The sequence below is a fragment of the Oncorhynchus clarkii genome, chromosome 17, assembly GCF_045791955.1.
Source record: "Oncorhynchus clarkii lewisi isolate Uvic-CL-2024 chromosome 17, UVic_Ocla_1.0, whole genome shotgun sequence".
NCBI classification, from domain to species: domain Eukaryota; kingdom Metazoa; phylum Chordata; class Actinopteri; order Salmoniformes; family Salmonidae; genus Oncorhynchus; species Oncorhynchus clarkii.
In genome coordinates this window covers 40475627-40593439 of record NC_092163.1, presented here as the reverse complement: position 1 = coordinate 40593439, position 117813 = coordinate 40475627, and the positions used below count along the sequence as shown (strand labels likewise).

General features: G+C 43.1%; 7 protein-coding genes across 19 annotated transcripts; 5 read left to right on the top strand and 2 right to left on the bottom strand.

Moving 5' to 3' along the window:
• The first annotated feature begins 2180 nt into the window (after positions 1-2180).
• Positions 2181-4733, top strand: LOC139370841 (large ribosomal subunit protein uL1). The gene is made up of 6 exons (XM_071110655.1): positions 2181-2237; positions 2736-2807; positions 2992-3072; positions 3797-3945; positions 4117-4289; positions 4523-4733. The coding sequence occupies exons 1-6, from the start codon at positions 2233-2235 to the stop codon at positions 4691-4693; spliced, it is 651 nt and encodes a 216-aa protein (XP_070966756.1). The 5' UTR covers positions 2181-2232; the 3' UTR covers positions 4694-4733.
• A 72-nt stretch (positions 4734-4805) lies between these two features.
• On the top strand, positions 4806-21192 carry LOC139370831 (inositol 1,4,5-triphosphate receptor associated 2-like). Of its 7 annotated transcripts, XM_071110627.1 has the most exons (15): positions 4806-5785; positions 8003-8273; positions 12075-12166; positions 12767-12836; positions 12965-13037; positions 13158-13188; positions 13259-13399; positions 17304-17435; positions 17644-17785; positions 18051-18097; positions 18240-18290; positions 18467-18564; positions 18983-19105; positions 19232-19402; positions 19689-21192. In XM_071110627.1, exons 3-15 carry the CDS (start codon positions 12155-12157, stop codon positions 19843-19845), a joined length of 1248 nt encoding a protein of 415 aa, XP_070966728.1. In that variant the 5' UTR covers positions 4806-5785; positions 8003-8273; positions 12075-12154; the 3' UTR covers positions 19846-21192. The 7 variants fall into 7 exon arrangements, with proteins under 7 accessions (XP_070966728.1, XP_070966729.1, XP_070966730.1 ...); XM_071110628.1 differs by lacking the exon at positions 8003-8273; XM_071110629.1 differs by lacking the exon at positions 8003-8273 and having other exon boundaries at positions 12072-12166; positions 13301-13399.
• A 5146-nt stretch (positions 21193-26338) lies between these two features.
• Positions 26339-34170, top strand: LOC139370830 (calcium/calmodulin-dependent protein kinase type 1D-like). 2 transcript variants are annotated; one of them, XM_071110624.1, is made up of 14 exons: positions 26349-26417; positions 27584-27659; positions 28256-28367; positions 30905-31030; positions 31102-31176; positions 31352-31490; positions 31841-31964; positions 32089-32164; positions 32329-32441; positions 32591-32669; positions 32816-32903; positions 33033-33319; positions 33447-33554; positions 33691-34170. In XM_071110624.1, the coding sequence occupies exons 2-13, from the start codon at positions 27644-27646 to the stop codon at positions 33517-33519; spliced, it is 1308 nt and encodes a 435-aa protein (XP_070966725.1). In that variant the 5' UTR covers positions 26349-26417; positions 27584-27643; the 3' UTR covers positions 33520-33554; positions 33691-34170. The 2 variants fall into 2 exon arrangements, with proteins under 2 accessions (XP_070966726.1, XP_070966725.1); XM_071110625.1 differs by lacking the exon at positions 27584-27659 and having other exon boundaries at positions 26339-26417.
• A 1433-nt stretch (positions 34171-35603) lies between these two features.
• Positions 35604-65956, bottom strand: LOC139370816 (laminin subunit beta-3-like). The gene is made up of 22 exons (XM_071110598.1): positions 65886-65956; positions 65618-65669; positions 65258-65412; positions 53877-53991; positions 53702-53775; positions 53388-53579; positions 53149-53212; positions 52732-52919; positions 45305-45425; positions 44886-45074; positions 44612-44731; positions 44177-44467; positions 43619-43991; positions 43263-43423; positions 42859-43070; positions 42291-42494; positions 41987-42131; positions 41569-41776; positions 41215-41356; positions 40874-41050; positions 40401-40563; positions 35604-37956 (listed from the first exon to the last, which is right to left on the bottom strand). The coding sequence occupies exons 2-22, from the start codon at positions 65640-65642 to the stop codon at positions 37817-37819; spliced, it is 3459 nt and encodes a 1152-aa protein (XP_070966699.1). The 5' UTR covers positions 65643-65669; positions 65886-65956; the 3' UTR covers positions 35604-37816.
• A 3014-nt stretch (positions 65957-68970) lies between these two features.
• On the top strand, positions 68971-70005 carry LOC139370846 (G0/G1 switch protein 2-like). Its single transcript, XM_071110663.1, has 2 exons — positions 68971-69037; positions 69171-70005. The coding sequence occupies exon 2, from the start codon at positions 69200-69202 to the stop codon at positions 69548-69550; it is 351 nt and encodes a 116-aa protein (XP_070966764.1). The 5' UTR covers positions 68971-69037; positions 69171-69199; the 3' UTR covers positions 69551-70005.
• Positions 70006-88396: 18391 nt separating this feature from the next.
• LOC139370837 (putative nuclease HARBI1) lies at positions 88397-91425 on the bottom strand. Of its 2 annotated transcripts, XM_071110649.1 has the most exons (8): positions 91359-91425; positions 91095-91271; positions 90943-91004; positions 90774-90860; positions 90403-90686; positions 89634-90323; positions 89241-89352; positions 88397-89146 (listed from the first exon to the last, which is right to left on the bottom strand). In XM_071110649.1, the coding sequence occupies exons 1-5, from the start codon at positions 91420-91422 to the stop codon at positions 90594-90596; spliced, it is 483 nt and encodes a 160-aa protein (XP_070966750.1). In that variant the 5' UTR covers positions 91423-91425; the 3' UTR covers positions 88397-89146; positions 89241-89352; positions 89634-90323; positions 90403-90593. The 2 variants fall into 2 exon arrangements, with proteins under 2 accessions (XP_070966750.1, XP_070966749.1); XM_071110648.1 differs by lacking the exons at positions 90403-90686; positions 90774-90860; positions 90943-91004; positions 91095-91271; positions 91359-91425 and adding an exon at positions 89449-89564 and having other exon boundaries at positions 89634-90233.
• A 2153-nt stretch (positions 91426-93578) lies between these two features.
• Positions 93579-117221, top strand: LOC139370818 (ubiquitin carboxyl-terminal hydrolase 48-like). 5 transcript variants are annotated; one of them, XM_071110604.1, is made up of 27 exons: positions 93579-93597; positions 94407-94541; positions 98717-98837; positions 99020-99161; positions 99253-99380; positions 99594-99718; positions 100299-100407; positions 103677-103810; positions 103953-104035; positions 106210-106392; positions 106620-106757; positions 107132-107281; positions 109629-109829; positions 109918-110032; positions 110224-110366; positions 110587-110786; positions 111103-111225; positions 112141-112202; positions 112306-112416; positions 112540-112670; positions 112796-112902; positions 113025-113132; positions 113330-113512; positions 113610-113735; positions 113912-113960; positions 114100-114126; positions 115276-116799. In XM_071110604.1, exons 2-27 carry the CDS (start codon positions 94408-94410, stop codon positions 115296-115298), a joined length of 3156 nt encoding a protein of 1051 aa, XP_070966705.1. In that variant the 5' UTR covers positions 93579-93597; position 94407; the 3' UTR covers positions 115299-116799. The 5 variants fall into 5 exon arrangements, with proteins under 5 accessions (XP_070966705.1, XP_070966702.1, XP_070966706.1 ...); XM_071110601.1 differs by lacking the exon at positions 93579-93597 and adding an exon at positions 93634-93916 and having other exon boundaries at positions 115276-116968; XM_071110605.1 differs by lacking the exon at positions 93579-93597 and adding an exon at positions 93663-93916 and having other exon boundaries at positions 106213-106392; positions 115276-117221.
• Positions 117222-117813: the final 592 nt, after the last annotated feature.

Sequence of the window (117813 nt, the reverse complement as noted above, 5' to 3'; positions counted from 1 at the left end):
CGAGGGTTGCCTGTCTACCCAGACTCCTTGCTCCAGCCAAACCCTCCCAATTCGCTGGGAAGCCTAACCTGACATTTGTTTGGAACACCGGACTGTTACCCCCCACTGTTTTTGAATGGGGATAGGATTGTGAGACTGTAAAAGCTAGCAGATAAGCACTTAGTTTACAGGCATTGTGACAATTATTTATGATTGATTTTTGTCTTATGTGTTAACTCAAGTCTCTCGTCAATTTTTTATTGAACCTTTATTTAACTAGGCAAGTCAGTTAAGAACAAATTCTTATTTACAATGACGGCCTTGTTCAGAGGCAGAACGACAGATTTTTACCTTGTCAGATCAGGGATTCGATCCAGCAACCTTTCAGCAACCTTGGCCCAATGCTACCTGCCGCCCCGCAGGATACCTCAATTCCCTTGTCGCTATAGTGCAAGGGCATCAGTATTACCAGAGTAGCAGCCCTTGGACCTTGGATTTTATAACATATAACATATCACTTGGGCAAGGCAGGTCAGAGTTCAGCATGAATTCAGGATTTGGCCAAAGCTTTTGATATGGTAGACCATTCCATTCTTGTGGGCCAGCTAAGGAGTATTGGTGTCTCTGAGAGGTCTTTGGGCTGGTTTGCTAACTACCTCTCTCTAAGAAGTGCAGTGTATAAAGTCAGAAAATCTGCTGTCTCAGCCACTACCTGTCACCAAGGCTCAATCCTAGGTGATCCTAGGATTTTTTTGTTAAATGCTCTGCAACTAAGCTTTCATAGTGTCCAACAAGCTTTCTCTGCCCTTAACCTTGTTCTGAACACCTCCAAAACAAAGGTCATGTGGTTTGGTAAGAAGAATGCCCCTCGTCCCACAGGTGTTATTACTACCTCTGAGGGTTTAGAGCTTGAGGTAGTCACCTCATACAAGTACTTGGGGTATGGCTAGACGGTGCACTATCCTTCTCTCAGCACATATAAAATCTGCAGGCTAAAGTTAAATATAGACTTGGTTTCCTCTATCATAATTGCTCCTCTTTCACCCCAGCTGCCAAACTAACCCTGATTCAGATGACCATCCTACCCATGCTAGATTATGGAGACATAATTTATAGATTGGTAGGTAAGGGTGCTCTCGAGCGGCTAGATGTTCTTTACCATTCGGCCATCAGATTTGCCACCAATGCTCCTTATAGGACACATCTCTGTACTCTATACTCATCTGTAAACTGGTAATCTCTGTATACCCGTCGCATGACCCACTGGTTGATGCTTATTTATAAAACCCTCTTAGGCCTCACTCCCCCCTTTCTGAGATATCTACTGCAGCCCTCATCCTCCACATACAACACCTGTTCTGCCAGTCACATTCTGTTAAAGGTCCCCAAAGCGCACACATCCCTGGGTCGCTCCTCTTTTCAGTTCGCTACAGCTAGCAACTAGAACGAGCTGCAACAAACACTCAAACTGGACAGTTTTATCTCAATCTCTTCATTCAAAGACTCAATCATGGACACTCTTACTGAGAGTTGCGGCTGCTTTGTGTGATGTATTGCTGTCTCTACCTTCTTGCCCTTTGTGCTGTTGTTTGTGCCCAATAATGTTTGTACCATGTTTTGTGCTGCTACCATGTTGTGTTACCATGTTGATGTTTTGTTGGGTTGCTACCATGCTGTGTTGTCATGTGTTGTTGCCTTGCTATGTTGTTGTTTTAGGTCTCTCTTTATGTAGTGTTGTGTTGTCTCTCTTGTGGTGATGTGTGTTTTGTCCTATATTTATATTGTATTTATTTATTTATTTGAATCCCAGGCCCGTCCCTGCAGGAGGCCTTTTGCATTTTGGTACGCCGTCATTGTAAATAATAATTTGTTCTTAACTTACTTGTCTAGTTAAATAAAGGTTAAATCAAAAATAAATAAATAAAATGCCACATCATGCCTGAGGACTTGTTAATTTTGGTCTTTGAGACTGCAAGATCCAATACTATTTATAGGGCTTTTGTGTGAAGTTTTCACATGCTTACACTAGCATATTGGTGTTACCAATGCCAGTTATATAAATGTCTAAATCCCCATATTCAATCCAGAAAATAGGCTAGAGATAGGCTAGAGATTATTCACAGGGGGAAAACTACAAATATGGCCAGAGCGGCAGCGCTGAATTTACGTCACCGAACCACGTCTATAAACTGCGACGGACTGCTCTTCTTCCTTCTTTTCAGTGCTCTGTCGCGTGCGAGCAATACCGTCAAAATGAGGTGAGTGAAAATGACTTAAAATAAAGAATAACAAGAAGTCAGATGTTATATTATCGTTAGTTAAATGCTTTCTATAGTTCTGCCGTGTAACTAGGTTCACTTTCAACCTCATATTTACGAGGATTTTGTGAATTTTCCACTTCTATCGCAGTGCTACTAGCTTGCATGCTAACGCTAGAATGTAACCTAGACTCACATCCACATCCATCTAGCATTAAATCGTAATCATTTTTGTTCCGAACTGAGCTAAATAGTGCCGGACCTGACTGGGACTTGTTAATATTGCAATAGTTTTGTGACTTGTCCTTTTTTTTACTGGCTTATTATAAGCAGACTCGTTACCAGTTTGTAATGTCAATTGCTGGCGAGAACTTGCTACGGCTTCAAGTCAGTTACATCTGCAAGCAGAATGTGGGACAGGATGCACATTCATGAGTTCTTAAAGATCTGTCTAATGTGGTACACTGTTATTGACACAAACATTTTGGTTGATTACAGCAAGGTATCCAGGGATATGCTCTATGAGGTGGTCAAGGAGGTCCAGGCGGGATCTCTGGCCAAGCCACGCAAGTAAGATCCTTTCTCTAGTCTAAGTGTTCCCTTGGCAGCTGAACTGTTTTTGACTTTAGACATGTTATTGCACATTGGTCTTTCGAATTTGGTATAATACTGCATATTTGTTCATTGTCACACTGATTGCGATTGCTTTATTCCTGGACCTGTGATGTTTACCACATCCTTTCATGTCCTAAAGGTTCACGGAATCCGTAGAACTCCAGATCAGCTTGAAGAACTACGATCCCCAGAAGGACAAGCGTTTCTCTGGCACCGTCAGGTTCGGCACCTTTCCCATATCACCCATCCTTCTGCCTGTCTGCCCCTCTTAGTCCTGTGTGAACTGGCCTGGTTTGGCCCGTTTGATCGAAACATTTGAATCTCACTTGCTCATTCCCAGTCCCTTTCATGCACACGCAAGACACGTATGCAGTCAAGTACAATCTCTCAAACACTAACAGCAGACCTCACACTTGCACACAAACTAAATTCCACTAGCAGGACTGGTGTGGGACAGGCGGTGCAGAAGTGTTTGGGTAGTCCGACTGAACCCCTCCCTAGGGAGAGGGAACCAGCGGGCGGACCCCTACCCTGGGTCTTAAAACATGAGGGGAGGCAGACGGGGGGGACTTCGCGCCCCCCTTGAGCCGACCATTTTAGTTAATGGTGTTGCTGGTGGAGTCAAGAAGGGAAGCCAGTCGGTGTGGTCCTGGTAAGACTCAAGAGTGCTCTTCTCTTGTATGAGTCATCCCTCTGGGTTTGGATCGGGTCTCGTTTGGAGAGTTACTAGATGGCCATGTTGGAAAGGGTGAAAGTAACTTGTCTGTACTGATCACAAGGTGCATAAGCTAGTGGTGTAAGGATTTATGTTTAAAGGTGGGTTTAGGGGTTTGCACTAGTTAGAAGTCATCCATTCTAGCACGGCCAGATGGTGACGACTCAATGTGGTTTGTGAGCGTTACTGGTGTGCCATATGTTTGAACTTTAATGAAACGCCCCTGTAGACTGAAGACCACCCCCAGGCCCAAGTTCTCTGTGTGCATCCTGGGAGATCAGCAGCATTGTGATGAGGCAAAGGCTGCAGAGCTGCCACACATGGACATTGAGGCCCTCAAAAAGCTCAACAAGAACAAGAAAATGGTGAAGAAGCTGGGTGAGTGGTGCTTTGAGTCACTTCGAGTTTTCATCTTATGATCCATCTAGGTCTTGCACTTGTTTTTCCACATATACATCGGGTTTAGATTCTCTGTCCTGAAGAACTGGGTCCAAGTCTCGTGTTCTAGTCTGTCTCTTGGTAATTATAATATTTGTCTTCCCCCATCAGCAAAGAAATACGATGCCTTCCTGGCCTCTGAGTCTCTGATCAAACAGATCCCTCGTATTCTGGGGCCTGGGCTCAACAAGGCTGGCAAGTTCCCCTCCCTCCTCACCCACAACGAGAACCTCAACATCAAGGTTGATGAGGTTAAGTCCACCATCAAGTTTCAGATGAAGAAGGTACGGCTCAGTTTGGTGCCAGATACAGTATATGTAGTTGTATTTCAGATTGTACATGATGCGTGCATTCAGACTTGGAAGGCGTGTTATGTGTAGACAATTTTGGGAACTCTGTTGGTGGGGACCTTGTTCGTGGGTTACTTTGTTACATGTCTGTAAATCAAAAGCTGCTCTTGATTGCTGTCTTTTTTTGTCAACCTGTCTGGGCTCATTGTGACCATGTCCTCTTCCAGGTGCTGTGTCTGGCGGTGGCAGTGGGTCACGTGAAGATGTCTGAGGAAGAGCTGGTGTACAACATCCACCTGGCGGTTAACTTCCTGGTGTCTCTGCTGAAGAAAAACTGGCAGAATGTCCGTGCCCTCTACGTCAAGAGCACCATGGGAAAACCCCAGCGCCTCTACTAGAGGACAAATGCTTTAACTACCAATAAAAGGACAAATCACATATCTTCCCTTTGTGTTCTTGTTGTGCCAGATATCTTTGTCGTGTCGTACACCTAAAATCTAAAATCACCTAAAATATTTACTAGCCTGTTTTTGGAAGTAATGCACAATGCCTGAAGATTTTAACCATTGATATTTAAATGTCAATGTTTGCTGTAAACTGCTTCTAAACTGGGATAAATTAAGACGGGGTACCAGGTTTAGTGTTTACACATACTGTCTGCAACAGTTCTACTGGACCTTGTGATACCAGTACATGATGGGAGTGGCCAGAATATGGCATGAATGTGAAGGGGGGTTAGTGGTCATGTCTAGGTGGGATGCAGCTAATGTCAAAAATACGTGTTTGGGTCAAGTCAACCTTTTACCCAATGCTCATAACCTGTTATTTTGAATCTCTAAATTCTAACCATATTTTGAAGTCTGACATTTGCTTGTCAACTGGGTTTACTTGCATGGGGCTAGCAGTGTACACCACTTGGGTGCTTGTTAAAATTGACAACTAATGCAGGCTGGTATTTGGCCTCAAAAGTGATTCGTTTGAGTTTGAAGTGAGCGTTGCTGATCATTTCAATTAGTCTGTTAGGAGCATAATTTTCCAGAGTGGTTTAGTGGGGTTGTCTGTTAAGCAAGGGTCAGATAAAAATGACCCCTGGCACAGTAGTCGGAGCAAAACAAATGTGTACAACTATACAATGCACGTGTTATATAAATAGAAGCAGTCTCCTGTTGACCACCCTGCCTGTTGCGTGCCCTGGCTGTCACCTCCACCGTAGGGCACAGAAAGCCGCCATGACACTTAATCAGATTACGTCTTCCTCTGCTCGGAGTAAGAACTGAAGGCTTTTGTCATCCTGTCTACCTCTGGCATTCCATGGAGCTCTAAAATGTTTGGCTATAGCCCCACCATTACCGCTGAACCTCTTGGTGAAATTAGCCGTAGTTTATACCTATTCAGCTGTACAAATGGCTAAAGGCATTCAAATTGATTCGGATTTGGCGTGTGAAGGCCAGAAAAAATCCTTGCGGACCACCCTGACATCACAACCGAGGGTGAGCAAAGGAGGGGGGATGTTTGGAAGTTTGTTAGTGAGATACTATGAATCTAAAGCTAGGCTGTCATTTTGTAAGTAACCCGCCAAAAATAATAAACCTTTTGCATTTCCATATGTGGGAGGCTGTTTCATGGGCTTTAGGAATATGACAAAGTAGTATCAGTTATCAGTGAATGCCGTGGTCTAAGACCGCGCCAGTGCAATTAGTGGAGTTTACTCTGGCGGTCAAAAGCGGATATCACGCCAAGAGCCTGCAGTTCTGGTCTGCAGTTGAGGCTGGCTGGATGTTCTGCCAAAGTCTTTAAAATGGCGTTGGATGTGGCTTACGGTAGAGAAATTAACATTCGGTTCTCTGGCAACAGCTCTGTTGGACATTTCTGCAGTCAGCATGCACATAGCACACTCCCTCAACTTGAGACAAGGTGCACATGTGTAATGGTCATGCTGTTTATCAGCTTCTTGATATGCCACACATGTCCAGGTGGATGGATTATTTTGGCAAAGGAGAAATGCTCACTAACACGGATGTAAGCAAGTTTGTGCACAACATTTGAGAGAAATAAGCTTTTTGTGCATATGGACATTTTCTGGGATCTTTTATTTCAGCTCATGAAAAAATGGGACCAACACTTTACATGTTGCGTTTATATCTTTGTTCAGTATAGCACCCACCGTGATGCCACGGCTGCTGAAAAGCTCATGAAAAGCCACCACATTTTGGCAGTGGATCACATAGTATAGTGATCAAACCCTAGAGCAGAGGTGGGCAATTCCAGTCCTCAAGGGCCTGATCAGCCCCAGCTAACACACCTGACTCCAATAATCACCTAAACATGATCTTCAGTTTAGAATGCAATTTGATTAATCAGCTGTTTACTAGGGATGGAGAAAAAGTGTGACTCCAGTCTGGCCCTCAAGGACTGGAGTTGCCCACTCCTGCCCTAGAGCAACAAAAAACACTTAAAACATGTACAATAGCCTATTTACAGAGCTCACTGGCTAGGCAACCACGGAACTGCTTATATTAGGTCACATAACCAAGGAGCTATTGAAATTTTACATTTTGAAAAATGAATGAAAAATCTTGTGAGATGAAAATGGAAAATGTGCAATATTGTCAGTGGACATTCTGAACCTTGTTTGAGTCCAAAAGGTCATATGACCAATGAGCTATTGAAATTCAAAAATGTAAATAATTTAAAATAGTGCGAGATGTAAATTGACAAAAAAAAAAAAAAAATGTGTGCAATGTGTGTCTATGCCATCGGGTTAGCTAGAACCAGTTTTGAAAGTTTTAGGAGTAATGGTTAAATAGCTATTGAAACCTGGACCAACAGGCAGTGGTGAAACAATTTGCACACAAAAAAGGAGAACTTAAGAGCAGGGGAGTCTCTCAAGTTGGATTTTATTTGATTAAATTTACCTTGAATATTGCAGCCCATTTGTCCAGGATATTAGTCTGACAAAACCCGCTGAGTTAAACAATAAATAGTGGCTGAATGTATGCTCAAGCCGACTACTTTTTCCCTCATTGTTAGGCAGTTTGATGTGTCACATTATAATAAAACGTGCTTTAAATAGCAGCTAAATACCGTATATAGCTATAGATAGTACACTGAATAATGAAACAATCCCTAGTAAGCTAGTGTTTTGAGGGTGAACTGACGGCATTGTTTCGCATTAAGACTGGTTTTACGGCCAACTTTCTGTCCACGCTGGGAGAGAGCGCGGGGAAGGCTCATGTCATGCAGGTTCAGGTAGCCAATAGAGGACAGTTGTGTATTCTAAAAATTGATAGCTGCATAGTATGCTATTGCGTCGAACATTTATTTTACAATCTGCAATGTTTGAATTTCCTATTTTAATTAGGCCTACTGAACAAGTAATTTCATTATTGCCACCAGCGAGCAGTCTAAAAATGGCAGCATTGCGACACGGTGTATAGCTTCGTGAAATGTTAGGCTTAACATGAGAAAATGACGATCAAATAGGCCTACCAATAAACATGTATCAATTAGCATAAGCAAGGCCAAGCCCTGGCACCACAGAAATCCTATCATCGATTAGATAGGCATGCAGACATGCCGCAATTTCAGAACCATGGACAGCGATCGTTACTCCGATTTTGCGGGGGTCCAGAGAAACTGTTTATGCCAGTTGTGTATGTGTGTTATTTTGGGGTTGAGCTTGATCTATAATCTGTCTTTATCACCAGCCCTTGGAAACCATGAATACTTCCCCATTGGTGTGTGTGTTGGTGTGAGGGAACTCAGCTGGTGGGAATTCAAACAGCTGTCAGGGGAGCTTTAAAAAGCCAGGATAGGAAAAAGTGAACAAGGAGGAGGGAGAAAGAACAAGAAAGAAGAGAGAGAGAGAGATGGAAGGAGTGTGCTCAGCATCACCAGACCTAGATTTGTCTGTGCTCAGTAGCTCCTGACAGACATAAAACATCCTTGGACACTCACCACGGGCCTGTCACCACACTGGTAAGAAAATAATGGTGTCCCATAATATTGTAACTACCCTAGTTTATAAGCATGGCTATTGACTTTGCCACACGAGCAGTGGCGGATTTAGGTATAGGCGACATCAGCAGCCGCCCGGGGCGGCATCTTGCTGGGGGCGGCAAAGGGGCGCCTGCACAAAATATTTTAGGAATGGTGACATTTGGGCAATTGGTTTTCTATTGCTCATTTGCACGTCACGTCAAGATATCATGTCACCGTGTGGGACTGTGTGTCAATTAACCTTGTCGGACTGGGCGCCCTGATTCTAGTTTGTGAGCTAGGCAGGCTACTGCCTGGGAAGGTCTCCCACTCAGACGTACGAGATGAGGTTGGGGGCGGGGGTAGGTTGACCTCAGGTCTCCCCACTGGAAGCCCGAGGTAGGGGGAGCAGGGGAATCTATCAAATAGCGCACCTCTAACTTTGTACAGTACTAATGCAATTAGTCAAATCAGTCACACTACGAAATTCTACCAAATAAACCACAATTCATTCCTAATACTGTGAATATACACTGCCGTTTAAAAGGTTGGGGTCACTTGGAAATGTTCTTGTTTTGAAAGAAAAGCAAATTTTTTGTCCATTTAAAAAAACATAAAAATGATCAGAAATACAGTGCAGACATTGTTAATGTTGTAAATTACTATTGTAGTTGGAAAAGGCAGGGTTTTTTTATGGAATATCTACATAGGTGTACAGAGGCCAATTATCAGCAACCATCACTTCTGTGTTCCAATGGCACATTGTGTTAGCTAAGTTTATAATTTTAAAAGGCTAATCGATCATAGGAAAACCCTTTTGCACCTATGTTAGCACAGATAGAATTTGCCAAGAAACAACGCTGTGTTCCACTCCCTTCACAGAACAGTGCAAACTGGCTCTAACCAGAATAGAAAGGGGAGTGGGGGGCCCCGGTGCACAACTGAGCAAGAGGACAAATACATTAGTGTCTAGTTTGAGAAACAGACGCCTCACAAGTCCTCAACTGGCAGCTTCATTAAACAGTACACGCAAAACACCAAACTTTAGAACGGTAGTGTATAGTTTCACAGACATATTGTTGCATTTTTTTCTGGTTTGTACGAAATCCTTAAGAATAATATAAAACCAGTCTGTACACCACCAAGGTGAATTGGTTTAGTCTTGACTCTTGGTTGACAGTGTTATATATATTTTTAAAATATTTATATAGTTTTAAATGTTATGATTATTTATTTGTGTTGTTCCAAATATCTGAATAGAAATTACAGTTGGAGCTCTGAAGGGGGGGTTCGCCCAAGGAGCCATACAAGAGAACCGCCACTGCACACGAGCATGCTTTTATGGCACAGTCAATGGCGCGCTGGGCTTCGGGACAGAAGGTTGAGTGTTTGAGCCGCACTCCCTGCCCGTTTCATTATATTGGTCAGAGTGGGACAGGAACTCGCACGCACGACAGTAGGTGTTCTTAGCCGGTGAGCGCGTGCCTGTAATAAGACGACGAGGCATGGGCTAGCGCGAGGACTCGCTCTTTGAAAGGAGGAAGTTGGAAAGTAATGAAACAGGCAGCGAGTGCGGCTCAAACCATCAACCTTCTGGCCAGAAGCCCAGCATGCCATCAACTGTGCCACAAAAGCATGCTCATGTGGCAGAGTTGATATCCGTGGCTATAAACCAGGGTCGCTACATTATCATTTAAAATGGCTGTGCAACTGTTTTGGCAGTTTAGTAGATTGCATTGAGACATCTAACACTGTTTCAAAATATTGAAAATAAAAAGTATTTATTCAAGTTTTTAAGTCTTGAATTATTTTTGACCACTTGGATCTGTGTCTTTTGTGTCTAAATTACAGAATGTCTGCAGGCTCATTGGCTGAATTTCGCCACTACCACAGCGCTCGATAACTAAATATGGATGTTTCCCTTTTGTTATAACTATAACATGTACTTATATAGTAAATAGAGGCAAAAATAAAAGTTGACTTCAGTGTTTAACTATGCTGCCTTTTTTAAAGAACCATTTGAGAGAGCTGAAAACAGTTAGGGGAGAGCATCAGCTTCATAGTGAAACAGTGACTGGTCTATAGAATGAGTGGTTTCAAATGACAAACAACTCTACGCAGGAAGATAGTCAACATGTCAGAGACATCTAAAGACAGCGAGATAGCCTCAGGTTTTACAGTATGCAACTGCTGTACTTTCATGTTACTGTCCAGTCCTCTATTAAACATCTGGAATAGCACCACTCATTTAATTGAGAATCATAGAAGTGTTGATAGTAACACTTGTACATGTTTTCTTTCTGGATTTTGTCGGTGATATTGTTAGTATCAGATGTGTGGTTGTTTTCTGAAGCAAGCCGGTTGTTCCTTTTTATCCTCAGGTTAAACTCATGTAGTTAACCTCTTGAGTGTAGGGGGCAGTATTTTTATGTTTGGATGAAAAATGTACCCAAATGAAACTGCCTATTTCTCAGGCCCAGAACCTAGAATATGCATTAAATTGTCAGATTAGGATAGAAAACACTCTAAAGTTTCCAAAACGGTCAAAATATTGTCTGTGAGTATAACAGAACTGATATTGCAGGCGAAAACCAGAGGAAAATCCAACCCGGAAGTGCGGATTTTCCTGAAAGCTCTCCAAGCTCTCCATTGCCTGCCTTTGCTCCATTTAAAGGGATATCAACCATATTCCTTTTCCTATGGCTTCCCCATGGTGTGAACAGTCTTTAGATATAGTTTCAGGCTTTTATTTTGAAAAAATGAGCGAGAAAGATCACATCGCGTCATTGGATGGCTGGGTGCCAGCAGCGTTTTGCATGTGTAACAGCTTGGAGCAGACATTTATCTCTCTCTTATTGAAGAAGCTACAGTCCCGGTTGAAATATTATTGATTATATATTGTAAAAACAACCTGAGAATTGATTATAAAAAAACGTTTGACATGTTTCTACGAACTTTACCGATACTATTTGGAATTTTAGTCTGCGATGTCGTGACCGCTCAAGCCTGTGGATTTCTGAACATAATGCGCCAACCAAATGGAGGGAGTTTGGATATAAAAATAATCTTTATGGAACAAAAGGAACATTTATTGTGTAACTGGAGTCTCGTGAGTGCAAACATCCAGAGATCATCAAATGTAAGCGATTCATTTTATTGCTTTTCTGACTTTCGCGACCAATCTACTTGGCTGCTAGCTGTTTGTAATGTTTTGTCTACTGCGAGAGATGTCCTTACATAAACGCTTGGTATGCTTTCGCCGAAAAGCTTTTTTGAAATCTGACACGCCAGGTGGATTAACAACAAGCTAAACTGTGTTTTGCTATATTGCACTTGTGATTTCATGAAAATTAAATATTTGTAGTAATTTAATTTGAATTTGGTGCTCTGCAATTCAGCGGATGTTGACGAAAATGATCCCGCTAACGGGATGGGTGCATCAAGTGGTTTTAATCATTGTCCGTTTCCTCTCCTCTCCTCCTCTGTGTTCAGACACTCCTTAACTCCAGCATATATTTGTTTATAGCTACTGTATATATCTTTCTCTCTCTGTCCTCCTCCATTATGCTCCTCTGTGTCCCTGTTTCACCCCTGGTACTGTGCTTTGTCACCGCTTCCTGTGAGATGAGTGAGGCCTCTCATTTTAGAATTCAATGTTAAACTGTGACCTGGTTCAGGGTCAGTGTTAGTATCCCTGTGGACATGGTGAGAATATAATTGCAGGTGTTCCTTTCCTTGAAAATGGGATGTCTGCCATCTTAATATACTTGATTCTCTCTCTCTCTCACTCTCTCTTAGCAGTGAGGAAGGTGGGAAGTTGTATTTTCCGTAGGGCTGGTACTGTACTCACCCTCCATACCACTCTGCCCAACACTGGGACCATGAGTGCACAGGTAAGAAGAATAACTTCTCCCTTTATTTGATCATTCTTTAAAGGGGGATTGCAGTTAGAAACTTGATTTTCTGTTTTGTTTAATGATATTTCCACGTTATGACATCAAAATATCTGTCTGAAATTGTGGAAATGATGACAATGCCCGCTTTGTGTAAGAGCTGTTTGAAGAAAATGGCTGGAATTTCAGCCTGTTTATGTGAGATGGAACTTTTGGCTCACATCATGAAGTCACAATGTGATCTGATTTATACTAACTGTTCATGTGGGTAATGGGGTGGGCTCTTGAACATCCTATCAGCCAATCAGGGCTGTGTATGTAAATATATTCAAATGTGTTTCCTAAAGCCCACATGATCTGACTGAGCATTTCAAGGGCCAAAGGAGGCTCAGGGAAATAAATTATTAAACATATATTTTTGAGTTATTTTTATTAAATAAACACACAGTGATCTATTAGACATGCAGTGATGATTTAAAATAACATTACAAAGACTGCATTGGGGTTTAACCAGGCAAGTCTTTTGAGAACTTGTTCTCATCAATAATAACAGCCTGGCCAAGAGCTTGTTGACTGATTTGTGTGTTGTCCCTCTCCCAGCCCCCTGCTAAGGAGGCCGCTCCCTGTGAGTATGCTGGCATACTAGGGGACAGCTCGGAGTCTGACCAAGGTAAGGAATTCGATTGGCTGCCTGAGCTGCAGTGTTACCGGCAACAGGACGTGGCTGCTCTTCCATTTTCTCTCTCTGTTGTTCTATGCTAGCAAAGCTGTGAACACCCTGTCCTCTCTTCTCCTCAGAGCCCAGTCCAGAAGACCAGCTGGCTGCCTCCTGGGAGAACCTTCCTATACTGGAAAGACTGGGCCTCAGCATGTCAGTTTATTCTCAGACACACTTTTAACACTTTTTTGATATTCACAACCTCACCATTATCTTCCCCCTTTCTTTCCATTTCCTCAATCCCATCTCTCTTCCGTGCTTTCCTGCCCTTAGTGGTACAGAGATGACTGAAGAGGAGGTAGAGGTGAGAATTATTTGTGATTAGTGCACTATTTGTGACATACACACCACACACACTCTTCTGTCCCCTATAGAGTGCATTTACCCAGCTGGCTCTGGCGTTCCGTTGTAACCAGTACACCCTGGCCCAGAGACTGCAGGCTGAGGAACATGACAGAACCGTGGCCCAGGAGAACCTCAACCTGGAACTGGAGAGTGCCAGAGACACTCTGCGGGTAGGTATGTGTGCATAGCCACGGAAAGTAGTTTTGGGGTTGGGGGGTGTTGCACCAACTTACAACTTACAGTAGTGAGCGCATACATTTTGGTATTGGTCCTCTATGGGATCAAACCCGCAACCCTAGCTTTGCAAGCGCCATGCTTTACCAACTCAGCCACACCATCACAAACCACTCGATGTCTCCATGTACTCAAATACTGTATTGTCCATTGTTCTTCTTCAAGGTGATGGAAAGTCTACAGGTATAAACTAGATGAACAGCCTATGTACAAAGTGGTTTGTAAAGATGGTAAATTAATACTGTACAAAAAAGTGGTTGTATTCCATGTTATTTGATCAATAATATTTTTTTGTATTTTATGTTTTAGGTCTTTTCCCATAAACGTTTACATAAAAAGGTGCAAAGTTGAGGACAAAGTTTTGTTCTTTCTAGATTCCATTAGAATGAGGATTTTGCAGAGAAAGGGACAGGGCAACAACTCTTACTTTTTCTTGCCACTGTAGTTTGAATTGTATGTTGGTCATAAAATTTGATCTGACCTTCATCTAGTTCAGAACAATAGACACACTTAGTGAGTTTAACTAATAACACACAAATTATTGTATTTTTTTTTATTAAAAAATGGAATACATCATTTAAACATTCATAGTGTAGGTTGGAAAAAGTATGTCAACACCTAGGTTAATGATTTCTCCAAAAGCTAATTGGAGTCAGCTACCCTGGAGTCCAATCGATGAGATTGGAGATGTTGGTTAGAGCGGTCTTATAAAAAACACTCCCAAAATGTACGTTTGCTATTCACAAGAAGCATTGCCTGATGTGAACCATGTCTCAACAAAAGAGATCTCAGAAGACCTAAGATTAAGAACTGTTGACTTGCATTAAGCTGGAAAGAGTTACAAAAGTATTTCTAAAAGCCTTGATGTTCATCAATCCACGGTAAGACAAATTGTCTGTAAATGGAGAAAGTTCAGCACTGTTGCTACTCTCCCAAGGAGTGGCCGTCCTGCAAAGATGACTGCAAGAGAACAGCGCAGAATGCTCAATGAGGGTAAGAAGTGTCAACTAAAGACTTACAGAAATCTCTGGAACATTCTAACATCTCTGTGGACGAGTTTACGATACGTAAAACACTAAACAAGAATGGTGTTCATGGGAGGACACCACGGAAGAAGCCACTGCTGTCCAAACAAAACATTGCTGCACTTCTGAAGTTTGCAAAAGTGCACCTGGATGTTCCACAGCGCTACTGGCAAAATATTCTGCAGACAGATGAAACTACAGTTGAGTTGTTTGGAAGGAACACGCAACACTATGTGTGGAGAAAAAAAGGCACAGCACACCAACATCAAAACATCAACCCAACTGTAAAGTATGGTTTGGGGATGCTTTGCTGCCTCATGGCCTGGACAGCTTGCTATCATCGACGGAAAAGTGAATTCCCAAGTATATCAAGACCAATTAAAGCTCAACAGAAGTTGGGTGATGCAACAGGACAACGACCCAAAACAAGTAAATCAACAACAGAAGAAAATACGCATTCTGGAATGGCCCAGTCAGTCATGACCTCAACCTGATTGAGATGCTGTGGCATGACCTCGAGAGCAGTTGACATCCCAAGAATATTGCTGAACTGAAACAGTTTTGTAAAAAGGAATGGTCCAAAATTCCTCCTGACCGTTGTGCAGGTCTGGTCTGCAACTACAGAAAACGTTTGGTGGAGGTTATTGCTGCGAAAGGAGGGACAACCAGTTATTAAATCCAAGGGTTCACATACTTTTCCCACCCTGCAGTGTGAATGTTTATATGGTGTGTTCAATAAAGACATGAAAACATAGTTGTTTGTGTGTTATTATGTTAAGCAGACTGTGTTTGTCTATTGTTGTGACCTAGATGAAGATCAAATCCAATTTTATGACCAAGGTATTTCCAAATGGTTCACATACTTTTTCTTGTCACTGTATTGAACGCTGCAAGATACTGTTCTTAATTATACAACTACCTTTTTTGCCAAAGCTGAGATGCTGAAAAAAAGATTGTCCCTCTCTACAGACATCTACATCGGTCCGCTAGTATAAGACTTACAAATATATACACAACCAGTCAAGATTTTGGACACACCTACTCATTCAAGGGTTTTTCTTTATTTTTACTATTTTCTACATGTAGAATAATAGTGAAGACATCAAAAGTATGAAATAACACATATGGAATCATGTAGTAACCAAAAAAGTGTTAAACAAATCAAAATATATTTAATATTTTAGATTCTTCAAAGTAGCCACCCTTTGCCTTGATGACAGCTTTGCACACTCTTGGCATTCTCTCAACCAGCTTCACCTGTAATGCTTTTCCAACAGTCTTGAAGGAGTTCCCACATATGCTGAAGACTATGCATGCTGCTTTTCCTTCACTCTGCGGTCCAACTCATCCCAAACCATCTCAAGTGGGTTGAGGTCGGGTGATTGTTGAGGCCAGGTCAACTGAGCAGCACTCCATCACTCTCCTTCTTTGTCAAATAGCCCTTACACAGACTGGAAGTGTGTTTTGGGTCATTGTCCTGTTGAAAAACAAACAATAGTCCCACTAAGCACAAACCAGATGGGATGGCGTATCACAGCAGAATGCTGTGGTAGCCATGCTGGTTAAGTGTGCCTTGAATTGTAAATAAATCACAGACATTGTCACCAGCAAAGCACCCCCACACCATCACACCTCCTCCTCCATGCTTCACTGTGGGAACCACACATGTGGAGATAATCCGTTCACCTACTCTGCGTCTCACAAAGACACAGCGGTTGGAACCAAAAATCTTTCATTTCGACTCATCAGGCCATAGGACAGATTTCCACCTGTCTAATGTCTATTGCCCGTGTTTCTTGACCCAAGCAAGTCTCTTCTTCTTCTTATTGGTGTTCTTTAGTAGTGGTTTCTTTGCAGCAAATTGACCATTAAGGCCTGATTCACGCAGACTCTTCTGAACAATTGATGTTGAGATGTGTGTTACTTGAACTCTGAAGCATTTATTTTGGCTGCAATGTCTGTGGCTGGTAACACTAGTGAACTTATCCTTTGCAGCAGAGGTAACTTTGGGTCTTCCTTTTCTTGTGGGGGTCCTCATGAGAGCTAGTTTCATCATAGCGCTTGATGGTTTTCGCGACTGCACCTGAAGAAACTTTCAAAGTTCTTAAAATGTTCCAGATTTGATTGACCTTCATGTCTTAAAGTAATAATGGACTGTCATTTCTCTTTGCTTATTTGAGCTCTTTTTGCCATAATATGGTCTTAGCCCTATTTGGTAAAAGACCATCTTCTGTATGCCACCCAAACCTTGTCACAACACACTGATTGGCTCAAACGCATTAAGAAGGAAAGAAATTCCACAAAGGAACTTTTAACAAGGCACACCTGTTAATTGAAATGCATTCCAGGTGGCTACCTCATGAAACTAGTTGTTAAAATGTCAAGTGAGTGCAAAGCTGTCATCAAGGCAAATGATTGCTACATTGAAGAATCTCAAACACACTACATGATTCCATATGTGTTATTTGATAGTAGAATAACGGTGAAGACATCAAAACTATGTAGAAAATAGTAAATATAAAGAAAAACTTTTGAATGAGTAGGTGTGTCCAAACTTTTGACTGGTACTGTATATATTTGTATTCATGTTTTTTTTCTTCCGATTTTTCAGGGGCTGCTGCAGTACCATAAGCACAAACTATTTCCCAAGTCTGTAAATGTGTTTGACCTGGCTGCTTGACTCTTGTACAATAGTTGATGGTCTGATAAACATCTGCTTTAAACCTTACCTCTCTCTTTCTCCTTTAATCCTCCCTTCCCTTCCTCTCCTCCCTCACTCCTCTCCTTCATCCCTCTTTCCCTACCTCTCTCCCAGTCTCTGAGAGGTAGGTGTGTAGACGCTGAGCGGTCAGAGATGCTGAGTTGTATCGAGGCCAGTCTAGACACCGTGCTGGACGGCGTGAGTGACATCATCGCTGCTGCTGAGATGCTGGGGGTCGTGCACCAGGTGAGGCAGTGATGTCATCACGACAGCGACACTGTCTGGCTCCCTAGGCTTGCTCTTTTGGGGTATAAATCCAGGTTTTGGTTAGTGCTCTGTGAAAAAAAAACTTTGCATAAAAGTGTTATACAAATAATTGGATTGATTGATTGATTGATTGGTTAAGTGATTGATTCTTTGGTTGGTTGATTTATCAATGTCTCTGCTGGGTCAGGAAGCACGTGTTTGTTGTTCTGTGGAAATTATGGAGGTTCATGTGGAACACCTGAAGCGTCGACATGCTGTGGAGAGCGCTGAGCTGCTGGAGACCAGAAAGCGGCTCCTCCGCAGCCGGGGCAGGAATCACAGTGACTCAGGCAAGTTCTGCCCCTCTGTGGCACGGAGGAACTATGACACAAGCAACAGGAAATTGATTTGGGGGGTTGGGGGTTACTTTGTTGTGGACTTGTGAAAGTACATTTAAGCACACTGCACTCTTTTCTGAATCAATCTATTATATGAAGTATTGATTCTTCGTATATGATTATCATAATAGGGAACAGTTTCATCAAACTGTTCAGTGTAACAAGATAATTCACACATGGAAAGGCTGTGTTCTGACTGATGGCTTTCTCAATACAGAGGAAGGAGACGTCAGGAATCGGTTTGTCAGACGAGACTCCCTACAGGTAACCAACACTTCACGTCAATGTCTTGTTCTGTCCTGTCTTCTCATTTTCTGCCCTCAAATATCTCCGTTAAATTAACGAAAATAGACGTTTTTCAAATGTTTCACTCATTTTTCTCTCCTTCTTTCCCCATCTTTCTTAGACCCTCACTCGGCGACGAGTCAGCGTAACACTAATCCCAACGGGGTCCCAGGTTAGAAACGCTGACACTATAAGACTTACTCCCATTGTCTCCCTGTGACCAACTCTTATTCTGTGCTGTCCTCTCTTTTCTTCCTCCTCTTCCAACTCCTCTCTTTTCTTCCTCCTCTTCCAACTCCTCTCATCTCCTCTCATCTCCACTTCCCCCCCTCGTTTTCCCTACCTTAGCTCAGCGACCTAGAAACCAAGTTCCAGGAGGGTTGCAGGGCTGGTGCTGACACTGACAGCCAGGGGCCAGAAGTAGGCAGTGTGAACCAAGCCAGCAGGTACAGTAAAACCTGCCCTGTCATGACCGTCATCTGCACAGTCGGTCGTCACTAGGTGGCCATGCTAGTCACTAGTCAAAGTGGAGGCGATCCTTGGCTTTCATAAGCATGTGCACCACACAGGCTTAGACGCAAGTGCACGGACTGCAGTATAAACCCATGACGACTAACTGCTGATAACTAATAACTGCTGTAGGGAACACATTGCGTGTGCATGGTGTCTGCTGATCTTGTGGATTGTCAATGTTCTGCGCCTTGTGTTCACAGCATCAGAATTATGTTGACCTCTGCAACGGCAGCATTGTTTCTTGTGTATTACATTCCGTTACCTTGTGAGGACTTTAGTCTTCTTAAACACAAAGTAAATGTGGATCTAAATGATGGAAGTGGAAATGTAACTGTTTCCCTCCATTTGAAGACCCCCTGAGATGATGTACCCCCTGGCAATCCCATCCCCCCACTCCACCCTCCTCATAAGACAGAGCTCCACACAGAGCTCCCAGAGCCTGGAGGACGAGAGCGAGAGAGCCCCTCACACCAGGTAACCCCTACCTCATCAACTGGTTCACCATTGTCTCACTGAGATTGGAGTTAGGACCTGAGCAAGGGTCAGGTGTGGCTGATGCAGGGCTTTGTGGCTGCCTGTGTCTGTGTCCGTGTGTGTCAGTTCTCTGCAGATGACGCTGCGTCACAGGCGGAGGTCTGCCGTCCTGGAGCGTGAGGCCGAAGCTGAGGGGTCAGGGGTGGAGTCAGCAACGGGGTCAAGAGCAGGGTCAATAGTTGGCACAGCCGAGCCCAGTGAGCTCTCTATGCCCGAATCGGTATTCACCTCAGAGCCGTGAGTATTAAGATGACTTAACGTTATTAAGTTGCTATTAAATCGTACTAAAATGTACTAAGATTACTTACAACTTCATATTCGTAATCTGATATAGCAGATGGTTGTCATTATCGAGCCATGCTAGAAAGTGTGTACACTGAAGGCAATAGGGACACAGCCAGGGGTGCCCTGTAAACAAACATGCAACTGTGGGACAATGATAAGGTAGACATACATCTGGCATCTGGCATCTGGCATGTACATTTGCTGAGGTCATGATTTGAATCTGCTCATTTTTCTCCAGGCGAGTGGTTCTGTCAGAGCAGAATCCCCGAGCTTCCTGGCTGTCTTACTGTCTCTGGGTCCTGATGGTACTGCTCCTCTTGGCTCTCTCTTTCTTCATCTTGCTGGGGTTCCTACTCTGGGGCCTGAGGGTTCCTCACCACAGCCCTAGCTTCTGACATCTTCTGACTTCTGCAGCACTGTCTCAGCTCGACACCACAGAGTTCTGGGTTCCACAATCTGTGTTCTAAGATATGACTTCTGTACCACGGTTCTGAGCTACCCACCGCCTCCATGGACTGGGCCCACACTACCTGCGATAATATGTTGAACAAATTGCTTGCACTCTACCTGTAATATGATGGATGTAATATGTTCTATGATATCTGTGCATATATTATTTGTGTTGTCAGCTGTGCATGACAAATGACATGAAATGAACCAAATGGATTTTTGTATCTGTGTTTAAAATCCAAATCAAATTGTATTCGTCACATGCTTTGTAAACAGCAGATGTGGACTAACAGTAAAATGCTTACTTACAGGTCCTTCCCAACAATGCAGAGAGAAAGGAAATAGAGAAATAATAGACAAGCCAAGCAGGAAATAATACATACAATAGATACGATAACTTGGCTATATACAAGGGTACCAGTAACGAGTCGATGTGCAGGTGTACAAGGTAATTGATGTAATATGTACATGTAAGTAGGAATACAGTGACAGATGGTGAACAGTAGCAGAAGCATATGTGATGTGTGGAAAATGTGAGTGCAAAAAGGGTCAATGCAGATTGTCTGGGTAGCTATTGAACTATTTCGCAGTCTTATGGCTTGGAGGTAGAAGCTGTTCATGGTCCAGTTGGATCCAGACTTGGTGCATCGATACTGCTTGCCGTGCGGTAGCAAAGAGAACAATCCATGACTTGGCTGGCTGGAGTCTTTGACAGTTTTTAGGGCCATCTTCTGACACCGCCTGGTCTAGATGTCCTGGATGGCAGGGAGCTCGTTCCCAGTTATGTACTGGGCTGTACACACTTCCTTCAGTAACCCCTTGCGGTCGGGTGCCAAGCAGTTGCCGTACCAAGCGGTGATGCAGCCGGTCAAAATACTCGCGATGGTGCAGCTGTTGAACTTTGAGGATCTGAAGGCCCATGCCAATTCTTTTCAGCCTCCTGAGGGGGAAGAGGTGTTGTGCCCTCTTCACGACTGTGTTGGTGTCTTTGGATCACGATAGATCCTTAGTGATGTGGACACTGAGGAACTTGGCACGTCCTGTGCTGTCCAGACTTAAACGTTCAAGCTTGTATCAAACTCTTTATTTGTCTTTGGGGTGGGCCCAAGGCACCATCAGCAGAGCTGGGGCACGTTGGAAAATATGGCCAGACAAAAGTGCAGAGCCTTTGTTTCTGCAATATGCACCAACCGGTGCGACAGGGATGAGTGAATGAAAACTCTTTGTCTTTTGCTTATTATGTTTCCCACGTTCCAAATCAGTGTCTGAATATTAAAGCAGTACGCACATTGTTACGGGTCCTGTTTTCTCTCTCAAATGACACTATTTGGTAAAAGACCAAGTCCATATTATGGCATAAACAGCTCAAATAAGCAAAGAGAAAGGACAATCCATCATTACTTTAAGACATGAAGGTCGGTCAAGCCGGAAAATGTCAAGAACTTTGAAAGTTTCTTCAAGTGCAATCGCAAACACCATCAAGCACAATGATGAAACTGGATCTCATGAGGACCGCCACAGGAAAGGAAGACCCAGAGTTACCTCTGCTGCAGAGGAGAAGTTCATTAGTTACCAGCCTCAGAAATCTGCAATGAACTGCACCTCTGATTGCAGCCCAAATAAATGCTTCACAGAATTCAAGTAACAAACACATCTCAACATCAACTGTTCAGAGGAGACTGCGTGAATCAGGCCTTAATGGTGAAATTGCTGCAAAGAAACCACTACTAAAGGACACCAATAAGAAGAAGAGACTTGCTTGGGCAAATAAACACGAGCAATGGACATTAGACCGGTGGAAATCTGTCCTTTGGTCTGATGAATCCAAATTAGAGATTTTTGGTTCCAACCGCTGTGTCTTTGTGAGACGCAGAGTAGGTGAACGGATGATCTCCGCATGTGTGGTTCCCACAGTGAAGCATGGAGGAGGAGGTGTGGGGGTGCTTTGCTGGTGACACTGCCTGTGGTTTATTTAGAATTTCAAGGCACACTTTACCAGCATGGCTACCACAGAATTCTGCAATGATATGCCATCCCATCTGGTTAGTGCTTAGTGGGCCTATCATTTGTTTTTCAATAGGACAATGACCCAAAACACACCTCCAGGCTGTGTAAGGGCTATTTGACCAAGGAGGAGAGTGATGGAGTGCTGTATCAGATGACCTGGCCTCCACAATCATCTGACCTCAACCCAATTGACATGGTTTGGGATGAGTTGGACCGCAGAGTGAGGGAAAAGCATCATGCATAGTCCTCAGCATATGTGGGAACTCCTTCAAGACTGTTGGAAAAGCATTCCAGGTGACTACCTCATGAAGCTGGTTGAGAGAATGCCAAGAGTGTGCAAAGCTGTCATCAAGGCAAAGGGTGGCTACTTTGAAGAATCTAAAATATGTTTTGATTTGTTTAACACTTTTTTGGTTACTACATGATTCCATATGTGTTATTTCATAGTTTTGACATCTCAGTATTATTCTACACTGTAGAAAATAGTAAAAATAAAGAAAAACCCTTGAATGAGTAGGTGTGTCCAAACTTTTGACTGGTACTGTTATACATACATAAATTATGTTTCACCCTTATATTAGTATGTACTTGAAAATACAGTGTTTCACAATATTAAGACATCTTCATAAAATGTTTTTATTAATACAAGTGTCTATCATTGTTCTTTCACTTTGAGAATGTAGAGCAGGTTGTGCAGATAGGTGTGAATACAAATCAAATTTAATCCCATTTTACATTTAATAATAAGGCAGCAAAATGTGAAAACTGCAAGGGGTGTGTAGACTTTCACTAGGCACTGTATATACTTGTTTTTTCCATAATGAACATATAGGACCGTTAAGAGCAGACAATTCTCGTCGCCACACAAACCAAACCTCTTCAACCCTCCTTGTTAACCGCTCCCTATATGGAGATAATATAGGATCACATATCTAATATATATGATTACTGGACCATGAGCCGTATCCTCTGAAACCCCCTCACCTCTCTCAGCCACAACGACTGACATGCATACATATATAGAATATTAGTTACAGAAGACGCTATGCAGGCTCTCTCACCCAACCCCTGCACACCTAACCACCGTCTCCTGAAAATGTTATGTCCCCTCCAGTGGGTTCGTAAGATCATGTTGGTTCTGGCACTGCAGCTCATGGTCTTTATGCAGTAAAGCAGGAAATCTAACAATGATACGATCCCTGCTAATAGCACCATGGTGAGCGCATCACTTACTGCATTAGCTGGTTGGCTGTGTCGCTAATCTGCTAAGTGTGGCTATCAATATCCTGGCAGCCATTGAATGACAAAAGGTCCAGTGCTGTATCCGGTGCATCCAGCCACTGCTGCTGAAATTAGGCTAAATTAAGTCAGAGGGCATCTAAGACTAACCTAGCACCGCCTTCTTTCCGGAAGAGCAGGGACATTCTGAGGCTGCTAAAACCTCAATTGAACTATATCCAAAGCTGACTTCTAATTTAACATTGACATTTTGTGCCTAACCATATCCTGTTTTGACCATTGCCCTAAGAATAGTGGGTTGGGATGACTTTAATATTTTCACTCCCTATTAGTGCTGCACACGTTGGTATTTGAAATGCAAATGGGAGTGGCCAGCAGCCCCGCAATCTCCCAATTTGAACCCTGAACTTAGTGTAGATGTATGTGACATGGATGAAACATGTTAGAGAATGCAGTTGCAGTCACTATGCATGCATATGTCCTGTACCGAATTAATACCCCTCCTTTGATGCCCTTTGTCTATCATTGTCATGTCTGCCCCCGCTCCCCCTCTCTGGCGCTCGAGGCCACCAGGCCGCTCATCATTATGCACACCTGTCACCATCATTACGCGCATCAGTGCTTAATCGGACTCACCTGGACTCCATCACGTTATTATTTACCTCCCCTATATCGGGAGCACAAGTCTACATGCACCTAGTATGGTATACTAAGGTAGAGATAATCATATGTCTCATATGGAGAGGATGTGACCGCTCACACTGCAGAAGTAACTAACCGTATACAAGGTACACAGCAGCAGCAACCACAACAGCAGTGGATGGTGAGATAATAGAGAAAGTACTAGCACCCTCTATTCATCAGTTACAGGGCTGCACTGCTCCTAAGCTCTTCTTCATCAGGCTTTAGTTTACTGTGTCCAGTGTTTTATAAGTGTGAGCCTTATAAAACATGTATTTTCTAGAATTAGAATACTACAGAATTAGGTTTGTAGACACAACCAACCATCACACAACACTGAATAATCGCTCACAGTATGTTGTAATGCATTGAGTGAAAGGTGGCACACAAACCCCCTCCAGACTGCCACACACACACACACACACACACAGTGGCCAATGCTACATAAGAGTGAATGCTTGCAGCTGGGTGTGAACCAGGACAAGTACAGCTTTCATATCAGAGGGAGGAGACAGGGTTGGATTTATTTATGAATAGCCTACAGAGTGATATTCAGCCGTAGGTTGCCTAATCATGTGTCATGTTGGCTTGATGGCATCATGCTTAGGCTGTAGATTATATACCCAGCAAAAATTGTGCACCTGCAGTTGGGTACATATATTATGAAACAGTTTGATGCATTGAAAGCCCCCAGGACAGGTTTAATGCATTCTGCATGGCAATAATTGACATAAAAACCTATTACACACATAACGTACATCAGAAAGATTAGATATTATCAACCATTGAGTGTAAAATACTGTAAATAGATGATAGAACATTACAAGCAGCACTCATATATACTTATTTAAAGTAATGCATTGCAGGCTTTATGTGAAATCACAGACATCTCTGCAATTATGTAGTTGTTCAATGAGTCTTGCCATAGGTTCCCAATGAGGCCATCTAAAAACAAAGCAAAGCATGTGAACCTTGCAGCTGTGGGTTTGTTTTCCTATACAGTAACCTAGGTCACTGTCCGCTGGCACTGCACTATTGCCAATAAACTGTGCAGGATGTGAGGGACATTGAAAGCAAGTGACACCTATAGATGGTAATTTTCCATGAAGAAATATTGTGGGACTTGCTTGAGCTCTTTAAAATGATTTTGTGGTTGTGTAAGAAGTGTTCTAATTTTAGATCAGAAAAGCAGAGAAGTAAAGATTTCATACGCTCCGAGTTATTGTCTGACTTGTTGGGAAAGTGATCAAAGTAGCTGATGTGTCAAACGTTACTTTGTTTACAGTGAATCGAATGTTGGAAGTCATGAGTTTTTTAAGCCTGTGTCACATGAAGCAATTTTGACTCAATGTCTGTTGCAGATACAAGTGACATTATCTCAAGCAACTTTGCTGTTACAAGAAGCAATGCAAGCACTATTGAAATTGCATGCAACACCCCATCATGTCATACATCACATCATGGTTTCAGAAATGAATTGTTTATCCAAATGTTTAGTAATTGTAATAGCATCAATATAGACATAATATAAATGTTGGCTGTACAATTTCGCTAGCTAGCCAAAATATTGCCTATTTTCCAACCATGTTTTTCCAAGCTAGTGACAAGCTTAGCTAGCTAGTGCAGTTCATGTTGGACAATTTCAGTTGAAACTGGAAAGAGAAAGGCCTGGGTTGCCTATTTGCCAACCAGGATTTACCACGGTAGCAACGAGCTAAGCTAGCTAGCTAGTGCAGTTCATGTTGGACAATTTCAGTTGAGACACAGAAAGGTCTGGGTTTACTTTAAAAATTATATTTATTGACTGCCAGACCATGTACTTTAACCATGACAACTGTGTTGGAGTTCTGAACAGAACTATATGACAAGCACAGGGGGTTGGTGACACCTTAATTGGGGATGACAGGCTCGACCGGAATGGGTGGAATGGTAGCAAACACATAGTTTGATGCCATTCCATTCGCTCGGTCACAAACATTATTATGAGCCATCCTCCCCTAAGAAGCCTCCACTGATGTCGAGTCATGTAAACTTTTTTCTGCTTACTGATTGGACATTGCATACAGTCAATTTCGTGAAATAGGTTTGATTTCTATCTCTTGCGATGCAATGCAACTAAGTTGCAGGCTATTTCTGGGTGGTGACACACTGAGCAACCCATAAATTGCCTCCAGTGTAACATCGGCTTAACAATGGGACCTTTTAGAATGCTAAAGAAATCCCATGCAAATGGTTGAACGTTTTTTCAGGAGATTAAAAAGCTTAATAGTTCAAAAGGTAGACATTTTATTAAAAGTTGAATACAAGCACACTATTCCTGACCAGTCTGCACGTTTTAAAGTTTGAATGACGTTTCTAGCTTAAATGATGTAAGAAAATAGTGTTCTAAATCATAATAATAATACAAAGTCAGAAATATTTTTTACAATATTAAAAGTGGGACTCTTTTGCTTTTGCTAGTCTGATTAATGATGGGGAGGGCAGACCACGCCCCTGGACGCTCCGCGGTCTCCATGTCTGCAGTGAAGAAACTAGTAGGTCTATCGAGATACCTCAACAAGTGCACTCGTGCTCCTTCTCTGTAGATAAGGTAAGAAAAAAATGCCCATTCACGTTTCTATTCAGTTATTTAGATCTAAGTGTGTCAGTGTTTTTCTGTGCTTAGTTTAAGCTACATTATTAAAAGATAATGTGTTTTTTTCAATTTCTTAAAAAATAGAGCATGTTATATAATTGAAATGCTGCGCCATCTCTGGCTTTAAGTAATGAACAATTGACTGTAGTTTAATATGGTCATGATCTTCGACATTTCCACCTAAACTATCCATGCGTCAAAGGCAGTCGGGAACATTTTACGCACAGTTCTGAGGACCATTTGAATCATGTGTGCTATCGGATGATCACCCGGATTTTTCCCACGGTGCTACTGGACGTTAGGAATGACCTGGAAAATACGTTGTTTTATCGATTCAATCATTTTAAACTGGACAAAGTTTACAAGAAATCCTCATTGAATGGACACATGACAACACAATGTATGCATTACCCCCAAATGGAAGTCTACCATATTCTATCAACACGTTTTATGTATTTTTGCTGAGGTATCCACTGACATTAGTATTTAATTTAGCAATAAGCCATGAAGGGGTGTGGTATGTGGACAATATACCATGGATAAGAGTTCTTATGCACGACGCAATGCAGAGTACCTGGAAGCAGCCCTTGGCCATGGTATATTGGCCATATACCACAAACCCCCCACGTGCCTTATTGCTATAATAAACTGGTTACCAACGTAATTAGAGCAGTAAAAATATATGTTTTGTCATACCCATGGTATATGGTCTGACATACCATGGCTGTCAGCCAATCAGCTTTCAGGGCTCGAACCATCCAGTTTATAATCATCATTATAAACCGGGTGGTTCGAGCCCTGAATGCTGAATAGCTGAAAGCCATGGTACATCAGATCGATTACCACAAGTATGACCAAAAAAATACTGATTCTAATTACGTTGGTAACCAGTTGATAATAGCCATAAGGCACCTCGGGTGTTTGTGGTATATGGCCAATATACCACGGCTAATGTCTGTATCTGCGTCGCGTTGTGTTGTGCATAAGACAGCCCTTAGCCATGGTATATTGGCCATATACAACACCCCCTCTTGTCCTATTGCTTAATTATATTCTATGCTCTATCTATGACATTGTGAGATCACTCAGGGGGGTTTGGGGTACTTCTTTTTAAAATTCAGATGCTGATTGGTTTAAAAAAAGAAGCAGAACCAACTTGGAGAGAGTTTTGAGGCACAACAATGGCCTCTTGTGAAGGTCAGTATAATAAATCAACCCAGTTTTGGGGGTTTGTCAGGGAATCAGCAGTAATCTGCATGCTGAATTGGCACAGGAAGGAGAGAGAGAGCGAGGGGAGGGAGAGGGTGGAAAGAGTAACCATCAATAGGCATTACAGCACTAATCCTACACCTCTTTGGGCCTTCTGTAAGTGATGGGTACAAACGAGCTTAGGCCAATAATTAATGACCTCATACTGAACATGCAAGCTTTTATATAAGTAAAATGGGGAGCTTACAAGATGGCAGTAGTTAACCGAGATCTCCACCAAAGCTGTGGTCCCCCAATTTTGTTGTTGTTGTTGCTTTGTGAGCTACTTGAAGCCTTTCAAACGTTCTTGTATCCAAATGATGTGTCTAGCCATATTAGTCCTAAGACATGACCCAAGAGGAAATGGCTGTGACCTACCAGTGGGTTGGTCCCAACCCACCATATGAGAAACTCTGTCCCAAAGTGTTTGGTCATGTTGGGCTTCTTTATGTGTGGTGAGAGTTGTCTTTTGAAAAGGAATGTACATACATGTAAGACAGTCCAGTGTTCTGCAGAGTAAAACTGCTTGTCTGTCGCTGTTCCAGGTGCCGGCTGTGACGACAGAGCCACCATGGGTCGCAAAGAAATAACCTGCAGTTGGAAGAAAGTCACCAACAATATCAGAGATGTGTTCGAATTCAAAAAAGCGCTGGGATCGTAAGTACTTTGTCCGTTTAAATGACTGCCTGGAGGTGTAATTCAAAGCACTTTTACTTTTGAAGATAACTCGCTTCATCCGATGGCAGCCATTTTGTGCTTGGTTGTTTTCACTGGGCCTTTGTTGCTGAGTAGCAGCTCTTGTCAGCTTCTTATCTCCGACTAAAGAGCCATTATTACAGGATTAAGTGCATCTCCAGGATATCTACTTTACCTGTGCCCAGAGGAGGATCCTAGTTTGGCACTATAATCCTGGAATGTTCTACCCAGATTATCAGATTATCAGGACCCAGGTCAGAGCAGGTCATGTTTATCAAGGGAACACTTGGCGCTCACACAATACAGTCTCTCTCACCTTAAAGATTGAACCTTTCTTGGAAAGTTTTGAGTTTAAACGAAGTAGCAACAGTATCCAAAAGGGGACAGGACATGGCACATTTTGGAAAATTGGTCGACCAATGTGTGTTCATGTGTACGTACATTTATGATCATGTGTGTGTGTGAGCCTGAGAGAGTGAGCATGTGAGTGTGAGCATGTGGGTCTGAGCACATGTGTGCTAGAGTGTGGTTGTGTGCATGTGTGGGTGTATGTGTGTTTTGTAGGTCTATGCACAGTAGGTCTATGCACAGTGGGTCTATGCACAGTGGGTCTATGCACAGTGGGTTTATCCACAGTGGGTCTATGCACAGTGGGTCTATGCACAGTGGGTCTATGCACAGTGGGTCTATGCACAGTGGGTCTTTGCACAGTGGGTCTATGCACAGTAGGTCTATGCACAGTATATGAGAGCTTTATGAAAGGAGTTGTTCTTTGTGAAATCCAATAGAAATGTTTTACTGCCCACACAACACTGATATCTGCAGAGTGAGAGGGGTCTGTCTGTTGTCCCTGGCCTACCTGTTGTCTGAGCCTCCTCCTCACCTCCTCAACCCTCTCCTCAAGCAGCTTACAGCATAATACATGAGAGAGGCTGAGGTTGAGAAAAGTGTGAGCCAGGCAGGTGAGAAATGATGTCATTACAGAGCGGGCACAGCCTATCACTGCTCAATTAAAGGATTAAGGGCCTGGCATTGTGTGTTGACAGTGTGCATTTGCACGAGGTGAGGTGTGAGGGAATGAGTGCGACTGTGTGCCTGCTGGGGTGCGTGAGTTTGTGTGCTACATTGAGTATCTGTATATGTGTGTGTTCATCAGACCTGGGTTCAAATAGTATGCTTTTCTTTCAAAATACTTTGAGTGTTTGACCGAGTCTGCCAGGAGTACCAGATGAGAGGGAGGAAGCGAAGTGGGAAGCACAATCAAAGTATTTGAAAGAAAACAAATACTGCGGTATTGGAACCCAGGCCTGGTGGACATTATGTCTCCGTCTGTATGTCTGTCTCTACCAGACAGTGATGTCTTTGGGCACAGGGCGCACTTATTGCATCAGTATCACAGGTGTTGGAATATGGTTGTCTGCCAAACAAGAGGATTACCCACACCTTGGTCTCCCTCAAACAGGGCAGTCAGCAGATGGGAGATCGGATCCATTTTATGAGGTTTAGGATAATCTTGGCTCCCTCCCACACATGAACACTTGGCTCCCCCCCCCCCCCCCCCACGGTCTTCTCAGGGTTCATCCAGGGTTGACTGTGCAAGATCGGACAGAGACAAGCAGACACAATGGACGATGGAAGTAAGCCTCCGGGATTCATTGTGTTTTAGTTCGTGAGAATTTCTGTGGTATGTAACGTTGTCTGCAGCTGGAGCAGGCTACTACGTTTAATTATCCAATCAATTAAATCAAGTAATCAATCAATCAATCATCTCAGGCGTCTCTTCTCTGGGCCACCTGTCCTGAGCTTCAGGCTGGGTAATGGAAAAGGCTTGAGTACTCATCCTCCTGTATTGCCCTGCTGCTATTCACAGGCCTCAGGAGCACAGGCCATACCTGAAGCCTCTATGGCCCTGTTTAGACTGGCAGCCCAATTCTGATGTTTTTTTTCTCACTCATTCGTCTTGTTCCTAGCCGTGTGCAGCTATGAGCCAGGAGAGTGAGGCTTGGTGGTGGTGACTCCACCTACAGCACTGTAGCCTTCCAAAGAGTGTATGAGCGCTTCCGCCATCTTGGTTACACCTATCCAAATATCTGTGGAATGAGGTTGTTCAACTTCGTCCTCAGAGCTTATTGGTTTAATTTGAGCGGTATATCATTTGATTAGAGCACAGGTGTCTAACTATTTCCTTCGAGTGTCTGTGGGTTTTCACTCCTCCTTTGCACTTACGGTCATGAATTAGTTAGGAACTCCCCTCACCTGGTTGTCTAGGTCTTAATTGGACACACATTGAACAGAATATCAAAAAGCAGCAGACACTCAGCCCCCCGCTGAAGGAGTTTCACACCCCTGGATTAGAGACTAGAGTTGTTAACTGTAGTTAAGCTCAGAAATCTGCAAGTTTATGGAACCCGAAGAGGTTCATTGACGATAGAGCTCAAACCCATGCGGGTTGGATAGTGGACATAGCCTTATAACCGTTTCTCTGTCTGTGTGCGTAGGGGTTCGTTCTCCGAGGTGTATCTGGTGAGAGAAAAGAAGACTGGAAACCTCTATGCCCTGAAGTGTCTGAAGAAAAAACACCTCAGCTGTAGCAAGCTAGAGAACGAGATCACTGTGCTGAAGAAGTAAGTACACACACACACGCTCTCACTCACACCTGAATGAACAACATCACATCTCCTCCTCTTCCTCTCAGGATAAGGCACGACAATGTGGTTGGATTGGAAGACTTCTATGAAACTCGGACACACTACTACCTTGTCATGCAGCTGTGAGTGGGCACCGTTATCTCTACATATACTAAATGCATTTATGAACATACAGAGAAATGTTGCTGTTTAACAAAACCTGCTGAATTAGGAGAGTCTAATGAAGACTAAAGGCTGATGCTGAATATAGTGGTGGAGATTCTGATGTGTGTGTGTGTGTGTGTGTTTCTTTCCTAGGGTGTCTGGTGGGGAACTGTTTGACCGTATCATAGATCGGGGGGTGTACACAGAGAAGGATGCCAGCTGTCTGGTTCACCAAGTGCTGGAGGCTGTCAACTACCTTCACGAGAACAGCATAGTGCACAGGGACCTCAAGGTATGTTACACACACACACACACACAGTCAATGTAAACACACACACACACACACACACACTTGTAATATCCAGGCTGTATCACATCCGGCTGTGATTGGGAGTCCCATAGGGCGGCGCACAATTGGCCCAGCGTCGTCCTGGTTTGGGTTTGGCCGGGGTAGGCTGTCATTGTAAATAAGATTTTGTTCTTAACTGACTTGCCTAGTTAAATGAAGGTTAAATAAAAATACATTTAAACAAATACAAAATTCCAGACATATTTTACACTCACACACAACACTATTATATACTATGTTGGGAGAATAGTTTCTCTGGCGCTTTTTGATTCTCTTTCCCTCTGTGTGTGCAGCCAGAGAACCTACTATACTTCAACTCAGATGAGAACTCCAAGATCATGATCAGTGACTTCGGCCTGTCCAAGATGTCCGACCACGGAGTGATGTCCACGGCCTGCGGCACGCCAGGATATGTTGGTGTGTGTGTGCGTGCGCCAACCGTGTGTTAGTTGTTTGGTCATTGAAATAGTGTAAAGCTTTATTGCACAGATAGAAAAGACTAGCATGGTATCTAATCCTGTGTATATTTGAACTTCTACAGCCCCTGAAGTTCTGGCTCAGAAACCCTACAGCAAGGCAGTGGACTGCTGGTCCATAGGGGTCATCACATACATCCTGTGAGTACCTATCTAGGACTTCTAGATCTATATCCGCCAGCACCTCTTCTCAACCTTTTCATAGTATTAGGATGACTGCATTGTGAGATGGTATTTCTATATAACGTTTGGGGAAAGTTATTGTGATAACTCTGTGATAACCGTGTTCCCTCTGCGTTTAACAGGCTGTGCGGCTACCCTCCGTTCTTTGAGGACAACGAGACACGTCTGTTCTCTAAGATCATGAGGGCCGACTACGCTTTCCACTCGCCCTTCTGGGATAACATCTCAGAGTCAGGTAAGACATACCACCACCCCTATGACTAGGGTATTAACACAGAACGAGTACCATAACTACATAGTAAAGTTATTCATAAGTCATCTCAGTGCTAGAATACTTCTTTTTACTACATATATGCTGAAATATGTCAGTCTCCGTTTCCATAGCGAAGGACTTCATCCGGAACATGATGCAGAAGCACCCTAAGAAACGCTTCAGCACAGAACAGGCCCTCAGACACCCCTGGTGAGTCACACACAGATCCAGGATCAGTCCACCCTCCCCTCAGGGGGAAAATAGAAAACCGATCTAAGATCAGTGTCTGGGGATCTCACTATTTCTTGTTTATTCTTTGTTCCTGGTGGCTCTAACAATGTCATTTCCTGTTGCAGGATCATTGGGAAGACAGCGAGGGATCAGGACATCTATGAATCAGTCAGCATGCAGATCCAGAAGAACTTTGCCAAGTCCAAATGGAGGGTGAGCAACATGTCATAGGGCTACATACAATATGCTATCATACTTACGTTACTATTATTATTATCATCAAAACATGATTATTCATAAAAAAAATATATAAATCCTAATCTTCCTGTGTGTTTGTTACAGCAAGCCTTCAACGCCACAGCAGCCATCAACCACATGAAGAAGCTGCAGTTGGCCCACGCCGACCCTGATGCCCCTCTCCCACCTATCCCCTGCAACTCCCAGAATACTCAGCAGGGCGTCAACAACATCACCGCCAAGGACACCAACGGCAACCCCCCAATCCCAGTGACCCCTCCGGAGGTGCAGTGCCGGGGCCTGAGAGCCAGTCACAGCGAGCCCAGGCACACGCCGGTCGTTATGGAGACATGTAACGCAGAGAATTGCTCCTCATTCGAGGCAGCTAAGAGGTGAGTCCAAGTGGACTGAGGGGAGGGGAATATATGTCATTCTGGGGGGGGGGGGGGGGTTGTTGAGTTATGTCCAAAGTGTAAAATCTGTGGTTCTTAAGGCTTTGCTTTTTGCTGTCTGTTTCAGCTGTGATGCCATTGACAGGGCGACCAATAGGAATGGACACACCATGCAGACTGGGGTGTGTTCTGTTATGTGATTGATTGACCTAAGGATCAATTCATTGGCTTAAAGGTAAATAGGTCTCAAATACACAATGCACATGTGCTTGCATACACTCATGTACACAATCAACGGAGAGTTGATAGGAAAACTCTCACATGAATTATATGAATCTTCATGTGGATTTACACTCCCCACGCCCATCCAGTGTTTCTGCAGTGTTGCAGTCAAGAAGTTTGAGCCACTCTACAGGTGTCAGCTGCCTCCTGCTGGTTCAGGAGTAGTACTCTGTAGTGTTCCTCTGAGATGCCCAGAGGCCCGTAGCAAGGGCCAGGGCCCGAACCTTATCCAGAGAACACAGGAAGACCTGAGATTCCTACCCAACTACAACGTAGTACATTTACACTCGCACAAATGTAAACTTTTAAATTTCTTTGACCCAAGCCACTGTCGATGTTTAGAAGAGTGTACATTCTGTACTTATATTTCAACAGAAAATGTACATTTGAAGTATACAAAGACGTACTGTATTTGCAATGTATGTAACCTGTGAATGTTTATTGACCTATGGAAAACAATGTCATTTCTTTGAATATTTGTTTCTGATATGATCGCTGTGACGGCTAGATTGTAACTCATTAATTGGCTTTGGCTACTTTGTGTTGCTGTCTGAACTAAATTAAACTGTTCTTCACTTATATTTCAACAGAAAATGTACATTTGAAGTATACAAAGACGTACTGTATTTGCAATGTATGTAACCTGTGAATGTTTATTGACCTATGGAAAACAATGTCATTTCTTTGAATATTTGTTTCTGATATGATCGCTGTGACGGCTAGATTGTAACTCATTAATTGGCTTTGGCTACTTTGTGTTGCTGTCTGAACTAAATTAAACTGTTCTTCATTCACTCACATCTGTTCCTACTAATGGATCTGGAGAAACCAGAGTCCTGTGGATCTGAAGAAAATGTATGGATAAAAATCTGGTCAAATAATGATTTCATTGTAGAGTTTATGAAATCTGCATGACATTTATTCAAGGGGGAAGTGCTTTGCGATGTCATTGATGTCAAGCGTTTAATCGACGCCGTGTGCTTTTGTATTGTGTGAATTATTAGTTTTTTTTATAATCCTAAATGTAAGGATTTTGACTTGTGAATCTTGCCCACAGGTTTGAATGACGTTGACCCATTGTTTGAACCCTAACGCTCATGTCATAACAATGACTTTGGGGTTGAGGAGGGTTGACATTATTCCCTGTCAGAGAAGATGGTTACTACTCTACTTAAAGTGGTCCTGTTTAATAATAACATCACTTTACGTACAGAGATGATCACATGTGCCACTTTTATGCCATAAACTGCTGTAGAGTTCCTCTTGTAGTGTCGATGCCATTGTAACTGTTTCACTGGAGACGCTATCTTATAAACCACAAGCACTATACTTTGCTTCTTTGTTTTGTTTCTAAATAAAAAACTTCAATGTAAATCGTCCTCTTCTATACTTTTCTACCCTCACAAATCTCTCCTCTTCGGCCTAATCCACCATCCTGACCACTGCGCTCTCATTTCATTTCACCTCCACCAGTCTGAGCCTCCTATGATTGAACTATTGTAGCTGAGGGGCTTTGCACAAAACAAACGTAAAAGCGTTAGCATCACTGAATCCTTGTGGCAGAATGTCAGCTCCGGATATCAGGATGGTCAAACGAGGCTACTCTACAGCTATTGGTGGAATGTAGGTCGCAGCAGGGGAGTTTCTAGGATTTGAGGACATTGTAGGCTTTAGCCCATTGAGCTATAAGGGGGATCCATTCCCAGGGACAACATTTTGAATTTCAACAGCTAAATGCATCAATCTGAACATTGAGAGATGAGAGAATTGTGCCAAAAATGTAATAAAAACAATGTCAAAGGCAGGTTGCCTATTCTGATGTCGGTTGTTGACATGGGTGAGCGAAGAAGCCTTGAACTGTTGATGTGCCCTTGATTAAGTCACTGAACCCTAATTGCTCCTGTAAATCAATCTGGATAAGAGCGTCTGCTAAAGGACTTAACTGTGAGGAGCTGATACAGGTATCCCGGTTAGAGGACAAGGATGGGGGAGAGACGTGGGGTTTCGGTTTAGAGAGCTGCAGCTCCCGTTTATTTTCTACAATAAATCATAATTCATTATTGACTTGTGTGCTAAAAATAATAAACACAACATAGAAAGCTAAACATTTGCGTTAGGAAATGTCATATAAAGAATAAACATGAACATAATTATCATACCCATTATTTCCATGTCAGTATCATCAATCTTTGAAGGATATACAAAATATCTGAATTATTAATGTCCATATGCAACATGCTGCAACAACTCAACAGTCTACCACTACTGATACGACAGCGCATCATTAAATGCTCATACATTCACACATGAAACAAGAAAGTAAAATGGAAACAATATTGCGGTTTACTCACGTTGGGTATTGGATGCACAGATAATAGAAACGAAAGGGGATAAACGCTGGAGAGTATTTTCAAGAGGCATGGGATCTTTGGTACTGAACTAAAGACAAAGGGAACTCAGGTATTTAATAAGGGAATTGGTTGCAGGTGCGCTCAGAGCAAAATCAAATGTTATTGGCCGTGTACACATATTTTGCAGATGTTATCGCAGATGTCTAGCTCTAGCAGTGTAGCAATACCAACAATACAAAACACACACAAATCCAAACAATAAAAAGCATAGAGATGTATAGAGGTATCCAGTGCCCAAAAGCCTATATTGTGATGGCTCAGAAGTGTCTGCAGTTAAAGGCAAAGTTAACAAAAAAAAAGTGCAATTAAAGGGACAGTTCCCTAAAAAGTATATTGCAAATGAGAGCCTTTTCTACAAAGTGGGTGAACTATCCCTTTAAAATACAGCTTGAAGAAAGAAATTCCCAAGTGCAGGGGGTTTGAAAATGTTTATGCTATAACAATTAATTTCTTCAAGTCACCCCACAATCAAGAAAAATCTATAGGTGGTGGGGCTGACTAGTTGCCGACTCTTGTCATCTTACATTACATGGGCAAGATCGTTTGCGTTTATGAGCTATTGAGAGTCCCCTTACCATCACTGCCTAGCAGCTTGTGTACACTACTAAAATACATAGAATAATTGATGTAACAGGCATTTCAATATGGGCTATTCTTGTTTTTATGACCATGACATAGCGTATATAACGTATATACCCACATGACCATGACATAGCGTATATACCCACATGACCATGACATAGCATATCCACATGACATGGAAAGCATACCCACATGACATGGAAAGTCTCTTCTAATTTAGGCAAATTAGATTTCAAATAAGTAGTTACACCAGCAAAATTGGGAAGAAGTGTAATAATAAAAGATTTATGAGGAATAACAGTACTGTTCTTGCTGACAAACACACTCATTATCCTATAATAGGATAGCACATCATAAGGAATAGGAATTGTTCCACTATCTTACATCAGCTAATGTGAAGGAAAGAAATGAAACAGAAAATCTCCTGAAGACAACATGGCATAGTCCAAATCTACCCAAGACTACACTCTATTTACACACTCTATTTATTTTTCCCCCTCCCCCCACTAGGATAAAACGTACACTATCTCTTTCTCCGTGTGCCATCTTAAACCAAATGTGTGCCTGTCCAGTTACCAGGTTGTTAGCTAATAAGGTATCGTGACTGAACAAGCTTGTTTGTTATTCAACAAATCATCTAATTAGCAATCCCCAAGTAGCCTGGTTTTGAAGCGGCAAGGACACGGTTTATTTATCTTTATGCTTCCAGAGAATTCACGATAGTAAAAAAATAAATAAAACATATCTCCGTTAAAATGGATCACATCTTTTGAACGGTTTGGGCTAGTGACACACAGTTTTCAGCAAAGTAATGCTAAAATCATGACAGTCTCTGTTTCAGTATGATATGTTGGATAAAGGAATAAAGACAGACACCAATGTCTGGTTCAATAGCCTTGTCAACTAGACTCCGTAACAGTCTCTATGGCATACTGCCTAGCGTGTAAGTGATAGGCCAGTATGGGAACTCATATCAGACATACAGCCTGCAATTTATATATTCATCAAAAGGTTTGAGGCTGGACCAAAAACATTCAGGGCTGCAGCCCCAGAAATCCCAGGCCTAATGATGTCACTGGGATGTGATAAAGTTAAAAACCGCACGTCATGAAAAAATATATTTATTGGGACATTTATTCTACAAAATGGGACAAAATAAATAACATCGCTCCTCTATCTCAATGAAGAGGCTATTTGAGGATGACCTCTGCCCTTTTACCTCTCAGCCCTGGCAGGTGGAGAGGATCTTGACCTTCTGTCTCATGTCAGCCAGGAGGTCCCGCAGTTTGCCGTCCAGACCAGTCAGCCTCTGGGACTTCAGTAGGACCTCATCCTGTAGTCTACGCAGAGAGTCTGCTTTACCTGAACATAGAGGAGGAGAGAGGAGAAAGAGGGGGCGGAGAGCAGGAACAGGAAGAGAGGGGAATGTTTTTTTATTTACATATATATATATATATATATACAGTGGGGCAAAAAAGTATTTAGTCAGCCACCAATTGTGCAAGTTCTCCCACTTAAAAAGATGAGAGAGGCCTGTAATTTTCATCATAGGTACACTTCAACTATGACAGACAAAATGAGAAAAAAAATCCAGAAATCACATTGTAGGATTTTTTATGAATTTATTTGCAAATTATGGTGGACAATAAGTATTTGGTAAATAACTAAAGTTTATCTCAATACTTTGTTATATACCCTTTGTTGGCAATGACAGAGGTCAAACGTTTTCTGTAAGTCTTCACAAGGTTTTCACACACTGTTGCTGGTATTTTGGCCCATTCCTCCATGCAGATATCCTCTAGAGCAGTGATGTTTTGGGGCTGTTGCTGGGCAACACGGACTTTCAACTCCCTCCAAAGATTTTCTATGGGGTTGAGATCTGGAGACTGGCTAGGCCACTCCAGGACCTTGAAATGCGTCTTACGAAGCCACTCCTTCGTTGCCCGGGCGGTGTGTTTGGGATCATTGTCATGCTGAAAGACCCAGCCACATTTCATCTTCAATGCCCTTGCTGATGGAAGGAGGTTTTCACGCAAGATCTCACGATACATGGCCCCATTCATTCTTTCCTTTACACGGATCAGTCGTCCTGGTCCCTTTGCAGAAAAACAGCCCCAAAGCATGATGTTTCCACCCCCATGCTTCACAGTAGGTATGGTGTTCTTTGGATGCAACTCAGCATTCTTTGTCCTCCAAACACGACGAGTTGAGTTTTTACCAAAAAGTTCTATTTTGGTTTCATCTGACCATATTACATTCTCCCAATCTTCTTCTGGATCATCCAAATGCTCTCTAGCAAACTTCAGACGGGCCTGGACATGTACTGGCTTAAGCAGGAGGACACGTCTGGCACTGCAGGATTTGAGTCCCTGGCGGCGTAGTGTGTTACTGATGGTAGGCTTTGTTACTTTGGTCCCAGCTCTCTGCAGGTCATTCACTAGGTCCCCCCGTGTGGTTCTGGGATTTTTGCTCACCGTTGTGATCATTTTGACCCCAAGGGGTGAGATCTTGCGTGGAGCCCCAGATCGAGGGACATTATCAGTGGTCTTGTATGTCTTCCATTTCCTAATAATTGCTCCCACAGTTGATTTCTTCAAACCAAGCTGCTTACCTATTGCAGATTCAGTCTTCCCAGCCTGGTGCAGGTCTACAATTGTGTTTCTGGTGTCCTTTGACAGCTCTTTGGTCTTGGCCATAGTGAAGTTTGGAGTGTGACTGTTTGAGGTTGTGGACAGGTGTCTTTTATACTGATAACAAGTTCAAACAGGTGCCATTAATACAGGTAACGAGTGGAGGACAGAGGAGTCTCTTAAAGGAGAAGTTACAGGTCTGTGAGAGCCAGAAATCTTGCTTGTTTGTAGGTGACCAAATACTTATTTTCCACCATAATTCGCAAATAAATTAATAAAAAATCCTACAATGTGATTTTCTGGATTTTTTTTTCTCATTTTGTCTGTCATAGTTGAAGTGTACCTATGATGAAAATTACAGTCCTCTCTCATCTTTTTAAGTGGGAGAACTTGCACAATTGGTGGCTGACTAAATACTTTTTTGCCCCACTGTATATCAAATCAAATTTGATTTGTAACATGCTCTGAATACAACAGGTGTAGTAGACCTTACAGTGAAATGCTTACTTACAAGCCCTTAATTAACCAACTATGCAGTTTTAAGTAAGTGTAAAGTAAAAAATATATGAGTTAAAAAATAAAAATAACAAATAGATAAAGAGCAGCAGTAAAATAACAGTAGTGAGGCTATATACAGCGCAAATTCATCACATGTCAAATATATTTAAAAAAGCCAGAGAGGGGAATGATCCTCATCATTTCAGCAATCAGTGCCTTTAGTGCTCGATTCAATCCGTAGTTCTGAAGATTGAAACCTCTCGTTGTTTGGATTAGAAAATCCAACCATTGTAATGGAAGCGGGCGGCGCTCTGCGGCTGTGTGTGGCTTTGCATGTGGGGGGTTTTAAGTGAGAAAGAGGAGAGCCAACCAGTAAAAGCACAGCCCCCTTCATCATCGACACATTGTGCCGAAAATATCAAAGAGCCATTTCAGACTATGAAGTCAGGAGGACGTTGAGAGTTAGGTGTTAGCCAGACTAGCATATGTCGGCTCAATCGGAAATTACCATTAAATCATTTCAATCTCGCCATAACGCTGAACTTCAGCAATATGGAATGAATCGAGCCAATGTTCCACAAACGCATTATGCCTGCATACTGGATGGGCTGTGCAAACAGTCAAATCAAATCAAATTTGCCAGGTGTGTTTGTATCCCCTCGCTATCCTCCTCCGTACCTGCTAGTGCCTTCATTATGTCTCCAGTGTCCTGGGCCAGAGAACCAGCCTCCTCCTGCAGCTTCCGGAGACGCTCACCTGTCGTCCCCGTCCCATCGCCATGACCACTGGTCCTCTCTGCAGCACGCAGCTGCTCCAGCTGCTTCTCCAGGGACGCCAGGTCCTATAAACAAAGAGACAGGCAGTTTAGCACACACACACACACACACACAGACACGGGCAAACACATGGACACACACACCACAGGAGGTTGGTGGCACCTTAATTGGGGAGGACGGGCTCGCGGTAATGTCTGGAGCCGAATGAGTGGAATGGTATCAAATACATCAAACATGCTCCGTTCCAGTCATTATTATGAGCCGCCCTTCCGCCAGCAGCCTCCACTGACATACACGTACACATACACACATGTATAAACAGTAGGCATGCATGAACAGTACCACACACACACATATACTTTAACACACACTCACCCTGGTCGCAGCATCTGCCTCCTTGTTAGCGTTATTGGCCTCTCCCTCAGCATTCTGGGCCAGCAGACCTCCAGAGCGCACCAGCGCCTTGAGCCCCTCCAGCTGAGGTTTCATTCCCTCAGCCAGGGCAGACACCTCCCCTAGAGCCTTCACCGCGGGAGTCAACTGGGCCTTGGTCTGGAGGGAGGAGGGGATCAAAATGAGAGAGGAATAGTAAGGTAAGAAGCTGTGAAGGATTTGGAAAAATGGAGGCAAAACAATCAGTGTCAGACTAGTTTGAAAGCGTAATTGTACTTATTGGAGCACATTAGCTCAAATGGACTCGTTCATCTCTCGCTCACCTGTGCGAGACTGTTGCTGATGTCTTCCACTATGTCCAAGCTGTCCTGCACTTTGTCGTTCAGGCCAGAGAGGGAGCCGTCCACGGCTGTGAAGCCCTCCAGCCACCCGTCAACATCATCCTTCACACCTAGCCCAGCGTCCCTGTCACACAGCACACAACAAAGTTAGGACAATGTTACAGCAACCTTACGGCAACGTTCACAGCAGTCTTAGTAACGTTAAAGGGACTTCTGAAACCACACAGCATTTTCATACATGACATCAATTACAACTAACACTTTACTTGAACCATGGCGGCTTCCAGTACACAGCCCTGTCATAAGACTGACATAAGAGGTCATAAGGTGTTATACCTGGCGTCCTGGGCCTCCTGTAGCAGGCGCCGGGCAGTGTCGAGCTGTGGTCCAGCCTGGTCCAGGACTGCTTTGCTGTCTGGGAGTCCTGCCGCCAGGGCTCTGATCTCCTGAAGCTTCCTCTTCAGAGCTGCCAGACTGAGAGGCAGCTTGGCGTTCAAGATCCACTCACTCACCGTGCTGATGTCTGTCGGGTCTGATGACGGGTCTGGAGTCAAGGAGTGAGGGAGAGAGAGAAGAGGATTGCAGGAGGGAGGATGAGAAAGAGTGTTAGAGAGGGGGAAGGGAGAGATGAGGGGAATGTCAGTGAACTACACACTCACAAAGATGCAATACTACTACTTCAATACCTTTACTACTAATAAAACAGTGTAAATAGGTTATTGAAGGTACTGGAACATAACCGTCAATGTGTCACCTGACAGGAAGTCCTTCAGCTCTTTAACAAAGTATCTTGTCTCCTGCAGATCTGCCTCCAAGTCATCCCTGGCCCGCCTCATCTGATTGACCAGATCGTCCGTGGACTGTCTGACCAGATTGACCGTGTCCTGTGTTTTCTGGATCTGTGCATTGAATGGAGAAAGGAGCAAAGCATTGAGCGCCATATGATGAAACAAACCACTTCATTGACTGAAGGACATATACTACATGTCAGTATTCAAACCCAATAAACAGTTTTATAGGTTATAACATACAGTAAACAAACAAGTGTCACCTCCTACCTGTGCAGCAGCCTGTGTGATCTTCCCATTGAGCTGCTGCAGTCTGTCCTTTACCTCCTCAGCATCCCTCACAGCTCGGGTCCCCAAAGGCAGAGCCCCAACGCAACTCTCGCCACGACCACAGGGTGGCGCCCCCTCCGCAGGGCACAGCTCACCATCACACTGGGCAGGGGTACAAGGGGCAGAGCGCACACTGCCACACACCTGAATAAAAATACACCGTCACGTTAAGGTGGAGTTAGGGTTAAGGGTAGGGCTAGGTCTAGGGTTAAGGCTAGGGCTAGGGCTAAGGTTTAAAGCTAGGGTTAAGGCTAGGTCTAGGGTTTAGGGTTAAGGGTTAAAGCTAGGGTTAGGCTAGGTCTAGGGTTTAGGGTTAAGGGTTAAAGCTAGGGTTATGGCTAGGTCTTTGGTTAAGGCTAGGTCTAGGGTTAAGGCTTAAGGCTAGGTCTAGGGTTTAGGGTTAAGGGTTAAAGCTAGGGTTATGGCTAGGTCTTTGGTTAAGGCTAGGGCTAGGTCTAGGGTTAAGGGTTAAGGCTAGGTCTAGGGTTAAGGCTAGGGTTAAGCTTACCTGTTTGGCAGTGGGTGAGAGGTCAGGTTTGGTGTTCAGCTGCTGGTTGAGTTTCTCCAGGTCTCTGGTGTTTTCTGGTTGAACCTGGTTCTGGAGGTCAAGAGCGTCCTCTCTGACCGCTGAAGATTGATCTACAGTCTTCCCACTAGCATCCACACTCTTTGCCGCATCCGTGGACTCATCATAGGCATTCTTTATAGAAGAGAAGGCCCCTGAGAGAGAACAAACCAAGACGACAGACAAACAGCTGTGTTAGCAGCCATAAATGAGCTAAAACAAAACCAGACGGGTCTCAAGTCGGTATGGTTCTAATTTTGATTTCTGGATTCTAAATTCCTCACTGAGCCTTTTTGTGGTCACACACGGATGGTGCTCACAGTTCTGCGGTGGCGTATCTCTCTCACCTGCATTGTTGGAGTTGATAGGGTTCCTTAGAGCATCTCTCTTGGAGTTGTACAGCAAACCCAGACCGCCCAGGAGAGCCTGCAACTCGTCCAGCTGTGAGCCCAGCTCGAGGCCTCTGCCTTGGGGTGACAGATCCCCATCCACCTGATCTAACTGGTCCCTGGACGATTACAATGGGGATGAGGGATAGTGAGCTAGGTAATGAAGGACAGTGGCCTTCAGATCTAGGGGTGTTTACATTTGGACAATGAAAATATCTCATTTTGAAAGCAAAGTATTGCAGGTTATGGAATCTGATGCCCACTTTTATTTGGACGTTCTACGTTTTCCCAGGGACATCCGAACATCTCCCTACCTTAGTCTGCGTAGCTGAAAGAGGGCGTCGTTGACTTGTCTCATAGAGGGAGATGGGAGTGGGAGAGAGTCACGTATCTGGATGAGAGTGGCCTCCAAGGCCTGGATGCGGAGACCCAGACCGGTGGGCAACGAGCCACCAGGACGAGAGGGGATTCTGGCGGAGAGTCTCTCTAGGCCCAGGGTGAGGTTCTGGATGTAGGAGTCCAGAGAGAAGAAGCAGGAGGGGCAGACTTCACAGTCGGGAAAGGAGTAAACATGGCCACGGCTACAGGCATCGCAACGAGTACCTATGACACCAATACGGCACCGGCAGGCCCCTGTACGCTTATCACAGCCTCCTGGTACCATGCCTCCAGCAGCACACTGACACACTGCAGAGAGAGGGAGAGAGGGAGGAGGTGGAGAGAGAGGGAGACAGAGAAAGGGAGGGCGACATGAAGAGGAAAGAAATTGTTTGACTTAGTTGTCCATTTGGACTGAATTGATCAAAGCATTGAACAAAGCATGTCTAAGAACCTTTGAACCTTTCTATGACAGAACACGACCGGTCACTTACGTCTGCAGCCAATGAGGGGGTCTCCGTAAGTGTTGTCAGGGCATTCTGTACAGGTACGACCTCCGAACCCTGACCTGCACTGACACTGACCCGTACTCCGGTCGCAGGTGTCACCATGGGAGTTGGTGGGGTCACAGCGACAAGGCTCACAGCCGTGGGGGGAGGAGGGGTTCCAGTAACCACGGGAACAGAGTTCACAAGTCAGCCCCTGGTGGTAAGGTCGACAGGGACACTGACCGCTCACAGGGTCACACACACTGGACAGGGAGCCCTCTGCACTGCAGAAGCACTCTGGAGAAGACATACAGTCAGATGGGGATAGACATACACATACATTCTGGACACCACCACAGTATGGCGAATACAGTTGTAAGTAATCATAACACAGGGAGAGTTTATGAACGGGTTCAGGGTCAAGGGTGAAAGGCGACTCACTCGTGCAGCCCAGAAGGTTGGAGGCAGTCAGGCCATAGTATCCCATCTTGCAGCGACACGACCCTGTGACATCATCACACCGACCCCCATTCTCCGCCCCCTCTGCACTGCAATGGCAGCCTGTACAAAACACAGGGAACAAAACACAACAAAGATATTAGAACACTGCAGCATATTGTGGTGCTGATTAAACCTATAGTAGGAGAGAACGAGGAATAAAGGCAGTAGTATTTGATGAATATATATTATTAAACCCGGTCTTAAGATCACTCACGTGTGCAGGCATCAGGCTGGTCTATGCTGCTCCGGTGGTTGAGTTGGTATCCAGGGGCACAGCGGTCACATTTGGGCCCGGTTGTGTGGTGCAGACAGCCCTCACACACTCCCCCACTCCTCCATCCGCTCGCCTCATACACAGATGGGTCGAAACGGCACCGCTGGGCGTGGTTGTTACACTCACAACCTACAGGGGGCAGCACCAGAGGAAATATTCAACATATCATATCAACGCATCTGTGGCTGCATGTGTTCCGTCCACTCACTCGCAACTGTACTGAGGGTGTTCAGTCTCCATAGGAAGATGACTTTTATTTGCTGATTATGCGCTACTTTAGTAAAGTCCTCCTACTCCTGCACACATGCAAATAATCAAAAAGATGCAGTCGGTGTATTAAGGCATCAGTGGTTGCGTACGTTTGCAGGTGTGTGTGTTTCCCTCCTCTGCAGATCTCCAGGGCAGGTCGTTGTAGAGATCAGCACATTTCTCACAGTTTACACCTGCTGTGTTGTGCTGACACTCACACTGAGCACTAACCTGCAACACACAGGGAGAGTGAGACACATTCAGAGGGTGAATGTGCAAGACAAAATATTTCAATGCTTTGAACGGGGTAGTAGTAGGTGTCATGTTTCCCGTGGGTATAAACAATGGTCCACCACCCAAAGGACATCCAGCCAACTTGACACAACAGTAGGAAACATTGAAGTCTACATGGGCAGCATCCCTGTGAAACGCTTTCGACACCTTGTAGAGTCCATTCCCCAACGAATTGAGGCTGTTCTCAGGGCAAAATGGGGTGCAACTGAATACTAGGAAGGTGTTCCTAATGTTTTGTACACTCAGTGTATGCGCCTATGTGTTTTCGGTACAGAGTATGTGAGCATAGTTGAGTGGTCGGCACTTCCTTTTCCAACCGCTCTTCTAAAAACCGCTCTGTCCTCACGGGGGGGGGACAGATTCGCTCCATTCATTAAAATCACAATATAACCAACACCAGTCTGTTGTTGTGACTTGGACCTACCATTTGGTTTTGAAGTACTGAAACCAAACCATATGATTTGAATGAAAAGTATTTTAATAAACATGAAAGGGTGAACGTGAGAATCACTCGTCATTTCAAATAGGCTACATGTCATATTAAACTGAAGCCACACCCACTTTTTAAGATGGCAGCAAGCATGTCCTTGGTCCCATCAGTTTGTCGCTGAAAAAATTTGTACAGATTTTTGTTGGTCTCCATCTACCTATGGTTCATCTGGCTGTAAACACACTGGACAATAGTACAATATTGCATACAGAGTCAATGTGCCTTGGATGTTTGTGGACTATAGCGCTTGCCACCCTCCCAGCTTCTACCAGCCTGTACTGAAAACTACCTCCAAGGTGTTTCTCTCCTGGCTATCATACAGGTATGACCTCCGTTGCGTTGCTGTTTTGAAGGTCCCCAGCATTTCATGGCCTTGAGTAAGTAATAGTTCTCTCCTTGCTCCTGTTATGCTGTCGAGTTTTGTGCCTCTTGGTTGTATTTATTGTGGGTCCTAGTGCTGGCTGATTTCTAGTCTGTGGTTGGGTTCTGGCTTGCTGCCTATAACTGTGCTGATTTAATCTAACTGTCACACTGTGTAGATTGATTGACTTTTAGTTGATTCCTCGCCAACCCATTTTATTTGCATGGATTTTAACCACTTTCCCCCCATCAGGGGAACTGACTTTTACCAGACTGGCAGCAACCACTTTTAGAGACTACGGTGAACGTTTATTCCCATGTAGGAGCTGCAACTATTTTGCACAGTTCCCGGGATAATATTGGCCGGCCAAATTTCCAATGTGGAAACTGTCAGAATATATCAGAGTAACAAATTGAGACATTGCAGTGTATCCTGGATAGGTCCCACTTTAAGACCTTTTCCTTTTCTACTCCTCAGCCTGGTCGTCGTGCCACTGCCTCGCCCCCGTGTTGCCACTCTCTGACGGGCTGCCCTGCAAAGACCCCTCCCTAGTGAAGTCACCTCTCCCCTCGCATCTCACCCAGTCCTCCTATCCTACCCCGACCTCCCATCCCGGCCGCCCCTCCCCACCCCCCTTGGAGAATAAACCTGGCAGATGCCACGGTTATCGATCCTGCATCCCAGTGGAGGCACGTCACACACCCCAAGCCCAGCGCAAGGCAGCTGTCTTTTGATGAATGGGGCTGAAATGGCTTTGGGGGATCCCATCCTGCTGACCCAACAGTTTCTCCCACCTGCCAGAGATTCCTGCTCCTTCATCCTCTACCCTATCTCCTGAGGGTACAGCTCAGAAGGTCTCTACCACAGGCCCGTATTTCCCGGGCTCCCTCACACATCAGACCTCCCGGGCTCCCTCGCACATCAGACCTCCCGGGCTCCCTCGCACATCAGACCTCCCGGGCTCCCTCGCACATCAGACCTCCCGGGCTCCCTCGCACATCAGACCTCCCGGGCTCCCTCGCACATCAGATCTCCCGGGCTCCCTCGCACATCAGGCCTCCTGGGCTACCTCGCACATCAGGCCTCCTGGGCTACATCGCACATCAGGCCTCCTGCGCTACCTCGCACATCAGGCCTCCTGGGCTACCTCGCACATCAGGCCTCCTGGGCTACCTCGCACATCAGGCCTCCCGGGCTACCTCGCACATCAGGCCTCCTGGGCTACCTCGCACATCAGGCCTCCTGGGCTACCTCGCACATCAGGCCTCCTGGGCTACCTCGCACATCAGGCCTCCCGGGTGCCAAGGGCTGCTGCTGTCGTAGTGCACGTGGGATCAAATTACATTAAAAAAAGGGCTAATCAGAGCTAATGAAACAGGATTTTATTGAGCCGATCAACACCCTCTGATGGGCTCTGAAAAGCCTCCAATTATCTCTGGTCCAATATCACTGTCATGTCTAGTTCTGATAAGCTTCCCAGTAAAGCAATGAAAACAATCAAGCATCCCAGAAAAGTGCTAAAAATAGCCCACATTAACATATGTAGCCTAATAAATAAGGTTCATGAAATCTAGAAAATTCATATACTGACCATCTCAGAAACTCACGTAGATAATATATTTAATTGGTATAGTGGTAGCAATACCTAAAGCCCAATCTTGTAGGAAGTTGATATAGACCACCGCGCAAGAGTCAGTATCTGGATAATATGTGTGAAATGCTTGATAATGTATGTGATATCAACAGAAAAGTATATTTTCTGGGAGACCTAAATATTGACTAGCTTTTGTCAAACTGCCCACTCAAGAAAAAGCTTAAAACTGTAACCAGTGCCTGCAACCCTGGTTCAGGTTATCAGTCAACCTACCAGAGTATTTACAAACAGCCCAGGGATGAAATCCACATCCACATGTATTGATCACATCTTTAGTAATGCTGCAGAAATCTGCTGTAAAGCTGTATCCAAATCCATCAGATGTAGCGACGACAATATGGTAGCCATATCTAGGAAAACCAGAGATCCAAAGGCTGGACCTAATATTGTGTATAAAAAGGTCCTACAAGAGGTTTTGTAGTGATTCCTATGTTGATGTAAAGAATATTTGCTGGTCTGTGGTGTGTATTTTACCTTTATTTAACTGGGCATGTCAGTTAAGAACAAATTCTTATTTTCAATGGCGGCCTAGGAACAGTGGGTTAACTGCCTGTTCAGGGGCAGAATGACAGATTTGATGTACCTTGTCAGCTCAGGAATTTGAACATGAAACCTTTCGGTTACTAGTCCAACACTCTAACCACTAGGCTACCCTGCCGCCCCAATGAGAAGCAACCAGACGCTGCACTTGACACATTTATGAAATTAGTTACTCCAGTTACTAATAAGCATCCACCCATTAAGAAAATTACTGTAAAAACTGTTAAATCCCAGTAATTGATGAGGAATTGAAAAATGTTATGGTTTAGAGGGAAGAGGCAAAAGGAATGGCAAATAAGTCTTGCTGCATAACCGATTGGCAAACACACTGCAAATTGAGAAATCATGTGACTGAACAGAACAAAAATTATAAAAAACTATACTATGAAACAAGGATAAATTATATAAAGAATTATAGTAAAACGCTTTGGAGCACCTTAAATTACATTTTGGGCAAAAAGGCATACTCAGCTCAATCATTCATTTATTGAATGAGATGGCTCATTCATCACAAAACCCACTGATATTGCCAACTTTATTGATTTTTTAATTGACAAGATTAGCAAATTTAGGCATGACATGCCAGCAACAAACGCAGAACCAACACATCCAAGTATAACTGATCAAATTATGAAAGACAAGTGTTGTAATTTTGAATTCAGTAAAGTGAATGTGGAAGAGGTGAAAACATGATTGTTGTCTATCAAAAATGACAAGCCACCTGGGTCTTGACAATTTGGACGGAAAATTACTAAGGATGATAGCGGAGTATATTGCCACTCCTATTTGCCATCTCTTCTATCTAAGCTTACAAAAAAGTGTGTGCCCTCAGGCCTGAAGGGAAGCAAAAGTCATTCCACTACCCAAGAACAGTAAAGCCCCATTTACTGGCTCAAATAACTGACCAATCAGCCTGTTACGAAGGCTTAGTGAACTTTAGGAAAAATTTGTGTTTGACCAGATACAATGCTAGTTTACAGGAAATAAATTAACAACAGACGTTCAGCACGCTTATAGAGAAATGCATTCAAACATGCACATTCAACTTACACAAATGACTGATGATTCGCTGAGAGAAATTGATAATAAAAGATAGTGGGAGCTGTTTTGTTAGACTTCAGTGCGGCTTTTGACATTTTGACATCGATCATAGTATACTGCTATAAAAATGTATATGTTATGGCTTTATACCCCTTTACACTGTGGATTGAGAGTTAACCGTCTAACAGAACACAGAGGGTGTTCTTTAATGGTAGCCTCTCCAACATAATCCAGGTAGAATCAGGCATTCCCCAGGGTAGGTGTCTAGGCCCCTTACTTTTTAAAATCTTTACTAATGACCTGCCACTGGTTCTGAGTAAAGCCTGTGTGTCTATGTATGTGGATGACTCAACACTATACACGTCAGCTACTACAGTGAGTGAAATCACTGCAACACTTAACAAAGAGCTGCAGTCAGTTTCAGATTAGGTGGCAAGAAATAGCTTAGTCCCACATATTTCAAACTAAAAGCATTATATTGAGACAAATCATTCACTAAACCTCAACTAAATCTTGTAATGAACAATGTGGAAATTGTGCAAGTTGAGAAGACTAAACTGCTTGGAGTAACCCTGGATTGTAAACTGTTATGGTGAAAACATATTGGTGCAACAGTAGCTAAGATGAGGAGAGGCATGTCCATATTAAAGTGCTGCTCTACCTTCTTAACAACAATATCCACAAGGCAGGTCCTACAGACCCTAGAGGGACTTGGGAAAATTACAACTGGCCCAGAACATGGCAGCACGGCTGGCCCTTAAATGTACATGAAGAGCTAACATTAATAATATGCATGTCAATCTCTCATGGCTCAAAGTGGAGGAGAGATTGACTTCATCACTACTTGCTTTTGTAAGAAGTATTGACTTGTTGAATGCACAGAGCTGTCTGTTTAAACTACTCGCACACAGCTCGGACACCAATGCATACCCACAAGACATGCCACCAGAGGTCTCTTCACAGTTCTCAAGTCCAGAACGGACTATGACAGGCGCACAGAACTACATACAGCCATGTAGCCATGGCTCTCTCTATTCCACATCAAGTAACTCACGCAAGCAGTAAAATCTGATTTAAAAAAAAAATACAGATAAAAATACACCATGTGGAACAACGAGGACTGTGAAGAGTCACAAACACAGGTACAAACACACATACAAACACACATAACATACACAATATATACACACGTACACCTGGATTGTGTGTAGTAGTAGAGTAGTGGCCTGAGGGCACACACTTAATGTATTGTGAAATCTGTTGGAAAATGTATTTTAATGTTTAGAATGTATATTATAATGTAAATTACTGCCTTCATTATTGCTGGACCCCAGGAGGAGTAGCTGCTGCCAAGGGGATCCATAAGAAATATAAATAAATATAAATACAAACAGTATATAAACACTAAATAGGTCAGGAATGGAAAATGGAACAGCAATTAATTATTTAGGCTATATTATTTCAATTATTTCAAGGCTCTAGCCTACAAAGAAATACATTGTGAAGCATTCGTGAGTGCGACACACTATGCTGGTTGGGAGTCAGGGACATTAAACGCTCAGCATTTAAACATTTTGTTGTATAAAATCATTTTAATCTATAAATGGTCCATATAGGTTGTGACCTACTTAGAATTAAATGTAAAAATAAACAAAAAATGTCTTATTAGGCTCAGTCTACAGTGCCTTTAAATTCATTTTTAGAAACACCAGTTTGGCCAGAGTCTGTGGTTTCTGGCTCATGTGATGGTGTCTGGAGAGCAGGCCAGTAGCGAAGAATATCCTCTCCACGCTTGCAGAACCACTAGGGATGCTACATACCCTTTTGTCCACTCTTGCCAGGCTGGACAGGGATGCAGAGTTTTCTTCTTCTATAGGTAGGTCTAAAAGGTTTTTAGACAAAATAACCCATTCAAAACGGAAAGCTCCTTACAAGTTGGAATATGCCAGGCCTATTGGGCCAAAATCAATAATGGCTTATTGTATAGATGATAATAGAAAAAAATGAAGGAAACTTTTAAAGGATCTGATTTTACATTTATAAATACTTTGCTACAATGACTAATTAGCTACCCACCTTGTTCCTGTCTTGTAACATGTGCATGTAGTAAGTACACCATCATGCTTTTGGGATAGGTGTCTTTTCAACTCCATGACTAGCTAAAGCAAGTGGCTATAGCAGCACACAAGTAGACTACAAATGCACGCTGGGCTGGGCATGACGTGAGCACATGAAGTGAGCGCTATTGGAGTGGGCGAGAAGGCCGATGCTCCATCCTTTGGGAATCTCGCTCCACGCTCCAGTCAAATTGAGCACGCTTCTCGCTTCGCTCCGCTCACATACTCAGGTTGGGTATAGGTGGTTGGTAATAGTCTTAGGCAGACAGCAGTTGGCCTGTAGATGTGTGTTGTATGTGTTAGGTATACTATAACTGTGTTGGCAGTGGTATCATACCTGTGTGCTAGGCATCTGGTTGGCAGTAGTATCATACCTGTGTGCTAGGCATCTGGTTGGCAGTAGTATCATACCTGTGTGCTAGGCATCTGGTTGGCAGTGGTATCATACCTGTGTGCTAGGCATCTGGTTGGCAGTGGTATCATACCTGTGTGCTAGGCATCTGGTTGGCAGTGGTATCATACCTGTGTGCTAGGCATCTGGTTGGCAGTGGTATCATACCTGTGTGCTAGGCATCTGGTTGGCAGTAGTATCATACCTGTGTGCTAGGCATCTGGTTGGCAGTGGTATCATACCTGTGTGCTAGGCATCTGGTTGGCAGTAGTATCATACCTGTGTGCTAGGCATCTGGTTGGCAGTGGTATCATACCTGTGTGCTAGGCATCTGGTTGGCAGTGGTATCATACCTGTGTGCTAGGCATCTGGTTGGCAGTGGTATCATACCTGTGTGCTAGGCATCTGGTTGGCAGTGGTATCATACCTGTGTGCTAGGCATCTGGTTGGCAGTGGTATCATACCTGTGTGCTAGGCATCTGGTTGGCAGTGGTATCATACCTGTGTGCTAGGCATCTGGTTGGCAGTGGTATCATACCTGTGTGCTAGGCATCTGGTTGGCAGTGGTATCATACCTGTGTGCTAGGCATCTGGTTGGCAGTAGTATCATACCTGTGTGCTAGGCATCTGGTTGGCAGTAGTATCATACCTGTGTGCTAGGCATCTGGTAGGCAGTAGTATCCTGCAGACAGCGGTTGGCATGGCCGTGGCAGAGGCAGGTGCCCATCACTCTCATCTCTCCGAGGGCATAAAACAGAGAGGGGGTGCGGCCGGGCAAGCGGGGCACAGCACCCAGCTCAGTCAACTTCACCCGCAGGCCTGTCAATCCTGACACCTCTGGGGACCGAGAGAGAGCTGTCAATCACTGGGCAAAGCATCTCATTGAATCAGGGATGTTCAATCATGAAAGGTGTAAGTGGCTCTGGAGGAGAGCACTTGCTAAATGGCTAAAATATAATGCATAAGGACATTACATTGTCCATAGTAACAGTGGGTGTTGTCCATAGTAACAGTGGGTGAGTGTCATGGATGGGTAAGGGAATATGGTTGATCATGTTTATCTTACCTTGAATCTTCTGCCCATTGGGGACGCTGATGCTAGAGAACTGGCCCAAGGGGCTGAACTGAATCTGTGTAATGCAATGAGGAAAATCAAAAAGAGGAACAGCAGAACATTTCATCTCTGGATAACACAAATTATCATGGGAATTTCCTCCAGTTTCCAACGTTGTTACCCCGTTATCTCATAAACCCGACCCTACATTGTGGGAGCTAACTGTCTGCCTAGGGAGACTACACCCTTACGGTCTGGTCCTGGTAAGAGTTAGCAGGGACGGGGGGTAGGGTGTAGCAGTAGGTCTGGTCCAGAGAGCGTGGCATAGTCATGGCAATGCCAGGGAAGGCCGAGCGACAGTCTGAGGCCATGTAGAGTGACGGTTGCCAGGTTTGACCATTATCCAACGTCCTCTCCACCACCAGCGCACTAGGACGGGGACCCTGTGTATAGAGGCAACCGTAAAATCAGTCCATAAGATTGTACAGCATTTTAAAAAAAAGACAATTCTGCCCTTGCACATTGGAAAAGCCCTGACCATGCTGCTCTGGCAGCTGGGTCTTACCTTGAAGGTCAGAATGATGGTGTCCAGCTGAAACATGTTCTTTAGGTCCAACTGTAGGGTGACCGGACTCACGTCTAAAGAAACATAGGTTGTCTTTATTTTGGTGGGTCACAATAAGAAAGTTTTAGGATGGGTCACTCACAACATGTGTCCTGTAGCTCTGTAATCCCCTCACCTTTCCTGGCCTGCCACCACCTGTTGGGTCCAGCGGTGGATAGAACGTTCTGGATGGTGTGAGCCAACTGACTGGATGGGTTCCTGGAGTCACAGGTACAGCACTTCATCCTCCACTGAGATAGAGAAAGATACTACTTAGCATAATTGACTGTATATAAGGTCATGCAAACAAAGTATGTTTGATTTTTAGAATGTAAGGGGGATAAAAAAATAAAAATAAATCTAAAGATATTTAAATACATCTAAACCAGATTAGATTGGTTTATCATTAACGTTAATGGTTGTGTTCCAACGGTTGTGCTCAAGCTGTGCTCTGCCCTTTGTCTTATGCAATATAACCCAGAACTGTAACAGTACACACACAGTGTGTGTTTGTGTTTGGGCATGCATGCATGCGTACGTGTGTGTCCCCTGACCTCTTTGTAGAGAATGTGAGTTATTGGTCAGCACACATTCAAACAGCACACTATTCGTGGGAGGTTTATATGCCTTCACTTTGACAAGAAATCCTAATTTATCAGACAAATGTGGACTGAGGGAACGCGAGAGCAATCACACAGCAACCAGACAGAACAAGGTATCAGTTCCTCCTCCAACACAATGGAACCACTCACAACGACCAATGTGCAAGTAAATGTTCATGTGGATCTTCCCACAGACCCCACAGATAACACTGAGGTAAAGCCATGATATCTCAAATCAATACAACGCTGATGGGAAGGCTCTTGCATAACACTAGTGAAGTGGTTTTTCTACATGCATTATGTGACCCAAGATCACTTGGTCCACACACAGGACTAAAGTCTGCAAAAACACTACAGTGAATAGTGTAGTATTTGCTGTAGTATACTGTAGTATTTACAGTTAACTATGGTATAAATATTGTAGTAAAAGAAAACTAGTATATACTATAGTAATTCATGTAGTGTTTTTGTATGCTGTAATATTTACTGTATTGTTTTTGTTTTATTATCTTTGACATGGAAGTGGAGGCTTTCTCCTTCAGGAATCCTACTGGGAAAAATACTAAAAGAGCAAATGTTCCATAACCTGTAGGTATGTAGGACTGGGGTCTGAACCGCTAATTCAGCGCTTCGCTTCGTTTTTATAACCTGTAGGGTTCCCACTAACTGCTGTCCCATATTGAGATATTGAAGAGGGTAATGGGCAGGGTATTTGAAAATAAGATACTGTAGAATTTACTATAGTAAAAAAAAAGGGTTGTGTTTTTGCAAACTGTAGTGTATTTGCGGATTATTTCTATTTTTTTTATAATACTTTCGTATTTACTATAGTATTTTACAGTATATTACAACGTTTTATAATAAGTACTACACACGACCCAGGGATACTACAGTATGTAATATAGTATTCTACAGTACACTTCTGTTTACTATAGAATTCTATAGTAAGTATTGTAGTATTCTATAGTTAACTGTAGTACTGTAGTGGGTTCCCTGACCGCCAACATCCTTCTACCACCCCTTGCGATCAAAACAATCACTACCAATACCTCCAATGACCCTCCCCTCCAACCCCCTCGTCTCCACTACCCTACACCTCCACCTCCACCTCAGCTTGCCCTGGTCGGAGCGGGTTGAGACTGGGGCTGGAGCAGTTACTTGGCCTGAGTCAGGCTGGCTGGCCTCTCTAGTCTGTCACAGAGACCATGGCTTTGTACCTCACCAGGTGAATGGTTACACTGGACATTTCAACACCAGCTATGGCCACTGTCAATCTATCCAGCTTGCTCGTTTTCTTTTTACTACTCTCGTTTTCCCTCTCCAGGCACCATCGCATGAGCCTGTAGCCACAGACTCTGGCCAAACTGGAGTTTCTAAAAATGTATTCAAAGGCACTGTAGACTGAAGCTAATAAGGCATTCTTTCGTTTCATTTGTATTTAATTATATGTCACAGCCCATGCGCAATTTATAGACTAAAATGATTTAATACAACGAAATGTTATCTAAGTTAACATATGGCATTGTTTTAAGATGGTCATACCAAGGACTACTTAGCTATTTGATTGTGAATTTTAAGACTCCTTAACGTATCAGAACATTGTCTTTGTCGGAACACTCTCTCTCTCTCTCTCTCTCTCTCTCTCTCTCTCTCTCTCTCTCTCTCTCTCTCTCTCTCTCTCTCTCTCTCTCTCTCTCTCTCTCTCTCTCTCTCTCTCTCTCTCTCTCTCTCTCTCTCTCTCTCTCTCTCTCTCTCTCTCTCTCTCTCTCTCTCTCTCTCTCTCTCTCTCTCTCTCTCTCTCTCTCTCTCTCTCTGTCTCTCGTTTGCTTACTCACTCTCTTTCTCTCTCCTTCTGCCGACCCCCCCCCCCCCAATCCCTCCGAACCACGATTTCAAAAGTCAACAGGCAAGCTGCTGATTTCGTCAAACAAACTAAAATCTGTCTGCACACATGCGCCCACACACGTCTGCGCACACACACACACACACTTACTGCAGTTTCAGTGTACAAACACATTATTAATACACTGTTATAGACAGAAATGTGTCCACTAATGTGTAAAGTATAGTCCATGTTGTATAACAACTTTAGACTGTAATGTCGATTGGATGGCAATGATATGATAATATTATTGTCTTCTGGTAAAGTCCCTGTGAATTGTTCCCTAACCAATGGCGTGGTAAAGAGGGAAATATATTCTCCTGTACTGTATGGGGACAGTGGGTCGGAAATTGACACCCTTGATAATGATGAGCAAAAATGGCTGCATACAATAAGTAATTCAAATACTCATCTATATTGTATCCTATGGGACTCCCAATCACATCCGGCCGTGATTGGGTGTCCCATTGGGCGGCTCACAATTGGCCCAGTGTCGTCTGGGTTTGGCCGGGGTAGGCCGTCATTGTAAATACGAATTTGTTCTTAACTGACTTGCCTACTTAAATAAAGGTTAAATATAAATACAAATGAAATGGTCTGACAAACACCACTCTAGCTCTGTCACCTTTCACCACAGATGTGGAAGAGGGAAGGGTAATATTGGCGGATACGGTGGATTTTGATGGGGACTTTTGTGTTATGTTAATTAGATTTCCACAGGGTTCATTTAATACAATGAAACGCTGTTTAAACACTTAATGTCCCTGACTCCCTACCAGCCTAGCATGTCGCACTCGCAAGTGCTTCACAATGTATTTCTTTGTGGCTACAGCCTTGAAATAATTGAAATAATATAACATAAATAATTCATTTCAGTTCCTTCTGACCTATTTAGAGTGTTTTTATATGCGGTTCAATATGACATGGAGCCTATGTGAAAGTATGAGCGCTTCTAACATTCACCTTTTCATGTTTATTATAATACTTTTCATTTAAATCCCATGATTTGGTTTAAATACTTCCAAACCAAATGGTAGGTCCAGGTCACATAAAATGGATGGGTGTTGGTTAAATTGGAATTTTAATGAAGGAAGCGAATGGAAAGGACTTGGAGCACAGGGCTTCTGAGTGGCGCAGTGGTCTAAGGCACTGCGTCACTACAGTCCCTGGTTTGATTCCAGGCTGTATCACATCCAGCCGTGAGTCCCACAGGGTGGCGCACAATTGGCCCAGCGTCGTCCGGGTTTGGCCGTGGTAGGCTGTCATTGTAAATAAGAATTCGTTTTTAACTGACTTGACTAGTTAAATAAAGGTTACATTTAAAAAATTAACAGGAGTGCTGTGCAAGCACTGATGAGCGGGATTTTCGACCGCTCAACTCCGCTCACATCCTCTGGTTGAAGGCCGGAGACTGAGATGGCCATTGCACTGTATATCCCATGCAAAAAAACAAATCCACTTTCAAACCAACAACTCCGGCCATCAGAATCACTGTGTTATCTAAACCCTTTTGAGATGTGTGACTTGGTGGAGGGAAAACAACGTTTGATTTCACCTCATTTGAACATTTTGTCATAAAGAGCACATGTTCAACTTCATTTAAAAAAAAGTGTTTTCCCATCTCAAGAGGTTTTAAAACTAACAGGGTTGACGATTTAATTTGAAATCAGCCATGAATCCCCTTGTGACAGGGGAAATGTAGGTTTGTTGTGTGCAACAGGGAGGGGATATTGCATGCAAGCTTCAAACATTTCTAGCCTGTCTATCTATGGGTCACAGGGTTGACGACGTGTTATGTTCAACCCACTCCGTTTCCCACTCCATTTCCCACCACAAAACACCAGAAAATGGCCAAAATGATTAGAACCGGCTCACCGGCTTTTACACTATGATTTGACTATGAGATGTTCAACGCTTCTTTTGAAACATTGATAGTTTCACCATATAAAAACTAGAGTTCAGTTCACATAACAGGGTTGACCTTAAAATTAGGGACAGGTTTTTTTTTTTTTTACTTTCAAATGAATCACTCATCATGTTAAATAAATAAGAATCCTCAGAAAAGACTTAGTCAAAGCAAGAAAATAACCAGGGCTTTATAGTCATTATAATCTTCCTGTCAGTCACAGAGGGTGCACAGAGGGACATGTCAAAACGCCAAATTCTGTCACTTGAACCAGTCTTTATTCATATCACAAATCTGAATGATTGAATTATCCATGTGGTCTATATTAAAGAGCACTTCATTGAATGTGATAGGCTTTTCAAATATCGGTACATCATTTCTAATTCAAATATCAAAGGGCCTCATTTTGTGGAACAACCCATATGCTCTGGCATCAGCCCTGACCCTGGTCTGTCAGTGTGTCTATTTCTGGACCAGTGGTCAGTACTTAGAGATTGACCACAAGACAGAGATGCTAAAAGGACAGCACTGTTCCTTGTTTGAGTGGCTTTCTAAGACTTTGAGTGAATGTATCGTTGCTAGTGAACAACATTCTGGCTATTCATTAATTACAGAAACAACTTCCCAATTCGTCAGAACACAACCAGCAGCATCAGATGGAACACAAACTATAATTATTGTAAAAAAATTAAAAATAACAATCCCACATATTGGAGAAGTAAGATAAATGCATTCATCCTGCTAGCTTGGGCTTCTAGCGTTATAGCTTACAAAGGCAGCCCATTTCTGATATTTTGCCCAATTATTGGCAAAAGACCTGATCTGATTGCTCAAAAAACTAATTAGTTAGAAAAACAAACAATTGGGTTACCTGTGTAAACACAGCCTTTTTAAAAATACAGTTTGGTATCGTCTGCTTCAGACACAAGACTTCCTGGACCTGGTCAGTGTCCAGACAATCAGTGCCCCTTAGGCTGCATTCTGCTAAGGATAATATGGAGAAACTCTGCCAGACCACTGGAATCTGACCAGAATAGATTAGTCTGCCAATGTAGCAGCCTGTATCAAAGTGTGTTTGTATGGCCAGCTGGCTGGCTTTTTGGACCAGAGGACAGACACTAACGCCACAGAGGCATGGACCATGGTACCACGGGGAGAGAGTTCTGGCCTGGGCCACTCATTTTGCCCCTCCTTCTGGGCGGCAGGGTAGCCTAGTGGTTAGAACGTTGGACTAGTAACCGAAACGTTGCAAGTTCAAATCCCCAAGCTGACAAATCTGTTGTTCTGCCCCTGAACAGGCAGTTAGCCCACTGTTCCTAGGCCGTCATTGAAAATAAGAATTTGTTCTTAACTGACTTGCCTAGTTAAATAAACAAAGGTTAATAATAAGCCCCTTATTGGTACCTTTGAAAAAAAAGTATAAAGCCATCACAATTGAATCAGATTTCCATGGTGGGTGGACTGGTGGCAATATTTGATTCCACATTTTAAATGTCTGCATTACACTCACTGTAGGAGGCTGCTGAGGGGAGAACGGCTCATAATAATGTCCGGAACGGAGCGAATGGTATCAAACACCTGGAGACTATGTGTTTGATGCATTTGATGCAATTCCACCTATTCTGCTTCAGTCATTAACAAGAGCCAGTTCTCCACAATTAAGGTGCCACTAACCTTCTGTGCTGTATATCTCTCAAAAATGAGAACTGTGGAAAGGTACTACACAGGGAACAATGGATAATTCTATAAATAAAGACAAAAATGTAAACAGAAAATATATGAGTAAATATATGAGTAAAAATATATGAGTAAAAATCATAGTCTGAAATTAGGTCACAGATTGGAACCTGATATGGTTAGTAGGCTCGACCTGGTCTCGAAGCCAGCTATTGGCTAAGATCCCCTCCCTGAGGAAAATGGGACCAGCCTTGCCTTTCTCATCTCTGATTAGTTCATACCAAACCCTGAAGGAAAATCACTTTGAGCCATGTTGGCTTGTTGCTATCGGCAACTCTCTGGCAACTGCCGGTGCCAAGGGCGTGTCAAGGGTAGAGGAGAGTGTTGGGCAAGAGAGAGGAGTCTCGCAGTCTCACTGTGCCAAACCAAATCCAGAAATACACTCCAGAATAGATCTGTCAGCAGTGGACAGGAAGGCCAAGCCTCCTATCCACTCTCTCTATCACCTACTGTATCCTTGTTTCTACCCCCTCTCTCTATCCTTCTCTTCTATACCTCTTTCTGTCACACCCTGATCTGTTTCACCGGTCTTGTGCTTGTCTCCTCCCCCCTCCAGGCGTCGCCCATTTTCCCTGTGCATTTATACCTGTGTTTTCTGTTTGTCTGTTGCCAGTCTGTCTTGTCTCGTCAAGCCTGCCAGAGTTTTTCCAGTACTCTTGTTTTTCTCTCTAGTCCCTGTTTCATAGTTTTCCCGGTTTTGACCACACTGCCCGCCCTGACCCTGAGCCTGCCTGCCATTCTGTACCTTTCGGAATCTGTTCTGGGTTACCAACCTCTGCCTGCCCCTGACACGTTGCTTGCCTGCCCCCTGTTTTTGTAATAAACTTTTGTTTCTTAGAACTGTAGCCCTCGTCCTTCCACTCATAACGCTAATGTCCGAGCTTACCCGAGTTCCCCCGAGAGTCTCCGAGGTTTGCCGACTGGCATTTTTTGGAGCCGATGCAACTCGGCAGAGCTAGGCTGTCTCCAGCCAAATGCTAACGCAGACTTAACACCCAGAGTTGTCTGTATTGCGGAACTGCCGGTCATTATGTGTCATCCGGTCTTTTAAAGAGACCAGGCTCATCAGTATGTATGAGTACACTGGTGGGCCAGTTTTTCTTCTGCTCTTACCTGCACCCGTCTCCATACCATCATGCTGTGGGGCGACCAGTCTATATCTCTCTGGGTTCTCATTGACTCTGGGGCCGACTAGAGTTTCATGGACGCCACCCTGGTGTCTGAGCTGGGCATCCCCACTCAGCCCCTCTCCACTCCTCTGAGCGTTAGAGCACTGGATGGGCGCTCTATAGGCAGGGTTACCCACAATACTACTCCTATCCACCTGCGTGTGTCCGGAACCACAGTGAGTCTATACAGTTTATGCTCATCAAGTCTCCTCAGGTTCCCGTGGTATTGGGCTTTTCTTGACTCCAGCGCCACAATCCCCTTATCAACTGGACTGCTGGTACTATTGTGGGCTGGAACCAGTTCTGCCACGCCCATTGCTTGAAGTCTGCGCAGCCTGCCCCAGGGCATCTTCCTTTGGGCTCAGAAGAAGCCTCAAACCTCTCTGCCGTTCCTGCGGAGTACCAGGATCTCCGGGAGGTTTTCAGCATGACCTGGGCCACTTTGCTTCCTCCGAATCGACCCTATGACTGCAGGATCAATATTCTCCCGGGCACTACACCACCCCGGGGACGGCTGTATTCATTGTCGGGTACGGAGACCAAGGCTATGAAGACGTACATCGAGGACTCCCTGGCTGCAGGGGGTATCCGTCCTTCTGCCTCCTGGAGAACCAGCTGTTTGTCAAGCCAAAAAATGCGAGTTCCATCGCTCCAACATCTCCTTCCTTGGATACATCATCACTGGTGCAGATCCGGAAAAGGTGAGAGCAGTGGTGGATTGGCTCCAACCCACATCCAGAGTGCAGCTGCAACGTTTCTTAGGATTTTCCTATTTCTATTGCCGATTTATCCGGAGTTACAGCACCCTGACTTCCTCCCTGTCAGCACTCACCTCTACCAAGGTCCCGTTCACGTGGTCCCCAGCTGCTGACTGGGCATAACTTGGACCTTAAGCGCCGCTTCACCACCGCTCCCATATTGATCCATCCGGACCCGTCCCGTCAGTTCGTGGTGGAGGTAGATGCTTCAGATGTTGGAGTGGGGGCGGTCCTTTCCCAGCGTTCTGCTCTGTACCTTAAGCTGCATCCCTGCGCCGCCTTCTCCCATCGCCTTAACGCCACGGAGAGGAATTATGATGTGGGGAATCGAGAACTACATGCAGTCAAGATGGCCTTGGAGGAGTGGTAAGAGGGGGGGGGGGGAGCTTCCATTCATAGTGTGGATGGATCACAAGACCCTGGAATATCTCCGTACTGCCAAGTGTCTCAACTCCAGGCAAGGTCGATGGGCTCTGTTCGTCACCCGGTTCAACTTCACCCCCTCCTACCGGCTGGGATTTAAGAATGTTAAGCCGGATGCACTTTCATGCCGCAATTGCCCCGCTTCTACACCCTCAGACCCCGAGACCATTCTTCCTACCTCGTACTACTCTCGTCTGGGGTATAGAGAACCAGGGGGGGCCCGGCTAACCGGATGTTTGTACACGACACTGTCCGCTCCCTGGTCCTGGAATGGGCTCATTCCTCCAGCCTTGCCTGCCACCCTGGCTCCCGTCGTACCCTGGCCTTTGTGCAACAAAGCTTTTGGTGGCCCACCATGGTTTCAGACGCCTCCATGTTCGTCGCTGTCTGCACTGTCTGTGCTCAGAACAAGACTCCTCGGCAAGCTCCGGCTGCCCTCCTTCAACCTCTTCCTGTCCCTCACTTTTCCGGGTCAAATATTTCCCTGGACTTCACCACTGGTCTCCCTCCGTCTGATGGCAACACCACTATCCTCACAGTGGTGGACAGGTTTTCCAAAGCTGCTGATTTCATTCCCCTCCCCAAGCTACCTTCGGCCAAGGAGACAGCCCAGCTCATCGTACAGCACATCTTCCGGATCCATGGACTTCCGGTGGATATGGTTTCTGACCGTGGTCCTCAGTTCTCGTCCCAGTTCTCGAAGGCGTTTTGCACACTCATTGGGTCATCGGCCAGCCTGTCCTCCGGGTTTCATCCGCAATCCATCGGGCAGTCGGAGCGTGCCAATCAGGACCTGGAGTAGACTCTTCGGTGCCTCGTCTCGGCCAACCCCACCACCTGGAGCTAGCAACTCGTGTGGGTGGAGTATGCCCGGAACACCTTTCCCTGCTCGGCCACTGGGTTCTCGCCCTTCGAGTGCTCCATGAGTTATCAGCCCCCGCTCTTCCCGGAGCAAGAGGAAGAGGTCAACATATCCTCTGCCCAGATGTTCATCCACCACTGTCGGTGTACCTGGAAGAGAACTTGGCCTGCTCTTCTCAAGAACACCTCCAGAAATTGTCGACAGACGGGCTGCCACCGGACCCGGCTCCCCGCTATCGTCTTGGGCAGAGGGTATGGCTGTCTACTCGGAATCTGCCCCTCCGGGTAGAGTCCAGCGAACTCGTCTTGTAAAGGCTACCATCGTTTTTCCCGTACTCCTGTTTCTCTCTTTTGTCCCTGTTTTCTAGTTTTCCTGGTTTTGACCATTCTGCCTGCCCTGACCCTGAGCCATTCTATACCATTTGGACTCTGCTCTGGATTACTGACCTCTGCCTGCCCTTTAACTGTTGTTTGCCTGCCCCCTGTTTTTGTAATAAACTTTTGTTACTTCGAACTGTCTGTATCTGGGTTTTCCTGAGGTCTGATACTTTCTCCCTCTCTTCTATCCCTCTCCCTCCCTCTATTCTGTTCCCCTCTCTCTCTGTCCTCCAGTACCCTCTGTGGGGGCACGACGGACACCCAGCCCAGCCATTAAAGGGTCACTGGCATAAGTGCCACTCCCTTGACACCGAGTGATAAAGCCCTGGCAAACTGTACTGCCCAACTCCCCCTCTGTCTGCGACTTAGCTCATCTTCAGTCAGGACATTCCACAGATCACATCACCAGGGCCGCCCCCCTTTTGAAGACCTTCAGATAAATTCCCCCCTCCCCCCAAAAAAACTGAGAGCAACTGCGGCCCCTCATGATGAGTTCAGATGTTTTGTGGCCCCCACTCCATCAGAGTTGTCCATCCCTGGCCTACGCTATCTCCCCTGTACTGAGTTATACAGAGCGTGTCAGAGAGATAGTCGATGCACAACCACACCCTTCGGACATGATTCAACACACACAGTCATACAGTTACAGTAGATCCACAGTCTAGACAAGGTTCTATGGCCTGGGGCACCTCTCTCCACACGCCCAACATTAAAACATCTTTCATGTTAGTGTGATCAGCACAATCATCCAGTGAAGCACAATCACTTTGAGTAAATATCGAAACACAAAAGTGGTGAAGTTTCAAAAACTCAAGGCAGAACCCACAACCAGCAGACAGCAAAAAAAGATCTACAGGCTGGTGTGTGTGTCTGTGTGCCTGTGTGTGCCTGTGTGTGCCTGCAGATACATACTTGTAATTGTGAGTTTTAAGAGCAGAGTGACTGATACCTGCCCTGCCCAGCAACACCAGAGGGTGTGGCTCAGATGAAAGGCTCGACTGTAAATCAAACAGGCAGCAACACAAATTCTTGTCCTTTTACCTGCTTTTACCTCCTAGTTTGTCATGAACAAAAGGATGTTTCAAACTTGTCCCACAAAGAAACCTACAAAAATACACCTACAGTAATTCAATAACTAAAGTATTCTGAGAAAAGAAATGTGCTCCCTGTCAACACATTACATTAGATTTTCTTTGTTTTCAAATCAAACAAATAAATCCCCATCCAATGTTTTTCTCTTCAGGAACTTAGCAACCAAGACTGCGGTCAAATGTAGTTGCAACATCTGGCATCTGTGTGTCTCTGGCACCAGATCTAGACAATTTCACAAATTACACCAACCAGTTCTCCCCTGGCCCTCTATCCATCCACCCTCTTCCTCTCCCCATTCCATCCGTGCACCCTCTGCCCTGGTCTCCTACTGTGCATGGTCAGCACAAAGAGAGCAACAGTCATGCACCTCCAATCTGGACATTGTGTGCGTGTGTGTGCTTGCATTTGTGTCTGCCTGTATGTTTTGTCTGTCTCTCGGTCTTCTGTCTTTATACATACAAGTCTGTCTGTCTGTCTGTCTGTCTATCTGTCTTGTCTTTCTGTCTTGTCTGTCTGTCTTGTCTGTCTGTCTGTCTTGTCTGTCTTTCATGTTTGACTCCATAAAGTTATAGCCGCCCTACAAACCTGAAATGTTACACATTAAAACCCTGGTGAACAACTCATAACCATTAACAGCTATTGCCCCACTTTTCTCCCCTCTCTTACAGTGCCTCCGGTGTCTTTCATAGCAATAAGAGAAGGGTCTTACCTGTCCAAAGTAGGTGCAAAACACCTCAGAGCCGGTAAGACCGCAGGTGGAGGAGGCATGAAGCTGATGTTCCCTACCGAGGAGCAGGTCTCCCATAGGGGGGTAACAGGCCCCCCGAGAACAGTCCCTCTGGGTCACAGCCACTGCTGTCAGGGCTGGGGGAGGAGATCAATTCATCATTATCATCACAGATAGAAGTGTGAACCCAATTACACATTTCCTCACATCCTACACGAAACTATCGCCACAATCTGAATGTTAAGACTAAATGAAAAAATATTTGATATAACTGTAACAACTCAATGATCATTTTCAATTATTAATCAATGAAGTGCTAACACAAATATGGTGGGCACATACCTGCTAAGTGGAATAAAATCCACATCTTTGGTTCCTACTATGAAAAATTATTCTAAAGACAAAAAGGTCAATAAACAATACAGCAAAAAAAATGTCAAAGGTCAGACATTCACGACAAAGACTAGATAATTGGTTGACTGAATAACTGGGAGAAATTACCAATACAGTAGATGGCTACATGAACACAAAACATTTTGAATGACATTGAAAATAAAAAGTCATATAACCAGTGAAAGTGAATTCTTAATCCATGGAGGTGAGGACTCACCAGTTGTAGGTGTATGTACGTAGACACGGGTGTGTGAGTGCTGCTCAGAATCCTTACAAACACTGTCTCACCTGGGCCTCACGATACAGTGTGTCAGAAAGGTAGCTGGCAGACACACGCCTCCCCTCCGCAACCTGCCGGGATGAATACATCACACCTTAATTGGGGAGGACCTGTATGTGCTAATTGCTGGAGTGGAATAAGTGGAATGGTATCAAATACATCAAACACATGGTTTCCGTGTGTTTTGATGCCATTCCATTCGCTCTGTTCTGGCCATTATTATGAGCCGCCCTCCCCTCAGCAGCCTCCAGTGGAAAACATACACACACGAGATAGAACTTCACGTCGTATTCTTCAAAAAAGGGAGGCTCATCCAAAACTAAACAGTGGAGCGATCAACCACACTGAAGAACATAAACAGTTCTCTGTAGCGATGTGGTAAAATATGGTTGTGGGATCGGTGGTTGGGTCAGCAGCTTGTCTCAGCAAGGAGATTAGCCTAGGTATGCAGCGATTGTTTAAGATACAACGTGCGACAAAAACTCTGCTCATCTGTCTGTTGAAAACCATTGTAAATAAAGCCATTATCCGTATTGTTATGTTTGACATGCCCATCTGAATCAGTGTCTCCACACACATACACACCTCTAAATGTATATCCTGCAGGCAGTAAAACGGATTGGCACCACTGTGTGGTAACCCTGGCATTCCGTGGGTTTTGGCGTGTGGCGGTATATGTTGAACACCACCTGTGTGTAATAAAACCTATACTCAAGGCTGCTGGATACACACACTGTTTTTCTCCATAGCCACTGGCAAACATCCCCAGACCAGGGTGTGTTCTGTGGCTCACCTCCGTCTCACGCACGCACACACACACACACAACTGCCAGACGGCCACAGCCGCACCCGTAACTTCCGCATATCCTTAAGGTAAGGTATCCGTGGCAACAACAGGGTATAATGTTTTTTTTTAGAGGGGTGGGGGGTTCTAATGACTAAAGACCACAGACCGTGACGGTCCTAGCCCCCCTTCCCCCACCCCACGACTCAACATAAAATTGGCAACGTAGTCATGACACGTCAAATGTTGTGTTTACAAAGCAGATTTCACCCTGGAAAGATTACAATAGCCTAGAGGTGCAGTTTTATCACAACCAAAGCTATAGCCACTTTTAAAGCACATAGTAGTAGTCTCAGTCTAGCACTGCCTTAGTCCAGTGAATGCAGAACGGTGTATATTAGACTTGCATATTACTTGTCTCTGTTTAATGTGCCATGTGCCTTGCTCTATCTGTGGTGAGACAATATGCTGTAAAGGTCTGAATAATGAGAGACAGTGTGTCCTTCTGATTATATACACACAAACAGCAGTAGGGTGTTACTGTGCGTAACAAAAACTACTACTCATCTCAAATGACTATATACTATAACTATACAAAAGCACATCAGAAGTCACCAACCCCTTGTAATGGGAGAACAGGTCAGAATTGCCAAATGGAGAGTTTCATTCCAAATTGCTATGTATAAATGTTGTTAAATTAGATTGTATTGTTTAAAAAATTCTGAAAGAGATTGGTGTGTTTTTTCACTATCTAATAATGGCATGGGGTTGTTCAATGACAGACATGTATTTGTTTAAAATCACTTGATCGTTTCAGACAGACAAATAATCATGTATTTTTTTGCCAAATGCTATATATCCGCCTCACTCTCAGAGAAATAGGTAACAAATAACGGAAATGTTTTATGAAAGAAATGTACAAATGATGCATTTGCCACATTAATATATAAAACATATTTTACAAAATGATGTACGGTAATATGAGATCTGTATGTAAAACATTGACATTTTAGTCATTTAGCAGACGCTCTTATCCAGAGCAATTTAGAGTAAGTACATTCATCTTAATATAGCTAGGCGAGACAACCACATATCACAGTCAAATATACAGGATATGAACATTCTATTCCAGCTAAACAATGGACATATAGCATTTTTCATACACATATAAAATCTATTAATAAAACAAATCTGAGAACAGTAATATTTGACACACACTTGAAGGTGTGTAAGCAATTAGTTCTGGTGAAAAAACACAAATGTATTAAAAAAATGGTGATGTAGCGTTTTGGAAATAAATGACAAGTGTAAGTGGCCACTAATACAAGGTCTTCATTAAACCCCTCATGGTGGAGCGAGAAAAAAAACATTCACATGCTTAACACTGGCAAAGAGTCCTCTCGTTTTCCACATCTCTGGTTCCCAAAATTACCTCATTGCTCAAATTCATAGGGGATTATGTATGACTGGTCCAGTCAAACTCATGCAATAATAACATTGGTCAGCTGTCCCAAATTAGTCACAGTTTGCTCAGCAAATCGTGTGTGTGTGTGTGTGTGTGTGTGTGTGTGTGTGTGTGTGTGTGTGTGTGTGTGTGTGTGTGTGTGTGTGTGTGTGTGTGTGTGTGTGTGTGTGTGTGTGTGTGTGTCAGTACAAACAGTACAAACAGAGTTCACAGTGTATGCAGACGTGATGGACGTGCCAGTTGAGTGACTGGGTTTATATGGCCTTTGACTTAATTGAAACTGGCCCACTTGTCAAGCTTAACAATTTTATACATAACAATTAAGCACTTTAGCGTGTACAATATTTTGCTGAATGCTGTTGTACATATTTTAATTTTGCTCTAAAAAAGATTAGGCAGGGTTAGTACTTTATGTTATAGCGGATAAACGACCAGGTATTGAAGATGATAATTAAACAGTATCCTAATAATAACAGATGAAAATAGTTTGCTTATTTCTATGTGATTCATCGAATAATTTGGTACATGCTGCTACAAAAGGCACAGAGACACATACAGGCTACACACATAAATAAGCCGGACTTTACAGCGTGGGTGAGAGCGCTTGAGAGGAGTTTGCATCACTATTGTAACACGTAGCTCACGTTCAGCTGGAGCCATGCTCCTGTTTGGGCAGAAGATTGAGCTCAAAGAATTGTCATAACGCGTCACCGAGTGGGCGTGGATTTAAAAAAAAACAGGTCTTTATAAACGAGAAGCTGCCATTGATTAGTGCTCAAGCTACAAAGGACGCCCTGGGCTAATAAATACAAAAGGACAAGAGCACCATACTTGAATAAAGTAAGTAAGCCCACCATCGCACGTGATTGTCCTCGCATTGACGTTGTGATCATTAAAAGTGCTTATTTGTGACAATTTACAACTGCATGCGTAAAAGGTAACACCTGTGACTAAAACTCTCTTCTCTCCCCAGTCAAAATCAGACAACATAAACCATCCGAAATGGACACCATGTACGAAATCATCCCCTTCGCTAAGGAAATGCTGGCGCAGAAGCCCAGCCGGCGCATGTTGAAGGTGTACTTGGTGGGCTCCGTGATTGCCTTCTTGGGAACTGTTCTGGGCCTGGTGGAAACAATCTGCCAGCCCTTCTCCTCTGGGGAGCCGCTGGACGCCGAGCTGGCTCTGCTGATAGCTCGGGAGCAGAAGACACTGGAGTTGGAGGAGGAAATGAGACCGGAGGAGGTAGCAATAGTTTCAGCCACCGAGCAGATCACCATTCCCAAGAAGCTGCAACAGGCTACGGGGGTTCAGAGATGCGCTGGTGCTGTCAACCGACTGCACGCCGCGTAATGAGCGTCCAAGGGCCAGCGCCAAAAACACTGTTACATATTTAAAAGGAACTGTATTAGTCCTTCCCACGCCAAATACGGTGCGCTACATACGCACTCGAAATAGCTACACAAGACGAATGAATGGCAACCTCCAAGCAGTCAACAGAAAAGTTGTCTGACTGGGTATAACTGCGCTTCGCTGCTTTAGGTAGCCCACGTTGACGGGTCAGGTGGAATCCCACAAGCTTAAGTTTGAGTCCCGGGTGGAAGGAAGGCGAAAGATCCGCTGTCGGACTCACTGTCGGCTAATGAGAGCTCGCAGGGCCGCTGCTGTGCAGGCAATGGCATAGCTCAAGCTGCCCGGTTCCATCCATGTTACAAAAATGTAACTTTTGGGATGAGACTTAAAAGTGCTATTTTGTCACTGCTGTAAATATATTAATGTTTTGATACTCAATAAATTATTTGTATTCACAATGTCTGATTGTATTTTTCCGTATAGGGATGTATTATATATAAGCACCCAACTATGAACACTTCCACGATCAATTTTGTAATACAAAAATGAGTATGATACTAACATACCTTTCAATAGTGGCTCTTTTGCCTTCTTACACCACACCAGCCACTAGAGGGCGCCTTCCTGCTGGGTAAACAGAGGGCCCCAAATGTAGCTTATAATTATGATCCCTATTGCCAGTCTTCCTTCCCGCTATTTCCACACCTTTAGACCAATCATTGAATTAGACGTGATCATTGAACTTTGCTTTCTCTTTGAGTAAAATGGTAACTGCTGGTGTTGAGTGGTTGCCATTAAGACTGGGATGAGCTAATCTAGAAATCCACGATTCAATGGATTTCATGCACTTTGCAGCATGAGACAGATAGGAATTTGGGTGAAACAACTCCATTTCACAATATCTGTGTTTCATGTCTGCTGCGAATCATCCGAGTTGGTTCTACACATTGGCTTTAGATGAGGTCACGCCTGCCCTCCCCTTTATAGTGTAAAGTGCTTTATAAATGGCCTCCGTTATTTCCATTGTGTGCCGGCAATCACTCTATCAGGGTCTGGGCTCTAGATTCTAGTCTCCCCTGCAACAGGAAGAAATAGTTTTGTGTCATTGGGTTCGGTGTGTTGACCTTTTCCCCAATAAAGTCTAAGTCCATTGAAGCCTGGCCTAGTTTAACAGGGTCATGAGGCTGACGCGCTGTGGGTGCGCATCATAGATGACGCTCCTTGTGGCTTGGCCGACTGAGATACCGAACGAACAATGTGGCAGCTTTAGCTCAAAGATAATCACATGTATGTAATTCACACCAGAAACTGGGCAGAGCTGAACAGAGCGAAATGCGTCTTCCTCCTCTGTAAATGTGTCTAATAATGTTTGGCTATCCAAAGACAGACATGACACATTACTAGATGGAAGTGCCCTGAATCGAGAGAGATACTGTAGAAAGGTCCCTGAGCTGCAAAACATGTTTGGGTATATTTGCTTGAGAACACTAAAACAACTGAATACGTACCTTGAAAAAAAAATAGACTAATCGAGAAGTCATGTTTCACCAAGGCAACAATAAACCCAGAATCAATGTCAGACTGTAGTGCATACAGGGGTAGGGATTAAGAACCATTCAAACAGCACAGGTTCTCTTTGTGGAAGGAGAGGGATTTGTCCTGAAAAGGTTACCAGTAGTTACAGCGACAACAGCCACAGTTTGAGACTTGTGAGACCTTGCCAAGAGCTTACCATTGTCAACAAGGCTCTCAGAGGATGAACAACCAACTAGGCAGCAATTATATCCAGCTCCAGATGAATACCCTACCTACCCTCATTTTATAATATAAACAGAAGCAGAGATAGACAAGGAGATGGAGAAAGAGACAGGGAAGACAGCAGCAGAGGCAGAGTCGGGAGAGAGAGACAGACCAGTCTAAGTTCAATGTGTTATTCTGCAAAATATCAGACTATTTGAACGGTTAGAAGGTAAATCCATTTGAATTCAATCACTTTTTTGACAGCATCCCTTTTGATTTAAACACAACTTTCCATAAATGTCTGCCCATGGAAGAAATGATGACAAAGTGACTTTTTGGACCTGAATGCCAAAACATTCAGGAGATAAAGGTGCTCAAAGTATTAAAGAGCAAGTTGTGTCTCAACCAATGGCAGGCACTACAAAAAAAATCTGATTATGTAAACTTCGGTCTAAACTACAACAACAACAAAAAAATACTGGAGTTCACACATTTTTTGATAATTGACATTTAAGGATATAAAATGTTTTCAAAACTTTTTTTCAATATATTCAAAAATATTTTGACAACCCTGCTTGTAAGCTTTTAAATTATATCAATCTCAACCATTTATATTTTCTAGTGATGAAGACATGGTATGGCGGGGTATGCAAAATAGGTCAACTTTGAGCACCTTTATCTCATAAATGTTTTGACATTCAGGTCCAAAAAGTCACTTTCTGAGTACTTCTACAACGGGCAAATATGTATGGAAGGTTTTATTCAAATCAAAAGGGCTGCTGTCAAAAAGTGATTGAATTGTAATGGATTTAGCCTATAACATGAGGCAATGTCGAATCGATCTTTAATGTTCTAAGTTTAATATTGTCAAACATATATTTACATATGTGGTAACAGTGGTGAATACGAAAACAATTTCCTTTTTGTTTGTGGATCAAATACCATGGAGTAATTAAGTATACATAGATAATGTCAACCAGACCTGGGTTCAAATACCTCATTTACCTACACATAACATTTAGAAGTAAGTATTCAAATATCTTATATTTGAAAAGAAAAGTTGTTTAATATGTATACATATAGTACATACTTGGAAAGTATTTGAAAATACTCAAATACACTGACTCAAATACACTTCCATGCATTTAACTCAGGTATTTGAAATAAGTATTTGAAAATACAATTTGGTAGACTATTTGTTTTTTCAAATAACAGTTGAAATACTATTTTACTTGTTTTGGGCTGTATTAATTATTTAAAAATATTAAAAAGGATTTTAAATACCAGCTACTCAAATACACATTTTGAACCCATGTCTGATGATGACACTTCAGACAAACAAACATAAGCTTTAAAAAAACACACACTTTGCTTTTGAATATGGAGGATGTGTCAACAGAACAAAGGCAGTGGTAGAAAATCTATTTAGCCTTCTGAACAAAAACAAACCATAAGTTTAAAAAAACAACATCTGAAACATATGAGAAATAATGTATTTACACAATAGTAGTTCTAGGGACACAAATCATTTTGGTCAATGAGACAGAACCAGAGACCCATGTCTTCTTATTTGTGATGTTGACAATACATGTTGTTGGTATCATGTCTGAAAGTAAGGCAGAAGCCCTAGTGTAGAAAGGTATACTAATGCACTTGATTCATTATTCATTATCATCTCTTTCAGCTCAGTCCATGACCTCGTGAGGAAAGTCATGGATATATATCCATATGCGATAAGTCTCTGAGAAAGAGCAAGAGAGCGAGAGAGCGAGAGAGAGAGAGAGAGGTTGAGTGGTTGGGGGAGCATACCTTCAATTGTCGCTTGGCAACTCAGAGTAGAGAAACAGCATTTAGTCAAGCTTGTGTCACCCTTACGAAGCCTCGAGAGCACCTCTCAAAATCATTCAAAAGACAGAGGTGGGGGAACAGTATAATATACGCTACCGTTCAAAAGGTTTGGGGTCACTTAGAAATGTCCTTGCTTTTGAAAGAAAAGCACGCTTTTTTGTCCTTTAAAATAACATCAAATTGATCATAACTACAGTGTAGACATTGTTAATGTTGTAAATGACTATTGTCGCTGGAAACGACAGATTTGTAATGGAATATCTACATAGGTGTACAGAGATTCATTTTCAGCAACCATCACGCCTGTGTTCCAAGTTGTGTTAGCTAATCCAAGTTTATCATTTTAAAAGGCTAATTTATCATTAGAAAACCCTTTTGCAATTATGGTAGCACAGCTGAAAACTGTTGTCCTGATTAAAGAAGCAATTAAAACTGGCCTTCTTTAGACTAGTTGAGTATCTGGAGCATCAGCATTTGTGGGTTTGATTACAGGATCAAAATGGCCAGAAACAAAGAAGTTTCTTCTGAAACTCATCAGTCTATTCTTGTTCTGAGAAATGATGGCTATTCCATGCGAGAAATTGCCAAGAAACTGAACATGCTTTACAACGCTGTGTACTACTCCCTTCACAGAACAGTGCAAACTGGCTCTAACCAGAATAGGAAGAGGAGTGGGAGGCCCCGGTGCACAACTGAGCAAGAGGACAAGTACATTAGTGTCTAGTTTGAGAAACAGACACATCACAAGTCCTCAACTGGCAGCTTAATAAAATAGTACCCACAAAACACCAGTCTCAATGTCAACAGTGAAGAGTTGACTCCGGGATGCTGGCCTTCGAGGCAGAGTTGCAAAGAAAAAGCCATATCTCAGACTGGTCAATAAAAAAAAAGATTAAGATGGGCAAAAGAATACAGACACTGGACAGACGGAGATTGAAAAAAAGTGTTATGGACAGACAAATCTAAGTTTGAGGTGTTCGAATCACAAAGAACATTTGTGAGAAGCAGAAAAAATGAAAAGATGCTGGAGGAATGCTTGACGCCATCTGTCAAGCATGGTGGAGGCAATGTGATGGTCTGGGTGTGCTTTGGTGGTGGTAAAGTGGGAGATTTGTACAGTGTAAAAGGAATCTTGGAGAAGGAAGGCTATCACTCCATTTTGCAAAGCCATGCCATACCCTGTGGATGGAGCTTAATTGGAGCCAATTTCCTCCTACAACAGGACAATGACGCAAAGCACAGCTCCAAACTATGCAAGAACTATTTAGGAAAGAAGCAGTCAGCTGGTATTCTGTCTATAATGGAGTGGCCAGCCCCATCTCAACCCTATTGAGCTGTTGTGGGATCAGCTTGACTTTATGGTAAGTAAGAAGTGCCCATCAAGCCAATCCAACTTGTGGGAGGTGCTTCAGGAAGCATGGGGTGAAATCTCTTCAGATTCCCTCAACAAATTGACAACTAAAATGCCAAAGGTCTGCAAGGTTGTAATTGCTGAAAATGGAGGATTCTTTGATGAAAGCTAATTTTGAAGGACACAATTATTATTTCAATTAAAAATCATTATTCATAATCTTGTCAACATCTTGACTATATTTCCTATTAATTTTGCAACTAATTTCATGTATGTTTTCATGGAACACAAGAACATTTCTAAGTGACCCCAAACTTTTGAACTGTAGTGTAGTTACACAACAAGCACAGAGGGTAAATTAAGAAAGGTTATGTGTCTACTCGAGGCAGGGTCAGTTTACATGGCATACATGAGCACCGACATTCATGTGGTTGCTCCCAAATGGGACATAAAGTACCTAAAAAACTGAGGAGTGGGATTTATTTTATTAACAAAAATATAGTCCCTGTTGGGTAAGGGGCATACATGTGTGGGAAGTGAACATTTCAGTGGGAGCAGGCTGAGTGGGATTTCTCATACTTTTGTAACTAGGAATCTTATGGCAAGTTACAGTTGAAGTCGGAAGTTTACATACACCTAGCCAAATATATTTAAAAACTGAGTTTTTCACAATTCCTGACATTTAATCCTAGTAAAAATTCCCTGTCTTAGGTCAGTTAGGATCACCACTTTATTTTAAGAATGTCAAATGTCAGAATAATAGTAGAGAGAATTATTTATTTCAGCTTTCAGTTCTTTCATCACATTCCCAGTGGGTCAGAAGTTTACATACACTCAATTAGTATTTGGTAGCACTGCCTTTAAATTGTTTAACTTGGGACAAATGTTTCGGGTAGCCCTCCACAAGCTTCCCACAATAAGTTGGGTGAATTTTGTCCCATTCCTCCTGACAGAGTCGGTGTAACTGTCAAGTTTTAGGCCTCCTTGCTCGCACACACTTTTTCAGTTCTGCCAACAAATGTTCTATAGGATTGAGGACGGGGCTTTGTGATGGCCACTCCAATACCTTGACTTGGTTGTCCTTAAGCCATTTTGCCACACCTTGGGAAGTATACTTGGGGTCATTGTCCATTTGGAATACCCATTTGTGACCAAGCTTTAACTTGCTCGTGGGAAGTTCAAGACTGATGTCTTGAGATGTTGCTTTAATATATCCACATAAGTTTCCTGCCTCATGATGCCATCCATTTTGTGATGTGCACCAGTCCATCCTGCAACCAGTCACGATGATGCTGCCACCCCCCTGCTTCACTGTTGGGATGGTGTTCTTCGGCTTACAAGCCTCCCCCTTTTTCCTCCAAACATGACGATGGTCAGTATGGCCAAACAGTTCTATTTTTGTTTCATCAGACTAGAGGACATTTCTCCAAAAAGTACGATCTTTGTCCCCATGTGCAGTTGCAAACCGTAGTCTGGCTTTTTTTATGGCGGTTTTGGAGCAGTGGCTTCTTCCTTGCTGAGCGGCCTTTCAGGTTATGTTGATATTTTACTATGTTTTACTATGGATATAGATACTTTTGTACGGTCCTTTGCTGTTGTTCTGGGATTGATACTACATCTCTAGGAGACAGAACGCGTCTCCTTCTTGAGCAGTATGACGGCTGCGTGGTCCCATGGTGTTTATACTTGCATACTATTGTTTGTACAGATGAATGTGGTACCTTCAGGCATTTGTAAATTGCTCCCAAGGATGAACCAGACTTGTGGAGGTCTACAATTTGTATTCTGAGGCCTTGGCTGATATCTTTTGATTTTCCCATGATGTCAAGCAAAGAGACACTGAGTTTGAAGGTAGGCCTTGAAATACATACAATTGTTGGTGTACACAGGTACACCAACAATTGACTCAAATGATGTCAATTAGCCTATCAGAAGCTTCTAAAGCCATGACATAATTTTCTGGAATTTTCCAAGCTGTTTAAAGGCACAGTCAACTTAGTGTATGTAAACTTCTGACCCACTGGAATTGTGATACAGTGAATTATAAGTGAAATAATCTGTCTATAAACAATTGTTGGAAGAATTGTGTCATGAACAAAGTAGATGTCCTAACCGACTTGCCAAAACTGTAGTTTGTTAACAAGAAATTTGTGGAGTGGTTGAAAAAAACAACTGTAGATAGAATTGAATAGGTGAACCGGGGTTACTTATACACTCAGAGAAGAACCCTCTGTTGAATCCAATCTAATATACTTTTAAATACAAAACAGTCCGAAGAAGGAAGCATCAGTCATTCATTATGTAAAGCACCAGAAAACAAGAACCTACAGTGACTAAAACAATATAATGTAAAGCCTTTCCCCGTTTTAAGAACGGTCTCAGCTTTGCAGCACTCCTTCTTCCATGACATTAACAGTCCTTGTAACCCAGTAAAAAGACAAGTATCATCTCAATCCATCAGTCTAAAACAGGAAGTCTGGGTCATCATGTCCGTGAGTCCATTTGTCTCACTGTTAGCCATCATAGCAGTTATGCTTCACAGCAACAACAGTCCTGCGCTACATAGCGACTGCATTGCCCCCCTACACAGCGAGAGTGTTAGCCGTGGATGTGGTGAGGGTGGACAAGGCAACACCGTTGGTTGGGACCTGTCCTTGTGGTGAGACCTTAGCTGGTCGGTGCTCCTTGTTCTGGGCACAGCTACGGGCACAGAGCTGGCAGGAGGCACAGGCTGAGTTACAGCATGGTAAGAAGCGGCAGATGCTGATCCTCCAGAGGAACCAGCCTGGAGACCAGCAGCACCAGCACAGCAAGACCACACCAGCTATCACACCCAATGCGATGTAGAGAGCCAAAAGGGACATGTAGGGAGGGGAATCTGGGGGAGTGTGGAGAGATGAGAGTAGAGTACAGTTAGCAATGGGGTCTGCTTGCTTTTAAAAGTAAAACCATCCAAATACTTTGTTTTCAAATCACAGTAAATACATTTCCTTGTATTCTTTGATGATCAAATCATCCTTCAATTCAAGACAAATGTCTGGCAATTTCCACAGCCAATTTTCTTTCTCTCCTTCGCCAGACGACTTGGAATTAATAAAATAATGGTTGTGGTCTTGGCTGGACATCTGGTGGCTTGGCAAAGACAAAAAGGCCATCTAGCCTCAGTATCTATTTGTACCAGTGTCATTAGAAAAGGAACAATGGGGACTGGGAACTCAAAGGGGTCATATTCACCACTGAGAATCCATCACAGTTTATTAGTTTACAACCGGTAAGGCGGAAATTAAGAGCTATGGGCATCCCAATTAGTTTTATGCCCCCTGTCATTGATGTGCTTTGCATTCCAATTAGGTTCCTGTTACTTTGTGCTGAAATAGAGTTTACAGACACAAACAATATCCCATCCCCTACACAAGTTTTGTGGCTTACTCAGCAGTTAAGAAATAAGGGATCTTTGAAAAAAAGCCACTGAGATACAGTGCATTCGGGAAAGTATTCACACCCCTTCCCTTTTCTCTGCAGCACTCCACCAATCAGGCTTTTATGGTAGAGTGGCCAGAGTGGCCAGATGGAAGCCACTCCTCAGTAAAAAAGCACATGACAGCACACTTGGAGTTTGCCGAAAGGCACCTAAAGGAATATCAGACCATGAGAAACAAGATTCTCTGGTCTGATGAAACCAAGATTAAAATATTTGCCCTGAATGCCAAGCGTCACATCTGGAGGAAACCTTGCACCTTCCCTACGGTGAAGCATGGTGGTGGCAGCATCATGCTGTGTGGATGTTTTTCAGTGGAAGGGACTGAGAGGCTAGTCAGGATCGAGGGAAAAATGAACGGAGCAAAGTATAGAGAGAGATTCTTGACGAAAACCTGCTCCAGAGCACTCAGGACCTCAGATTGGGGTGAAGGTTCACCTTCCAACAGGACAACAACCCTAAGCAGCCAGCCAAAACAATGCATGAGTGGCTTCAGGACTAGTCTCTGAATGTCCATGAGTGACCCAACTAGAGCCCAGACTTGAACCCAAGCTGTGCAGCAACGCTCCCCATCCAACCTGACAGAGCTTGAGAGGATCTGTAGAGAAGAATGAGAGAAAGTCCCCAAATACAGGTGTGCCAAGCTTGTAGCATAACACCCAAGAAGACTTCAGGCTGTAATCGCTGCCAAGGTGCTTCAACAAAGTACTGAGTAAAGGGTCTGAATACGTATGTACAGTACCAGTCAAACGTTGACACACCTACTAATTCAAAAGTTTTTTATTTTTACTATTTTCTACATTATAGAATAATAGTAAAGACATAAAAACTATGAAATAACACATATGGAATCATTTAGTAACCAAAAAGGTGATAAACAAATCAACACATATTGTAGATTCTTGCACAATCTTGGCATTCTCTCAACCAGCTTCATGAGGTAGTCACCTGGAATGCATTTCAATTAACAGGTGTGCCTTGTTGACTTAATTTGTGGATTTTATTAGATTCTTAATGAGTTTGAGCCAATCAGTTGTGTTGTGACAAGGTCGGGGTGGTATACAGAAGATAGCCCTATTTGGTAAAAGGCCAAGTCCATATTATGGCAAGAACACCTCAAATAAGCAAAGAGAAATGACAGCCCATCATTACTTTAAGACATGAATGTCAGTCTTTCTTCACTTTCTTCAAGTGCAGTCGCAAAAACCATCAAGAGCTATGATGAAACTGTCTCTCACAAGGACTGCCACAGGAAAGGAAGACCCGTAGTTACCTCTGCTGCAGAGGATAAGTTCATTAGAGTTAACATGCTTCACAAAGATCAAGTAACAGACATCTCAACATCAACTGTTCAGAGGAGACTGCGTGAATCAGGCCTTCATGATCTAATTCATATTTTTGGTTCAACCGCAGAGTTGAAGTAGGTGAACGGATGATCTCCACATGTGTGGTTCCCACCGTAAAGCACAGAGGAGGTGGTGTGATGGTGCTTGCTGGTGAAACTGTCAGTGATTTATTTTGAATTCAAGGCACACTTAACCAGCATGGCTACCACAGCATTCTGCAGCGATACGCCATCCCATTTGGTTTGAGCACCTCCAGACTGTGTAAGGGCTATTTGACCAGGAAGGAGAGTGATGGAGTGCTGCATCAGATGACCTGGCCTCCACAATCACCCAACCTCAACCCAATTGAGATGATTTTGGATTAGTTAGACCGCAGTGAAGGAAAAGCAGCCAACAAGTGCTCAGCATATGTGGGAATTCCTTCAAGACTGTTGGAAAAGCACTCCAGGTGAAGCTAGTTGAGAGAATGACAAGGGTGTGCAAAGCTGTCATCAAGTCAAACGGTGGCTACTTTGAAGAATCTCAAATAAATGTAGATTTGTTTAACCCTTGTTTGGATACTTCATGATTCCATGTGTTATTTCATAGTTTTGTCTTATTCTATGTCGAAAATAGTAAAAATAAAGAAAAACCCTTGAATGAGTAGGTGTGTCCAAACTTGACTGGTACTGTAAATGTGATATTTAGTTGTTTTTTTCCCAACAGTTTTTGCTTTGTCATTATGGGGTATTATGTGTAGATTGATGAGTGAAAAAAAAAAACAATTTCATCCATTTTAGAATAAGGGTCTAACATAACTAAATGTGGAAAAAGTCAAGGGGTCTGAATACTTTCTGAATGCACTATATACAGTTGTACAAGTAAAGCAGTTTGAGTTGAGCTATTTATTCTATAAACCTTTACCATACCAGGTAAGACATCGGGAACTGATCATTTTATAATAACAACCTCCTAGTTGGTAAAGAGGAAAACAATAACCTGCATTGTACCAGTTGTCACACACCTGTCACTGAGTCGTGATGGGGTACGCCGTCCGGAGTGCCACAGTCCCTATTGGTGGACATGGGCAAAGTGGGCACGTTTAAGACAGGGGGGGGTGGGGTCACTGCTGGGGGAGGGGCTTGGGCTGGGGCCAGCTGACCTGCTGAGGAGATCACACAGGTGTTATTTACCTTTTCTTTACTAGGTAAGGTGACTGAAAACACATTCCAATTAACAGTAACAAAAAGTACAGTTTAGAAGAACGGTAGAATAATACAAATTGGGTGGCTTAAGGTGGTCTAGTGATCTAAGCTGCTGCTTCTGGTGCACATACTGTCTACTGCTGCAGTATGGGTTCGGATCCGGCCTAACCCTTTTTCAGCACAAGCTCCTGTTTCCTCTCTACTTGTGACCTAACAAATAAACAAATATGTGAGGAGAGGGACTGTCCCACTCCTTTAAAAGTGTATAAACTGTGTAATAGTGTAATAATAGCGAGACTTAGTCTGAAGTTTGTTGGGGGCCACATAGACCACCTTTAAAGGCCTGTTGAACAGGTGAGTACCTGAGTGACCTTTGCACCCTGAGGGCAGGTGATCCTCCAAGTCACTCCCGTCCCCACAGTTATCAATGCCCTTTTCATCACACACCAGACTCATGGGGATACACTTCCCATTCCGACATGGAAAGTAAGGCTCACTGCTGCACGCTGATTGGTTAAAACCTGAAAATGGATAGAGCAAGATGGTACATTTGATTTGTTACGAACTGCACAAACTACAGCTCGTGAGTAGGCTACAATTTTGTTGTGGCCATCCTGCAATTCCACAGTTTGCCATGTGCAAAGAGAAAAAAAATGCAGTTGTATAGCTAATCCCATGCTATTCTACACATTTTGCCATGAGGCGGAGATACATTTTTGGTTGTTTTATAGCTAACTTTCTGCAATTCTACACATTTTGTCATGGGGCAGAGAGGAAAATGTTGCATTTTTAAAGCTAATTAAAGCTAAAATATAGTTGTGTTGACTGTGATAAAGCCACAAGATTATGAGCAGTCTTGTTTGCTAAATGAACAAATGAAGTAGGCAGTGGCATGGTGTATATAGCCATAGAAGCACAGTGACATGCCTCAATGCAGTCATATTCTTCGCTTATTGGGGTTTCAGTTAGTAATTTTTTCCCATGAGAGTGAATGTCATTCCAGTTGATCTGAATATCATTCCAGTTCCCTGCTTGCTATGAATTCTATCTGATGGTGTTTGCATGTTTAGATAAAAAGACAAATAATGTCCCATTTTGGAACAGTGTTTTATTTTTGGGGGGCTCAATCTGATTGGGTGGCCGGCGTCATGTCTCACCCAGTCTGAAGGAGGTGAAGTCCCCCACGAAATCCACTCGAGGCAGGGTACCTTGGGTCACCAGACGCAGGGTCAGGTGATTCCCTGTGGACAGCACCGGGCGAGGTGGGCTCTTCCCACACAGCGTTGGTCCAATAGGAGGCGAGTTCTTGTCCCGCCCGTCATAGAACTGAATGTATGATCCCGCATGACATGGGTCCCCTTGCTCCACCATTGGAGTCGACTCAGGGGACTCAGGGAAGAGGGGGGATGGACTTTGGGGAGCTAAACGAAGCAGGCTGTAGACCAGGAAGAAGCGGAAGTGGAACTGGACCTTCAGGGGGAGAGGAGGAGTGGGGGAATGTTTAGCTGACGGACATTGGAAGGAATATAAAGTTAAACATATTGGTATTATCACCCCTAACCCTTGCTTTGGAACTGAGAGGAGTGGATAGCTGTAAGAAGTGAAGGTGAAATATTATCATATTGCATATACCTATCCAGATCTATACAAGGGCCAGGAGTCGACTTGGGATATTGGGCATACATGTGTATAGTGAGCACAAAAGGGAGGGGGTGTGGCTCGTGGTGGGCACCTTGTCCTTGGGGGAGGCGGCCTGCATGGTGAGGTGGCAGTCCGTTCCCATGGTGACAAAGTAGTACTTCTTGGACTCCTGGTGTGAGTTGACGATCATCCCATCGCCCTGGATGTTCTGGCCACAGAAGTCCACCACGTTGACTGGAGGAAAACCCACAGATGTATACATGTAAGTAGAATAAAGGAGCAAACTACTTGTCTGTGAGGATGTGATGTGTAAACAAAAATCTACTTTCTCTCTGTTTCTCCACAGTCCCATTGAGTCCCTGGCCGATACTGAATTATGAGCATAATATTAAAAACTATGACAAACTAAAACACAACTGAGTTTGTTACAGGTGATTAGAATAAACAAATAGCCAGAACAGGACCTGAACCAGCAACCCTACAGTTACAGGTCAAGTGCACTACCACTGTGCCATGTATAAATCCAGACCTCTTGGCTATGGTGGTAATACATTTACATACATGGAAGCCACAGTGAGGGTCTAAGGCTGGGGGCCAACTGATGCTACTCCACACACCCACTCTGGACAGTGAGCCAGATAATGGGAAGATTTACAACCCCTTCCTGGGTTTATAAGCTCTGTTTCCCTAGGCAACCACTGGATCCTCCTGCGCTGACCTACCGGAGTGCCCCAAGAAAGGGGACTGGGAAGCCACCGCTGGTGGGAAATCACCAGTCTCACAACACTACCCAAATAAACACATTGCCCGCAAGAGAAGCACTGTCCAATTACATGGACAACAGTATATCCTTGAGTCACTAATAAAGCGTTTTACAGGTAAGAAATAAACAGCTCTGGTACTACTGTAAGTTCTCACTGGCATGAAGTCCAGTAGGGAAAAGACAACTAAGGTGACATGGCGCAACTCCGGATGTTTCTTTCTCAATGATTATCTGTTGTTGATCATGATAAAAGCATAGATTTATGACAAGTTCATTAAGTTTAATGTCAAAGGTATGTAGGCTATTTCTGTGGAATACAGGTGAACAAAAATATGAATAAATATTTCATGAATTCAAGTTGAATTAAAACTACTTTAAACCCCTGTGTAAACTATTATTTCACAAATTAAGAATTGTCACATGACAAAGTATCATTCAGCTGCGGGCGTAATCCCTTGGCTCCTTGGTCATCCAATGGTTTCTGGTTGTTTGAATGGCAACTTGTTTCAGAAAACAGACTTCAAATCAACGGTTATTTAGGTAACTAATATTATACTGATTCTTCATTACAGTGACAAACTGTTTTTATTTACAAAAGCACAGTGGCACAATGAGAGAGCCAGGAGCAACAAATAAATACGCGCACAAGGCAGTGCGTCACTGTAATGGAAAAACGTGTCTGAATCCGCGACGGAATACATCTGAAATTGACCTTCCATCTCCTTACCCGTCTCAAGTGGATTGGTCTTGACTGTCATTATGCTGAGCAGAACAAACACTTTTGACAGGCTCTGAAGTTGAGTCCCCTTGTTGGCCATCTCGGTAGGTAGCCTACTCCCAAGCGCAAAGGCTGTTGTTCCACTCTGGTGCGCACTCAGGACTGCGTATCCCAAGCCCCACAACTCCTCAAATGTGTTGCATGTGTGTGTGTCTGTTTCGGTGTAAAATTATGTTCTTCACGGAAAGTAACCATTTTGAAAAAATGCACTTTGTGGATATTCGGTTGCTGGTGTGCCAAGAGAAGCGCGGTCTTCAAATGAGGGACTCACGATGAATATTCCCTTTAATTGTTTCTGACGCCTTTAGGAAAATTACACTTTGGCTTTTGTTCCTTTGAACCCCCATCTTTGTCGAATCCATCTAAGTGTCCTTCGATTTCCATGACAACAGACCCAATATATTTTTTTCAAAGTAGGAGGGGAGCGGGCCCCTCTATCAGCACCCTTTCACCGACACTCAAGTTGGGCGCATTCAGCGAGACCGACGGCCTCTCCATCTGTCTCCCTTTCGAAAAGATTTACGTCTGTAGTTTCTCTTGCACTTGAAAGACTTGATTTAGTTTAAGGGATTGGTGCACTTAGACATGCTAATTAAAAACGTTTTTCTTATTTTCCTAATTGTTAAATGCACACAAATGCTGAGATGTGTTGTTTTGCTTAAATGGATAGTTTACCCAAACGACATTGCTTCCTTACTCTGTAAACTGTCTATGGACATGGTATGACAGCAATTCATGCGTTGGTTTAGTTCTCTGGCACCGTTTCCACATGCTAACGTTTTAACATTTGTGGCACAAATCGCAGTGCCAGGGAAAATAAACCAAAGCATGGATTGCGGTCATACCTTGTCCATAAACTGCTTACAGGGTAAGGAGCCAATTTCGTCTATGGCCTTACAGTGACATCTAACTGACACCACTTCAAGGTCAAGGATGGGTGGTGGCTCATAAAAGAGATTCACAAGAGAACCCTGGAGTGACACTCGTACTGAATTAATTATTTACTGAGAGTGTACATCTGAGCACCTGTTATTTTCAGAAGACATTAATCAATAATTAAGTTAACTTTTACAGATCCACAATTAAGAGCATCCTGTCGGGCTGTATCACAGTCTGGTACTGCAATTGTACCGCCCACAACCACAGGGCTCTCCAGAGGGTGGTGCGGTCTGCACAACGCATCGCCGGGGGCAAAATACCTGCCCTCCAGAACACCTATAGCCCCGATGTCACAGGAAAGCCAAAAAGATCATCATGGACAACAGCCACCCGAGCCACTGCCTGTTCACCCCGCTACCATCCAGAAGGTGAGGTTAGTACAGGTGCATCAAAGCTGAGACCAAGAGCCTGAAAAACAACATCAAGGCCATCAGACTGTTAAACAGCCATCACTAACACAGAGAGGCTGCTGCCTACATACAGACTTGAAACCATTGGCCACTTTAATAAATGGATCACCAGTCACTTTAATAATGTTTACATATCTTGCATTACTCATCTCATATGTATATACTGTATTTTATACCATCTATTGCATCTTGCCTATGCCGCTCGTTCATTGCTCATCCATATATTTATATGTATATATTATTGTTCCATTCCTTTACTTAGATGTGTGTGTATTAGGTAGTTGTGGAATTGTTCGATTACTTGTTAAATATGGCTGCACTGTCGGAACTAGAAGCACAAGCATTTCGCTACACTCGCTATAACATATGCTAACCATGTGTGTGACCAATACAACTTGATTTGAACTATAGCCTATATCACCGCTGTTATCCTACAACTGCTGCATGGTATTTCCCAGGTTGTAACAGTGGAGTTATACAGTACAGTATATTTTCCTCCGTTGGAAACGCATACGAAGTTTACAGCTAATGAAATAAGATAAGCATTCTATTGTATTCTAAGTCTAAACTTGGGATGTCCCCGGGGCTGTGCCGAAAAGCTCACCCATACCAGAATTCCCCCCCCCCCCCTCTCGCGTGAATGCGCACGCACTCAATTGTTCATTGCTACGACTTGCTTGCTAGTTGAGATTTCTGATCACATTAGGATGCGTTTTATAATATTTTTTAATGTCGGTTTGATCGCGGGGAGGCACTCGTAATGTCTGCAGTTTTCGGTTTGGCTATTTGTTTCAAGTGTATTAGTCCATAAATAAATCTCTTTGACAAAATTCGTCATCTCTCCAATGTCTTATTCGACTAGTAGTTGTTCTAAAATGTTTATTGCTTGCCTACATTTTACTCCCTCTATGTTTAATATAACACTCATACATTAATTAAGAATTTCGGTTGCCTATCCTGCCTACGATTGTCTTGCCTACCGAAATTCTACCCCTACTTCTAATTTCCTTAATTTTGTCGCTAGAGTCAAATACTTTCTGTGGCACACATCAGAGTCAAATACTTTCTATGGAACAAACTTCACATCAGGATAGGCAACCGAAATTAATAATTAATGTATGTGTGTTATATTAAACATGCGCAGATAGATGCTGTGTGTGGCTGTGTGAGAGCGAAGTCTTGCATCTTGCTCATCTCAATATATGTGGTGCTATATTTAGCTGAGTCTACCTTTAAGGTTGGGGTTATGTAAGGATTATGGTTAAGGTTAGGGTAAGGAAGTCCCAAGGATTCCGGGTAGCACTAATCAAGGTTTCATTCAATCATGGACGAATGCGTCCAATAATGTTTCTGACTAGGTGGAATACAGTTACGAGCGGAAGTTACTTTTTCGTAGTAGGTTGGGAGAATTTATGCAGCAGGTCAGGATTATTAACATTGCAGGTTAGGAGAAGGAGGTTAAGGTTAGGAAAATAGTTCGGATTAGTTAAATTGCTTTCCTAATCTGCTACCAAAATACACTTCCAGTCGTAGCTGTATTCCATCTAGTCACAACCTCCAATAAATCGAGGAGAAAAACCTCAGCCGCTTGCATTTGAGATTCCTTAAAAACCTAGACTGGACATTACTTTTCCATAACAGATTATGAGAATTAACGTAGTAGGCTAGGAGAATTAGGCCGGTGCAGGCCGTCATTGTAAATAAGAATTTGTTCTTAAGTGGCTTGCATAGTTAAATAAAGGTTAAATAAAATAAATAAAGTAGGAAATGGGTTAGGGAAAATGCTCTCTAACCTGTTGTCACAAAATTGTCTCTATCATACAAATTCATGAAAACAACAATTAGCTTTTTGGTTAGGCATAAGGTTAGCAGTGTGGTTATGTTTATAATCAGATTTGAAGAAGATAAACTGTAGAAATTGGAGGGGTTTAGCCAAAATTATGACTTTGTGGCTGTAATAACTAGTGACGATCCTCCTAACCTCCCACGACAAGTCACTTCGGCTGTAGCTGTATCAAAGTGGCAGGATTTTAGCAAAGAGCATCACTTTGGAGGTGTCTTAATACCCATAAAAAGTAGAGGTCAAACAGGGAAAAGGTTCCAATCACTTTTCCACCATTCATTTCTTCCCATAGGGAATTTTAGAAACTCTAAAAAAAAAGGCTGTGTTTCGTGTAGGCTTACCCTGACGAGATGTTTTGATAACCATGTAAAATTCTCTCAGACAAGGTTACTTTTATCAATATATTTGGCTTTATTTACTCTCAGATTCTAAAATGCTAATTAGCATCAAAGTAGACATCACGCAAGACTACAAATCCCTGCAAGCTCCTGCACATCATCTCTATCTGACACTTTTGCTAACAGGTAACGTGTCAATTTAAAACTTGCACAAGACAGTTCACAGAATTGTCCATTTAAAGATATGTAGCCAATTTATTTATTACAAAATTTAGCTAACATTAGATAGTTCATCCAGAGATTCTTACCTTTGCCTCGATTGGGCAGTCTCATCCAGATCATCCTGGCATTTGTAGTTCTTTATGACAGCCACATTAGCAGCTAATTAGCATATCATTTTTTGTGGGGTAAATACAGGAAAATATACTGATAAGTGACCTGGGGCCTGTTGCACAAAACTAGGATAAGGGATTAAGCCAGGATATCTTGGTGATCCTGGCTCAATTGATCCGTAATCCGGTTGCACTAAAGATGGATAGGGGGCAGGAGGATATGTTATGGTATAAATTACCATGGAGATTTATTCTGTGGAGCTAGCCTGCTCCAGACCAGGCTAAATTCCAGGATCTATTTAATCTCATCCCTAATGTCAGTCAGCAGTCACCACAAATGGAAACCAATAGTTATTTCACTGCTCACTATACATTGTTATCACATATAACTAGACCCACTGTTATTTAAACGTTTGTGATCATTAATTTCAATGATTTTGGATAAAAAATGATTTTTAGATGATGTTGCTATCATTAGATAATTTACAGTTTCCCATAGACTATAAGGCTATATATAAAATGCTAGAATATTAGGGCCACAGAGGGGAAAAAAACACAAGTCATAATATTGTAACCAGTTGTTTTAAAGGAGGACAGTTGTTAAAATGACAGATGTGGGGCATTTCGTGAAATTGTACTTCAGTATGGTTTCATAAACAAAGACATGCTGATGTGCCAGAATATTAAGTATCACATTGTCATAAGTATCAAAACTGTAAAAACAATATGTAGCTTTTCTGCAGAAAGAACCAGCCTCATAAATTTATGACTTTATCCTTTTTCTTCAGTGTGGCCCTAGTACTCTGTCATATAAACAAATACACATTCCATATGAATATAAAAACACAATGTGTAACATTATGTTCCTTTATTGAATAAGGACAAAACAAAGCAGGTAAACCATCAGCTCCTTTCAAAACTGAAGTCACAGTGACTCTACAAGATGGAAAGCACAGAATCTAAGCATATTATACAAAATGATACATATACAGACCTTTGAATGTGTATAACACACCCTGCATGTCTGCACACTAAAATAAATGCAGGACAAATCCATACACATCAACTGAACAGACAAATGAATGGATGCAGTAGCCTCCCTGCAGCCTTGTATTACACACAGTATACCGCACAAACATCATAAGAGGCCAAATTCGTCAAAAAACGAACCCAAAAAAACCCAAATTCCTCTGCCACCGCAGGACATATTTAACCAAAATTGAAAGCACACATACTAACTAAAATAATTCAACACATATTGGTCCCTCAGCAGCCGACCACTGTCGTCATCAGGGAAGATTGCCGGATTGTCCCAGTCCATGGCTGGTGGCACTCTGGGGGCCCTCTCCTTCCTCAGGCAGGCCACATTGTGAAGGACAGCACAAGCCACAGTAATATCACATGCCCTAACAGGGCTGACCCTTAATTTGTGAAGGCAGTGAAAGCGTGCCTTCAGGAGGCCAAAGGTCATTTCAACTCTGGCCCTGGTCCTGGCATGGGCATGGTTGTAGGCCTGCTGTGCTTCCTGGGGGTCTGTGAAAGGTGTCAGGAGAAAAGGCTGGCAGCCATACCCCCTGTCTCCCAGCAACACACCAGAGAATTCACCTGTCAACACAAAATCTCATCATTACTACCTCATAAACACAGTGATATTCTTGACACAGCCATGATGGTTATAAATAGGGGTTGTGTGGCTTACCTTGTGATAGGCACTGATAGATTTCAGAGGCCCGAAAGATTCTGGAGTCATGGACTGAGCCAGGCCATTTTGCCACAACATTGCTGATCACACAGTCAGCATTGCAGACCATCTGAAATCATAAGATGAGGAATATTACACCAATCAATGCACATCACTGGCAATGCAGAGTGTTCGTCAATGGACAATATCAAAAAGTTATGTTCACCTGAACATTAATGCTGTGAAAGGATTTCCTATTCACAAAATCGGCCTCATGGGCACCTGAGGGGGCTTTTATCCTTATGTGTGTGCAGTCCACTGCACCAATGACATTGGGGAAACCTGTCACACAAAGTAATGAGTATCCTACTATGTGTTAACAGTTGTCCTGTAATTTGTAGATCCTCTTACCTGCAATCCTATAGAACTCCTCTTTGATGTCACAGAGTCTTCTGTGGCCAGGGAAGGAGATGAAGACATCTGCTAATGCTTTGATAGCCAGACACACACTCCTTATTGTGCGGCAAATTGTGGCCTTGTTCAGCTGTTCTGCATCCCCCACTGAGTACAGGAAGGCTCCACTAGCAAAAAAGCGCAAGGCCACACAAACCATTTGCTCCACACTCAGTGCATGGCTCCGTGCAGTGCGGTGCTTAATCCTGGGACCCAGTAGTCTGCATAGATACCTGATGCCATCTGCAGAAAACCTGTATCTTTCATATAGATGGTCATCAGGGAAGGCCAGTGGGTCCAACCGGTCCCTGAAGACCCTTTCTCACCTGAAGGCTCTCCTCAGCACAAGTGCTTCTTCATCCACCACATCTCGCACGAATGGGCATGCCATTGTCAGAGCAGAAAGGAACACACAATTTTGGGCCTTCATATAGGCTAGTGGCCACACCTGGTGCTGGGGGGGGTGGGCAAAAGAGGGCGATGCCTTATAACGATGACTTGGTTGTACTGATTGCTGGGAAAATAAAAAAAACCTTAGAAAGATGCCACCGTCCTGTGTGCTCACAATAAGAGCTCATATGTCATGGCTCACTTGACTTTACGAGAATATACCTAATTTTTATTTTGAGCTGTGTCATCTTCTTGGAGCTGGGGGAGGAAAGAAAAATAATGATTAATACATTTGTGTTACAGTTAGCATACAGTGTACATTGAAGGCATATCTCACCTCCCTCTCAAGTTTTTTTATTTCAAGGTCCAGTTTCCTAATTGTCCTCTTTTTTATTTCGAACTCCAGTGCAAGATTTTCCATCTTTTTCTTCTTGTACTGAATGTCTATGTCTGCCAGTTCTATTTGGCACCGGAGGTGGTTGCCATACAACTTTCTGATAGCTTGTGAGCTCTGTGAACACAATACAATTAGCGCAGCTGGAATTTGGCAGGATGTGGTGTCCTTTTATTAATACGCACTATGTTGCCAGGCTGGTTTTCCCACTGTATAGCATCTGGGTCCTGTAAAAGAAATTAGATTTTTTGATTTTGATGAGGACTCCTCACCATTGTAGAGTAAATAGTACTTTCACAGTCTTAACATGATACCTCATGCCTTCTGGAATCCAGAGAGATGGTCTCCTCCTCATCATCGTCTCCATCATGTGCTGTTGCTGCTGCACTGGGGCCTTCACCCTATCACATTTAATCGGATTCATATTGAAGCTAGTAGACAAGACATGCCAGGCCTACAGTATGCCTTTGATGGAGTACTCACTGGATCAGCATCGTCTGGTGCTTGTGCTGGTGGCTCTAACAGGAACACAGTGCTGCCAGACACTGCAAGGCAATAGGTAAACCAAAGTCAGACAGTCCAAATTGATTCAATATGAATGTGGTTGTATCCCATGTAGAGATGGAAGGACATACCTTGAATGAAGCGGGTGGCATCTTGGGAGGAACCTATGCTCGTCTCTTTCCCCCCAGGGATCCCCTCTAAGACGGGCCTGCCTTTATTTAGCTCCAAGGCCATGTCCTCTGCTGGGGTAAGGTCAGCCTTTGGTGACCCACCACCCGTGCCTTGTCTGTGGGTATTCTTTTTCACTGCTAAAACAGTACAGACAATGTGTGAGCAGGCACCTTCTGGGTACAATATATGCTTGTGCTTTGTTAAATATTAGTCAGGGACCATACCATTCTGCAGAATGTTCTTGTATTTGATTTTGACCTGCTGCCATGTCCGTTTTGGCCCGTTCATGTTTAATCTACACACACACACACACACACACACACACACACACACACACACACACACACACACACACTTAATGGAGTCACACTGCAAAAAATTACTTGGTATTTTTGTCTTGTTTTCAGTAAAAATATCAAAAATTTTATCATAGCTTTATACAGTGTGATGGAGTTACTTTACACAATTTCACTCATATCTGCAGTGCATTTCAATAAAAAAAATTAACCGTTTCATAATTACAGTACAACTGCATTTTTGGAGATGTGAATTAAATATTTGAATTGTAATTGTGATGTTTCAGCGGAGCGGTGAGTGTGTAATTGTGCACTACTTACGCATTCAGGCGGTCTGCAATACTTTGCCACGCTTTTTCTCTTTGCTTTATCACTGTGGCGGTGTTGCCTTTCTTCTTAATTATATCTTTTACCTCCTCGTATGCCTCCATGAGGATTTGTGCTTCCGACTGGGAAAAGTACGCGGCTCTAGTTGCCATGGTAAATCAATTAATCTGTGATCTGTGGCGGGGTCTATTTGAGTGAGCCGTGAGCGCGCACCTATCCAGGATTGGTTTCACCTGGCTTAATGAATCCGTGTCTGCTCATCCTGGCTTGGTCTTTGTGCAACCAATTAAGCCTGGACGCACATGTTTTGGCTTCATTGAGCTCAGCTGAGTCATTTATCCCGGATGTCTTAATTCTACTTTTGTGCAACAGGCCCCTGGTCCGAGAGAGATTTACACGGTTCTCAAAAACATCACGCCAGGGTAAGCCTACACGAAACACAGCCCTTATTTTAAGTATTTATAAAATCCCCATGGAAAAAATGAATGGTGGAAAAACAATTGGAACCATTTCTTTGTTTGACAGCTAGGTTTTATGGGTATTATGACATACTGTGGTACTCTATTATATTGATAAGATAGTCAAGTTACCACTCTAACAATGCAAATACACCGCCTCAGATGGAAGACAGGCAGGAGGCAAGATCAGGTGGGATCATTCTAGCCAATGAGAGGGCAGATACACAACAGGCAATAGAGATAGATAGAGGACTCATCTTTGTTTCTGTGCCATTATAGTGTCTGTGATACCATGGGCAATCTCCATTTTAAAGTAGTCCATTTTCTTCTTCATTGGCTGATTGCTCCCAATTCATAGGAATCCCTACCCAGTTGACTACCTTTAAATGGTGGAAGCCCTCAATGGCAAATGTCCAAGCTGAAACTATATCCATATGAGTCCTCTATCTATCTCTATGACAACATGCACAAATCCTATAAAGTTGTTTTTTTCTAAGTTGCCAAAATGCCATGCCACTTACCTCCAATATATTATATAGGGGTATTATATATTATATAGGGGTGCTGAGTTGAAGCCACCATGCCTCCATCTTGGCACTCCCCCACGTAGTAAAAAAATATTTTGGAAGCTATAGAAATGCTTTTATTAATTTCTACATTCGTTTGACACATTTATTCTATTACAGATACCTTAATGTATACTTTAAAATTATATTATGTGAGCAAAGCATAAAAATAAAAAATATCTAAAAACATTACTAATGTTGCTGTCCCCACTACAACAAGAAAATGACTTAAATACATCTAATTTTGTCCTTAAAACATTTAACTGAATTAAATAATAAAGAAATCCATTAATTCCTATGGAATGGAGTGCCAATATGGCAGTCTCTTATTGCCCTCCATACAAAAAAAACTTCACTTCGTGGGCTTATTTTCGTGGGCAGAGTAAAACCAAATATTTATTTTATAACTAAACCAAGATTGACCACACCCTATCGTTTCCAATGGGAAGAAAGAGTCATCGTGGGTAGAACAAGCAAGGTGATGGGCAGAGCCAAGCCCGAGCTAGCGAGATCTTATTGGCGCCTTCTCGCATGTGTCTGCATATTTCCGTTAGGGAACGCCTCCTCTGTGAAGTGCGCCTGTGCAATAACTCAATAAACCTTTGCACTCCTAAACAACGCGATTTTAAAAACTTTTACAAAGGGTAAAGTCTACTAAACTTTAATTCACTATGTTCATAACATATTCTAGTTTTGGGAACACTGTGTTGACGTTAAATGATTAATCGATGAGAACATTTGCAGAATGTCGGAAAAAATCCATCTCGTTCCATCTTCTCCCACTCCCGGCAAGTGGGCTTCTCACTGTCATATTTGGTAATGAGTAGAAACGACAAGCGGATGCTTCACATTTATACATCCGGTGAAATATCTGTCTCATTGTTCTATCTGTGGTAAAACCTCTCGCTTCGCCTCTTCCTCACTATTTTTATGGAGTCCCCCGCATTTTCTTTGAAAGTGGCTACGTAGCTGCGTCGACATCAATCGCATGTCATGCGTTAGTACTTGCGCCTAAAACTGAAGGAAATTATTTATTTAAAAACTGACGCAAGGGCGCTAAATCTAAAACAAACTGAATAAAATATGAAAATATATGCAGCTGCACAATCAGAAGTTTGTGATACACGCACGAAAGGTTCGAATGTACATTTAATTAAAAAAAATAAAAAATATATTTATATTATCCGCTAACAAGAAATGATGGGTAGCTAGCTAGCTAGCTAACGTTAGCTTTAGACCTAGCTAGCTAGCTACGCAGTTATTTGCAGTGGGGAATATCTGACAAGCTAGCTAACATTATGATTGGTAGCTAGTTAGCTACGACAATGCATCAGCTGACATGATTCTAGTGTTAGCCTATGTATGTTGAAAGAATGTTTAGATTGTGTAATTCAAGTCTTATGTCATTTGAACTGCTTGCCTGATGTGATTGACGTTGTAGCTACAGTATTTGTTAGGCCTTTTTTTCGCCGACGACTAGATACCTACATTTAGCCAACTGGCTAACGTTAGCTAGCTAACGACGTTGAGTGAATGCAGGTGTGCCAGTAGCAGCGCGAGTTAGGCCGCAGCATCCTCGGCACCTCTTTGTCAGGGTACCCATGGTAGGCTCTGTTTTCTTGCAGAATGGCGCCTCGCGTACAGCTTGAGAAAGCAGCCTGGCGCTGGGTCGAGTCGGTGAGACCAGAGGACATACAACGGGAACATATTGAGATAGCTTACCGAATCTGTGTACAGGCGTGCAAGAGGGGAGCATGCAGGTAAATGTGCAAGTTTAGCTACTTATTTTTTTCCCCTAGCTAATTTCTTCAATTCCCAATGTCTAAACGTGTCCTTTATGTCATATTCAACTGCTAAAATGTTGCGAGAACATTAAGGGTGAATTGATTGTGTTTCACAACTACCTTTTGTCTGCTATTTTATTATTTTGTAGTTAACTAGTCGGTTGAATATCATGTGTATACATAGGCTACACAATGAGATTCCATCTATGGAAAGACAGGCAAAGCACTTGTCATGACATGTTTTAATTTCCTGTAGTATTTTGATATTCACATTACTGAATGGTATAGACAATTCCTTGGTAACGGAATTACGCTGATACTTATTATTTTTCTTTACTTTAAAATGTATACCAAACAAAAAACATTGATTTCAAGTTTAACAAACCATAGAACTCTATGCACAAAAGGGCTACTTGCCATGGAACAGTCAAAATCGTGTTTCATGAAATTGAATAATATTTGGACAAAAACAGTTAGAAATATGATGACCAAAGTATGAAAAATGACATTAGTAACGTTACCCTACTGGTCCCCTCCCCCATGTCAAACACTTGTATTCAGGAGGCTGGATTATTTAAGGGGTCAAGATTATTTAAGGGCATAAAGTGACCCCCTAATTCTAATTTTAATACACCAATGGTAACATGATATTCTCTTACCTAATTTAAATAAGTACCCCCTTGTAACCAACATAGGAGAAGGTGTTTGCAGAGGGGTGTGGGGTTTATATAGCTCAGTGGTTCTTAACCTGGGTTCGATCGAACCCCAGGGGTTCGGTGAGTCAGTCTCAGGGGTTCGGCGGAGATCAAGACACACATTCGATTAATATGATTCGTGATGACACGCTCCGCTTGGCCATCATTGGCTGCAGGTGATCACGCTACATCGCTTGGCCTATCTGTGCTGCAGGGAATTTGGTGCGCTCAGTAGTCGACTTGTGATTTCTTTCTTAATATTTTAATCCCTTCATACTTACTATGTCGAGCAAAAAAAGAAAGTGGTCGGACGAATATGTACAATATGGATTTACATGTATAACCGAACGTGATGGGAGTCAGTGTCCTAACTGCATGATTTGCAATGCCAAGTTGAGCAATTCTAGTCTAGCACCGGCAAAACTAAGAGAACACTTCCTTAAGCTGCATGGCGATGGAAAATACAAGAACACAACGCTCGCTGAATTCAAGGTGAAGAGAGCCAGATTCGATGAAAAGGCTACTCTGCCTGTTCTCGGCTTTGTACCCATCAACAAACCGATCCTCACAGCATCGTACGAAGTTGCTTACCTGATCGCAAAGCAGGGCAAACCACACACCATTGGTGAAACACTCATAAAACCAGCTGCGTTGAAGATGGCGAATATCATGCTGGGAAAAGAGGCCGAAGTTAAGTTATCCCAAATTCCTCTTTCGAATGACACCATCAGCGACAGAATAGAGGACATGAGCAAAGACATCTTGGCTCAAGTAGTTGCAGATCTGATTTCAAGCCCGGCAAAATTCAGCCTTCAACTCGACGAGACCACAGACGTTTCCAATCTAAGCCAGCTTGCTGTATTCGTGCGCTATGTGAAAGACGACATGATAAAGGAAGAATTTTTATTTTGTAAGCCTCTTACAACAACAACTAAGGCAGCCGATGTGAAGAAACTTGTGGATGACTTCTTCAAAGACAACAATCTTTCGTGGGATATGGTTTCTGCAGTTTGTACGGACGGAGCTCCAGTCATGCTGGGAAGAAAGTCTGGTTTTGGTGCGCTAGTGAAAGCCGATGCACCACACATCATTGTTACGCATTGTATTCTGCACAGGCATGCGTTGGCAACAAAAACCTTGCCTCCAAAACTGGCAGAAGTATTAAAAATTGTAGTGGAATGTGCGAACTAGTGCTCTGCGGCATCGCATCTTCAGTGAGCTGTGTAAAGAAATGGGCGCTGAATTCGAGGTACTTCTGTACCATTCTAACGTTAGGTGGTTATCCCGGGGACAGGTGCTGAATCGTGTTTTTGCAGTGCGTGTGGAATTAGCCCTGTTTTTGCAAGAGCACCAACATTGTCATGCAGATTGCTTCAAAAATTCTGAGTTCATTCTCATTTTAGCGTACATGGCCGATATCTTCGCAGCTCTCAATCAAAAGATGCAGGGCGGTGGAGTCAACATCATCGAAGCGGAGGAAAACCTGAAGGCTTTTCAAAAAAAGCTACCGTTATGGAAACGACGAACAGAGAACAATAACTTCGCAAACTTTCCCCTGCTGGACGACTGTGTAAGTAAGATCGAAGATGTATCTGGAATCGGAGACATTTCTGTACCCGCTGAACTGAAGCAAGCAATTGCCACGCACTTAGATGAGCTTGCAAATTCTCTCGACGGATACTTCCCTACAAGAGAGTCATATCCAGCATGGGTGAGACAGCCGTTCACGTTTAGTGTTGAGACAACAGATGTCAATGATGAATACCTCGATGAAATCATTGAAATTCAGCAGAGCCAGGTTCAACAGCAACTCTTCAGAACAACAACGCTTTCAACGTTTTGGTGTCAACAAATGGTAACGTACCCTGTTATTGCTAAGAAAGCTCTGGAGATTTTCATACCGTTTGTTACAACATATCTTTGTGAGCAATCCTTTTCGAGGATGCTGGACATAATAACGAAGAAAAGGAACAGACTTTGTTGCGAAAATGACATGAGAGTGGCACTTGCCAAGGTGAAGCCGCGCATTTCTGAACTGGTCTCTGAAAGGCAACAGCAGAAGTCACACTGATTTGCAGTAAATATTCATTATTATGTTTTTGTTTTTGTGTGAAAATGATCATCTGTGTGAAAATGTTTTGATGATTTTGCTCTTTGAACACAGTGATGTTGATGCACGGTTCATTTTGTGCACCAGTCAAATATATACCTATGTTTTGAAATTTTTTTTTTTTTCAATTAAGGGTTCGGTGAATGCGCATATGAAACTGGTGGGGTTCAGTACCTCCAACAAGGTTAAGAACCACTGATATAGCTACTCTACTGGTGCCAAAATTTGACTATAGGTTGTCAGCAAATATAATTACAAGTTTACACTTCGTCTATGGCAAAGATACTTGTTTACCCTTTCATCTGTGTCTGGTGTTTGCTAGTTACTGGCTAGCTAGGTCTTCAGCTAGCACGTTCCAAACTCTGACACGGTTATCATGTCAAGTGCATCACGAGACAAATGTTGACATCATTAACCAGGTTTCCATCCAACCTTTTTACACGAGTAAAGTTGTTGTTGGATAAAAAATGTAACCGTTAATGACAGGCCTGATGGAAACAAGACAATTAAGCAAAAAATGTAGTTGTAAATGCTTTTCTGTGTAATTATTGATATAACATCATACCGAAGTAAACGTTGTCACATATTGAGATGTTGTGTGGTCCACTATGACTCATCGGGAAAGCATGCAGTTTATTAGGTTAGAGATTAAATATGAACTTCACAGGGTGGTGAAAATGCAAGGCGATGAGCTTGATGCTCCTTTCCAATAAATATCAAGGGTCTTATTCTGATGACATGATCATCGGTGCTCGGCTGCAGTTTGACAAATAAAAATAATAGTGATGCACCGATATGACATTTTTGGCCAATATGATATCCAATATTTTCCTTGCCAAAAAACCTGATATCAATATATCAAATTTTAGCAGCCCTTTGAGCATTCTAGTACAGTTAAATAGTTACCACATGGACGCAGCGGTCTAAGGCACTGCATTTCAGTGCTAGAGGCGTCACTACAGTCCCTGGTTCGAATCCAGGCTGTATCACAGATTTCAATACTAGTTGATGTCATAACTCAGGAGGATGTCTTCTCTCGAATGAGCCAATGATCATATAGCCATTGAATATATTTTTTGCAATATTCCTACCACGAGAAATATGTAATTTATCCGAGGGTCTAGCACATTTTTCCCATTTGTCTGCCTCTTTAGTCCAGGGTGTATTGCATGGTGCCGTTGCCAGAGATGATATTATAGAAAGGAGATAGGAATCCAATGAATGAATGAAGGAACTTTTAACGCCCCACCCAGAAGACTGTCTCCCAATTGCGTTCAAGTTAATAATGTGTGAAAGAAGTTGTTGTTAGGCTATTGACGTCTCTCCCTCTGACTTTGCTTATACAGGAGGAATTGCAAAGGGAACCCAAATTGTCTTGTCGGTATTGGGGAACATGCCTGGTTGGGAGAGATTGACGAGAACACCTTCCACAACATTGACGATCCTAACTCGGAGCGCCGGGACAAGGTAGGCATACTTCCACAACATTCACAATGAACACATCTGCAAGGATGTGCTCCTGCCTGTTTGTGAATCCACATTACTTAGTTCCACTTGTCTGCCTTTTGATCTGCACTGATGTGGAAACACTGGATGAGTAAGAGACAAGTTTGTTTGTACTTGTCCATCGCTTTCTTTCTCCCTCTTAGAACACGTTTGTGGGTCTGACAAACCTGGGCGCCACATGTTACGTCAACACCTTTCTGCAGGTGTGGTTCCACAACCTGGAGCTGCGTAGGACCCTGTACCTGTGTCAGAACGCCAGGGCAGAGGAGCACAACATGGACTCAGGTGTGCAAGCCCTCAGAGATCAGGCCAACTGTATAGGTGACCTCAGGTAAACCCAAATTGTAGAGCTGAAACACAATTTTCCCTTTCTCAGACTACGAGCCTCGCAGCATATGTGAACACCTGCAGTACCTGTTTGCACTGCTACAGAACAGCAACAGAAGGTACATTGACCCCTCAGGGCTGGTCAAGGCTCTGGGGCTGGACACAGGACAACAGCAGGTACAGCCCAATTATCTTAAAAAAAAAAAAATGGATATATTTTTTATACATGTACAGGAAAGTCTGTGTGAAGAGTTCACAATGTTTGGAAGAAGCTTATTTGTTTTGATAGTGGCTATAGGAGGAAAACAAATAATACAATTTTAAAGTTGAAACTGTGTTTTTATTTTACTCTTTCTTTCTCCTGCCCGTCTTCTTTCCTTTCGCTTTCAGGACGCTCAAGAGTTTTCCAAGCTCTTCCTCTCGCTATTGGAGGACACCTTATCCAAACAGAAGAACCCAAACCTGCATAATGTCATCCAGCAGCAGTTCTGTGGCCAGATGTCTTACGTCACTGTGTAAGCCAGGACTACATTCAGCCGTCAACTTTAATCAGACTTAAATAACATTCTAACAACCTAGTTGTAGTTTTATTTGTTAGAATTTGGAATCTTCAGGTTGCCATGAGAGATGTCCTTGTACTTTCTTGCTTTATTGCTGGGTTTTATAAAGTCAAGCGTCTGACTATTTTGTACTTTGATATCAGTGGTGGTGCCAGTCAGAAATGCAACAGGATTTAACAGTCTTTTATTAGCATCATAAAGGCAGTTGGAAAAGTTCTGTGTCAGGTTAACTGGACAGTCCATGTCAGACCGGACACTAGGGTTTTTAACTAGAGGTTCTGGCTTTGTGGCTGCAAAGGTTATCCTTTTATCCGGGCCACGCTTTTGCCATGTATGATTTTTGGATAAAGATCAAAAGGTAATTGCACTACCTTGTTTTTTTTGTTGCCTTAAATCAATCCAGACTTCTACACAACACTGATACATTTCAACCCTCTGCAAAAAAAATACAAAATAACAGGTGCAGACTTTGCACTGGTACGGACACTGAGTAAACCTGTCCCTGAGTGTTTCTCTGTCTGGCTTTACAACACAGGTGTAACCAGTGTGGTCGTGCTTCTCCTCTGCCGTCCCGATTCTACGAACTGGAGCTCAACATCCAGGGCCACAAGAACCTTACAGAATGTGTCACAGAGTTCCTCAAGGTAACCATGCATTATGACATCAGTTCCCCAAGGTAACAATGAAGCCATAAGACTGCTAAATAGCTAACAAAATGTCTACACATATTTTGACCCTTGGATTACATTTATTTTTGAACGGTCTCTATGCACACTCACAGGACTCTACACACTCATGCACACTGACACTTCAACACACACACACACTCCATTTGCTCGCACACACATTTATACTGACTCCAGACACACAGTCGCATACAATCATCATATACGCTGTTGCTACTTTGTTTATCAAATATCCTGATGCCTAGTCACCTTTCCCCTATACATATCTACCTCTATCGCTCCAGTATCCCTGCACATTGTAAATATTGTATTGAAACTGACCCTGTATATAGCTTACTCACTAGTCATGTCTTTTTATGTCTTATTTTTATTTGTGTTTTTGTTCTACCTTGTTATTTTTAGTACTACATTTATATTGATTACTGCATTGTTGGGTTTAGAACTAGCAAGAAAGGCTTTTCACTGTACTTGTGCACGTGACATTGAAACTTGAAACATTGTATAATGACATCAGTGTTCCCCAAGGTATTAATGCATTTTGACATCAGCGTTCCGCAAGTAACAATTAATTATGACATCAGGGTTATATCCCCTGGTAATAGCGGAGCTACATAAAGATGGGGCCCGGTATAGGCCAAGGGCCACCAACCAAAAATGTGTTGTTCCGTGACCCAGAAAACAGAATTGCAAAATTTCAGCTACACCATGTAGATAATGTTATGAACATGAATACTGTGCGATTCAAAACATGTCAAATTTGCCCATTATTATTTAATCAAAGTTATGATATATATACCAGTCAAAGGTTAGGACACACCTACTCATTCAAGGTTTTTTCTTAATTTTGACTATTTTCTACATTGTAGAATAGTAGTGAAGACATCACAACTATGAAATAACACATATGGAATCGTGTAGTAACCAAAAAAGTGTTAAACTAATCAAAATATATTTGTGATTCTTCAAAGTCGCCACCCTTTGCCTTGATGACAGCTTTGCACAGTCTTGGCATTCTCTCAACCAGCTTCACCTGGAATGCTTTTCCAACAGTCTTGAAGGAGTTCCCACATATGCTGAGCACTTGTTGGCTGCTTTTCCTTCACTCTGTGGTCCAACTCATCCCAAAGCATTTCAATTGGGTTGAGGTTGAGTGATTGTGGAGGCCAGGTCATCCGATGCAGCACTCCATCACTCTCCTTCTTGGTCAAATAGTTCTTACACAGCCTGGAGGTGTGTTTTGGGTCACTGTTTAAAAACAAATTATATTCCCACTAAGCGCAAACCAGATGGGATGGTGTATCGCTGCAGAATGCTGTGGTAGCCATGCTGGTTAAATATGCCTTGAATTCTAAATAAATCATTGACAGTGTCACCAGCAAAGCACCATCACACCATCTCCATGCTTCACGGTGGGAACCACACATGCAGAGATCATCCGTTCACCTACTCTGCGTCTCACAAAGACACGGCTGTTGGAACCAAAAATCTCAAATTTGGACTCCTCAGACCAAAGGACAGATTTCCACCGGTCTAATGTCCATTGCTCGTGTTTCTTGGCCTAAGCAAGTCTCTTCTTCTTATTGGTGCTCTTTAGTAGTGGTTTCTTTGCAGCAATTCTACCATTAAGGCCTGTCAGTCTCCTCTGAACAGTTGAGATATGTCTGTTACTTGAACTCTGAAGCATTTATTTGGGCTGGTAACTTGAATTAACTTATCCTCTGCAGCAGAGGTAACTCTGGGTCTTCCTTTCCTGTGGTGGTCTTCATGAGAGCCAGTTTCATCATAGCGCTAGATGGTTTTTGCGACTGCACTTGAAGAAAGTTCTTTCAATTTTCCAAATTGACTGACCTTCATGTCTTCAAGTATTGATGGACTCTTGTTTCTCTAGGCTTATTTGAGCTGTTCTTGTCATTAATATGGACTTGGTCTTTTACCAAATAGGGATATCCTCTGTATCCCAACCCTACCTGGTCACAAAACAACTGATTGGCTCAATTGCATTAAGAAGGAAAGAAATTGCAAAAATGTACTTTTAGGAAAGCACACCTGTTAATTGAAATGCATTCCAGGTGACTACCTCATGAAGCTGGTTGAGAGAATGTCAAGTGTGCAAAGCTGTCATCAAGGTAAAGGGTGGCTACTTTGAAGAATCTTATATATAACACTTTTTGGGGTACTACATGATTCCATATGTGTTATTTCATAGTTTTGATGTCTTCATTATTCTACAATGTAGAACATAATAATAAAAAAAAAGTATTGAATGAGTAGGTGTCCAAACTTTGGACTGGTACTGTACATATTTTTTATTTTTTACTTTTTTTCTCTCCCCTATTTCGTGATATCCAATTGGTGCTTAGTCTTGTCCCATCGCTGCAACTCCGGTACGTACTCGGGAGATGCGAATGTCGAGAGCCATGCGTCCTCCGAAACACGACCCTGCCAAGCCGTAATGCTTCTTGACACACAGCTCGCTTGACCCGGAAGCCAACCGCACCAATGTGTCGGAGGAAACACTGTCCAACTGGCGACCATGTCAGCGTGCATGTGCCCGGCCCGCCACAGGAGTTGCTAGAGCGAGATGGGACAAGGACATCCCGGCCGGCCAAACCTTCCCCTAACGGCGCTGGGCTGATAGTCCGCTGCCTCATGGGTATCCCGGTCGCGACACAGGCCGGGATCGAACCCGGTTCTGTAATGACGTCTGTAGCACACTGCGCCACACGGGAGGCCCCAAAAGGTATGATATTTAGCAATGCATATCACAGCACATGTGCTCCGACGTTGCTGTGTTTCATCATGGTGACTTCATTTGCACGCTGGCGCCCAGAACTATTTGTGGGTTTGGTGTTCGTCCTTGCATCAGCTCAACCAACACGTTACCTTCACAGATCCAGATGAACCCCGAAACTAGCAAAATATGTTTCAACCATGTACATGGATTGTCTCTGTTAATGTAAGACATTTTGCCAGCTGTATTTAGCCTACAAGCGCTGTAATTGCTCTTACCTGCTAGGCACACTAAAGATATCACAACATTTGCTAGCTAACACGGCTCTCAAAATAAGCAAGGACCTGACAACTAAGTAAAGCGCTCTTCTGGCATCTCATAGAAATCTATTCAGCATGTTTCAACAGCATCTTACAGTTTAAAAAAAACAACATTTGTGAGTTGTTGATTTGAGTTGTTAAAAAAATAAATATTATCCTGTGAATTCTCTCTGCAGGAGGAGAAGTTGGATGGTGACAACCGCTACTTCTGTGAAAGCTGCCAGAGCAAACAGAACGCCGCTCGACGCATCAAACTGCACAGCCTCCCACGGGTACTCAACCTGCAGCTCATGCGTTTCGTTTTCGACAGGTCAGTATGATTCATTCATTCCATCTGTAGTCTCTAGTCTACCACTCTTCACTACCTACCCTGAGTAGTGGCCATATACTGAGGGTCAATGCAACAACTCAGTGGTGTTGCTGAATGCGGTCTTTCCTCCTCTGGTTTCCAGACAAACGGGTCACAAGAAGAAGCTCAACACCTTCATCAGTTTCCCAGAGCAGCTGGACATGGGCCCGTTTCTGGAGGAAAAAGGTATTGCCAGCCTCTCAATGGCAAAACACGCTGTCCTCAATCTATACATGTGACCAAATAATTAATGATAAAGATGGATAGCGCTTCATCTTCTACGCTCGGACACGCCTACCCGTGACCTATTTCCCCCTCTTTCCTCGTGACGATTTAAACCCCTCTGGCAAAAAAAGTAGGTATCGTACATTGTAACACATTCAAGAGTACAAATACAAAATTTCATGACTCTACGTGCATATTTGGTGATATATAAAGACTGCCTTACTTCCTACATGTGACCAAATGTACTGTTTACATTCTTTAATTATTCTAGCTACGACCGGCTCATCACTTCTTCGAAAATTTCTCTCGATTTAGGTCATGGATGCTAGCATTTGTTTATTTATTTGCCATGACACCCATACATACAAAAGCCAACTAGGATCAAATGAAGAAATTTGTTTTCCTGCTGGTAGATGGAGACCTTTAGCTGAATGAGAAAATAAGTTTCTTAGCTGGCTGATTTGGAATCATATTGCAGACATTGCGATTCAAGATCAATAAATGTTGACACATTAAACCTATACAAATGAAAGGCATTACTTTGTTGTATTACAAATGATTTCCATTTGATTGATTCTCTCTTGTTTAAATGCCATTTATGGTGCAGGAGACAGACAGACATATTTTACCTTTAAAAATGACCAGTAGATAGCAGTATTGACCTAATATGGGAAGCTGACACACTCAGAAGGTCAGTTCAATTCACAATTGTAACCAGGAACACATTTAATTCATAAAATAGAAAGAAAACTGGAGACCGCTGCTAGAGACCACATGTCACATGTTAATACAGTAAGAAAATACCATGACAGAGAATTGTCACTTGGCACAGCGTTATTTATAGGACACCAGCTAAACAATCAGTTATGCAGTGAAGAGCGTATTTTTTTTGTTCATTTTCTTTGATTGCCCTTAAATGTCGACCGAGAATAGCCCATGTTGCGCTACATGACTGAAGTTCTGTGAGAAAGTATTTTTGACAATGGTGTGAGGGTTGTTCCATTTGATTTAAGTCACTTTTTACTGCACCCCTTTTGATTTGAATGAAACTTTCTATGCATATTTGCCCATGGTACAAATGGTCTAAAAGTAACTTAGATTTTTAAAAAACTTTTTAGACCCATTTTGCATACCCCACCATACATTGAGACATCCATGTCGTCATCACTGGAAAAAAATAAACGATTGACATCCTCAATTTTTTTTTTACATTTTTTATATTAAGTCATTTGTTTACCTTTCACATAGTGTTTGATGTGTAAAATCAGTTTTGTTTTTCATTTTTGCATATGTTACTTGGATCCTATTACATAATCTGAAGTGTGTTGTGCCCGCTATCGGTTGAGACACAGCATGTTCTTGAATACAGGGTGGGTGTCATGTCTTGGCTGATAAATGTACTACAATGGGAATACAATTCAAATGTTCAACTTTCAAATGGTAGCACAAAGATGATTGGAGGTCCACACTTCAGAGATCCTGACTTGAATGGGAATATCATTTGTTTAAAATTACACTGTCAATCTGCCATAGGAAAACTATTGAAATCATAAAAATATAGATCATCGAATAGACATGACCATTTAGGTCTACATTCAATGGTGGGTGGAACGGCAGCCATCTTTGTGGTACTAATTGGAAGTAAAAAATGTACTTGATTTACTAGCTAAATTGCAGTGGTCTGAAGGGTTATCTCCATTCTATCAATGATATTTCTATGATTTGAAATGACACCCATCCTGAATTCAAGAGTAGGCTGTGCCTCAACCGATGACGGGCACAACACAAACGCCTCAAATGTCAAATAAGCTACATATGTGAAAACGGTAAAACAGATTTTATGCATTTTTAGATAATTAATTTAGATAAGTAATTTTTATTGTAATTATGCAATAGTTTGACAACCCTGTTCTGTAAGTTTTTAAAAAATATATCAAACTCAACCATTTATCTTTTCCAGTTATGAAGACATGGATGTCTCATGGTAGTGTGGGGTCAAAAAGTGAATGAAATCAAATGTAAAGACCCATGGCGTAAAGGCTGCAGACGCATATTCCATGCTGTGGAAAGTTGGTTAGTCTGTGTGTGTGTGTGTGTGTGTTTGTTTTTTGGGCCTCTTTGGGTGACGTCCCCAGAAGATGAGAAGTGTGTGTACGAGCTGAGTGCGGTTCTGATCCACCGCGGGGTCAGCGCCTACTCGGGTCACTACATCGCCCACGTGCGAGACGCCCGCACCAGCGACTGGTACAAGTTCAACGACGAGGAGATTGAGAAGATGGAAGGCAAAAAGCTACAGCTGGGCATCGAGGAGGACATCGGTGAGCCTCCCTGAGTCCCTGCTCCTTCCTCCCTCAGTCCATATATACCCCCTTCATCTCTCCTCCCTTTTCTTTCCCTTCACTTCCCTGAATTGTAGCAGTATTGTTTTGAAATACATCTTGGTTAAAAATGGACAGTTGTTTAGTGGTAAAAGTCCTACCCTTTCCACTCTTGATCACTTTTTCTCTTAAACGCATTCGCTGCTGTTCTTCTGGTCTTTCTCCAGCCGAGACGGTGAAGTCCCAGACCCGTAAGCCCAAGTGCAGTAAAGGATATCACTGCTCCAGAAATGCCTACATGCTGGTGTACAAATGCCAGAGAGAGGAGGACACTGACCCCATGGAGACCAACGTTGAGGTGCCAGGTGAGGATCGAACTACTGTACTGCACCTGGTGATTACTGTTGTACAATACATTATGTGCAAGGTAAGAATTGAGCTAGCTAAAGGGCTGCAGTGTGTACAGACCTTTGACATACTTGATTCAAATAGTCAACAAGTCAACACCCCAGATAAAAATAGTTAAGAATAAATGTATAGGTGGTAAAAGCTATTTTCTAGTAAGGTTATTCCCGGGTGAACTGTGTAGTTTGATATTCCCTGCTATTGTAAAATTGGCTAAATGTGCATGGTACACTACCTGTTGCTGCAGAGGCCTGGTTAGAATGTTGTGGTTGTATGACCTTTGAACCCAGCGATGGGAGCTGTGATGTCAGTGGGAGCCCTCTATCTGTGCCAGGCTTTCTGGGGAGGCTGGTGGACCGAGACAACAGGAAGTTTGAAGAGTGGTGCCTGGAAATGGCCGACATGCGCAAGCAGAGCGTCGACAAGGGCAAGGCCAAGCACGAAGAGGTGAAGGAACTCTACGAGCTTTTACCTGCGGAAGACGGTTGGTAAAAACATTACCCCAGACATGTCACAATATTGCAATATGGAAGTAGTTATATGTTCATGATGTTTAATAAAGGTTAAAAAAAATATTTAAAAAATAATAAATTGTCATGCTGAAACAGGAAAAGGCCTTCCTCAAACTGTTGCCACAAGGTTGGAAGCACAGTATGTCATTTTATGCTGCAACGTTAAGATTTCCCTTCACTGGAACTAAGGGGCCATGAAAAACAGCCCCAGACCATTATTCCTCCTCCACCAAACTTTAAAGTTGGCACAATGCATTGGGGCAGGTATCATTCTCCTGGCATCTGCCAAACCCAGATTCGTCTTTCGGACTGCCAGATGGTGAAGCGTGATTCATCACCCAAGAGAATGTGTTTCCACTGCTCCAGAGTCCAATGGCAATGAGATTTACACCACTCCAGCTGAAGCTTGGCATTGTGCATGGTCATTTTAGGCTTGTGTGCTGCTCGGCCATGGAAACCCATTTCATGAAGCTCCCGACGAACAGTTCTTGTGCTGACGTTGCTTCCAGAGGCAGTTTGGAACTCGGTAGTAAGTGTTGCAACCGAGGACAGACTATTTTTACGCGCTTCAGCACTCAGTGGTTCTGTTCTATGAGCTTGCATGGTCTACCACGTCACGGCTGTGCCGTTGTTGCTCCTAGACGTTTTTAACGGTTTGAGCTACAGACATGTGGTTTGCTTAATAGTAAAGGTGCAACCACGGACACGAAGCCATGCGTTTGTTTCTGTGGCAGAGGCTGTGTGGTACAGCTACGCCTAATCAGACTTGCCTGTGCTAATGGTTCTCACAGGTGAAGTAAAATTATACAAATGACTTTGCTTGTGATGCGCGCCCCTCAAATGATACTGTAACAGCCTGAGCGAACTGGACACGAAACAACGATCCAGATGTAGAAACGTGCCTGTAATTCAATGTATTATCTTTCCTGTGCTGGTGCTCCCAAGTCAAAATTCCATGTGCATTCCACAGGTCATGTTTTATAAGTGAGTGTTAAACAAATTTATCAAGATTAGGAAAGGTTTGTTCTTGGCACACCAGTTGGGGGAAGCTACTCTGAAAATATTGTTTACCAATTACTTTACACTGTAACAAGTTAAGCTACCGTAAAGCTACCCCTTAAGAAACATATAGTTTACTTAACTAAAGTTACTTTTAAAAAGTAGTTTACTATATCCAAACTGCTTTGGAAAAACTTGTAAATCAGACTACACATTGCAAGGACAGGGTTCATATGTTTACAGAATGTACAATTGTTTCAAGTGAGAATTAAGTAGGTCTGATGCAAAAGAAATAGAGGAAATTCTTGCTTACTTCGCCCATCTTTTGTTTTAGCAGAAAAGTAGTATAGTTCCAGTAGTTAGCTACATGGCAAAAAAAAGTAGTTAACTACTGAAAACACTACCTAGATTTGACTTTAGTTCAACTAACACCAAGCTACTGCAACATGTAGTTCAATTACTAGTTGTACTACATGTAGTTCACTACTCCAGCACTCCACTGCAGTAGGCTTGTCAATATGAATGCTAGTTTTAATTTAAATTACATGTTTTGCATGTTATCTAGTAGCCAGCATGTTGCTGGTTTGTTCACTATTGACGGTTTACTTTTGTAAATCACTTTCCCTAAAATAAATAAGCTTAGTGAGTGGATTGACGAGCTCTTCTTTTTGCTCTTCAACCTGCACAGCTCCCGTGTGCAGTGCATCAACGTATGTACTTCTTGAGAATGAGAAGTTGTGACATGCAGGGAGCGTGGTGGGCCTTTGACGACCAATCATATTGCTCAAATACAGATAACATGACTTTTCCGTGTGTTGTCTTCAATGGTTTTCAATGGCAGACTGTGACTGATGTCGCTAAAACCGCATTATAAACTGGGTGGTTTGAGCCCTGAATACTGATTGGCTGACAGCCCTGGTATACCATGGGTATGACAAAACATTTATTTTTTCTGCTCTAATGATGTTGGTAAACAGTTTATTATAGCAATAAGGCACCTCGGGGGTTTGTGATATATGGCCAATATACCACGGCTAAGGGCTGTGTCCTGCCTAAGAATAGCCCTTAGCCATGGTATATTAGCCATATACCACACTTCCTCTGGCCTTATTGCTTAAGTAACATCTGCTAAATATGTTGTGCATGTGACCAAATTTTTATTTGATGTCAAACTGGAACGCAAAATGCGTTGAGAAGTTACTGGTCCGGTCGGGCCAGTGAATGGCGAAATCCACCAGCCTAACATGTTTTTACTAGCCCTGGGCCTGCGGCCCGTTGTTAATGTCGGACCCTGCATGTTGCTGGGTTTTTTTCTTCCAGGCCAAGAGTATGAGTTTCTGCCTCTGGAGTGGCTGAAGAAATGGCTGGATGACTCGACGGTCACCAAAGAAATCGACAACGGCAACTTCCTGTGTTCTCACGGTAAACTGCACCCCGACAAGGTGGGGGAGGCCAAGAGGATCTCCGTCAAAGCTGCAGAACTTCTCTTCGACAAATATGGAGGAGGACCCAGGCTAGATGGTAAGAGCCATTGCAATGGCTGACGTGGATATTCTCAGCTCCTCTCTGCAACCTCTGACCTCTTCTGTGTGTGACCCTGTGTGTCCAGGCTCAACTCTCTGTGAGGAATGTGTGGGGCAGAGATGCAGGGTGCTGCGGCTAAAGAACCAGCTGGCCGAGGATTACAAAGAAGTCACCAACCTTGTCAAGTGCCCGCCCAAAAGGTAACCGCTGACTCCCTCAGATTCATGGCAACATTTTGTGTCCGTAAAACGGTTGGTCAAAATAACCATAACTTTGTAAGTAAGCGGAATGCACTTATTTAAAAAAAATAATAGTAAGACAGTTTAATACTGCATTTAGTAATTGTATCCTGTGCAAGTGTGTGTTCTTACGTCTCACCCCTGTCCGACAGTGATGAGGGGTACTGGGCGGGCAAGACGTCTCTGCGGAGCTGGAGACAGTTGGCCTTGGAGCAGCTGGAGGAGGATGAGGAGGAGACCAAACACAGCAACGGCAAAACCAACGGAGAGGGACCAGAGATCACTGCTACTAAAGGTACACAAACCAGCAGAGATCACAAATCGTACAACTTGGAAAACGACCAGTTATCACGATGACTGAAGGTGGAGTAGAGAACTCCACTATTATTATTAGAGTCAGGTGAGAAATAACATGCATTCCCCTCTTTGTGCAGAGATCATGAGGATTATTGCTGTCTGATTCTTGTCTTTATCAAAGCATTGCTCACTGTTTGACTATTGCTGTCTGTTTCCAGAGTACGGCCCAGAGAACCTGGACGGAGACGAAGAGGAAATGAAGACCTTCAACGAGGACATCCTCTGTCGGCATGGCGGTCTAAGTATCCTGGAGAGCGAGCGGCGGCTGGTGACTGAGGAAGTGTGGTCCAAACTGAGGGTGTACTTCCCCAAAGCCCCCCAGTTCACCCAGCTACAGGAGCCCTGTCAGCAGTGCTTGGTAAGAAGGGACTGACGGACGGATGTGGTGGGAGGGATTAGAGATACTGTAAAAAAAAAAAAAGTCTCTCCCTACTTGTCTTCTAGCCTTGTGAAGAGAAAAAATGGTTAATGGGCGGCAGATAGCCTAGCGGTTAAGAGCATTGTCACTAACTGTAAGTTCGCTGGTTAGAGCCGTCTAGGCGGAAATTCAGATGTGCCCTTGAGCAAGGCACTTAACCCTAATTACTCCTCTAAGTCACTCTGGATAACAGTGTCTGCTAAATGACTAAAATGTAAATGTGTTAACTGTGTGATACCCCTGTGTTTTCTTGTAGAGGCTGGAGCGAGAGGGGAAGGAGAATGAGGCTCTGAACAGGATGATGGCGTCAGAACAGAAGAGCTCCTTACTCAACCTCTTCCAGGAGAAGAACAGGCCCACACTCACCAAGTGGCCACAGGTAATAACAGTAGGTAGTATATGGCTAATAACAGGTAATAACTGCTAGTACACTGGTAATAAAATGGCTAATAACTGCTGGGACGCTGGTAATAAAATGGCTAATAACTGCTGGGACGCTGGTAATAAAATGGCTAATAACTACTGGGACGCAGGTAATAAAATGGCTAACGACTGCTGGGACGCTGGTAATAAAATGGCTAATAACTGCTGGGACGCTGGTAATAAAATGACTACTGGGACGCTGGTAATAAAATGGCTAACGACTGCTGGGACGCTGGTAATAAAATGGCTAACGACTGCTGGGACGCTGGTAATAAAATGGCTAACGACTGCTGGGACGCTGGTAATAAAATGGCTAACGACTGCTGGGACGCTGGTAATAAAATGGCTAACGACTGCTGGGACGCTGGTAATAAAATGGCTAACGACTGCTGGGACGCTGGTAATAAAATGGCTAACGACTGCTGGGACGCTGGTAATAAAATGGCTAACGACTGCTGGGACGCTGGTAATAAAATGGCTAACGACTGCTGGGACGCTGGTAATAAAATGGCTAACGACTGCTGGGACGCTGGTAATAAAATGGCTAACGACTGCTGGGACGCTGGTAATAAAATGGCTAACGACTGCTGGGACGCTGGTAATAAAATGGCTAACGACTGCTGGGACGCTGGTAATAAAATGGCTAACGACTGCTGGGACGCTGGTAATAAAATGGCTAACGACTGCTAGTACGCTGGTAATAAAATGGCTAACGACTGCTAGTACACTGGTAATAAAATGGCTAACGACTGCTGGGACGCTGGTAATAAAACGGCTAACAATTCCTTCCTTCAATTCTTAGAGTAAATATATTATTGGATAAACTGAATATATGTTGTTGACATACTGATCAACCCCATCTTTGTTTTAGGAGACAGATATTCTCTACATAGTTCCTCTGTTCTTTGTAGACGAGTGGAGAAGGTTCATCAGGTAAGTCCTTTCCAAATCCAACAGTTTGGATGGTGAAGCAGTCCAAAAAAAGTCAAAGATGGCATGAATGTCTCTGACTCTGTCTTTCTGTGTCTGTCTATAGGAGGCCCACTAAGACCACCCCAGTGTCAAGCGTAGGGAACAGTTTGCTCCTATGTCCACATAGAGGCTTCATGTTCACCTTCGACTCCATGTTAAAGGGAGACGCCCAACAGTGAGTGACTTCACTGACCTCTGACCCCTCTTGACTCAAGTTGTTGTGTTTTATACAGCACTTCTCTGGTCTTTATCATCCATCCCTCCTGGTCTCATGTTGTGTGGTGTTCCCTCTGCACAGTATAGCTCTTCTCTGGCCCGACGAATGGGAGGTGATCAGCAGACACTTCCTGGTTGATCAGCCAATCTCCATCTGCCGGATCAGCGGGGCCACACCCAACAGCTCCAGTGTGGAGTACACCACCCAGCCTGGTGAGATTTGAGCCCACGTGATTTCCCCTTGACGGCGTGACTGTTGGTGATTTGATTCTTTGAGATCTGCAGAGGAACTGTTTGACGGTGTTGTGTGAGAGTAGACTGTGTATGTGTGTGTCCAGAGTTGTGTAGGGACTGCAGAGAAGGCTTCATTTTCCAGCAGCAGAGGGACATGAGAGAGTATGCACAAGCCACAGTCTACGTACGCAAGGTCATAGACGACAAGAGGGTGAGTCTCTTTCTCGCTCTCCCTTCTCCCTCTTTCTCTCTGTAGTAAATGGTTCTTGTCAGTGTAATATGTAAATGGTATGAATCTCCAGAGAAGAATACAACTCGTGTCTTCCTCTGTAGTTGAAGGATGCAGCTCCTGAGATGAATGTGAGCGGGTCGGAGGCAGAGGATGAGAGGGAGGAGCCTGTTGCTAAGGTGGATGGAGAGCGAGACCCTGATTTCAGCCAGGTATGATACAAACCGCTCGCCTCAGTTACACTTTTTATGGCTCATAAGTCTCTTAAGAATCGAATGTTTGAGTAGTTTTGTGGAAACTCTAAGCTATTTACCAATAATGTAAAAGTGAGAAGCCCTTTAGAGGATGATTGACATGGAATATTACCCAATGTTGCCCTTGCTTCCTGGTCACATGACCCTCTGTCCAGTCAGAGGACGGGGCAAAGCGTCAGAAGCTGAGTGACGGCACCGTCAGTGCTGCCGCAAGTCCCACCCCCATGGCCAGTGGTGGCAAATCAGGGATCAGGAGGAGCACGAGGCACAGGAAGCTCCGGGGAGAGAAAGCACTCATCGTCTCAGCCAATCAGACGCTCAAGGAGTTGAAAATACAGGCGAGGGATTCATAATATATCCTCCTTGCCTTTGCACCACTCTGAATCTATTCATTCCTGATCCTAACTCTGGTGTGTTGTAATGGTCCTCCCTCAGATCATGCACGCCTTCTCCGTGGCCCCGTTTGATCAGAACCTGTCGATCGACGGCCGGTGTCTTACGGACGATTCTGCCACCCTCGGCAGCCTAGGAGTCATCCCAGAGAGCGTCATCTGTCTGAAGGTACGAACACTCCCCATTTTAGATTGTTGACTTTTTGTTGAACTTTTTGTTGAAAGATGCGCCCGGCGTTGGACAGATGGGTATCTAATGGGAAAGTGAACACGTCGTCACGTGATTACTGGAGACGATCAGCGAATGCAGTTGCTCATTCCTGAATCTGTGTCTTTTTCTTCCAGGCTGATGAACCCATAGCAGATTTTGCAGCAATGGATGATGTTTATCAGGGTATGTTTATTTTCGTCTCTTTCCATAATTTGTTTTTCTCCCTTTTGTTCTTTCATACACCCAGAAATTCCTTTTTCGCATTTGCCTATGAATAGAAAGATCCTATTTTCAAACAACTGTTTCTGTGCTCTCTTCTCAGTGTGTATGCCTGAAGAAGGATTCAAAGGTAAGGATATTTTCTGATCACTATTATGCTTAGACAATGGTTGTGACTGAGTACCCATACTTGCGTCCTAGTCCGTTTGAGTAATATGTGGCTTTTCGAGAGTACTTTAAATGCCCGGATGTCACACTAATTTTGGCTTTGACAACAGCTGATAATCAGGTATGGGGGGGGGTGTGCTACCGAAATTCACCAATAACCCAAAACAGTAATCGCGCACAACGCATTCACAGTATGCGAAAATAGAACGTTTTAGTATGTACATTGTTGAAAATAGTGTTTCAAATGCCTGGATGTTATTCTCATGTCGGCTTTTCACCTAGTAGAATTTGATGTACACTTTTCCACGATTCATTGGAAGAGGTGGGCTGCAGGTGATAGGCGGCTTATCATTGGCCCTAAATTAATTTCAAGTAGCCAAACAACACAACTAGGCTACTTAGCAGTCATTCTTATCTTGTTCCCAATGATCAGGGCTTTAGTTTACGATGTTGCTGTCCAGTGGTTCTGAATTTGCGATTCAACAGACCCCACATTTTTTTCCTTCTGTGCAATAGCCTTTTGATTTGAAACGTTTGTATGTACTAGGCTATTTTATTTCATATAATGTGTGTGTATATGTTACAGTACTTTGGTTTCACTAATAAATATGTTGAAATGGAACCAAATGATCTGTTTCTGTCTTCAGTCCTTTTTACAATCGGATAGATTGGCTATATGGGCTACGGTATAGGTCAAATGTGATAATCCTTCTCAGGCTGGTTATAGGTAGACTATTACACCTTATTCTATTCAGAGTTTGGAGAAATTAATCTAATTGGAAATGGGCTATTATCAGGCTGGTTAATGCGATACATATCTGTTGAATTTGGAAAAATCCACCTGCACTCGGCCCCGCCCCACCTGCTCAGCCAGTCAGGAGCCGCTACTGCGTTGTGGCCGTGGCATACTTTTTACTAAACGGTATGTGCTAAATAGTATGCGACGATGAGTACATAGTATGCAGTTTAAGTATGTGGTACGCTGGTATGGGTATTCAGACATGGCCAATGTTTACATGCTTGACCTGCAGTATGTGGAGCTATGTTAAATTTGACCAGATTTATTGATTGTATGTCAGTGTTGGTAAAACATGCGTATGTATCCATTTAGGGACTGGGCTTCTTGGCCACTGAAGAGAACACAAGTCGCTGCCCTCGAAGCGGACTGAAGCTGGACAACAAGAATAAAATGCTTGAAATAGTGTCCATGAATGGGGGAAAAAGTGCTTTAATTTTTTTCTTTTTTTAAACTGTGACTATGTTGCAAACCCTTTCTTTATCACAAAAGTAGCGGCTGGCTTTTAATATTTAAAGACGTTTATGCATTCTCTGGGACTATGTGGTCACGCTCTCTTTGCCCGGACTGTGAGTAGAAACGGGTCATTAGTTGAGTGGCATCTTCCAATATGGAGCCCAAACTTCTCTCTTCTGTCTGCTTCCGTAGGCTTCTGAGAGGATAGGCCCAGTCGTAGAAGGTGCCCATTTTATTTCGATTGTAGGACAAAATTTTCCTTGAATTTTCCAAGAGAAATTTTTTTTGTTCAATGGAAGCTTGTGGTCATATTTAAAGAATGCATAATACATATTTAAAGAATGCAAATGTTAAATATTTAAAATTGTAACTGTTTGGTGGTTAAACAACCTCAACAAAGTTAACGAAATACTCCCTTGTGACATTTAGGAGAAGAAAATATGTATATTTCTTAAATGAGTTAAAAAAACATAGGAAATTTAGATTAGATTGTGCTGCAGTCAGAAACAGATGCAGGCCTTGGTGTGAGCTGTTCTTTTCTCTATTTCATATGGGCAATAAAGTTATGTTTTCTTCTAATTTGAATGTACAGATTCTCACACATTGTTTTGGACTTGTTTGTGCACTGTAGGAAAATACAATGGGCGGTTTCCCCGACACAGATTAAGCCTAATCCTTTGTCCTGGAAACCGACCCTCTGACCACTGATATTGGATTAAGTAAGTATATACTCACATTTTGTAATTCATTCTCTAATATACACAGTAAACCAAGTCTGGATGTATTGTACTGCAACTACAAGAGTGGATGGTTGGTGTTTGTAGTTTTAGTACTACTATTTGCATAATTTTCTTTTGCAATTGAAGAAAATTATTTCACTCTAATTTCAATTTCTCATAAGTGAATAAACATTGAGCACAGTTGAGTTCTCCCTAAGCACTGATCTTGAAGTATTTGTTGCCAAAGAGGGTAAACTGATCCCAGATCGGTGTCTTTTTAATGTAATGATTTAACTAAATGCCTTTTGGAGAATGCGCAGTTTGTAGCTCGAGTAGTGGGTGTGTCAACAGAAGTGTATGGAAAGCTGATTCAAATGACATTAAATGTGGAGAATGATAGGATACATTTGCATCTGTTGGCAATTAAGTAGGCTATTAATTGGTATGCCATAGCAGGTTACTGTACCCTACCATTTGATACAATAAACATATTGAAATGACGATATCACTGGAGCCATTGCAAGTCAATTTGTGCCACTTGTGTAGCCTACCTGGAGCTGGCAAACGGATTTAATAAATAGCCTATAACTCAGTATGTTGTTGTAGCCTTATTTGTTATTATGCAATTATTAATGGCCATATTTAGTTATCAATTGGGATCATGTTCACAGCTCTATTGCAAATGTATCATTCTCCACATTCAATGTCAGTTTCATTGTGGACTTTTCCCTGAAATTAGATGTTGGCCTTTCAGGGGCAATAGGCTAATGTTACCTGTGTCTAGCTCAGCAAACCATGGCAAAGTTGAATTGCAATTATAAACCCAGATTTTAGTCACCGTTCTCTTATTTAATATCATTCATGTTTAGAGGGAATGTTTTCCCATTTGTGGACCCAAACACAACGCACACATCAATGCCCTTTTTTTCATTTTTTCTTTTTCTGCGTGATAAGTTTGGATGCTGTTCACATGGGAACCATCCCAGGCTAAATGTTTGTGTAATTTTGAGAGTCCATCTATCAGTACTTGCATTGCATGTAAAATCTGTGGTTCAGGATTCTTAGCTTGAGCTGAATAGGTCATATGTATATACAGTGCCTTGCGAAAGTATTCGGCCCCCTTGAACTTTGCGACCTTTTGCCAAATTTCAGGCTTCAAACATAAAGATATAAAACTATTTTTTTGTGAAGAATCAACAACAAGTGGGACACAATCATGAAGTGGAACGACATTTATTGGATATTTCAAACTTTTTTAACAAATCAAAAACTGAAAAATTGGGCGGGCAAAATTATTCAGCCCCTTTACTTTCAGTGCAGCAAACTCTCTCCAGAAGTTCAGTGAGGATCTCTGAATGATCCAATGTTGACCTAAATGACTAATGATGATAAATACAATCCACCTGTGTGTAATCAAGTCTCTGTATAAATGCACCTGCACTGTGATAGTCTCAGAGGTCCGTTAAAAGCGCAGAGAGCATCATGAAGAACAAGGAACACACCAGGCAGGTCCGAGATACTGTTGTGAAGAAGTTTAAAGCCGGATTTGGATACAAAAAGATTTCCCAAGCTTTAAACATCCCAAGGAGCACTGTGCAAGCGATAATATTAAAATGGAAGGAGTATCAGACCACAAAAATCTACCAAGACCTGGCCGTCCCTCTAAACTTTCAGCTCA

What these genes read in the sequence shown, in the direction of transcription:
- LOC139370841 (XM_071110655.1), top strand. An exon ending in TCTCTGGCCAAGCCACGCAA is followed by an intron (nt 2,808 to 2,991) that starts GTAAGATCCTTT and finishes CATGTCCTAAAG; the next exon opens with GTTCACGGAATCCGTAGAAC. An exon ending in CGTTTCTCTGGCACCGTCAG is followed by an intron (nt 3,073 to 3,796) that starts GTTCGGCACCTT and finishes ACGCCCCTGTAG; the next exon opens with ACTGAAGACCACCCCCAGGC.
- LOC139370831 (XM_071110628.1), top strand. An exon ending in GAAAGACTGGGCCTCAGCAT is followed by an intron (nt 13,038 to 13,157) that starts GTCAGTTTATTC and finishes TCCTGCCCTTAG; the next exon opens with TGGTACAGAGATGACTGAAG. An exon ending in TCGGTATTCACCTCAGAGCC is followed by an intron (nt 19,403 to 19,688) that starts GTGAGTATTAAG and finishes ATTTTTCTCCAG; the next exon opens with GCGAGTGGTTCTGTCAGAGC.
- LOC139370830 (XM_071110624.1), top strand. An exon ending in TACTACCTTGTCATGCAGCT is followed by an intron (nt 31,177 to 31,351) that starts GTGAGTGGGCAC and finishes TTTCTTTCCTAG; the next exon opens with GGTGTCTGGTGGGGAACTGT. An exon ending in CGGCACGCCAGGATATGTTG is followed by an intron (nt 31,965 to 32,088) that starts GTGTGTGTGTGC and finishes GAACTTCTACAG; the next exon opens with CCCCTGAAGTTCTGGCTCAG.
- LOC139370816 (XM_071110598.1), bottom strand. Translation starts at nt 65,642, where the DNA reads ATGTGGATTTTATTCCACTTAGCAG. An exon ending in TATCAACTCCAACAATGCAG is followed by an intron (nt 43,071 to 43,262) that starts GTGAGAGAGATA and finishes GTTCTCTCTCAG; the next exon opens with GGGCCTTCTCTTCTATAAAG. An exon ending in CATAATGAAGGCACTAGCAG is followed by an intron (nt 37,957 to 40,400) that starts GTACGGAGGAGG and finishes CTCTATGTTCAG; the next exon opens with GTAAAGCAGACTCTCTGCGT.
- LOC139370846 (XM_071110663.1), top strand. Translation starts at nt 69,200, where the DNA reads ATGGACACCATGTACGAAATCATCCCCTTCGCTAAGGAAATGCTGGCG.
- LOC139370837 (XM_071110648.1), bottom strand. Translation starts at nt 89,835, where the DNA reads ATGGTTTGTGTGGCCTTGCGCTTTTTTGCTAGTGGAGCCTTCCTGTAC. An exon ending in GGAGTTCTATAGGATTGCAG is followed by an intron (nt 89,565 to 89,633) that starts GTAAGAGGATCT and finishes TTTGTGTGACAG; the next exon opens with GTTTCCCCAATGTCATTGGT. An exon ending in TTCACAGCATTAATGTTCAG is followed by an intron (nt 89,353 to 89,448) that starts GTGAACATAACT and finishes TTATGATTTCAG; the next exon opens with ATGGTCTGCAATGCTGACTG.
- LOC139370818 (XM_071110601.1), top strand. Translation starts at nt 94,408, where the DNA reads ATGGCGCCTCGCGTACAGCTTGAGAAAGCAGCCTGGCGCTGGGTCGAG. An exon ending in CAGATGTCTTACGTCACTGT is followed by an intron (nt 99,719 to 100,298) that starts GTAAGCCAGGAC and finishes TTTACAACACAG; the next exon opens with GTGTAACCAGTGTGGTCGTG. An exon ending in GAGTGGAGAAGGTTCATCAG is followed by an intron (nt 112,203 to 112,305) that starts GTAAGTCCTTTC and finishes GTCTGTCTATAG; the next exon opens with GAGGCCCACTAAGACCACCC.